This window comes from Octopus bimaculoides, chromosome 3, assembly GCF_046866305.1.
Source record: "Octopus bimaculoides isolate indiv1 chromosome 3, ASM4686630v1, whole genome shotgun sequence".
Taxonomy (NCBI): Eukaryota; Metazoa; Mollusca; class Cephalopoda; order Octopoda; family Octopodidae; genus Octopus; species Octopus bimaculoides.
The window spans coordinates 114918984-115063162 of record NC_142930.1 but is presented as its reverse complement, the minus strand read 5'-3'; the positions used below and the strand labels follow the sequence as shown (position 1 = coordinate 115063162).

Genomic DNA, 144179 nt, shown 5'->3' with positions numbered 1-144179 from the left:
TCTAATTTATAACCCCAGGCTGACAAAAGCCTTTAGAATGGATTTGGTCCAAACAGAAACTGAAAGAAGCCTGTTTCATGTATGTGTGTGTGTTTTTAAAAAGCTTCCACACAGTTTCCTTTTCGCAAATTCACTCTTGAGGCATTAGTTGATCTGGAACTATTGTAGAAGATACTTGCCCAAGGTACCATGCAGTGGGACTGAACCTGAAACCACATGGCTGATATGCACACTTCTTCACCACACACCTATTACTGTGCCAAAAAATATAAATGTTCTTGTGCCAGGAATCAAAGCCAAGCTGCCTGGATGAAAGTCAGAAATCCTAACCAGAAGATTTGAAGGAAAATAATTTAACTTTACTTACAAGCAAACAAGCTTTCATAAAGAAAATGACAAACATTTTATAATGCAGGAGTGGCTGTGTGGTAAGTAGCTTGCTTACCAGCCACATGGTTCCGGGTTCGTTCCCACTGCGTGGCACCTTGGGCAAGTGTCTTCCACTATAGCCTTGGGCTGACCAAAGCCTTGAGAGTGGATTTGGTTGACGGACACTGAAAGAAGCCCGTCATATATATATATATATATCTATATATATATATATATATATATATATATATTTGTATGTGTGTGTATATGTTTGTGTGTCTGTGTTGTCCCCCCAACATCGCTTGACAACCGATGGCGGTGTGTTTACGTCCCCGTAACTTAGCGGTTCGGCACAAGAGACCGATAGAATAAGTACTAGGCTTCCAAAGAATAAGTCCTGGGGTCGATTTGCTCGACTAAAGGTGGTGCTTCAGCATGGCCGCAGTCAAATGACTGAAACAAGTAAAAGAAAAAAAAAAAAGAAAATTTAAAAGAAAAACTTACCATTTGAATACTGAAGGTTAAAGACCCTGCTGTTCGAACACCTTTACTGAATCTCAGCTCAAGGTACTGAAAAATTAAAAAAATATAAATATTACCTTAACTCTAGGTATGTAATTTTGAGTATACAGCACTGAAAAGGCCTAAGAAGACTAACATTTATCTGGTAGTCTTGCTAGCCACTACTGGGATAAACTTTTGCCTCTGTGCAATATAAGTGTTTTTAAAGACAACATGCCAATAAGAAATTTTTATCTCAGATGAAAACTGCAGCATTTTTGCCTATCAATTGTTTATATACAATAAATATGAAGCATAGATGGTTATTGCCAGTCAGGGGGTACTGGCAATGGCCATGCTCAAAATGGTATATATGTTTAACAATTTAGCTAGGTGTCATTTGTTTGTATAAAATATCTAAATTGAATCAAATTTATAATTGTTCAATTTATTTTGTTTTCCATTTCTTAAATATATATACAATGGCGCTTCCTTCACTTTCTTATCTCTTTACTGCCCACAAGGGCCTAAATATGGAGGGGACAAACAAGGACAGAGAAAGGGGTTAAGTCGATTACATCGACCCCAGTGCGTAACTGGTACTTATTTAATCGACCCCGAAAGGATGAAAGGCAAAGTCGACCTCAGCGGAATTTGAACTCAGAACGTAACGGCAGATGAAATACCGCTAAGCATTTCACCCGGCATGCTAACGTTTCTGCCAGCTCGCCGCCTTGTTTCCTTCAGTTTCTGTCAATCAAATTCACTCACATATGTTCACAGTGACAACATTTTTGTGCTGCACATAAGCCAACTCCCTCCACCAAATAAACATCGCATGTACAGATACACAGTTTCCATGCAGCAGATGTTGAAGTAGTCATAAAGCAATGTGAAATGAAGTGTTCACTGGCCCATGCACTTCCACATACATTAAATCTGATCTAGTGGCTTAGGACTGGTCTCATTTACAGCCATGTGAATTGCTTTATCTGTGCTGCAGACATTCACACTACTTCTGGTGTCTGTGGTGAACCATGCATCTCCAACTTTTGATTCATTTAAAGAAGTAGCTTCACACTGTGTGAAATTTAGTGTTGACAAACCATAAGATTGATCTAATTACACTATATCTTCCAAAAGTTACATCCAAATCATATACATATATATCATATACATAGATAGATATGAAGTTGGATAGATATACACACACACACACACACACACACACACACACACATATATATATAAAGACTTACAAATACACACACACACACATATATACATATAAATATATGGACATATTACTATATTGTATCTATGTGTATGTATATAAACATATTGCATTCTATACATATATATACACATACACATGTAAGTACATACATACATACATACATACATACATAGTGGCTTTTAGTCTTTTTCCTTTTGCCTGTTTCCTTCTCACTGTCTTTCAATATTTTTTGCTAAGCTCATAAAAAAAACCGAAACTTCTTTCAAATCAAAGCTTTTATTCCACATATAACATACTTATTATTATTATTATTATTATTATTATCATTATTATTATTATTATTATTATTATTATTATTATTATCATTATTATTATTATTATTATTATTATTATTATTATTATTAATAGTGTAGTATCTCTGAGAATATTGTCAAATGTCTGTAAGTTATTATCCTTTGATGGTCTTCTCTGAATGGATGTTTTTGCATAACAGTTCCACATTATGACTGATCAGAGTTTTTGTCTATCTTCTTTCTCTTTCTGCTGGCATAGCCCCTTGTAAATCTGTGAAATGCTTTCAGCTTTTCAATGAGGAAGGGTAATTACATAAGAAATTCACTACATTTTCAAAGAATTATCTCATTTTTTTTCTTTTTTTGGACAATGTTTCTGCTTTACATGGAATTTTCAGAAATTTGTATGGCATGGTACAGTGAAAAAGTTTAAAGATTCCTGATGATCACATGACATAGGAGAATAAAATTGAAAATGTATTAAAACTTTTATATGATTTCAAAATACAGTGTATAATGTAAATAAGCGTTGATCATTTCCTACCGGTTTCAACTTTAGCAGAGTAATTTCAAAGTCAAAACCAGTAAGAACATTCATAATTTGGAGGTTACAGCTACAACCCAATGAATAACACAATCTAAATATGCATGACATGCAAAATGATTAGTACACATAAAATGCATATACACAACTATGGGCACAACATATACATGTATATGCATACTTAAGTTAGATTACAGGTTATGTAAATCCTATTACAGATCCATAAAGTTAATGACATATATACGTGCTTATATGTGCATGCATGTGTATGTATATGCACGAATGTATGTATAGATATATACATACATAAATGTGTGTATGCAGTTGCATTTATATTTACATATTTATGCACATATGTATATACATACATCTTTTGAATATACATGCATAAATGCATACAAACTTACATGAATTATTCCATTGCTGCCAAAATTCCAGCGAAAAAACTTGTTTCTAGATTTGAAACCAGCTCCTTTTTGATGAGAAATACAAGAAGCAAAACTAGAAAAGCACCTATGCGCACACACACACACACACACACACACACACACACACACACACACACACACATACACACACACACACACACACACACACAAATACACATGCACATACACATACATTCACACACACATGCAGCCACACATGCACATACACACATATGCACAACTGCTCACTCACAGATGCACAGCCACACATGTGCACAACCATACACCTAAATACACACATACAAACTGAATCATGCACACGCATACTCATACATATATATACACAAGCACACACAACTCCACACATACAGAAACGTCTGCACACACACACACACACATACACACATCTGCAAATGCACACACTTGCATTTAAACACACACACACACATACACACACACTTGCACTTATAAATACACAGACATCTTCAGACAGACACAAACATCACACACACACACTCATACATCTGCAAATGCACACACATTTGCAATTATACAGACATACATCCTCACACATACACAAACATCTGCATACACACACACACTCACACACACACACATACACTTGCACTCATACACACACACATACACAAACATCTGCACACCCACACACACACACACACATACATCTGAACACACACATACACATGCATGCACAACCACACACTCACATACATACTCTCACATACACACACACACACACACACACACACACACATACCAACATAGATATAATCTTGCTGATACTAATCTAGAAGTTATCCAGTACACATTTATCTTAAAAATAACAAAAATAATAATAATAGTAATAATAAATGCACAAAAATATATATCAGTCAATGGGCTACAGTAAACGGCATTGATGAAACACAATGTAGGTTGGGTGTACCTGTTTCTCGAGATGTTAACCATTGAATGTGATTTATAGATCTCAATAGAGGACCTCCATAAAATATGGTTGATCATTTGAACACGAACAAAGAAATACACAGAAAATATAGAGAAAAGGCGAAAGCAAATTCTTTAGTTCTTTTCGTGATGTAATCTGCGTTTCACAAAATTCTTTCACACTCTCTGTATATTACTCTCAGTTTTTCTTTTATCTACACACACAAAAATATGTGTGTGCAAGTCTGTATGTGTATATATATATATATATATATATATATATATATATATATATATATATATATATATATATATATATATATATATATATATACATACATCTAAACATATATATATATATATATATATACATACATATATATAAATATATATATATATGTATACATATGTACATATGTATATATATGTACATATATATATATATATATATATATATATATATATATATATATATACATACATAAATATGTGTGTATAGATTTTTCTGTGTATTGCAAATTTAAATGCGTGTGCATATGAATATATTTGCCAGTTTATATGTGTGTATAGGCATATATATTATCACACACTTTCCTTGATATAAATTTTTGTTGCTTTTTTCCCCTTTATTGCTTTTTATACTTGTTTGCTTTCCACTCTTACCATGGCTTGCACCCATAAATACGAATAATTTACAGGTGTTTATGCAGAAGAATTATATTTTATGCTTAAATGTAGGTACATTACACACACCCACACATACATACGCACGCACACACACACATATAGAAAGACATATGTATGAATATACATGTGCGTGTGTATGCATATATATATATATATATATATATATATATATATATATCATCATTATCATTTAACGTCCGCTTTCCATGCTGGCATGGGGTGGACGATTTGACTGGGGACTGGCGAACCAGGTGGCTACACCTGACTCCAATCTGATCTGGCAGAGTTTCTACAACTGGATGCCCTTCCTAATGCCAACCATTCAGAGAGTGTAGTGGGTGCTTTTTATGTGCCACCAGCACATGAGTCAGTCCAATGTTTTGTTCACATACCACCGGCACAAGTGCCAGTAAGGCGAAGCTGGAAACGATCACGCTCAAATGGTGCTTTTTATGTGCTACCGGCATGGAAGCGAGACCGCTGCTCTGGCAGTGATCTTGCTCGGATGGTGCTGTTAGCGCTCCACTGGCACGGGTGCCAGTCATCGAATTTGGTTCAGTTTCGGTCTCACTTGCCCCAACAGGTCTTCGCAAGCTGAGTTTAGTGTCCAATGAAGGAATGTTGGCATGGGTGCCAATCAACGAATTTGGTTCAATTTTTGATTTCGATCTGACTTGCCTCAACAGGTCTTCGCAATATATATACAGAGTGCAGTGAATAAACTGTCCTCTAGATTATGCAAAAATGAAAATAATACTGACATCTCATTTTAACAGATATATTTACCAAAATTACATAAAAATATCTTGAAATACTAAAGAGAAAGTTCTCCTGCAACTCTTCTGGACGGTCTCCTTGATTAAGTTGGTGAACGCTGCCATAATCCTTGCCTTCAGTTCATCTTTGGTGTTACAAGGACTTTTGTTGGTCTCTTGCTCAACTGCACCCCACATATAATAATCAAGGAGGTTGCATTCTGGAGAGTTGGGTGACCAGATGTTAGGGGTGACGTGGTTGCAGAAATTGTCTGACAGCCATGACTGGGTTCTCCTGCTTGTGTGTCATGGTGCAGGGTCCTTTTACCAGACATAGGATGTTCCAGCAGCCACCCTTTTCACCCAAGGCAGACTACCTCCTCCAGGCACTTGATGTAGGCCTCCGTGTTGTGTCTGAGGCCATGTGGAAAGATGAATGGAAGCATAATGATGCCATCACTAGTGATCACTACAAACACCATGATGTTGACTGGATGTTTGATTTTTATCACCCTCGGTACATGTCCTCAGATTGACACCTAGACATTCAGAAATGTTCATATTGGAGCTACTTGCATGAATGCCAAGTAGTACAGCATGTTATTTCCAAATTTCTGGCAGAGTGAATTGTATCATGGTGCTGTTTTTCTCACAGATGGTGCCCAACTGACCCTACTATACTGTGTAATTGACAAAAGCAAAAAGAAACGATGTTCATGTGTGGAATTAAAAGTATAAAATTTACCCATCACACCCTGTATGTATGCTGAACCACTGAAATCTACAAGTTTTTTTCATTCTCCCTCTGTTTATTTTCTCTTATTCATTTTTATTAAAGAGCATAGGTTCGAAATGTAAAAGATTTTTGCATTTTTCTTGAGCATCAAACTAATGCCCTTACTTGTTGTTCATACACTTGTCTTCGTTTTTTGTTCAATAAATTTCAACTATGTGTGTGTGTGTGTGTGCGAGAAAAAGCAGGAATTTCTCTAATTATATTTGTTACTCTCTAAACGAGAGCATTGTTAAATAATGAGAAGTTTATGAAAAAATGCAAAAGAATCAACTTATACCTTTAGTTTTCTTATTTTTCTATCTTAATGCTGCTTACCATTTTCTGTACTTATTGACCCTACTTCATATCCCTCAGAATTCTCACTAATTCTGAATTGTAGCTTTAACATTTGCCCTTATTTTGTTATATCTTTTGTTACAAGACTCAGGTTAAGAACCCCCTGGTATAATGCTTAGATACTATCATCGTGTGAAGACAAACATCTTTTTCAGTTAATAGATTATAAACAAGTTTGATCTACAGTTTTCATATTCTTTTATTCTTGCATGTGTTTCTGCCCTGAAGCTGCAGCCATGCTGGGGCACCACTATTGTAATCACCTTTTAATTGGCCAATTCTATGGGTTTGGCTTCTAGTGAAGGAAAGAGCTCGATATTGCTGCCCTCTTTTGAGTTTCCTGCCTTGATATTGGTTCATCTGGGATCTTGGATACAAGAGGTCAAATTGTTTCTTGAAAGCATCTACCCCCACTCCCTGGAAATCCCTCAGATGTTATGGCAAGGCATTAAATAACTGTGGGCCCTTGAATCCCAAGCTATTGCAGTACATGTCCTTACCCTAGATGAGACAGCCAGAACTTTTGGAACAGTACAGTGACGTCCATTTCGAGGTTTGGTATAACTCTTAATTCCAAAGTTTGGTGCCAGCCCCTCCAGTATCTTCCATACATGTATCACTGCTTATCTCTCCCATCTTCACTCCGAGTGAGTCATAGCTCTTTCAGTCTCTCCCAGTAGCTCAGCTGTTCCATTGATGCAATCTTCCTTGTGTAGTATCTCTGAACCAACTCAAGTTCTGCAATTAATCCTACAGTGTAGGGTGACCATAGTTGAGAGCAGTAGTCCAGATGGATGAGGACAAAAGTCCTCCATACGACCAACATTTTTTCCTGGTCCCTTGTTCTGAAAGTTCCCAGAATCCATTCAGCCACTCACCTGCACACTGCCACCATCTTGGTGACATGCATGCGAAACAAGGCATTGTTGCTCATATCAATCCCAAGACCACACACTGTATGTGATTCGAGGATTTCCACTCCTTTTGGTCCAAAAGTATCGTTGTTTAAAACATTATCAAATCATTATAGTAGCACACTAAGAAATATTAACTTAATTTTAAAAATTGAAAACTATTTTTAAATTTTAGCAAGATGAAAGTATGATATATCTAAAAATAGGAAATGAAACAAAATGTATGTAATAGATTCTACTGTTGCTCAGTTTAATAAAGTCTCAAAAAAAATTAAAACACAGATTGGAAAAATAAAAAATTTTAATAAAACTAAAATATTTAATATTAAATGTTTATGTTAAAAATATAATAAATTTTTTTATGAGAAAAAAAAATTGTAATATAAAGCCAAATTTTAAACTAAAATTCAGATTTAAGTATTACAGAAAGTACTAGGTAAAACTAAAAGCTATGCAAAATTTCTTCTATTTTAAAGAAACATTTTTTTTTTTTTCATACAAATAAATACAATATTTTATTGTACAAATTTTTCATATAACTTTTCTTTTAATTTAACTTTGTTTTAATTTTTTTTTTAATTTGTTTCAATTTTTTTTTTTCAGAACATTTTACTACAAGCATTCTAACTTGGGCCTTGACATTACCTTACATGTGCTTTATCTTTTGTTCACATATTTGTGCTATCCACTGCACAGCAAATAATTCACAATGAGTGCAAAGAAACAGAACTATCTTAATGAATATATTTGGTTTAGATTTGTTCCCTCCAAAAGGGTGACACAGAAGACCCCTGTGTGTGATATGGTACAAAACTTTGAGCAATGATGCCATGTGGGCATATGGCATAGTGGTTAAGAGCGCAGGCTACTAACCCTAAGATTCTAAGTTCGATTCCAAGCAGTGACCTGAACAACAACAAGAACACTAATAATAATAATAATAACATCGAAAAATACCTTAGGAATGAGGACCCAGGTTCGAAATTTCCCCAAGACACCTGAAGAAGGCTGGAGGGTATATCAGCTGAAATGTTGTGTAAACAACAAACAAGATGAGGACAAATATTCATTGAATGTAAATAATGTACAGTAAATGTTGTTCTCTCACCCTATGGATAGTTGTACAACAGCAGCAACTATTTTTCGTGATATATCAAACTTCTTTCAGGAAAACAAACTTTCATGGGATTCGTTTGTAGGGGTGTGCACTGATGAAGCTCCAGCCATGCTTGGTCTGCAGTCTGGAGTCATTATTAGGGTGAGATAAAAAGATCCATCTGTTGTAGGTACCCACTGCATACTTCATCATGCACCCTAAGCACCCTGAACATTACCTACTGAAATGAGAAATGTCCTGAATGTTGCTATCAAGGTCGTCAACTTTGTTAAAGGTGGAGCCTTAAACAGACGTCTTTTGAAACTGTTGTGTAAAGATATGCAATCTGAACATGAAGCATTGCTTTTCGCATGAACATACAATGGCAATCAAAGGAGCACATGCTTGGACAACTTTATGAACTACAAGAAGTAGCAATATTTCTAGTTTTTTAACAGAAGGCAGATCTCCATGACAAGTTCCATTCTGAAGGCTTTCAGCTATCTCTAGCTTACCTGATGAACATCTTCGAAGTGTTGAATGCTCTCAACCTTAAACTATAAGGGAAAAACATCAATATTCTCACACACCAAGACACCTTTTGAACTTTCATAGCCAAACTTGACTGCTGGAAATGTCGAATTCAGCAGGAAAATACAGCCAGTTTTAGTTATTTGGATTCTGCTCTCATTCACGGTAACCTTGATTCTGAGTTAAAGAAACAAATAATCACTCATCGAACTGGCTTGAAAACAATTCATCAGATACTTCCCAGATATAGATGAAAAGCTTGGAAATTCATCAGGAACTCATTTCAGCATGAAGTAACTGATGTTTTTGATGAAGTGTGAGAGGAGTTTCTTGAGCTGAAGTTCAACTCCCTAGCTAAAGAAGACTTCAAAGTTTACCCTCTAATCTCACATCAGGCTTTTTGGATTTTACCTATGTTTGCATCCACATATCTTTGTGAAGCTGCATTTTCCATGCTCATTGCTGTCAAGACCAAGTATATATATCTTAATCTTTATTTTTATTATAGTAAAAACAATTTTACATTAAATTGAAGGATTACTCAATAGAGTACAAATTTATTATTCTTTAAGAATAGGATTGACAATGACTTCAAAGATTCGGTCACCTAAGCCATCATTGGGCTGTAAATCATTTAAGTCCATCTTGACTTTATATTATTTCTGGTAAGTTAAAATTTTCAAGGCTAACCTGAGTTCTGTTGAATAGTAATTGCGCTGCATGTTATGTTGTGGTAAGCTTGAATAGATAGCTTCAATTGAACAAACTTGGGCAAGTGCTAATGGTTAGAAGTTATTCATGCATGTATATCTTTGTAATTAGGTATGTTTAAGTGTGTCATCTTCTGGTCAAAGGGTTTCACAAAAGATTTTAGTAAGGCTGTTAGTCAGCATATGTGTTACATGGTTTTGCTGTTGCTGGTTTTATTTAGAAATTAATGAGATGTTTGCCTTTTGTTTTGAGAATGTGAAGGTTAAATCCTAGAGTTCAGTCCTGTGTTTTGAGCTTAGTATTAAGGTGTGTTAGCTTTTAAAAGATTGGTATTTAAAGGTTCACAAAAGAGTGTAGGTGAGTGGTGATGTTTATTTGTTTTGGTTTGGTAATAGTTATGGTTTGTGTTCCTGTTTATATTTAGTGAGTGTTGATTATGCTTAAGTATATCACAGTGATATTAGTATAGAAAATTTGTTAAGCAAATGTTTAACCCTTTGGCATTCAGATTACTCTATCAAATGTAATGCTTATTTATTCACATTGTTTTGAATTAATCCTGCACTATCTCATAGTTTTGAGATTTCAATGATGTGGTTGTATATTTTTAGAATGAGACCGTCCAGAAGACTTACCGGAGATTCCAAAGTCGTATGTGGGTTGTGATTGAAGCCAATGGTGATTTTATTGATTAAATTAACTCTTTAGTATTTCAAGGTATTTTTATACAATTTGGTAAATATATGTGTTAAAATGAGATGTCAGTGTTATTTTCATTTTTGCGTAATTTAGGTGATAGTTTATTCACTCCACCCTGTATATACACTTATATATGTATGCGTCTATCTATATGTATATGTGTATGTATGTATGCATGTGTATGTATGTATGTATGTATGTATGTATGTATGTGTGTGTGTGTATGTGTGTATGTATGTATGTATGTATGTATGTGTGTGTGTGTGTGTGTGTGTGTGTATGTATGTGTGTATGCATGTTACTGTGTCCTTGCTTGATAGTAGTAAACACATGTCGCCATTGTCCTTCATTTGCAATATTTTGTGGAAACTTGTCTGGTCATAGGGCAAGTGTCTTCTACTGTAGCCTTGGGCCGACCAAAGCCTTGTGAGTAAATTTGGTAGACGGAAACTAAAGAAGCCTGTCGTGTATATATATATATATATATATATATATATATATATATATATATATATATATATATATATATATATATATATATATATATGTGTATATGTATATGTATATGTATATATATGTGTGTGTGTATTTGTGTGTCTGTGTTTGTCCCCCCAACATCGCTTGACAACTGATGCTGGTGTGTTTACATCCCCATAACTTAGCGGTTTGGCAAAAGAGACCGATAGAATAAGTACTAAGCTTCCAAAGAATAAGTCCTGGGGTCGATTTGCTCGACTAAAGGCGGTGCTCCAGCATGGCCGCAGTCAAATGACTGAAACAATTAAAAGAGTAAAAGAGAGAGAGAGAGAGACAAGAACAAAACAAAATAAGAGAGAAGAGAAAGAAAAAAAAAACTAGGATGGAAGCAAAATAGAAATACACCAACAACAATAAGTCTTACCTCGTATACACTTGTCACACGCAATCGATAAAAAACTGGTGTAAACAAATGGGCAGCAGCCCCACAGACGAAAAAATAACTGATTGCAATGTACCAATACATGGTTGTATAGCTGTACATCTCGGAAGGAGTTCCCAGTAAAGTGATGGCTGACATGAAGCTCGCAACGAGTGAAAGAGCCACAGGAATTGGATTCATGTTGCCTCCTGCCAAGAGAAAGTCTTTTGTGTTTGTTTTCTTACGGTCTTTTATGGCATAGAAGATCCCAATGGATGCTGATATCACCAACAGAAGAGCAAACATCACATAGTCGGGAGGAGAGAAAGTGTTTCTGTCCTTATCTAAGAAGCTGATACCCATTGTGGAGCTGTAAAAGAGATGAAAGAAAAAATAATAAATAATAATAATAATAATAATAATAAGAAGAAGAAGAAGAAGAAGAAGAAGAAGAAGAAGAAGAAGAAGAAGAAGAAGAAGAAGAAGAAGAAGAAGAAGAAGAAGAAGAAGAAGAAGAAGAAGAAGAAGAAGAAGAAGAAGAAGAAGAAGAAGAAGAAACAACATCCATTCATGAATTTTTTTTTTTTTTAATACATATTTTACCTGTAAATTTGAGTGTGTAAACTGGGAATGCATACGAGTTTCTCTGCCCTAGGTGTATGGAAAACACGCGGCAAGAAATGGAAGAAAATTTGAAGAAAGAAGAAAATAATAATAATAATAATCTTGATATAATATTGTCTTGGTATAAAAGATGCATGTACCTGGTGTACCCTTATCAGACAGGTAGTCATGATATACTGGGCTTCGTATATTTTACCCCAGTGTCACTTTGATGACATGCACTGCTCTCTCACTCAATAATAATAATAATAATAAAAATAATAATAATAATAATAGTATTAATAATAATGATGAGAAAGTCAACATGAGCGGTACAGAGAAAATAGCAAAGTACCAGGACCTAGCCATTAAGTTACAGAAGAAGCTATGGAAAGTGCAGGTAAAATGTATCCCTGTAGTTATAGGTGCGCTGGGAACTATCCCTAGAGATTTGAACAGATGGATAGAGGAAATAGGCATAAAACCTATTTTAGTGCCACTCCTGGAAATAGTAGTAATGAGGACAGCTAGGATACTTAGGAGGATTTTTGGCATCTAAGTTTACATGTTGTAGCCTAATGTTAGGAATTTTTCTTTTCCATCAATCTAATCTGTTGTGCATATACAAAATAATAATAATAATAATAATAATAATAATAATAATAATAATAATAATAATAATAATAATAATAATAATAATAATAATAATAATAATCTCTAGGAATGATAAAAAATGGTACTGAAACCTATTTGAAAATGATACCAGGCTTACCATCCCTACAGGAAGTGCAAAAAATCGTGTTAACTGGAACGACTCATGTACTGAGAAGAGCATTATCACAGTGAAAACAACATCCATTCATGAATTTTTTTTTTTTTTTTTTAAATACATATTTAACCTGTTAATTTGCGTGTGTAAACTGGAAATGCATACGAGTTTCTCTGCCCTAGGTGTACGGAAAACACTCGGTGAGAAATGGAAGAAAATTTGAAGAAAGAAGATAAAAAACAACATAATAATAATAATAATAGTGAGATGGACAACTGAACTGACATCTTACAGAAAAGGCTTGAGCACCCTGGGTATCAGAAGAAGGATTTTCCAGGGTGACAGCTAATCTCCATTGCTTTTTGTTCTCTGCATGACACCCCTGACTTTGGTACTTGGAAAATGAACCTAGGGTACTAACTACAGGAAAAATCCCAAGCAATCAACCTCCTTTTCATGGATGATCTGAAATTGTATGGCAAAGATGAGACATAAGTGAGTTCCTTGGTGAATACAGTCCACTTTTTTAGTACTGATATTAGAATGGAATTTGGGCACAAAAAGAGTGGAATAATCTACCTAAAAAGGGGCAAGGTATGGTTCCTAGAAGGGACAGAATTACCCAGCAGAGACTTGATTAAACAAATTGAAACAGAAAGATACAAATACTTTGGTGTATTAGAGTTGAATAAGAGAATGGAAAAGGAAATGAAAGAGCAACTGAGGATGGAGTATTTCCAAAGACTGAGGTTGGTATTGCACTCAGAATTGATTGGAGTTAATACGTGGGTGATAGCATCACTTTGGTATGGAGCAGGAATTACAAAATGGCAAATGAGAGAAGTGAAGAAAATGGATACCAGAAAAATGTTGACAGTCCATGGAACCTCCCACCTTAAGAGTGATACCAATAGGCTGTACTTGTCCAGAAGAAAGGGTGGGAGAGGTTTGATCAGTTGTCAGGAAAACAGCTTACGGTGGTATGTAAAAAAATGCACATGCTTATTTTGCTTAATGGTTAATCCAGCACTGCCTGAAAAGACAAATGGCAAAGTGAACCTCAGTAGAATTTGAACACAGAAAACAAAGAGCCAGAAATACCACAAAGCGTTTTCCCAATGCTGTATTCCCTTTACTTTCCCACTTCCTTACTCCCTTATGACCCCATAAAACAATTTTATCATTGAAACCAACAATAGTTACATATGTGCTACAGATTAATTAGAAACCATCTTCTCCTCTATGTGGTTGATTAAAACTATTGACAAAGGACAATACTTGGTTGGTGAAATTACTAAATATATTACTTGAATTCAGACCAGGATATTACAATGCATGAAAAGCTACTGTGATAAGAAGCAAATTAATTAAGTGTGAGAATGTTAAATAGGATCTAGAAACTGAAATCAGGGAATTAGGACAGAACTCCTGAACTACCCTTACAAAATACATGTGAGTAATTAAAAATGCGAGAGAAAATGCACTGAAATGACGGAATAATTTAGGAAAGAGGACTTCAGAACAGTAGAAACACTGAACTCAATATTAGAAATGAGATATATATATATATAAATATATATATATAAATATATATATAAAAGTACTAGCCATCCCAGTTGATAAACTAAGACTTCAGTATGATAAAATGGATTAGAAAATAACTATTTTTAAATCTCACAACATGAGATATTCAGCAACAGTACTTTGTAGTAAAGATTGTTTGCCAGCTGGAGACGATGTCTCCTGGGGTTAAATTACAGCAACATTCATCCTAAACCAGGACTGCCATGTTATGTTGGCAAACAATCTTTACAATAAAATGGTAAAGCACTTGACATGTAATCACAGGGATGTGAGTTCGAGTCTCATGGCTGGTCAATAATGTATTTTTCTGCAATGTATGGATAATTTATCCTGATCACGCTATTTTAGTAGCATTATCACGTGTTTCAGAATAAAAAACAATTTATTTCTGTATCTTTCAATACATCTCAACGCTTTTAAAACAAACTTTGTTTACTTTCATCGTAATAAAATGGATGTTTAACACATAAAGCACGATGAGCTATGATTGTCGCCATCAAGCACAGGTTGACAGGCCACTATCATGGCCCAGATGGATGCATTTAATATATGGGCATTTGTTGGGGGTCTAATGTCACTCAAACGCTCCGATAACCCCCAGCTGATGTAAAATCTGCCACTATTACATACTACGAAGATATTCTAACTATTTTTTGTTTTTTATGTGTGCATGGTAGTCTCACTTTCATAAAATGTGCTCAGCAGTCCATACTATGTGAGTGCAAATCCCAGTGCTTTATTGGTTAACTAAGAGAAAGATCTTGAACAAGAAAATTGGTGGGGTCAGTAAATAAAGACAGTATTATTAATAATTCAAGCACTAGGTATGACAAAGAATATGAAATTAAACATAAAAAAACCTACCACGGGTTACAGCTTGTCATTCAGTTTGAGAATTAGCTCAGTTAATCATCACATATCCATCATAATAACCCTTCACGATATGATGGTGTTGCTACTATACACCCAGACGTCATGGACCACATCCAGAGAAGGTTCATTCGAGTGACTGGTATTCAATCACCAAGAGACATACTCCAACCTCTGACTCACAGACATGCTGTGTTTTTGTCCTTTCTGTAGCTACTATTATGATTTCTGCTCCTTGAAGCTAGCTAGTCTCATATCTCCACCACCTGGGTAACCCCAACCTTCTTGTATTCATCTCTCCAACTTTTGTCACCCACATTGTATCCACCCCACCTTCAGCCTCACACTAACAACTATGCTCAGTTCTTCCTCCAGAAAATATCATCCTGCTGAAACCTTCTCTTTACTTGTGTCTTTCTTGCTGTTGTTGACCTGCAGCTGTTTAGGAACATTAGTACCGTTGCATACACTGGTCTCAGAAAGCCTACAAAAGCCATAGACACTGTTCCTTTTTCTAGACTCAGCAAGTAGAAACAAACATAAATTCTATAACGCAGTCTAACACAGTCATCATACAATAAAATAATACAACATATATAATACATAATCAACATCTAGTACTGTAAAATACCCCACGGACAAACAACTTATATAACTGAGTCAAATTCTATACCAAACATGAGCAGTCTTTTTTGAGAAGTAAGCTGTAGGAGATGTGGTTCATCATTAGGTGGGCCACACTGCTAAGAAAATACAAAGTAATTTTTTTGTTAGGCATTCCATTCAGAATGTCCCACAGGCCACAGTTTGCCCATTACTGCTCTACAAATATTGCCTGATAATACAGCACAAAACCCAAAGGTCATACTCTTTGACGATCACTACCCAATACAATACTTACAAAATATAATTGACTCATGATAAATAAAATATCCCATACACAACCAACTCATACGACTGAGTCATATTCCATAGAAATGTTACCTAATAATGTAACATGATCATTAAGATCATGTTCTACAGAGTCACAACCCAATAAAACATGACGTATAGTTGTCACATTATCAACACCTGATGTTATAATATAACCTACACACCAGTAACAATTCACAGAAATTCTATTCAACATACACTTTCCAAAGAGTAAATATAATACAATAAGCACAAGGCATTCAACACAATCACCACCAGTCATTAACTCGCACATTATACATTTCAAGCAGAACATATAAAACACATTCCAAGCAAAATAATATAATTTGCGTGACACATACACAACATTGACAACATTGTATAAAAGCATATACAATGAAATGAAGAAGCACAAAAGTAATGCAATAAACAAGAAAACAAACTTCTCCACAATGCAAAAAAGATTTTGTATACACAACTATAGACCCAGAAAGGACAATAGTAAACATACTTTAGGAGTATAGAGGGGTACATGATGATGCAATAATAAAAAGGTGCATGAAATTGTTTAAAACACAATGATAGGAGAAATTATGATAAACACAAGTTTATATTATTTGGTCACTACATACGTTTCAACATTGTGGTTGCTTAGAGTTACAGCATTGAATGTTCCAAGAGTAAGTGGATGTTGAACCAAAATGTGTCACCAGAGGAACACTTTATCGAATTAGATCCTTCCCAAGTCATATAGGCTCATAAGAGCCAGTTTTCCCAGCTTCTATGACATATCTTTCCTCACTGGACTGGACATTAATCTGTCACAGGATGACTCTTTTTTGCTGGCTGAGTGGATTGGAGCAACATGAAATTAAGTGTTTTGCTCAAAAACACAACTTACCACCTGTTTCAGGAATCGAAACCACAATTTTACAATTATGAGTCCAACACCCTAACCACTAAGCCATGAACCTCCACTTCCTTCAGTAATTTACAGAGATTAAACGCCTAAAACACGATGATATCAACAAGTGGCACACTAGCAGAATCATTAGCATGTCGGACAAAATGCTTTTCAGCATTTCTTCTGGCTCTTTACATTCTGAGTTCAAATTCTGCAAAAGCCAATCAAATAAGTATCAGCCAAACAGTGAGATTAATGTAATTATCTTATCCTCTTTTTTAAAATTGTTGGTCTCATGCCAAAATTTGAAAGCAATGAAGAAAACAAAAATAACACTAATAATAGTTTCTGATTTAGGCACAAGGCCAGAAATTTTAAGGGGAGGGCAGTAGTCCATACCATTGACACCAATATTTTTATTCACCTTAAAGGGATGAAAGTACAGTTGACCTTGGCAATATTTGAACTCAGAGTATAGAACCAGCTGAATTTTCTGAAAATATGTTGCCAGATGCTCTAATAATATTGCCAGCGATAATAATAGCTTCTAATATCAGCACAAGGTTGATACTTCATTGTCAGAACATTAAAAGGTTATTGAAAAGAAGGCAAAGCGGAAAAGCAAAATTGACCTCAGTGGAAATTGAACTTAGATTCTGCCAGCTCCCCCACCTTATCCACCTTAATTAATCTGTTCTATTATAGGCACAAGGTCTGAAATCTGGGTGGGGGTTACTCGATTTCATCCATCAATCCCAATGCGTAATTGGTACTTATTTAATCGACCCTGAAAGGATGAAATGCAAAGTCGATCCCGGCGAAATTTGAACTCAGAACGTAGCGGCAGATGAAATACCGCTAACCAATTCTTCGGCGTGCTAACAATTTTGCCATCTCACCGCTTTTAACCACCTTTATTAATGAGAAGACATATTAAATAATATAGTTTTAAAGGTTCCTAGAAAACTAGCTGGTCATGGCTGGAATACCTCTGATCATAAATTTGTTCGATGAGGGCTGAGCTGGAGTTAATAACAACAGCATCAGATGTCTTAAATGTTTAGCCACTCTCTCAACTCATTTCTACTTCACTTTTCATCTAAGTTAATGTCTTGTCTACTCATCTATATTAAACGTCTCGCGAGACCGTCCATATTCAATATCCGAATCTCTACCGAACATCTTCGCACACTTTTCACATAGTTTATACTGTCTGCCCTTTATTACTTTGCCTGTATAAGCAGAAGAGTGGAGGTGCAATGGCCCAGTGGTTAGGGTAACGGACTCGCGGTCATAGGATCGCGGTTTCGATTCCCAGACAGGGCGTTGTGAGTGTTTATTTAGCAAAATCACCTAAAGCTCCATGAGGCTCCGGCAGGGGATGGTGACGAACCCTGCTGTACTCTTTCACCACAACTTTCTCTCACTCTTACTTCCTGTTTCTGTTGTGCCTGTAATTCAAAGGTCCAGCCTTGTCACACTGTGTCACGCTGAATCTCCCCAAGAACTACATTTAGGGTACACGTGTCTGTGGAGTGCTCAGCCACTTTCACGTTAATTTCACGAGCAGGCTGTTCCGTTGATCGGATCAACTGGAACCCTCGACGTCGTAAGTGACGGAGTGCCAACAAATAAGCAGAAGCTCCATGAATTTCTTCAACAATGTTCTTTCTCAAAGTGCTCTCAATTTGCTACAATTACAACCACGCTAATCAAATAAGGTAAGTGATACTAAATAGCAAATTTACGTTCATAAATTTATTTCACTGATTCCTCTTTTGCTATAGGTAACTATATAAAAGCTTATGTTCTGTTTATTTCACATTACAATAATATTTATAATCTGATAGTAAACAACAGAATACTACCGACCCTTCGTTTCGTATCTCTAGCTTTATGTGATTTCTTTAATAATGATTAGATTTCTTCTTTCTAATTAAATAAACTACGTGTTTATGCATATACATGATGCGCTAAGGGTACGAGAAAATATAAATGAGAATGTATTCTGTTTTATTTAGTTCATTGACACCAATATATTAAGACAAAATACATCAGTATAAATAATGTAAGTATTAACAAAGAAAAAATTCTGAATTTCGTTAGAATAATTGGTTTTAAGCTGTCTTTTAAAAGCTACAAACTTTGTTAAGTTACGAAATAAATCATTTTAATCTTTATATCGAAGCTATAATAAATGTGTCAACCAACAGATAAGTAGTTGGGTCCCATCAAAACAGTAAGAATTAGGGTTGTGTTCGGTTGAACTGTCATTGGAACCCGGCAACCTTTCGACAGAAGCATGCGGGATATAAAATGAAAATATGTCAATAAAAGTAGGTATATGTAGACGGTGAATTAAAAGTGTTTTCACAATAAGTAAATAGGAAAGCAGATTATCAACAACTGTAAAACCATCAAACCTAGACATTAAAGTATTGCTGAGTAAAATAGTACCCGAAAACAGGGTGCAACCATACTGGTAAGAACGACAGACGATATGTAAAACACGGGGGAAAACAATGACTATTTTGTTCAATATTTTCATGTTTATATTCCACAAACAGTAAATTAGCGACCGATTGAGAGCAATTGACTGTGGTACCAAACACTGAAGCAATAAAACATTCAATGTAAGATTTAGAATGCGAATTAAAATACCAACTGAGATTCTTTAGCTGTCAGTTGAGCAAATGAAAGAATTTTCTCTTATCAAAATACGAAATTAAACCGTGAAACAGTAACAAATTATTTCTTTGAAAACAGATTTCATTAAAGAAAGAAGCTGTTGATGTTATTTACAAATTGCCAGCGCGGCGAGCTTATTGAATCGTTCACACACGGGACAAAATGCTTAGCGGCATTTCTAGCTGAACGACATTCAAATGCCGCCAAGGTCGTCTTTGTCTTTGATTCTTTTGAGGTCCATAAAATAAGAACAACTTGAACACTGGGGTCGATGTAGGTAAATTTTCAGATTAACACCCGCACGATTTTCACTAGGGTGTTAGGGTTAGAGAATTCTGTCCCTAACCCTAACCCTAACTGTAACCCTAAACCCTAACCCTAACATCCTAGTGAAAATCGTGCGGGTATTAATCTGAAAATTTACCTTGATGTAATTGACTAGCCCCCTCCCACCAAATTTCAGGCATTGTCCCTCGAGTAGAAAGGATTATTTACAAATTGTTGACGAAAGTGATTTGTAAATAGAAAGAATATCGCAACAGAAATTTATCTATCCATGGGCGGACCCACCAAAAGCATTCCATGCTTCTTTTTTAGTGCCAGACATGGTCTCCAAAAATAGCTCGTCCTGCGACAGTCACCTAATATGTGGCCCATCAAACACTCCAACCTTATTTTTCTCACACGACAAAGCTGGAAACTTTCTGCTTAAGTATTTGAAGCAGTCACTGCCTCAGTGTTTCAACACATGTTTTACACACTATATGGGATGCCAAAGCTTTGTCTTGTCTCCCAGTTTCATGCTAAAGTAAGTAAAGAAGTAAGCTAAGCTTTCTTCCCAAAATCTGTGACACAATTTATTTTTGTACCTCTAAGAATACACGTACTTCGTTTAGTGAAAGCCTGCTTTAATAATTAAATCTGAGTAATTAACGATTAGTTTCTTTAATCATTAGATCTTAAATAAACTGCTAAGGTGTTTTCTCTCACCCACATGATTTTTGTGTGTATGTATTTTTTCTTTTCTTTTACTTGTTTCAGTCATTTGACTGGAGCACTGCCTTTAGTCGAACAAATCGACCCCAGGACTTATTCTTTGTAAGCCTAGTACTTATTCTATCGGTCACTTTTGCCAAACCACTAAGTTACGGAGACGTAAATACATCAACATCAGTTGTCAAGCAAAGGTGAGGGGAGAAATACAGACACCCAAATACATATATATATATATATATATATATATGATGGGCTTCCTTCAGTTCCTGTCTACGAAATCCACTCACAAGGCTTTGGTCGGCCTGAGGCTATAGTAGAAGGCACTTGCCCAAGATGCCACGTAGTGAGACTGAACCTGGAACTGTGTAGTTGGGAAGCAAACATTGTACCACACAGCCACTCCTCCACCGATGTATTTTCTCTTGTTGTCTGGATTGGTTCAATCTTCCTGCATGGCACTTTGAGTGAGTGCTTTCTACTATAGCCCCAGGCTCACAAAAGCCTTGTGAGTGGATTTGGAAGAGGGGAAACTGAAAGAAGCTTGTATGTGTGTGCATGCATGATGTGTGCACATGTCTCCTTGTGCAGATATTGCATGATTGTTACAAATGAATGTCATTCATTTCCAGTATTCTATAAAAACATGTTTGGGCCATTGAGAAGTATTACATTACTTGGTAACTGGTAAGGGTTGATGACAAAACGACATCCATACAAGCATGGAGAAGTGTGGACATTAAAATGACGGTGATGATGATGATGATGATGACAGTGATGATATATGACAACGACATTACTAGTGACTCACATATCAGAGTCCAAACAATCTGCAGTAAATAATCCTGTTAAAATTACAGTTCAAATTAGCAGTGACACACTTATCCCTTGACATTTAAACCCAGGCTTTGTGCTGATCAAGCCACAGACTATAAATGAACAAACAAACAAACAATAAACAAATAAACGGATGACCCTTTATTATAATTCTGTAGTTTTAATTTACAATTCATTTCTATTCCACGAATATCCTTTTACTCCTTTAGTGACAAAACTAATTTATTCCACTATTGTGAATTGTAAATATCTACACAACCAAAGACTGTAACAAATTTTACCGGTTTCAGGTTGTAGTATACCTTCTTTGTTTTCTTTGTTTTCTAATTTTAGATAGTTCATGATGACTCTCTACTGTATACACAAAGCTACACCTTTGGTGGTTTAAGAGAGCAATCTGTTAAACTGCACCTACAACTTGTTCATATTTTATCATACAGTTATAAAAGATACAGCTCACCTGAGTAGGATTTGAACTCTTAACATAACTAAATACCTCATGGTATCTAATCCATTGCTCTACTTTTCCTTTCACTCACTGCATTGATTTACTTTTGACCCTTTTGATGCCAACCTGCCTGAGGCTGTCATTGGTTGCTTGATACCAACTTCATGCTTTAACCCCTTCAGCATTTAAACTGGTCATATCCAACCAAAATGTTCTATGTTTTATGTTCAAACTGGCCAGGTCTGACCTCTCACACCTAGCCTACAATGTTATTCTAAAAATAAGTAATCACATAATTGAAAATCTCAAGGTTATGAGTTAATTATCTTATGAATTTAAATAGCTCATTAACTTCATTATCTTATGAACTTCATCATCACCAAAGGCCTGCTGAATCTTCCGGATGGTTTGAGCTTGGGTATCACTGAGCTTTTGACAAAACCTAATGCACTGTCTCTACTCGATGCATCTGGTCATCTTGTATGAAAATGAAAATCTGATGAGCAAGCATTACACATTTATACTCTAGACGTAACAGCCAAGAGCTGACATGGTCTGCCAGTGTGAAAATGTTCATGCACACACAGGAAGGGTAGTGTCACCGCCCACCCAAAGGGTTTTCCCCAAGCAGCATTAGTTTTGGAGTGGAAAAATAAAGTCAGATACTTATTGAACTCACCTCATATTTATGTGTGTGTATATATCTATATATGTGTGTGTGTGTGTATGTTGGTGACTAGAAGGGCATCTGGCTATAGAAAACCTACCTCAACAAATTCTGTTTGACCCATGCAAGCATGGAACAGGGGATGTTAAATTGATGATGATGATAATGAATGTAAGAGTTCAAATTCCACTGAAGTCAACATGGTCTTTATTCTCTCTTGGGCTAATTGAATATGTGCCAGGCAAAGGCTGGGATTGGTTCAACAAGCTCTGACTAACCTTTACAAATACATGATTGCACCAGTGTATATATATATATATATATATATGTATATATATATGTATATATATGTATATATATATATATATATATATATATATATATATATATATATATATATATATATATATATATATATATATATATATATATATGTATATATATATATACCAGAGTAAGCACATAAATGTGAAACAAGGTGGAAAAATAGTACATACTAGAATACCAGAGGTAGAGTAACATGCTTTATTGAAAAGCACCAAAAATATCACAAAACTGTTACTCAGAGTTTCACATTCCCGTTCGTCAGACAGTTTTGCTTTTCAATAAAGTATATATATATGTTTGTGTGTGTGTGTGTGTATATATACACACACACACACATACATACTTGTCAGCTTGTCTGTCTTTGTTATAAAAGAAAAAGATTGCTTTTCTTATGTTGATGAAGTAGAATTTGCTATAAGTTTTCATCTGTGTATGTTCATTTAAATGCAAGAAAACAACAAGTTACAAGATAAACTGGTAATACTACTCATAAAGAGTTTCTATACAATTTCTTTTGCAAAAGTTGAAAGCAACAAAATCAAAACTGAAAATATGTCAGACTGCTACAATTTGTTATTTAATGTTAAACCTGCTCTCACATTGAATGGACATATATATAAAGATAATCAAGCTATGACCATCCCATCTTTTTTTTTTTTTTCAATTATTGATAATGTAGGTGCAGAAGAACTGGTGAGACTATGAAAGCTTGTAGTACTCCATTTCTGAAATAGCAGGATTTATTTTCTCACATACTATATAGGCCACATACTATATAGGCAACGATCATGTTCGGATGGTGCTTTATACGTACCTCCAGCACAGGAGCCAGCCAGGGGTTAATGGCATCGGTCACAATCGGTTGGTGCTTTTTATGTGCCACCAGCACAGGAGCCAGTTAGGCACACCTGAAATCAACCATGTTTAGCTGGTGCTTTTTACATGCCACCGGCACGGGAGCCAGTCAGGCGAGCCTCACACCAACCACGTTTAGATGGTGTTTTTATGTGCCACTGGCACAGGAGCCAGTCAGGGGGCATTGGCCCCAGCTATAATACTGGTTTTACTTGACTCAACACGTTTTCTCAAGCATATCATATTGTCCGACGCATCAGGGGTATTCTTAACAGAGCCAGACATGCGTGGCTAATGGATAATAAAACGAATGTCTCTCATTTGCCATGTACATGTGTATATATTTATGTATGTGTATATAAATTTATGTATGTTGTGTATTTATATGCAGATGTATGTATGTGTATATATATATATATATGTATGTATGTGTATATGTTTGCGTATATATATATATATATATATATATGTATGTATGTGTTTATGTATGTGTATATATATATGTATGTATGTGTATATGTATGTGTATATATATATATATGTATGTATGTGTATATGTATGTATATATATATGTATGTGTATATATGTATTTATGTATGTGTATATATATATTTATGTATATGTATATATATATTTATGTAAGTATATGTATATATATATTTATGTATGTGTGCATATATATATGTATGTATCTGTATGTGTATATATGTATATGTATGTGTATATATGTATATGTATATATGTATATACATATATGTATATATGTTTTGTGTATATATGTATGTGTATATATGTATGTGTGCAATTGATGAAGCACTTGAACAGTTAAAACAGCACAAGAACCGGGCAGCAGATGGAACATTTAACTGTTGATCTAGTATATTCTTCAATTATATATACTTCACGTTCAAACTGATAATTTTAATGCCCCACAATTGTTTTCATTGCTCTCTGACAAAAGTCAAGACACATACAGTAGATTTTTTGCCAAAATAAATGAATTACTGCAGAATGAGGGACCTGTTGATATAATTATGGATTTTGAAAAAGCAGCCCATAATGAATTTCTGGGTCGAATTTGGCATGCTGCTTGTTTTATTCAGGACCAAATGTGTACAAACATGTTGTGCCAGAAGAACTAAAATGCAGATATCACGAAGATGACAGTTTTAGTCTAAAAATGCAGTGTTTTGTTGCCCTTGTCTTCCTGCTGGTTGATGATGTTGTAGATGGATAGATGATTTTCCACAGTCAGTTATATCCTATTTTGAAAATAATTATATACCAAAAGAAGCCCATTGTATGGGTGTATGTATGTATTTGTCTCTCCCGCCGCACCCCACTGCTCGACAACTGGTGTTGGTGTTTTTATGTCACTGTAACTTAGCACTTCAGCAAAAGAAACCGATACAATAAGTATCAGGCTCAAAATTAAAAGTATTCGGGTTGATTTATTTAACCAAAAATTCTTCAGGGCAGTGCCCCAGCATGGCTACAGTCTAATGACTGAAACAAGTAAAAGGCAAAGAATATGAGGGAATGCTGAAAAGTTCCTGGTTATGGGTAAAAGAAAGGATCAATTGATTATGGCTTTATTCAACATATTTTCCTTCACTTTTTCTAAGCCCTGTAAAAGAACTTAGAAGTCAAGCCTCCAGCCAGGCCGTTTGCTGTGCCCTTAAAGCTAGGAACTTTTCAACTCCCCCTTGTAAAGATCTAAGAATTATTATTTTTGATATCCAAATTCTAATGATAGAGCTTTCACTTATCAAGCCCCAACTTCTAGGAAATAAACTCATACATACATGCATTCATATATAATGTGTATGCATGATAACTAGAATTCTAGATACATATCTCTTCCATGGAGATGTCAGTTGTAAGGTTTATCTAAAAATGCTGCAAAATACCTGTGGTGAAATAGTAATTAATACACAACCTAATAAACACTGTACATAATTTATGAGTCTAGCATTTATGCTGTGTTGCAGATAGGTTTTTCCTTTTGTTTTCAATATTTAAAAGTCAAAAGCAATTTAACGGTTAAGCTTAGTCTAAGCTGTATATAAAAACAAAGTTTTATCAAGTCTTAATTAATCCAAGATTGCTTAGCATTGTGTTCAACAAGACGTAAGAGAACAGAATCAATATGATTAATGTTGGAATGAATATGGACCATTATGATAAACATTTAATTTATTTACTGAGATGTACTTGCATAGCAAGCAACCTGATCTGAGATCATGTGCTGGAACAAAAACAGTTGCAGGGTGGAAGGTGTTTATAAGCCATTTAAGAAACACACAAAAACTGTTAGATTCACTTCAGCATTTAAATTTAATTTGCCAAAATATTTTCATCGCTTTGAGACCGCGACCTGGTCACTGATGCAGCAAGGAATTTTGTCAGTAAACAGGTCACGGCCTCAAAGCAATGAAAATATTTTGGCAAATTAAATTTAAATGTTGAAGTGAATCGTATGGTTTTTGTGTGTTTCTTAAATGGCGTATAAACACCTTCCATGCTGCAATTGTTTTGATTTAACTTATTCTATGGCATTTATCATTGTTTACTGTTTGCGTTCAGTATTGGCAAAATATCCTACACAAAACTAGTAGAAAGAAAATATTTTTTCCTACTCTCTGCACAAAGCCCAAAATTTGGTGGGGAGTAGGCCAGTCAATTAGATCAACCCCAGTACACAACTGGTACTTAATTTATTGACCCTGAAAGAATGAAAGGCAAAGTCGACCGCAATAGAATTTGAACTCAGAAAGTAAAGACAGATGAAATATTGTTAAGCATTTCGCCCGGAGTGCTAACATTTCTGCCAGCTCACCATCCTAGTAGAAAGAAAATATTAAGAAAACAAGGATTTCCCAACAATCTGACACAACAATATTCATCAGCTTTAGTCAATGTTCTCAACTGGTCAGTCAGGACTTTTATAAAATATTGGCACAAGCATGGCTGTGTGGTTAAGGAGCTTGCTTTGCAACCTCATGGTTTCAGGTTCAATCCACTGTGTGGCACTTTGGGCCAATGTTTTCTACTATAGCACTGGATCAACATACATTGTGAGTGAATTTGGTAGACAGAAACTGCTTGGAAGCCCATCATGTATATATATATATATATATATATATATATATATATATATATAAAAAGTTAAAAATCACTTCTTTAACTTTCTAAGACATCTCAACGCTTCTAAAAGCAAACTTCATTTGTTTGTTTACATTTGTTGTAATTTGAATTTAATATATATATATATATATATGTATATCTATGCATCTCTGTGTCTTGTTGTTTGTTTTTATTCCTTCCACAACCACTTGACAACTGGTATTGGTTTGTTTATGTTCCTGTAACTTAGAGGTTCAGCAAAAGAAACTGATAGATTAAGTCCCAGAATTAAAAATAAGCATTACAAATTGATTAAATGCTTCAGTACAGTGCTCCAGCATAGCCACAACCCAATGACTGAAACATGTGAAAGGTAAAAATTTACATTACTACATCACCCAAATAATGAATTATTACTTGATTGTTTGTTTATGACAGACAATATCTATGCTTAAGCCTTTTGTTTATCTCTTTTTACTCTAATCCAATAAGCTGGAAATGAATACTGTATGGTGAATACATCCAGTTTTCACTCTGCAAAGTATCTTCTTTCATATAATTTCATGAACTTGCAACGTTAAGTTCATATTTCTTTATAAATAAAGACGATAATAAATGTGCTCACAGCATGCCTTCATTCTGTTTTCAACCAATTATCGATCATTCAAACTGAAGAGAACTCAATACGAAGGAATTATTCTATCTCAAATAATAAGATTTGTTCATGACTTGTAATAAGGTGCTCAGCTAACTCAAAAAAAAAAAACGTGTATACACATGCATGTATTTCATCGTCACACTTCTTTATGCTTGAGAGATGTAGACTCCTTACTAATGCCATATCAAATAACGCGAATAGTTCTCTGAATCAAAACTTCATTTACTTCTAAGTGTTTACTGGAAACAAAGGAAGACCAATATCTATTCCTACAACTGAAAATGACAACAAGCACTGAAATGGTAATCAATAAGTACCACCAGCGGTACTGGATTGGCCCCATGTCCAAAGAACAGATAATGAATAACTAATGAAGACCTTCTTTTATTCTCAACTGACAACAGAAAATTGTCATCAAAGAAAACCACAACTGAGGTTTAGAGATATCTTGAAGTGGAACCTCATACTATTTGGCATTCTCCAGAAAGAGCTCCAAACAGACGTGGAAGATAGAAAACAATGGAGGAATCACTGTTATTTTGGCTGTGAATTCTTTGAGAGAACTAGAAAACATAGGGGTTGGAAATGATGGCAAATAACAGTTTAGCCAAATGATCACCACTTTGAAATGGAGAAATGTATATTTGCATTTAAGCCAATATCAAACACAGAGCTGCTACAGCAGAAAGGTGGCCACCATTGGTGAGAAACTCAACTGGTGCCATGTAAAAAGCATCCGCTGCAGTCTGTAAAGTGGTTGGTATTAGGAAGGGCATCCAGCCATAGAAATCATGCCAATGCAGATAATTGGAGCTTGGTACAGTCCTCGTGCTTACCAGGTCCTGTCAAACTGTCCAACCCATACCAGCATGGAAAACAGATGTTAAATGATGATGATCATGATGATACATAATAATATATATTATGATATATATATATATATATATATATATATATATATATATCAACAATATTAAAAATAAGGATTATTATTTTGAATACCTAACTAAGAATGAACCAGTAATCGTTTGGGGGTAATCCCTTACTATTTACAAATACACACACACACACAAACACACATATATACACACATGCGCACACAATACATAAATGAATTAAGAGAAATAGCTTGGTGTGGCCTCTTGCAGCTATTTGAACAAGAGAAATAATAAGGATACTTTAAATAACACACACAATAAATTCTTGATTTACTGGAAATATTTCTGCTTTGAGGGATGGAGGGATCAACTCCAAGTGAGAAGAGGAGATATAATCTCGAGAATTATAAATTCTCCAGAACTGACATGTCATTAAGGAAAAGATGGTTAGATGGGTTTGTAATTAAGAGAATAGCTGCACACATGTTTCTGCCTCAATAAGCATCATCAGCACAGCAGTTTTATTATGTTGTATCCATCGCTCATATACACTTCGACATGAACAAAAACAAGTAGATAATACATGACCTAGATAATATATATCATCATCATTGCCATCATCATCATCCTCCTCAACATTATCATCAAAAGCATCCTCATTATTTACTGTCACATCTCCTTTTCCAGACATGATTTGGACAGTTTTGACAGAAACAGTTGAGCCAGAGGGCTGTGCTTAGCTCCAGTGCCTTCTTTGATATGGTTTCTATAGCTTGATACCCTTCCTAATGCCAACCACTTTACAGTATGTACTGGTTGGCACCAGCACTGGTAAGATCACCAAGTACTTGCAAGACAAGACCCCTCAATTGAGAGGAGCACAATATTGAAGGATGGGAAAATGATAGAGGGACAGAAACAGGGTTCTAGCTGGAGAGGTGAATACATGACTTCCCAAGCTGGAAAGGGAGAGAGATGGTGAAAGCATGTATTTGGTATGTATATATATATCCCTTTAATATTCAGATTACTATCAAATATAATGCTTTGAATTAATCATGCATTATCTTGTAGCTTTGAGATTTCAATAACATGAAGGCAGTCAGCTGGCAGAATCATTAGCATGTCAGACAAAATGTTTAGCAATATTTCATCTGTCTTCACATTTTGAGTTCAAATTTCACTGAGGTCTACTTTACCTTTCATCCTTTTGAGGTCAATAAATTAAGCACCAGTGAAGCATTGGAATTGATTTAACCCTTATATTACTGTATTTATTTTGAGATGTTCTGTGTTTCTTTCAATAAGTTCTAAATATAACAAAGAATTTAGTAAAATAACTTAGTTATCATTAAGCTAGTGTTAGGAACATAAATTGTGGCTAAAGTTTGGTGGAAGATTTTAAATCAGAACTTATGAGAACAAGACATTTGTACTCAAAGCCCAAGGTAGTTTCAGTAGTTGGGTTGGTATCGAAAGGGTTAAGAATTGTTTTTCTATTATATATCAACCCTTTCATTACTGTATTTATTTTAAGATGCTGCTCTGTGATTCTTTCAATTAATTTTAACTATAACAAGAAATTTAGTAAAATAACTTAGTTATCATTAAGCTAGTGTTAGTAACATAAATTGTGACTAAGGTTTGGTGGAAGATTTGAATTCAGTACTTATGAAAACAATACATTTGTTCTACAGAGCCAGAGCCAGTTTCGGCCAGGTTGGTATCGAAAGGGTTAATCAACTGGCTCCCTAACTCAAAATCTCAGGCCTTGTGATTACAGTAGAAAGGGATTTCAATGATGTAACTGTTTGTTTTTAGAAAGACAATGTAGGGTTGGTGAGAAAGACTAGATCATGGATAAAATATTTTAGCCAGATATGGCTAGTTTAAATGCCTAAAAGGGGTATATTTATCGCTGTTGTCAAGTGAAAGGAGGGTCAATCTATTATAGTCTTATGAAGAGTTTCAAGAAAGATCAGTGAATCATTTGCATGGTTCTGATTTAATAATAAACAGTAAGAGTGAAAAGCCTCGTCATTATGTAGCTTCATTCTTCTGGAGTTGATTAAATAAGTTCATTTGAATACATTGCTTCACATTGTAACAAGTGAAGCTGATATTATGAGCAGTTGAATGGAATTCATTATCATGTAATCAAAAAGTTTTTACACTACTTTTCTCACGCCCCAACATTAACCACTACTACTACTAACACCATTATTACCACTACTACTACCAACACTACCATCCCCACCACCACCTCTTTTTCTTCTTCTTCTTCTTCTTCTTCTTCTATTCATTTACAACTCAGTACCATCAAACCATTTTCTTTTAAGAATCTAGCTGTTGCAACTGGGAATGTTTACAGAGTCCCAGGGTTGCCTGTAAATAATTCAAATACATACAACAGTATTTTTGCTATGTTCTTCCCAATTTCTTCTCTTAACTACCAATAAACAGGGATAGTTGACCGCAAGCTGAGTTGCAACAGCAGGAAATGAGGTGATTGAGTGCAACTCTTTGGGCAAAGCATGTTTTGCTACAGTTCATTTTTAGTGCTGGCAGCACACACACACACACACATACACACAAGTGCAAGCACACGTGAAAATATACACATATAGATAGAAAGGGGGAATTACTTTGAATTTTAAAAAATGGTTTCCTTAGTATTTCCTGAATACCTTTAAAACATCAATTAAGAAAATGCTAATTATTAAAATTATTGATTACAAAACCAACTGATTACAAGAACAATGATACACACAAGATAAAATTATTTCCTTATCTGTATCTTATATATATATATATTATCATCATTGTTTAACGTCCGCTTTCCATGCTAGCATGGGTTGGACGATTTGACTGAGGACTGGTGAACCAGATGGCTACACCAGACTCCAATCTGATCTGGCAGAGTTTCTACAGCTGGATGCCCTTCCTAAGCCCAACCACTCTGAGAGTGTAGTGGGTGCTTTCATGTGCCACCGGCACAAGGGCCAGTCAGGTGGTGCTGGCAATGGTCACACTCAAAATGGTGTATTTTACGTGCCACCTGCACAGGAGCCAGTCCAGCGGTACTGGCAATGAACTTGCTCGAATGACTTTTCATGTTCCACTGGCACAAGTGCCAGGAATGCGATGCTGCGGCATAAGTGCCAGGAAGGTGACTCTGGTAACGATCACGCTCGAATGGTGGTGCCATCATGATTTCGCTTTCGCTTGCCCCAACAGGTCTTCACAAATATATATATATATATATATATATATATATATATATATATATGTATACATACACTAGCTGAAATACCCGGCATTGCCTGAGTTAATGACTCAGAGAATTAATAGTAACATCACAAAGCTCTTTATTTAACTTATAGTAAATCTCTTCAAAAAAAAAACACTCAGCAAATTCCAGACTAAGAATACTTTGTAGACCATTTTCTTTTTTTTTTCTTTTAATATATTTTTGTTTGATATCCAAATCCCAAAGATATACAAGTTCAGTTCTGTGAAAATTTGTGCACAAGTTCAAATCTCATGAATTCTTTTTCAGTTTTTGCTTAAACATAATGTGTAACCTAACTCAAAATTGTAATCCTAAGTGCTAACATGAAACCCCTAACATCAAATGCTCACCCTCAATGGAGCAAGGAAGAGTGTAATATGAAACCTCGTGTGTGTTTGTGTGTATGTAGAGAGAGAGAGAAAGAGAGAAAGACAGAGAGGGTGGAGCAAGAACGAGTGTGATATGAAAGATGTGTCTGTATGTGTGTGTGTGTGTAGAGAGAGAGAGAGGGAGGAGAAAAAAAAAGGAAAAGTTTGGTTTAATTATAAATATAGTTGTTATAATATTAAGTTATTTCCATTCGTGTGTCTAATGTCATAAATGTATGTGTACACATGTAAATAGATTAAACTTTTCATGTAAATCATTCTTTTCTTAAAGGTGACAGCGTGTGAAATACATACATGCGTACATACCCACACAAACAATGTTTCCATTAGTCATTATCTGCTGGCTACAACTTGGCTTTATAAACTGATTGAAAGCATGCATGTGTGCATCCCTAAATGACAGCTGTATTAATGTTACATTCCACTACCACTCCATATTTGTCTCTTACACAACTCCGGTCTCCCCTTTTCTGATATCAGTCACTCTCCCTATCCCACCTCATTTCCTTCACACTAACACTCTTGCAGCCTTCTAATTTTATCCCAAAATAGCTCATCCTACCATTACAATTTTATAAGTTATATTAGATATATGTAGTTATACACACACATATGTACATGACAAGGTTCCACACAATTTCTGTCTACCAAATTCATTCATGACACTCAGGAGCTATAACACAAAACACTTGCCTAAGGTGCCATGTGGTTGTAAAAACCAGACACACATGGTTGCAAAGCAAGCTCATTAACCATCACACAGCCATGCACATACCTATATATATATATATATACATATCATCATCATCGTTTAACGTCCGCTTTCCATGCTAGCATGGGTTGGACGATTTGACTGATCTGGCAGAGTTTCTACAGCTGGATGCCCTTCCTAACGCCAACCACTCAGAGAGTGTAGTGTGTGCTTTTACGTGCCACCGGCACGAAGGCCTGTCAGGCAGTACTGGCAATGGCCACGCTCAAAATGGTGTATTTTATGTGCCACCTGCACAAGAGCCAGTCCAGGGGCACTGGCAACAATCTCGCTCGAAAATTGCTACACATGCCACAGGCACAAGTGCCAGAAAGGCGATGCTGGGCACAGGTGCCATCACAATTTTGCTTTCGCTTGCCCCAATAAGTCTTCGCAAGCTAAGTTTTGTGTCCAATGAAGGAGACGACGTTGGCATGTGTGCCAGTTGTCGAATTTAGTTCGGTTTAGATTTTACTTGCCTCAACAGGTCTTCGCAAGCAGAGTTTAGTGTCCAATGAAGGAAAGGTACACACACACACACACACACACATATATATATATATATATATATATATATATATATATATATATATAAAAATATATAAATATATCTATCTATCATATATATAAATATATCTATCTATCATATATATATATAAATTATTTGTCTCTTTTTGGAAGCTCTGTTCAAAATGGTGGAAATCTTGACACAGAAATATAGCTGCAAATTTAAAGGGCAGCAAAAGCATTTGGTGGCTTGGAGTCACGCGTTTGGTGCCAGTGACATATAAATACAAATACAATGCTGGCTCTTTACAAATCTTTTGTCTTACCATCCCTGTTGTATTCCTGTGAAACTTGGACTTGTTAGGAAGAGCATTTTAAACTGTTAGAACAATTCCACCAAAAATGCCTTCATTGCATTTTTAAAATTAAATGAAGTTCTTTTACTCCAAACACAGATGTTCTTGCTTCTGCAGGCATCACCTCAATTAAAGCTATGATTTTAAGGAACCAATTGAGAAGGTGTGGCCATATTGTTCGAATGGCAGATGAACGCATGCGGAAACAGCTGTTTTATGGTGAGCTTGCAGAGGGGAAACAAATCGACATAAACCTAAAAAATGGTTTAAGGACAGCATAAAGACTACTATGAAGTCACTTGGAATGGTTCCAGAAAATATAGAAACCCTTGCTTCGGATCAAGTTGGATGGTAAACAAAGGTGTGAAGTGGAGTGAAAGCATTTGAAGAGGCCAGGATAATGAAAGTAAGACTCAAAAGAGATCTAAGGAAGAATGTAACGATCGAGAAGGTGAATGACAATGACCTTTTTGAGTGCACAGTCTGTGACAGACCATGCCTCTCTTTGGCTGGCCTCAAATCTCATTTGCGAACACTTGGAAAACGAACCTCCACCAACTATTCTGACTATATGTCTGTGCACACCTTTGGATGCAGTGTATGCCAAAAGGTTTGCAAATCCAACGGAGGCCTCAAAAGACATGTTGAGATCCACAAAGAGCAGAACTTATCTGGAGGTATTGGTGGTCCAAATCTGAGGTGCAATCTATGCGGGTGTTTTTTCAGAACATTGTTTGGTTGAAAAAGCCACATCAGACGCCATGATGGTGCTAAGGTGTAGGTACAGGAAGTGGTCAAACTCTGTATAAGGAGTAGACAACCACCATATATATTATATGTGTGTGTGTGTGTGTATATATATATATATATATATATATATATATATATACATTCATACATATATATATATATTATATATATATAGATACACACACACACACATCTCTCTCTATATATATATGTCTGTATGTGTATCTTTTATATTTTACTTGTTTCAGTCATTAGACTGTGACCATGCTGGAGCACCACCTTGAAGAATTTTTAGTCAAATGAATCAACCCCAGTACTTATTTTTTCTATAAGACTGATACTTATTTTATTGGCTTCTTTTGCCAAACTGCTAAGTTATGGTGATGTAAACAAACCAACACCAATTGTCAACTGGTGCTGGGGGACAAATACAAGCATAATGACACACACACACACACACACACACACATGCAATGTGTTTCTTTCAGCTTCCATCTTCCAAGTTCACTCACAAAGCTTTGGTTGGTCTGCAGCATTAGTAGAAGACATTTGCCTAAGGTGCCACACATGCAGCAGGACTGAACCCAGAACCATGTGGTTGAGAAGCAAGCTTATTACCACACAGCCACTGTAGCACGCTTCCCAAACTTTAAAGCATTAGTTACCAAAGCATTCCCCAAGACAGATTTCCTTATAAATTCCATCCCTGCTATCATATATAAATAAACCTCTTACATTAAACTGGTTCTAACCAATGAGTGTTTAACTGGTAAATAAACATCTATGAGGAAGTGCATATGCAGTTATTGACCACTGCAGGTCATTCCTCTCTTTGAAATTGTTTCATACTGTTTGAAAAGTGAACAAAAAAGATTTACAGGATGTAATTTTCAATACAGGACCACCATAGTTCCTGTGCGAATTGAAGTGCCTTTTTTTTTTTCTTTTGCAGAACTCTGCAATAAAATGGAAAAGTGATCGTCATCTCAGCTTTTCAATATTAAAGGTCTAAATTTTGTGGCTGAGCCTCATGAGTTAAATCTGGCCAGCCTGATTTGAATATATATATATATATATATATATATAGTGACAGACCATATAGAGTTGTTTTCCTTCCCACCAGTGATGTAGGTTTTTACTATGTTTGTAATTGATGGTGCTGCAGGCTCCAGACTGAAGACAGCTAAAGAAATGTAGTAATCCTATCATTGACACAGAAACTTGAAGTCTTGTATGTGAGTCTCCATAACTGTATCATCCAGTGTATATGTGGCTGACCCCTAAGGGTGGATGTTACTGTTACTTTTAGCCCCAGGAGAACATCTCCTCCAGCTGGCTATCGACATACATCTGTGTCCTGTCTGTATTTGCAAAGGGAAGTCATCCTTCCCATCTTGATCTGCGATACATACGGACTCAAGTTTCTGGGTAGTTTCCTGTCCTCAGCATACTGACTTTTAATGAATCATAGATTACATAGCAAAAACAAAAATACAGTGTTAAAAAAATATCCATCCAAGTGAAAGTTATAAGACAACAAAACAAAATAAGCAAAACTAATGAAAAAAATTAACTGGAAACTAATATATATAATTAGAGAATAGACATCAATATGTATTCATATTTCTATGCTCCTGTGAAATGTTTTTGTAAAAATGTTTCATAGGATTGTAACCAAAACATCTTGCATACTATTTCTGGTTATTTTACATTCTTGCAGCGCTGTTTGCAAATATTCATATATCACCTTTCAAATATATTTATTCTTTCCTATTTAAAATAATACAAACTTACCTCACTTTCTTTCCTGGGGTTTCAAGTTTCTTTTCATTGTGATATTCAGCAGTGTTTGTTATGAATACCCACGGTTAAATGGAGCGTGAGATTATTAATTGTCAAATTGCTGTGGCAATTATTATGCAAATAGGGTGTATGCTTGTCAGTGTGAAAAGAGTTTCAACGAAAAATTCTATCCAGAACAACAACACAAATTTATGCATACATACCTACATAGAAGATATATACTATATATGCTGATATACATATATATATATGCTATATTAAATTTCTAAGCGAGAGGTAAACAGTAACAGTATGGAATTGTAAAATATATTTGCCAACTAAATGTGGCAGCCCCGTAGAGGACGATGTTACTGTTGTTATTAGCTCCAGAAAGACATCTCCTCCAGCTGGCTAACAACACACTGTCTGTGTCCCATTAGTATTTGCAAGGAGAGGTTATCACTCCCATCTCTAGCCTTACGTGATACGCATGGACCCGGGTTTCTGGGTAGTTACCCATCTTCAGTGTGTGATAGTCACCAGCTAGTGATGAAAACTCATTCCACTCGCAAAATACTATATGCTTTTTCTAGCGACAAATTGTCGCTGATCTTGAAAAAGGAGAAATAATCTATATTAAATCTCTGAGCAAGAGGTAAACAGTAACAGTACGGAATCGTAAATTGTATTTGCCAACTAAATGTGGCGGTCCCATAGAAGACAATGTTACTGTTGTTTTTAGCTCAAGGAAGACATCTCCAGCTGGCTGATGACACTGTCTGTGTCTGATTAGTATTTGCGAGGGAAGGTCATCGCTCCCATCTCTAGCCTTATGTGATACACACAGAGCCGGGTTTCTGGGTAGTTACCCATCTTCAGTGTGTGATAGTCACCAGCTAGTGATGAAAACTCATTCCGTGGAGGGCATGCCTGAGAGGGCCACCACAAATTGTAGTGGTCCCAGTACAGTTCTCTGTGGGACTCCGCTGAGAATTGGTGTCTCTTCAGAGTTAGCACCATTGGCTACAGCTGTCTGACTCCTGCCCTTCAGAAAGTCATTCAGCCACTCTCCCAGTTTCCCAGTAATACCAAGGTTTTGCAGCTTGTGACGTATCATGCCATGATCAACCTTGTCAAAGGCTTTGGCAAAGTCGATGTATATCACGTCAACAGCTGACTGGTTTAGCTATTGTTTCAGAACCCAGTCAAAGTGCTACAGCATCTGTATAAGGCAGCTTATCCCTGGACAGAAGCCATGTTGTATGTTTGTGAGAAGTTTGTTTTCTTCTAGGAATGTGATCATCCTTTCTCTTACAATGCGTTCCATTGTCTTGCTAACATGTGAGATCAGAGAGGTGGGCCTGTAGTTTTTAGCATCTGCTCTGCTCCCTCCTTTATGGAAAGGGCATATTATACCCTCTTTTAGCATGTTGGGAAGTTTACCACATGCAAGGAAACTCTGCAAGAGCCTTTTTACAAGTGTTTAAGAGAACAGCCAGGAGTCCATCTGGGCCTGTTGCTGAGTTTAATCTCATCTCATCAATAGCCAATATTACATCCTCTTCTGTTATGTTGATGTAATCAATGGTTGCCTATTTTCCAAATAGATTTGTTACATTGAAAAACTCTTCAGGCTTGTTTATTTGCATATTTTCCAGTGGAGAAGTAAAATCACTTCAGAATTGTTTATTTTGTGCTTCACTTATCTTCCCCAGGTCTGCAGTTAGTGAGCCACTTTTACCAAATAGTGGTCCTATGTTATAGTGTACTGAGGCAAACTCCTTTGTCAATGTTTAGAAACTTTAGGATTTCTTTTATATTTTTGACTGCCCAGATTTCTCTTTCTTCTCTTCCTTTTTCATGGGAGATTTTGAGATTATTTTCAATCTCAAAGAGTTCTTCTGTCAGGTGGAAATTCAGTCATTGAGATGTTTGTTTAAACAATTCGAGATCTTTATTCTCTGCTGCATGAGTATTCTCCTGTGTCGAGGAATGATGTTTTTGTGTGTATTGGCTCTCTTCTCTGGGACATATTTAATGCATATGGCTCGCATTATTGACATGAATTTATTGAGTTTCATATCTATGTCTTGCATAGAGAAGCTTTTACGCCAGTCCTGTTGGAGTATCTGTTTTTCCAGTGACTTCCAGTCAGCCTCACAGAAATTTAGGCTGGATAGGGTTTGAGTGCCATCTGTGCAGAGTTTATCTTCAGTTAATTCCAAGCCATATATTGTCAGTTCTATCATGTTATAGTCTGAGAATATTGTCTGTGATATATTTACATTGTGGATGATTTCCACATTGTTTGTAAAACAGAAGTCCAGGATATTTTTGTGCCTGGTTGGAGAGAGTATGATCTGCTCCATGAATAGCATTTTCATAAGATCAAATAAAGACTCTGCTTGATTTCGCTCTTTGTGTGTCATTCCTAGGGTTATGTTGCCCTCAAGCCACCTGATGTTGGGGACTTGAAGTCACCCATCAGGAGTATAGTAGTATGTTGATCCAATTGTGTTAGTACTTCCTTTATCGCACTGAGGCTTTCCTCAAATTTTCCATCATGATTTGAGGCAACAGGTGGGTGATATAGTGTGCATATCACTATATCAAGTTGCTTTAGATGAACTACGAGTGAGTCACACACCAAGTTTGAGTTTGGAAGCAGGGTTAATGGTGTGACATCTTCGCAGATATATATTAGGTGGAGCGAAAAATGCAACTTTCAAAATTGGTAACCAAGAATCGATATTTTGATGCAAATTAAGGTTAAAAGAAAGGTGTATAAAGAACTTTGTGGTTAAGTATATTTTTCAGGCTCTGCAATGCAATTTTTCTAAATTGCTATTTTTGGTCGAATTTTGGCTTTCATGGATTATAAGTCGTAACGATTAATATTTCTACGTAGCTGAAGGCAAAACATTAAATATATTATCCATAAAAGGTTGCATACCAAGTTTCAATATAAATGACTAATATCTTGAGGTTCTGCATTGACAACAAAGAGAATGGGAGTGTGAACTTCTCTCCAGTGCCGCTGCAATGGTCGTTGTGTGTGGACGTATGTCATACATGTGTGAAGTTTTCTGCTTTGCACCTTGACTTTAGGCCATTGTATTAAAATTAACGATCGTGTTAAATTTAGTGTTCTTTACATTTAGTGATGACTCACAAGCAAATAACGTGTCATGATATTGAATGCCCGGCATTTGGTACTGCATGTGATTTTAGCGAGCGAGTTTTGCCAACTTACAAGGACGTACTAAAATGTGTTTTATTTGAATGAGAAAAAGAAAAGAATGTAGTTAAGAAAGATCCTTCAATTAAGCAAATTGTCAAGATTGTAGCAGAAAAGATAATTCTTCTTTGGCAAAAGGTATTCTTCCTTTGTGTTACAATTGAGTCAATTAAACCGAAAATCTTAAACCAAGAATTACTAAAATCTGTGAAAAATAGAAAAAAATGTGCCATCGTTTCAAACAAAGGGTAATGTGTTTAAAAAACAATGCAACAAAAGATTTATTTGACATTTCTTGTTGCAAGTGCAACTCCTTTAAAAGCTGCAGTTGTAGTGGAGACAAAAATGTAGCAGAGAGAGAAGAAAATTTTTTACAGGATCAACAGACAAATTGAAAAAATGATCATTGGCAGAATAGATCAAGCGGTATCTGAAGAGAGCATTAAGAGGTTGATTAGAGAGAATCGGCCAGATTACAGTCACCCTTCTATGTCAGCAAAGGTAAATTTAAGATTTTCAGTTTAACTGACTCAGTCATAGCACAAGGGATGGATGCCTTTTTCCAAAGAAGAATTATCTTTTCTGCTACAATCTTGACAATTTGTTTAATTTATTTTAATATATGTGTAATCTAGACCTCATGTAACACATATATTTGGAAGCCATCTCATATGCAACACATATATAAAGAAAACAAAGTTGCAAAGTCTATTTATGTCACATAATTTCGAAATTTTAAGTATGTTGCGGAGCCTGAAGATATAAATTTTAGAGCTTGAGATTTTAACACGCTTATTTTTCAAAGATTTTGCAAAAGAAAATTAATTCGTAATAATGAATGTAAAAATAAAATGAGGAATGGCAAACGAGTTATAAATTGATTTTTTTTTGCTCATTATTCAAAATTTCAAGTTGGCTGCGGAGCCTGAAGATGTAGATTTAAGAACTTCAGATTTTAACACAATTGTTTTTTTAAGATTTCGCAATAGAAAATAGATTCTTAAAACCATATTTTGAAAATCTGTGTAAAATGTACATTTTTTGCTCCACCCTAATATACATACACACATGTATGAAAATCTCAAGAGCTTTACAAAATTTGCCAATGTCTTAATAAATTATGTTAATTGTATGCAGTGTTGTTATAGGTTAAGTTCTATTTAAACAAAGACAGATAAATGTACTTATTTTCCTTTTACTGGCTTCAATCATTAAGTCCTTCACATAACTTATTTTATTGTCATTTTCAGGGATGCAAGATAATGTCAACATCGAAGTAAACAAACATAAACTGGGTGGTAATAAACACCATGGAGTAACAAGAATGTGCCTGGCTAAGTGGTTAGGGTATTTAGCTCACAATCATAGGGTTGTGAGTTTGAAACCCAGCTGCATATTGTGACCTTGGGCAAGACACTTTATTTTGCATTGCTCCTGACCACTCAGCTGACAAAAACGAGTTGTACCTGTATTTCAAAGCGCCATCCTTGTCACATTCTGTGTGTCTGAGAACTACATTAACCCTTTTGTTACCATATTTCTGTTGAGATATTCTGAGTTTCTTTCAATTAATTTTAAATAACAAAGAATTTTGTAAAATAACTTACTTATCATTAAACTGGTGTTAGGAACATAAATTGTGACTAGGGTTTGCTGGAAGATTTTAATTCAGAACCTTTGAAAATAAGACATTTGTACTACAGAGCCAGAGGTGGTTTCAAGTAGGTTGATATCAAAAGGGTTAAGGGTACACATGTTTGGGGAGTGCTCAGCCACTTGCACATTATTTTCATGAGCCGGTTATTTTGTTGGTTGGATCAGTTGGAACCCTCATCGTCATAACCGATCGAGCGCCAGCTGTGGTATCAGCCCACTCTGATACACATTCCCTAATGCTGGACATTGTTACAAAGTGGCAAGCTGACAGAATTGTTACTGCACAGCACAAAATTCTTAATGGAATTTGAACTCAGAATGTAATGATCTGGAGGAAATACCCATGGGGCTTATGTAATGAGATAACACTGCATTAGACCAGAAGCTTAGGCAAAAGTTTATAAACTCTCTTGCTTCAAGTGCTAGGGTCATGATAAACGCTGAAGTCCTTCAAGCAGATAGGTTTCTTTTTTTCTTGTTTAACCCTTTAGCATTTAAACAGGCCATATCCAGCCAAAATATTCTCTCTGTTTTATGTTCAATCTGGCCATATCCAACCTCTCGCACCTGCCTTACAATGTTAGCCTAAAAAATATACAGCCACATAATCGAAATCTCAAGGCTACAAGTTGATGCAGGATAAATTCAAAACAATGTAAATAAGTTAATATTACTACATTTTATTGAGTAATCTGAATGCTAAAGGGTTAATAGGAATTCAAGCAGGTGCTTTTTATGTGACACCAGCACAAAAGCTTTTTATGTGGCACACACACACACACACACTCACAGGCATACACATAACATAGAATAAAACAGGAGAGATTGTTTATAAGATATTTAGTTACACTATCCTACACACATTTCATTAACAAAAAATAATTATTGGTGACATAACCAAAAGGCATTGTCAAATCCTTAGAGACTTGTAAACTATATGTAACATTACTTGATTCTTGAATTCTTTTCTACTCTAGGCACAAGGCCCGAAATGTTTGGAGAGGGGGCCCAGTCAATTAGATCGATCCCAGTATGCGACTGATACTTGATTTATTGAGCCAGGCAGGATGAAAGGCAAAGTCAACCTCAGCAGAATTTGAACTCAGAACGTAAAGACAGACAAAATACTGCTAAGCATTTCGCCAGGCATGCTAATGTTTCTGCCAGCTCGCCGCCTTAATTGATTCTTGAATTGTTGATGGAGGTAGTCAGTATAGATATAATATTTGTGTGTATACATACATACATACATACATACATACATACATACAGACATACATATGGATGTGTATGTATGCATATACACACAAACACAAATGATTTATATTTATATATTATTTCTATGTTGACAACAATAAAAAACAATATGTGCAAATGAAGGGAATGAGTCAGTGCAGGAAAAAGTGCTGAGAGCAATGAAAAATTAAAGTTTGTGGGAGTAAGAAAATGTATCTAAAGAATAAATTCAGTAGACCATGAACAATAAAAATCTACAGAGAATGAAGACAAGAAATCATAATAGGTGTGACGTGTATTAAAGTGTCACAACCAAATGTATGTTCTATAAAACATACTTTTATACAAATGCATCATCATCATCGTTTAACGTCTGCTTTCCATGCTGGCATGGGTTGAACGGTTTGACTGAGGACTGGCAAGCCAGGAGGCTGTACCAGGCTCTAATCTGATCTGGCATTGTTTCTACAGCTGGATGCCCTTCAATACAGGCACAGATAGGGCTGTGTGGTAAGAAGTTTGCTTGTTTCCTGATACATTTGTTCAGCATTCAACCCCACTGTGTGGTATCTCAGGCAAATGTCTTCTGCTAGAGCCCTGGGCTAAACAAAACCATGCGAGTATATTTGGAAACTGAAAGATTATTGAATATGTGTGCATGTATGTGTGTGTATACACACACATATTAATATCAACTGTGACAGACTAGTGTCTCGTGTAAGAGGGAATATACCTGCCACAGAAACCATGAAACTAACCCCATGAGCCTCTATGATGCAAGAATTCTTCATATTTATCAACATAGTGGTGTACTAGGGCAGCAAGCTGGAAGAATCATTAGCATGCCGGGTGAAATGCTTAGCGGTATTTCATCTGTCTTTACGTTCTGAGTTCAAATTCTGCCGAGGTCAACTTTGCCTTTCATCCTTTCGGGGACAATAAATTAAGTACCAGTTGCATACTGAGGTTGATCTAATCAACTGGCCCCCTCTCGAAGACACTAGTCTGTCACAGAGTTACTCATTTTTCCAGCTGTGTGGACTGGAGCACCATGGATGAAGTGTTTTGCTCAAAAACACAATGCCTCACCTGACCCAGTAATCAAAACTGCATTCATGAGTCCAACACCTTGACCACTAACCTATGTGCCTCCAAACTCAACAACATCGAAGTATATATATATATATATATATATATATATATATAATATATATATATATATATATATAATATAGATTTAATCAAAAGATTAAAAGTGGTACTTAAAATGTTTGAGGCACCAGAACTTGGTAGGGTAAAACCAAAAACAAAATGAAGAGATTTGGTGAATAAAATTTGAAGAAAAGCAACAAAAATTCAATAGGTTATAGCAGTACGTATGTTTCGTACAAGCTCCATTTATTCATGTAGTGAGAACACTACATAGAATGTACAATGAAAATGATGACACAGACATATATACATATATATGTATGTATATATACAATAATACATGCATATATACATATATGTATATATGTATATATATGTATGTATATACATATATATGTATATATATATATATATATATATATATATATATATGTGTGTGTGTGTGTGTGTGTGTGTGTGTATATATATATAAATTTATATACATAAGGATAAGATGTATATATGTGTGTATATATATGTGTGTGTGTGTGTAAATAACAAATGAAGACAGAAGATGGAATATACGAGATTATATTAATAATCACAACAGTTGTTTCGACACCTTGAGCATCATCTCAAAACAATGAAATAATTCATCAAAGTCTCAAAGTGATGAGATAATTTTCAATTAATTCAAAACGATGTGAATAAATAAGAATTACATTTGGTGGAGTAACCTGAAAGCTAAAGATTTTATGGTGTAAAATGTATGCTTATGGAACAAATATTTTATCATCTCCCACAAAACTCTCATAGCTATAATTCAGAAGAGACTTTTGGAATCATATCAGATGGTTTATATCCTGAGTGACACACATCTCAGGTAACATAGACCATACCACAAAGGAGAAGGTTTCATAATATACATAATTTATGCATCCACAAGATTAATATACATGACTCGTGCATCAGTACATGGATGTCATACAAACAAGATTCATTAACTAATTGGAGATGACACCTCATTAGATATACAAGTTTTCAAAATAAAACCTGCAAGACAAAACCTATCAATAAACACACATGTACATGTGTACACACACACACACACTGACAATACCAACCATCTTATCAGACAACACACCCAAATTAAAACATTTTGTCACTTTCCCAAATATTATGCTTAGAGAAGACTATAAATACATGCAATGCATCCTGTTTTTACAAATTTGGAAGTACAGAGATTTCATAAGTGTCACACACACACACACACATGCACACACACACACACACACACATGTACACACACACACACACACACACACCTCACCATGGCAACTTCAATAACTCCCTTGTGTTCCATGCCAGTGTGCAACAAACACTTGGTAAGAAGTCCCCCAACTCCCTCAGTCCACTAACTGATTATCATAATTTATGCACCCACATCAATGTAGATCTTAAAATCACTTTTACAAAATTGAAAGCAAAAAAAGAAATAAAAATAAAAAAAGGCCAGTGGAACAAGTTTCATCAAGAAATGAAGTTAAAGTTTTCAGAATTAAATGACAGCACAACCAACAACATACACAGAGCAGTCCATACTTTCAATGAGATAATTATAGACATATTTGTAAAACATTCTCCATATGGCATTTATTAAAACCGCAATTATATATAAGGCTAATTCCGCCGGGGTCGATAAATTAAGTACCAGTTGCATACTGGGTTGATCCAATCGACTGGCCCCCTCCCCAAATATTTCGGTCTTTGTGCCTAGATTAGAAAAGAATATTTAAGCAGTAAGCTGACAGAAACGTTAGCACACCAGGCCAAATGCTTAGCAGTATTTTTTCTGTCTTTATATTCTGAGTTCAAATTTTGCCGAGGTTGACTTTGCCTTTCATCCTTTTGGAGTTGATAAATTAAGTACCAGTTGCATACTGAGGTTGATCTTATTGACTGGCCCCCTCCCCCAAAATTTCAGGCCTTGTGCCTAGAGTAGAAAAGACTATTTCAGACACATAAGATGCAGTGAGCTGCCAGAATCCTTAGCATGCTGGGCAAAATGCAAAGCAGTATTTCACCTATCTTTACATTTTGAGTTCAAATTGCACTAAAGTTGACTTTGCCCTTCCTCCTTTGGGGGGAGGGGGGGTCATTGATATAAGTACCAGTTAAGCATTGGGATTGATGTAATCGACTTCACCCTTCTGCCAAAACTGGTGACCTTGTGCCAAAATTTAGAATTAATATTTCAGACTCACAGCATTCTGGGTTAAAGGAGACAATATTAAACTTTTGTTGACACAAGATGTCTTTATATACATACATATATAGACATACATTTATATATACACAGACATACATTTATAAACACGCGTGCGCACACACACACACACACACATGGTGTATGAATCTCTGCTAATATACATCTATGTATATATATATATATATGTATACATATGTAAATATATGTATATATGTGTGCGTGTGTATGTGTAGACTGTATGGGGTCTACATCTGTAGACCATATGGGGTCTACATCTAGCATAATGGATGTCCACTTAGAGGTCATCCGTCTTATATATATATATATATATATATATATATATATATATATATATATATATATATATATATATATATTTATATATATATATGTACATATGATGTATATTCATTACACACACACACACATCATACATGCATATATACACACATGCATGCACATACAAATACACTCACATAAACACCTGTTTTATGAGAGACAATTTTATCAAATAAAAACATAAACTTTACAAATATCATTGGGTTGAGTCAATTTTTTTACTAACAGATACAATAGCTATTATCTGTAGATAGAAACCAATTATAACACACACCTTTAACTACTAAAGTACTTTATCTTCAATTGTACATCCGCATTAAACTGACTTATTGACTTTTCTATATAAAATACTTGAATGTTAAGTAAACACTTAGCATTATTAGGGAAAAGCTCTCCAATGGTGACTCTACTGCTTTGATAAATCCTTTCTTACCACTTTAAGTTTGGCTTGACCTCTAACGACTGTTTACCTGCTAATAGGATATTGAGCCCTTCCATGATGACCTCAGCCAATAAATAAACTATGTAAAATTCCCTAGTACACCTATCCATTCATGCATCTTCTCTTCTCATTATTCCTAGGAAGTTTCGTGCGGATAGAGTCCTCCGGCAACTCCACCATGGTGTCCTATCAGAAACAACCATCATTACCCTTTCTGGCTGGTCTCTGAGGTTTGACCAACTGAGACTATGGATATTATTCAACCATTTTGTTCTTGTTCTACCTATGATAATTTGCATTGAGAGAATTAGCACTTCTATATACAGAAACTGCATGTATAAAAGATATATAGAAATGTAGCGATTCACTACAAAAGGAAACAACCTTTAAACCTTTTTTTTTTCCCCCTTCTGGTCTAACTACTTAATATTCGAACCCACAGCATTAACTAATTTTTTTTGCTTATTATCATCTTTGCTCTTCTTTGGATCAATATGTTATGTGTATCTATAGAGAGACAGACAGACAGACAGAAAGGTAGATAGATCAATAAATATATAGACAGGCATTAACCACATGCATGAAAAAGGCACAGTACATTTTGGTTATCTCACCCCCATTAAAAAATTGGATTATTTTCCCACTAAAAAGTTGAGTTTATGTGGCAACAAAAGACTGGATTAAAAGAGTTACACATTGTTGACTTTTGGCCTCCTCAATAGGAAAGGTATGATTTGTTATTAAAATGTTATCAGATTCAATTAAGATGTTTAATTTTTTCAATTTTCATGTTTATTAATTTTTTCAATTTTGTATGATTTCTTATAAAAATATCAAATTCAATAAGATGTTTAATCTTTCCACTTTTCATGTTTATAAATTTTTTCATTTTTTTTTTGTTTTATTGAGGGTTAAACAATCTTTTTAGTTGGGGGTGATAGCCCAATTTTTAATGGGGGTGAAATAACCAAAAAGTACCAAAGACGCAGATACAGTTGCATGGTTACATAGTTATAGGTATGTATGTATGCAAGTATGAATGTATTCATGTATCTGTATGTTTGTATGTAAGTACATGTGCAAGTATCAATATTTGTATATACGTACGTATAAACAAGTATATTTATGTGTTCGTATGCACACACACACTCACACATATGCATACATATTTACTATTCATAATATATAGAAATCACTAGTTAGCTAGCTAGACAGACATATGTGCATGTATATATGTATCATTTGTTCTATTGCATGTGTATGTAATCGTATATATACATCTTTACGTATTGTGTGTTTTTAATCCAATTCTTACCACATATTCAATCTACATTGGAGGATTATTGTTTTGTTTCACACATCGATTCTTTTTAAGATTTAACTTTAATTTTGATATTTTTAATTATGCAATACAAAATTTTAAATGCATTTTAACGTTCTTCTTTCATTAATTCAATTACCTAATCAAGTTAAACCAGTTCCCCCATCTCCACTCCGATGTTTGAATTACAAATCATAAAACTTCTATTTGCCTAAAAATCAAACGAGAGTTAAGTCCCTTGAACCAGGTTCTATAGTTTGTGGACTTTCAATACTTCGAACATGCAACGGTAATTTCATTTATGTGGTCCTCGCAAATTAACACATTAAACAAGAAAATAAGTATAATAGTTTATATATTGTCGTCTATGTACACAACTACGTATGTATGTTCTTCTTGTTATTTTATGTATTTTGTTTATCGTTTTTTATTTTTTTATTTATATTGATTCGGCTTCAGTTTTCTGATATTATTATCGTTTTTACGTTTACGGCCATATCACATTGAAAACACCGGTTCTCGTCCGATAACCGAAGTTAAGCAACATCGAGCCTAGTTAGTACTTAGATGGGTGACCGCTTGGGAAACCTAGGTGCTGTAAACGTCTTTCTATCCTTTTAGCCCCCTTTGGGCAATAAAGAAATAATTGTCATTTTTACTTTTGTGTTTGTCTTCAAATATAAAGTTAATTCATCCATTCTTATTTATTCTTAAATACCTCATTAGAGAAACGAAATAGTTATTCAGTAAGAGTCACTTTTCTCCATTGATTATATATATATATATACATATATATATATATATATATATATATATATATATATATATATATATATATATATATATATATAACACATGCATACATACATGCATGCATATGCACAACAGACCTGTTATAATGATTTGGGATAGAGAAGAGAACCTGTGCACCCTTGTGGAAATTAGCTGCCCAGTGGATGTTAACATAAAGCTGAAGATCAGTGAAAAAGAGAACGCCATGCTGAACTATTGAGAAATTTGCAGTTACTCTATCAAGATTACAAGTTTAGGTTTATACCTGTAATTAATGGGGCCCTGGGATATGTAACACACTGCCTAAATACCAATCTTGAGAAATTTGGCTTCTCAAAACCAGAAAGGAGAAAGCTAATTCGAAGGCTACAGATCCAATCCATCGCTAGAACTGTAAAAATCTGTAAAACTTTCCAGAAGTTTATCATTCAAATATGTATGAGTATGTCTAGATATGTAACTATATGCATGAGAATACATACATAAAACATACAAATCTGCACGTATATACGTAATACATACATGCATACGTGTGAATCAGTATATACAGACTGCTTACAGTACATTCTGTCTCACCTAGGGATTCGTCTGGGAATCCTTGAGAACTGAATGCCTGGAAGGTACATGAAAAACATTTATACATACACATAGATAGATTCAAACGGCAGCTGCACAGAAACTCAAATACAACCAACCATAGTCAACTAACACAGCATTAATTCCTCATACTAAATATAAAAATATGAAATCCAAATGAACTTAAAAGAAATAAACCTGCACCTGCACGCCCAGTTAGAAAACCTTCCTGAACCACAAGTCACCCTATGATCACTCTATAATTTCTGCAGTTCCCTTAATGTTTTGTTAATTCAAAATTTCCCTGCCGCGATAAAGCTACTGATCAATAAGAAGTACTGAACTGTTAAATTTAACTTATCATAGTTAATACAATATTGAGTTCTGTTTTATATGTACGTATGTGTTATTTCTTTACTATCCACAAGGGGCTACACACAGAGGGGACAAACAAGGACAGACAAACGGATTAAGTCGATTATACCGACCCCAGTGCGTAACTGGTACTTATTTAATCGACCCCGAAAGGATGAAAGGCAAAGTCGACCTCGGCGGAATTTGAACTCAGAACGTAGCGGCAGACGAAATACCGCTAAGCATTTCGCCCGGCGTGCTAACGTTTCTGCCAGCTCGCCGCCTTGTATGTATGTATGTGTGTTTGTATGTATGCGCGCGCAAACACAGACACGTGTTGCACGTGTTCTCGCACTCTTATAGACATACTCGTACATGTGCAGTGTGTGTACATCTACACATGCATACATACATCGTTAGAGAGAGAGAGAGTGATGCAAATATATTGTTATATATGAGTTTATACACACACACATAGGTAGCTAGCTAGCTAGATAGATAGATGTGTGTATATATGTATGTATTATGTATACATGCGTGTGTGTGTGTGTGTGTATTATATATGTGTGTGTATAAGCACACACCACATACATATCTACTTTTCTGTTCTCATAGACTCATACACATTCCCAAACATGAACACACAATAGCGTGTTTAGCGTATATGCATTAAAAAATCTATCCCCGCCTTCTAAAAGTCTAACCATAAATCAGTAGATTTATTCTGCAGAAAAATTTTAAAATCAAGTTAGACTTGCACAACCAATACGAAGATATTCCAAGCATCCTGTAAAAGAACTAAGCCTAGCTACTAATAGGGAATCCATAACACACGACTGCTAAATATATCGTGTAAATATATTGCTAAAGCTATAGTACACGAGGCTGATACATAAATGCTATATGTGCATGACAGAGGGAAAGCTAAAACAAACACTTCTCTTATCATTTGTTAAGATTGAATTATGTAACATCTGAAAATGAAAAGAAAATGCTTCCAAATATTACATCGAATGAAGATTACAGAAAGATCAACACCTAACAAGAGCAGAAGAAAAGGGCGTAATTGTTGCATGGTAGGGAAAGATTCATACTTAAAGATGGGGTGACACTGAGGTAGGTAGGTAGATAGATATTGAGTGGATGGATGGGGAGAGAGAAAAAGAAGGGGATTGGTAGATAGTATATACAAATAATATACATTATATTTTGTGTGTGTGTTAAATTGTAGTGAGTACGCAAAACAGCGAGAATCAAAACATTGATGAATATGCATTGATTAACATGTTCTGGCTGATGTGAGTGTGCATATTTACAGTTGATTATGTGTGAATAAATATACACATGAATGTCGTATGTATGTATGTGTTTATATCACGAATATTACTATACTAAAGCACATGGTAGTCTACGATGTATTTTTCGCTGATACAGGTTTGTAAAACAATTGATAACAACCCTTTCAACTACAGGCACAAGGCCTGAAATTTTGGAGGAAAGTGCTAATCGATTACATCGACCCCAGTGTTCAAGTCATACTGATTTTATCAACCCTGAATACAGAGTTGACCTCAAGGGAATTTGAACTTGAAACGTAAAGACGGATGAAATGCTGCTAAGCATTTTGCTCGGCATGCTAACAGTTCTGCCAGATTAATGTTGAACTTGCAGTAAAGAGTGCTTCGGTGCACTGCGTCTTGTCGGGAAAGGATAAAAGAGGGAAGAGAAAACGGCAAGAGAAAAGTCAAGTAAAGAAAGCACCAAAAGTACATGCACTGTTTACAGAATAAAACACACGGAAACAGAAAAGAGGACCGTAGCAGAGCCATAAAAACAAAAGAAAGGGTTCATAGGTACATCAGTCGTGTTAGTGAATTTCGGGAAACATGGTGTTTTTTGAAGGATGCAGTGTCTTAACAATAACTGATGTGGATAGTTTGTTTCGGGCTACGACAATCCTGAGAGTGAAAAAACTGTTTTCGAACGTCATAGGAGCTTCGCAGTTTTTCGATTTTAAAAGAAGCCGGCTGTAGAGGAGTGTGTAATTGAGAAAAATCAACAAACTTATACATCTGGTTAGCTTTGATTTTATCCACCTCCAATCGATCGACAGGGAAAGTCGATTATTTTGCGAAATTCACAGTCAGAACAACGAGATAAGGAAACGAAAACCTCCGACCCACTTCGGTCGGCTTTGAATTTTTGGGAGCAAATCCGAGTTATCCACAATAGTTTTATTAAGATCTCTGTAATTTATCTATCTATCTATCTATCTATCTGTCTATCTACATGTATGTATTATATATGTCTATTCATACATAAATACATACATACAAACGTAAGTACATTCATACGTTCGTAAATATATGTATATATATATATATATATATATATATATATATATATATATATATATATATATATATATATATATATATATATGTATGTATGTATATATATGTATGTATGTATATATATGAATGTATGTATATATGTATGATTGTATGTATATATATATATGAATGTGTGTATGTGTATGTATGTATATATATGTATGTGTATATATATATGAATGTATGTATGTATATATACATTCATATATATATATATATATATATATATATATGAATGTATGTATGTGTGTGTATATATATATATATGAATGCTTGTGTATATATATATATATATATATATATATATATATATATGAATGCGTGTGTATATATATATATATATATATAAATGTATGCATGCATGCACGTATGTATGTACAATATAAGCGTTCAGTTGTCCATGTGTCAGGAAAAAAAGCACTCTCTAAACGAAATTTTGAGCAGTTATATTTTATGTATTCGAGTATTATATCGTTGGTTATGGCATATAACTGGTGAGAAAGTTACCATTAGTTTCACGTCTCCTAATTCACTTAGCAATATTGACAACTCAGACCTGCTGGTCAGAAGCATGTAGCCTCTTTATTTTAGAAGTAAATACTAATAGAGAGTGAAACCATTGGTAACTTCCTAATCAATTATATCCCATAACCAAAGATACCCTACTCGACTATATATATATATATATATATATAGTAAATAAAATAAAAACGTAGAACAAACACAAAATAACAACAACGTGAGGACGTGGTACATGTGAAGTATTAGCTGACGCTCAGGGAAGGAAAGAAAGGTAGTTTAACGTTTCGAGCAAAGCTCTTCTTCAGAAACAGAGGAAAATCCAATAGGAAAAGAAGACGGAGAAAAAGAAATCGCCAACGATTCACATGAGGTTACATTTTGAAATGGATAGATAGATAGATAGATAGATAGATAGATAAAGATAGGGATGGCCGGTCTATAGGGATAACCCTGAGTTTCACGTCCACTTGCTAGAGAGGCCATAGGTGACCATGCTGGGGCACTGCCTTGAAGAATTTTTATTGAATGATGAATCGAGCCCATTACTTCTGTACTTTTTTTTCTTGTTTTAAAGCCTGATAATTATTCTGTCGGCCTGTTTTACTGAATTGATAAGTTACGGGGACATAAACACAACAACGCAAGCACACACACGTGTGGGTGAGACGGGCTTCTTTCAGTTTCCGTCTACCAAATCCACTCACAAGGCTTTGGTTGACTTGAGGCTATAGTAGAAGACACTTGCCCAAGGTGCCACGCAGTGAGAGTGAACCCGGAACCATGTGGTTGGTAAGCAAGCTAATTACCACACAGTCACTCTTGCGCCTACTTCTGAATATTATTTTATTAATTAGATTTTTTCAGATTTTTTTTTTTTTTCTAGTTTTTGTAACTAATTTCCAAATCAAATAAAAATGTTTGAATTGTTTTAGTTTTCGTTATTGTTATCTATTTTTGATTATCATGTTGTTCTTCATCTTCTTGTTGATGACATTAATGCAAGTACTGCTGATCCAAGAGTTCTTGGACCGTTTATCTTATTTATCTATTGCTACATGTTATTATGTAACAAACAACGAACAAAGTAAATGAAAAATTAACAAAATAATATATAATTATTAAAAATAAAAGTTTTAAAAAAAACTTACGTTTTCGTGTGTCACTTCCTTATATATGCTTATATTTATATATACACATGAACATATACCACTATAAATATATACACATATATATGTATGTGTATAAATTTATACGTATAATAAAACTATACTTGTAATCTCAAAACCAATCGCTATTTATGATATTCCTAGTTTCTCTTTAAACCAAGAACCTGTTCAAATTAAAGGTGTATATATATATACATGTACATATATATAATAGAAGTAATCTTTAGTTAAAAGAGAAACCTTTCATTAGCATGTTGACATCGACGACGACGGTGACGATGATGACTTGGTAATAGATCTGGTTTTTATTTTTTTTTATTTTTTTTTAGTGCTTTTCTTTTCTGGTTTTTTTTTTTTATTTATTTTTGTATCACAAAAGTTTTTTTCTTTTCGTTTTCTTTTTTATTATTGGATGAACTAAATAAGCTTAAAGTAAAAAGAAATGTTCAACGCTAAATTTCTGCTTGACCAAAGTGAATGAGGCCAACTATTTATTATTTGTCATTATTGTTACTTTTATTATTATTGGTAGTAGTAGTAGTAGTAGTAGTAGTAGTAGTAGTAGTAGTAGTAGTAGTAGTAGCAGTTAGACAACGAAGAGGGTTTCTTATGATAATAATGTTATTTTGATTTCTTTTCAAACGGCAGCTATTGTAAAATATAGATTTGAATACGGGTATTTTAAAACGTTTGTCTGTGTGAGGTGTATGTTTGTGTGTGTATGGGTACGTGTGCATCTAGGTGTGTATATAGATAACTGTGTGTGTGTATGCGCACATGAATGTGTGTGCGTGTGCAGGCATGTGAATGGGTGTGTATGTGAGCGCGCTTATATCTGGTATGCATGTATGTATGTGTGAGAATATGAAAGTTTATGCTTCTACCGGTTTTCTTAAGTGTGAGCATATGTACAACTATCTTTTGTCAGGTATCCCACATGCTTACGAGTGTATATATTGATATGCATACGAGTTGGTGTGTGTATGTATGTTAATCTGTGTGCGCGTGTGTGTGAATGTGTCGGTATTTTTTCGCAATCATTCAACAAGTATGTATCTATACGTGAATATATTTCTCACATTAACTATTTCTATGTACCTATGTTTCTTTCTATTTAATGGTCTCTCTCTCTCTCTCTCTCTCTCTCTCTCTCTCTCTCTCCCCCTCTCTCTCACACACACACACACATATACAGCAGGTATTTATTTCAGCTTTATTAAGCACAGCTAAAAAGCATTCATTTGTGACGAGCAATTCGTCCAAGTACACCTTTATACATATTTAGTCTTTCACTACATTTTTTCTCTATTTTCTCCTCGTTTGTTCGTTCGTTCATTACCTCTTTCTTTCTTTCATTTTTCTTTTGTTGCTTCCCCCCTCTCTCTCACTGTCACTCTATCTATCTATCTGTCTGTTTGTCTATCTATCTATGTCTGCCTGTCTCTCTCTCTCTCCTCTCTTTATATATACATACATACATACACATACACGTCTGTATGTATGTAGGTAGGAATGTATATATGTGTGTGTGTGTGTGTGTGTTCTTGAATGGCTTACAAACATTTTCCACGCTGCAATATAAATATTAATATATTCATATACATATATACACATATAAATGCATGTGTGTGTGTGTGTATGCTCTTTACTATTTTACTTGTTTCAGTCATTTGACTGCGGCCATGCTGCAGCACCGCCTTTAGTCGAGCAAATCGATCCAAGGACTTATTCTTTGCAAGTCTAGTACTTATTCTATCGGTCTCTTTTGCCGAACTGCTAATGTTACGGGGACATAAACACATCGGTTGTCAAGCGATGTCGGGGGGACAAATGCAGACACACAAACATATACACAAACACACACACACATATATATATATATATATATATATACACACACACATATATACGACGGGCTTCTTTCAGTTTTCGTCTACCAAATCCACTCACAAGGCCCGAGGCTATAGTGGAAGACACTTGCCCAAGGTGCCACGCAATGGGACTGAACCCGGGACCATGTGGTTGGTAAGCAAGCTACTTACCACACAGCCACTCCTACACACGTACATGTATAGTTAAAGTCATAAGAATTTTATAAGCTTTCGAGAAAGCGTCAATTTTTTTTTTCTCGAAGCACAATAAAATTTAGCCGTAAAGAATAGCATGTAAGGATCTTTTTTAAAACGGGGGCCACATTTTTCATTAATGTTTTACGTAGTGTTTTTGGTACCGAAAGACTTTCAAACTTCGTATACTTATCTATTTTGTGTTATAGAACAGAAAAATATTTTTGTATTCGAATTTATTTCATGTAAAAAATTGTCTTATTTCGATAATTTCAACCAATCACTGACGTCCACTCAGCCGATATACATTAAGTGCCGACTACATAAACAAACGATTCTTCGTTTTATTTGCTTTTTTCATTTTAAATTTGCTTTAACCCTAACCCTAACCCTAACCCTAACCCTAACTCTAACCCTAGGGTTAGGGTTAGGGTTAGGGTTAATTGTTTCAGAATCGTTTGTTTATGTAGTCGGCACTTAATGTATATCGGCTGAATGGACGTCAGTGATTGGTTGAAATTACAGAAATACGACAACTTTAACATGGAATAATTTATGGATTTCTTTTTTTTTTAAGAAGACTAAGAGAAAAAGATGTTTTATATGACACATTCTACCAGTGTTCCAAGTTTCAAAGTGTTTCGTTAATGAAAAATGTGGCCCCCGTTTTAAAAAAGATCCGCATGTAAATATTGGGTTGAGAAACCCTTTTGAATAAAAAAAATATATAGTCGAAAGCTTTCCGTGGGACTGGAACCCACATCACCTAGAGGCATGACAGGAGTTCTACCTCTGGATTAATTTCTCTGTTCGTTTTGGAGACTTTATTCTTAACAATGAGAATTGTATGTTGTTGGCGTCATAAGAATTTTATAAACTTTCAAGAGAATGTGAAATACGTTTGGATGGGAGCGGGGGAATAATCGGATACCGTTGCGACACATACTTAAGAAATGATCCTTAAAAGCATGGTCTTTCTTGGAATAATGATTCTGAACCATTGTGGTTTTCGTCACTGTTTACCATTATTTTTTTTTTTTTAATTTAATGTATCATAGATGTAATTTTTGACGCTGAATCCGAATTTGTTATTCATTTATTCCTGAAAAATTTTCCAAAAATACTACAGGTGTTCAAAGTTTGATAATTTTCAAAATTTTCAGCCAATCAGAAAACGGCGCGTTCGCTGCCTTTTCCATCAGCAGGGTGGGGGTGGGGGCATCTGCATGTCAAAACATGAAACTAGCTACAGTAAACTGAAAAACACGAAAACATTCGCGAACAAATTAAATATTTAAAAGCTACGAACAAACCAACAGGAGTTGCTAGAAACGATAGTCAGAACGTTAAAATATACACTAGCAAAATAAACAGTGAAAACTGAAAAACATACGCGAGCAAATTAAATATTTAAAAGCTACGAGCAAAGCAACAAGGGGTGTTAGAAATAACAGTCAAAACATTTATTAGTTTAAAAATTTCAAGAACGAAAGTTTGCAATACACTCTAGGATTTTGTAGAATAAATTATCTTTCTCATATCTCCTTCTCCACATAAATTCACAAAGATAAGAGTGAACTATGGAACGGTGTTTCCCACACTGGCGTTTGTTTCCACGCTTTACAGATGCCCAGGTACTCTCAATTTGTTGATTACACCCAATTTGGTGGTTACACTCCTTGTGCGCATGCGTAGCATCTTTAGTTACTATGGAAACAGTTCTTCGCCACGGTGATGTGTAAAACACTCGCTTCTGATTGGCTAAAATACCTAAATTTTTCAAAATTTAAAGGCTAATAACTTTTTGATTATGGATTTATGGGGGAAATGAATTTCATTTTCATAATTAGGATACAAAACTTAATCCATATACCAAATTTGAAAACAATTGAAACAAAATTATTAGCAGTGACGAATACGACAAAGATCCATGATTTTCGAAATACATCACATACAGCTTTAAAGAATAGAATGATAAATATTGGGTCGAAAAACCTTTTTGGATAAAAAATAGACAGAAAAAATTCTAAGGGTTGCTTTGGTCCAATGGTAGAATGCCTGCCTTGTTTACAGGAAATGTGGGTTCGAATCTCACGCGCCGTCTTCGACTTTTTGTCTCCAAAAGGGATTACTGTACGTGATATACAGTAATCCTTCGCCATATCGCGGTTCACCTATCGCAGTTTATTATTTAAGCATACATCGATTCCTCTGAGGTGTTGTTTTGCATTTATAATAAAATAAATATATACAAATTATAAAAATAATAATAATGATATATACAGTACTGTTTCTACTTCGCGGATTTTCACATAACGCGGAGGTTTTGGAACGTAACGCCCACGATAGTCGAGGGATTACTGCATTTATTCCCGAAAGGAGTTGTGTGTGTGTGTTTGTAATCTTATTCCCACCATCAGGCCAGGCACTGATCATTACATCTGTGGTGTATTCGAAAAGGGCACGAAATCCCAATCGAGGCTCCCTCTGCCCCTCTTCCTCTTCCGGTCAGTTCACGGTTCCGGTCAGCTCCCCAGTTGCTGACGACATACTACAACATCCAATCCTTCTCTCATTGACCTTTTGGAACTCCTTCCTGCTCATGTCTTTCTTGCAGATGATTTGCAATGGCTCAATAGGAACACTATTGGCATCAATTTCACCATTTTAAGAGGGTCTACAAAAGTCATGGCACGATGCTTTTCACCGGAGCCCCATGATTTTCTCTGTCTTCGGGTAAAGAACTAATGTCCGAAATGCTGAGCGTTTTTCCTTTCCTTTCAAGCGTTAAGATAGATAGACAGACGGACAGACAGACAGAGTGTGCAGTAAGGTCCGTGGTAGTAGAATCCAAGAAGTATAGATTTCCAACTGTAATCCTGGGGAAGTGGCAAAGGTCCGAGAAGAAGGTAGGAGAAGAGATGAGAATCCAAGAGAGGAGAAAGTCCAGTCAGTCAGGATGAAAAAAAATAATCCCGTTCTAGGAAAACTAATTTTCAAATCAAAGTTAATATATGTAAGTCTGCTCTAAATTTAATCGGGAAAAAAAATAGCAATACGCATTTGGTAAGTTTGGAAAATATTACAAATGATAGGACAGCGTGGCTTTGTGGTAAGAATCTTGCTTCGTAACCACATGGTTCCGGTTCAATCCCACTGCGCGGCACCTTGGACAAAGCCTTGTGAGTGGATTTGGTAGACGGAAACTGAAAGAAGCCCACCGCCTATATATATATATATATATATATATATATATATAAATATATATATATACGTATGTATGTATATATCTTTGTGTTTGTGTTTGACAACCAGTGTTAATTTGATTACTTCCCCGTAACTTAGCGATTCGGCCAAAAAGACCGATAAAATAAGTGCTAGGCTTTAAAAAATATGTTCTGGGGTCAATTCATTCGACTAAAATGTCTTCAGGGTGGCGCTCCGGCATCTCCGCTGTCAAATGACTGCAGCAAGTAAAAGATAAAAACAAAAAGATCCATTTTGAAAAGAATTGAACATAAGGAAGACAAGATGCGAAAAGAGGCAACACCATTGTTATCATTAATTCGTTCAAATCTTCAGTTTGTTAAGCTAGGCTGTCTAAGGTTGGTCTTATTAGCAACTGACCGATAGACGAAACAAAACAAGCTAATCATAAATCTTTATCATTTAAAAGAACATATATATCTGCCAATCACGTAATGAGTCGTCTTTTTATTGGTGGCCTGAAAAGATACATACATGTCTGTACACAATGCTAATTGTCATGGTTTTAAGCATCGAACTAAAATGGGACATTCATGTGAGAGTCGCATTATAAAAGTTTGCAGATCATCGACTGGGCTACAAACGACAGATTCGCTGCTCATTAACAAGCGATGGTAATACTTATTAGTGAGTCGACTTCAGAATCATACACACACACACACACACACACACACACACAAGCACGCACACATATACACGTTCGTACCTATGTACATATATATGCATATTCTTTTATTTGCTTCAGTCATTTAACTACGGCCATGTTGGAGCACCGCCTTTACTCAAATAGATTGGCCCCAGGACTTATTCTTTGTAAGCCTAGTACTTATTGTATCAGTCTCTTTTGCCAAACCGTTACGTTGCGGAGACGTAAACACACCAGCATCAGTTGTCAAGCGATGGTAGGTGGGGACAAACACACACACACACACACAATCCAAATAAGAAGACAAAGATAGATCTTAGCAGATCTTTAGGGATCCATTACAATTGTTTCTGTACCAGTTCTGCTTTCAAAATTTGTTTACGCAAAGTTCCCAACGAAAGTTTACGAAATATTTGCGGTTTTAGACATCAGAGTGGCACTTCTTCAGTCCTGTATAAAAGGTGTAGGCTTATATTGTTTACCAGATTTTGTGTTTTACTTATATCGGGAAGAAACAAAAAAGTAAATAAAGATAAAAATGTACGATGGAATTACCCCATCTTTCTACCCTATCAGAACCTTATATGTGTGTGTGTGAAGCTTCTTTTAGTTTCCGTTCACTAAATGTACTGAAAAGGGTGTTAGACTTGAAATTATAGTAAAAGACACATGCCTATTTGCCGCGCTGTGGGACTGAACCCAAGATCACATGGTCGGAAAGCAAACTCCTCAACCATACAGCCACGCCTGTGCCTATTAGTTTTTAATCCTTTTATTTACTTTTCTGATATCCTTTTGTTTGTGATTGTTTGTGTTTGGAGTGAGTTGTTATTGTCGTCGTTTGGAAACGAAGCAAAGAGGATAACGATAATGTTTCTCCTTTCTCAGTATCTTCGTTTCATTTTTCTGCATCGTTGCTTTACTCCTAATCGTTTCATTATAGCAACACGCAGGCGAATCCTCTTGGAGTTACCTCATTTCAATCTAAGTGTTACTAGCACTCCGTCGGTTATGACGTCAAGGGTTCCTGGTGATCCCATCAGCGAAACAACCTGCTCGTAAAATGAACGTGCAAGTTGCTCTAAGCACTCCACAGACACGCATACTCTTAATGTAGTTCTCAGCATGATTCGGCGTGACACAGAATGCGACAAGGCTGGCCCTTTGAAATGCAGGTACTACTTTATTTTGCCAGTTGAGTGGACTGGAGCAACGTGAAATAAAGTGTCCGCCGGGAATCGAACTCATGACCTGAGCCGAATACCCCCTAGTCACTTAGCCATGCGCCTTCACTTAATTTAAGAAATGTACAAACATTGCTAACATCATTTCCTTGCTTCCAACGCCTTGAAATTCAATTGTAAACTCGAAGAGAGAGAGAGAATCCAACTTCGACGTGGTTTGAACTCAGATCGTAGACTGCTGAAACACTTCGTCTGTAATAAAATGCTCCTAACACAGTTTGTTGCTCGGGTTATTATTTTTCTTACTGGATATAAAAATACTTTTTCGAGGTGAACGTGATTTGACCTGACCTACATGTTTACTTCTGAAAAGTAATGGGTAAGCGGCCAGTGAGGAGACACAAGGATACTATTTCAGCTTTGTTTCATCTTGGCTAGTATTGTTCTCGAAATATGATTCAATGTGAAAGCAATCCCTTTGACCTTGAAATATATTTGGGTTAAAGTCTCAAAATGAAGAAATTAGTTTTATTTACTTAAAGATTGAATCACGATTTAATTTCAAGGAAGTAAAGAAAAGAAGAAAAAAGAGGGATTAATCGGCTGAAGATGGCGGAGTAGGAGTACAGCCCTGAACAAATATCGTATTCAGCCGTACTTTGCAGATATGACTGTGGTGGCGTTGCTGCGGTGAATGGCTAGCGACCCTCGCTGCGGCAGCCATCCCACCTCGCAGGGCTCATTTCTCAGATAGGCCGTAGTTATCCTTATTTTGTGGAAGAAATTGGTCGTGCGGGTTACGAGAACTAAAATGTACGTACGGTTTTCATGTTATATTAAATAAATGTATGTTTATATATTGGTTATTTCACACACATTGTTTACATGAAATTATGGGATGTCACTGTCGTCACTTTCGGTAAATATCGCAATTTACTTTCATTTTTTAGAACAATACACTTTCACTTCTTTACGACGGTTAAATTACATGTTGACGAGGACATTGCCCGTGGTTCTACTAAGATTTATTACAATAACTTAATTACCGTTTTTATTGTTTCTTATAATTTATTTTGTAAAACAAAATGCTAAAGTCAATTAAAATGATTTAATTATTGTTTTACAGTAGATTTTAAGAGCATCTTTCGCACTTGGTGACTAGTCGGATTAAGCAAGCTGACTTAATTGCTGTTTTATAGTAGAATGTTTAAACATTATTCACACGTTCGATTCTCTGCGGCACTTCCATTTTGTACCAGGGGTCAGCATAAGCAGTGGCGTAACTAAAGTATGTGCCGCCCGGTGTAGCCCTTGACTTTCCGCTCCCCTTCCCCGGTCCCAATACTATTTATAGAGGTTTATACAGCAAGCTACAAAGTACTGCTCCCATAAAAGCGTCATCTAGGTCAGACCGCACCCACCCCACCCTACCCCAGCTACCATGTTTGTCCATCGGAGAGAATCGGTCACCCATCTAAGTACTGACTTGGCACGATGTTGTCTAACTTCGGTGATGGGACAAGTAATGTTTTCTATGTGATATGGTCATACCGGACATAGGTGACCTTCCATTACGTACCTGTTCGACAAGTCTATTACCCATTCAAATATTCGGGTCAGGAGTTCGGTCCAAGGATAATTTCACTCTTCCTCCAAACTTCCTGGATAAGTGGTCAGTTGGGAGTTCTGCCCTTTCTCCTCTGACCAAGAGATAAAAACAGTTCGTTAATCCACTACCAGGATGTGTACTTTACCTTATTGACCTGGAAAATATTAAAAAACAAAACAAAGTTGACTCAGCGGGATTTGAACTCAAAACGCAGAAATCCAGCACAAATGTTACAAAGCATACTAACTGATGCTCTAACAATTTCACTAATCCTCTGCCGAGATTGGTACTTTATCCTAACGGCTCGGATAATATTAAAAGAAAAAATGAAAGAGTTGACTTCTGCTGCAGGATTTGAACTTAAAATGCCGAAATCCGGAACAAAAACCCTGCAAAGCGATAAATCCAATACTCCAACGTCTCAACCAATTCGTCACCTTATGAAATGCTGCAAATTTATTAGGAAGAGAAGACAATGGTCGTATATGTGTATTATTAGACAGAAGTGAAACACTAGTCAGTAGGCTAAATTATAGTGTATTAAACGTATGAAGTGCTATTTAAAGGGCGGTTTACAGTAGTTGATGATAAAGGTAGAAATTTCATTTTCGTTATCTGTACTGAAATATATGACTATCAAGTGCATCTAAATAAAGGATTTCCACACGGAAGTCGTATTCAAACGAAAAGTAGCCCTGGTCTAGCATAGTTGTGTGGTTAAGAATCTCGCATTGCAGTCACATGGTCTCGGGTTCAGTCCCACTACATGGTCTTGAGCAATGTTTTCAGCAATAGCCCAGGCCGATGAATGCCTTGTTAATTGAATTTTTAAAAGGAAACTTAAAGCATATCTATCTATCTGTCTGTGTGTCACTATCGCTTCACAACCGGTGTTGGTTTGTTTACGCCCTCGTAACTTATCGGTTCAGCAAAAAAGATATCTATAGAATAAGTACCAGGCTTTAAAAAAACACAATCCAGTGACTGAAACAAATAAAAGAAGACAAACATACAGACAGACATGGGCATTCCTGAAATTCTCCATGTGAGATTCTTAGGAGAATAGATGCACACACTTGGGTGTATGCATCGATTATTCAACCATCACACCAACTCAACCACAGATTTACAAATTTGCTTAACTCAAAAAATGTTGTTGCTTTGTTAGCAACCGGCTTCAACTCACTCAAGAAGAACTTACATTAAACTAAAGAAAAAAAAAAACACGCACATGTAAGATATGTATGAGTATACATATATTTATCGGTCTACTTTGTGCAATGTATTTTTTATTTAAGATGGTAGGACGTGGTTTTAGCAAGATTTAACTGTTATTTCTAGCCGCTTGTGTGACTACATAGAGGCATCATTCAGCGGTCACAATTGTTAACGTGTTTGCTTAAGCATTCTGGTACAAGTGGTAAACGGCACGATTCCCAGCTAGCGAGCTTGGTGAAAGAAAGAAAGAAAGAAAGAAGGACTAATGCAGTCGCAGCCTCACTACCGTGTTAAATCCCAGATGAATCATCTTCACGAGTGTTTCAATAATCCATTGAAGTTATTTCAGTTTATGCTTTTCCCGCAGGAAAGATTGCAAACTTTACAACTTTGCTGTGTGATGACATTGTCCATATAGGCGCAGGCATGGCTGTGCAGTAAGAAGTTTACTTCCCAAACCGTTTGGTTCAGGGTTCAGTTCCACTGCAAAGTACTTTGGACAAGTACCTTCTACTACAGCCTCGGGCCGACCAAAGGATAGAGGCCAGGCTAACGTGAACCACCTCTTCCCAGAGCTGGCAGAAACATTAGCACGCCAGCCGAAATGCTTAGCGGTATTTCGTCTATCTTTACGTTCTGAGTTCAAATTCCGCCGAGGTCGACTTTGTCTTTCATCTTTTCGGAGTCGATAAATTAAGAATCAGTTGTATTCTGGGGTCGATCTAATCGACTCTCCCTTCCCCAAAATTTCGGGCTTTGTGCCTAGAATAGAAAAGAATACACTCAGACATGACAAAAGTAAATAGACACCCTATAAAACATCGTTTTATGCTTATTTTAACTGAAAAAAGTTTGTATTTTTTTATTACTTGATATGTTTATGTTTTAGCTCCTGTATGTGACTGTTTAATCATGCCACATACAAAAGAAGGCTTGGGACTGTCCGAATTTCAAAGAGGTCGTATTTGGTGTCAATCTGAAAGTGGACCTAGTCAGAGTAAAATCGCAGAAACCTTGGGATCCCACTTTCTACAGTTAGTAGAGTGATTGTGCAATTCACCAGGGAGGGCAAGGAGTTCACATTACCTCGACCAGGGCCCTCTGACAGGACCCTTCTCTTTGTTAAGTGAAGTGTGGAGGATAATCTTCGTTGCAAGGCTTCTGATATAGCAGAATAAGTTGATGTCAATCTCCGAACAGCTAGCTGTCAGGTATCACCGCAAGCTTGGCTACTATATCAGAGCAGTAAGAAGGAAGCCACTTCTTCGACCAGCCAATATCAAGCAGAGAAAAGATCGGGCCAGTGAGATGGTGGGGAGGCCACAGTCATATTCTCTAATGCGTCCAAATTTGCTGTATTTTCTGACAGTGGTCCAGTGTGATCAAGAATTTGACGTGAAAAGATTGCAATTAGCAACGAAACACAGTCTGAGGAGCAATTTGGAGCAATGGTCGATCAGAGCTGGTGGAATGTGAGGGAAACATAAACTCAGATAAATATGTGTCCATATTGCAGAAAGGACTCCTTCCGATCTTCTCCAGCGGTGAAATGATTTTAAAGAAGACTCTTTATTTATGAAAGATGGGGGTCCTTGTCACACGGCTAAAAAGACCCAAGGTTGGCTGGAAGAGAATGGCGTTAAAAAAGTTTCCATAGCGAAGCCAGTCACCAGATATGAACCCTATTGGACACCTCTGCGTCATAATGAATAGAACATTTCGAACACTTCATAAAAAGAGCAACAAAGCATATTCAAAGCCAAATCTTTTGAGATTACTGCATGAAACTAGGCAAGAAATTCCTCAAGAGAATATTCATCATCTGATCAGTAACGTTCCTAATAGGATCCTTACACTGAAAAATGTAATGGAAGGGCATGTCTACTAAACGTTAGATATTCACATTATAATAATTAATAAATAATTTGAATGTATGATTTCAGATTTAAATTAATTTTAACGAGTATAAGAGTGTGTATTTACTTCTGTCATGTCTGTGTATAGACAAAATTTTCCTGTAGCAAACGTAATTCTAGCACTACCAACAAGGAAAATAATTCTTATAAATTCCATATTGGAGTTACCTCCCTTGCAAGTATCCTCTCATTTAGATTTCTTAATACACTTACAGGGAGTTTTTGTCTACTAATCGTCTAAATTATCTGGAATGATAGAAATTTTTCGCTTCAGTATATTACATAGGTGGGGCCTAACTTTGCTTATATTTAGTATGCAGAAGACGTCCCCGTGATATTTCCCTCTCATCCATTTTATTGTTGAGTCAAGCATTGAAATATACCTCGCAGAAGACATTCTTGTGTCTTCTTCCTATATGTTTTAACGCTTATCTTTTACTTGTTTCAGTCATTAGACTGCAGCCATGCTGGGGCACCGTCTTCAAGAAATCTAGTTGAACGGATCATCCCCAACAATTTGTTAATTTTCATTTTTATATTGGTATTTTATCGACTTTTGTGCCAAAACGCTAAGTTACAGGGACATAAACACCATCATTGGCTGTCAAGCGGCGGTAGGACGCGCGCGCGCATACATACACACACAATATATTACTCTTTTACTCTTTTACTTGTTTCAGTCATTTGACTGCGGCCATGCTGGAGCACCGCCTTTAGTCGAGCAAATTGACCTCAGGACTTATTCTTTGTAAGCCTAGTACTTATTCTATCGGTCTTTTTTGTTGAACCGCTAAATTACGGGGACGTAAATACACCACCATCGGTTGTCAAGCGATGCCGGGGGGACAAACACAGACACACAAACATATATACATACATACATACATATATATATATATATATATATATATATATATATATATATATATATATATATATATATATATATGTTTTGTGTGTATGTGTGTATGTGTATATATACGACGAGCTTCTTTCAGTTTCCATCTACCAAATCCACTCGAAAACCAGCTGGAAATAGCAATTAAAACTTCCTCAAGTCAAGATCCACTCAGTTTAAAAAGTAAGGGTATATTAGAAAAATTTAGTCCTAGACATATAATAATGGTGGAGGAAGGAGAGACATGGATGAAATACCTTTGTGACGATGTCTGTGTGATTTAGGGATTAAGTAGCCATGTGACAGATTCTGTTTGTTTATTTCTTTGTTTTGTTGTTAATGTTTTTGTCATGTTCTTTCTCTTCACCTGCTCGACCGAGCAACTCTAATATAAAATTAAACAACAATTACCAGAACGACGACGACGACAGCGACAACAACAACAAAAACGGCAACTACGCCACCACCACCAACAACAACAACAACCTCAACAACAAAACCGTTTGCAACAACAACAATAAGGACGATGGTGACGAGAAAAAAACATCCAATTCGTGGGAAAGAAAAAAGGGAGAATGCGAACGAAGGTTCGTAAAGAGGAGAAGAGACGTTTGGAAATACGAGCGGAGCAATGGAGCGTGAAGGTAACCAGGACGACCCACGACTGCGGGGGCGGCGGCGGCGGCGATTGTAATTGGAAGAGAGGACAATTCTATTCAATAGTTGTATTGGAAAAATACAAGAGAAATTTATGATACGGGGGACGGGGGTAAACAGTAGCAAAGATGATAATATTAATAAACAAGAGCAGTTTGTATGTGGTTACCTGACGCCCATATCACGCCCATTATCATAAATACGTAAATCACCAATTCATAAAGTAGTCTTAGGTATCCACTAAGACATGATGGTTACGGATGGAATGCTTTTCATCCCAGTAATCGACACACACACCTGACGAGTCACCTATTCCGCTAAGACCCTTAAAGGTGCGAAACCAATGACCACTCTTTGACCATTATACATACATAATATATATGTAGTGAAACCATCTCTCCCACTGTTATAAATATTAACAAGTGCGGGCGTAGCAGAGAGCAGCTTGCTGTGTCCATCACCTGACTGACTATTATTTCGGCGGCATTTGCCTCGTACCGTTCCCGCCAGGACGCAAACTGACCAACCACAGCCACGAATAAGGTCACGTGAGAGTATTTTTCTGATGCCTTCTGGAGCCCCTATTTTACTATAAATAGACTAAATTATCCCCGCCAATTCGTCGCGGCTCAGATCTTCTGAGATCTGGCCGCTGACCACACACGCGTAACACAGCACCAACCAACCAGCCAGTTCCAGCGACGACATCAACACCATCGTCCAACTACGACTACCAGCATCGCCGCCAGCGTCAACATGACTTCTACACGTACACAAGCTACCAACAGCTAACCAAACAACCACCGCAGCTTCTCGACCCTGTTTGTGTGATTTGCTCACCACGAAACCAACAGCCAGAATTCAGCCTGCGAAGAACATCTGTATTCAAGAACCCAGCCCGACATAGAAGCCCTAACATCACGACGAGTGACCGCTCTGCCTTAACGCCTTAAATTCTTATATACAGACACTTACTACTGTGTACTCTAATTAAGAACTGGTAAATTCTAATTCGTGTTACTGACTCTTATCAATACTATGTATCTCTCGCATTCACATACATGTATTACTCGCACACACTCTTTTGTTTACATGACGGCCTGTCTTATATTGCGTTTTAATATGTCGCATTCACTCACACACAGACATACAGTTTAATGCTCCAATAAATCTTACTGTTATTCATCTCTATCGGTTGCGTTCCTATCTTTTATCTTACTGGCAAATTTCTTAGTTCTCTATGTTATAGAATTATAACATACTATCATTTCATATTTTTGTGTCGACCGTGTGACGCGTTTAAAAAAGGAGCCTGTTTTCCATTCGTCACCATTTCTCCTTTTGGTTCGCACGGTCGTTCTTACATATATATATGTGTGTGTGTGTGTGTGTAAGCTCATCCACTTTGGAAAAAAGGAACATACACAAACAATGACATTCTCTACCGTCGGTAGACTTCGTAGCGTCGAGTCATAGCAGAGACTTAGGCGTAACTGTCGCCACTAACCTTAGCAAAAGTGAGCACATCAACATAAAGAGTCGAGATGAGACGTAGAATGTGCACATGGATCCTCAGAACTTTTCAATCTAGAGATCATGAAACAACAATCCTTTTCTTCACTACGTTTGCTTGGTCTCACTTCGATTATTTTTACTGATTGTGGTCCCCCTACACATAACAAGATATAATGAGGATTGAAGCACCGCAGAGATTAATCACACAAATAAATGGCATGACTGGCCTTAATTATTGGGCTCGCCTCAAAAGGGTGAAACTTTATTCTCCCCAACGCCGCCCTGAGCCTATATTTTTTGTAGAAAGCGGAAAATATTCCACCAATAGGCGCAGGAGTGTCTGTGTGGTAAGTAATTTGCTTACCGACCACATGGTTCCGGTTTCAGTCCCACTACGTGGAACCTTGGGCAAGTGTCTTTACTATAGCCTCAGGGTGACCAAAGCTTTCTGAGTGGATTTGGTAGACGGAAACTGAAAGAAGCCCGTCGCATATATCTGTGTTTGTCCCCCAATCATCGCTTGACAACTGATGTTCGTGTTTACGTCCCCGTAACTTAGCGGTTCGGCATGAAACAGTAAGGCGGCGGGCTGGTAAAAACATTAGCACGCTGGGCGAAATGCTTAGTGGTATTTCGTCTGTTTTTACGTTCCGAGTTCATTTTCCGCCGAGGTCGACTTTGCCTTTCATCCTTTCGGGGTCGATGAATTAAGTACCAGTTGCGTACTGGGGTCGATCTAATCAACTGGCCCCCTCTCCAAAAATTTTGGGCCTTGTGCCTAGAGTAGAAAATAATATTTAGGGCGTCGAGCTGGCAGAAACGTTAACACGCCGGGCGAAATGCTTAGCGGCATTTCGTCTGCCGTTACATTCTCAGTTCAAATTCCGCCGAGGTCGATTTTGCCTTTCACCCTTTCGGAGTTGATAAATTAAGTACCTGTTACGCACTGAGGTCGATGTAATCGACTTAATCCCTTTGTCTGTCCTCATTTCTCCCCTCTATGTTTAGCCCCCTGTGGGCAATAAAGAAATAAATATATTTAAAACAGTAAGCATAAAAATAGCTGATTAAAAATCAATCCATCTAAAAATAATTAGGCGATGAAAAAATGACGACAGTAGTGCAATCGCAAATATAATTTTTTTTCCACACATTTCAACAAGCAAGGGAGGCAATTTAGAACATGTTACTACAATATTAGACATTTTCAGCGGAGCATAGATTTCATTTTATTTGCCGAATGACTAGATTACTTAGTGATAGTACAATACTCTAAATGCAATGAAGTCTCACAAGCATAAGACCCTACTGAATAGTGTTAAGTTCTGAAAGTTCTCCCTTCATGTAGTTTCCCTCTGTCATATTGTTGTTGCTTAATGTCCATAAAACGATAGTATTTTCAAATATACATATTTTTCACTTGCTTATCTCTTGAAGTAGTGGTAATGTTGGTGGTGGTGGTGGTGGTGGTGATTACCGATGAGATACAAGTACTTGTAATTTTAATCAACGATAAAGCAGCTGCAGCATTAGTATCTGTAGTAGTAGTATTAATGATGGTGGTAGGGGGGGGTAGTATTATTGTTATAAATACACGTGTTATATATATAAATGCTCAAATATATGTCTCTGTGTGTGTCCATGCCTGTCTTTAGGTAACACGGCTAGAAAAACCGGTGCTTTGTTTGTGTCCCATATTTTAAAATGTTCGGCAAACAGATCGATAAAATAAGCACCAAAGTTTTAAAAAATAAGTACTAGGATCGATATGAACGACTAAAACACTTGCATCAAATTGGTGCTCCAGCATAGCCACAGTCCAACGACTGAAACCTTTTCTAGAGTTAAGCATTTCGTCTGACTCCATCGATTTTTTTTTACTCATTGCCCTCAGCGCCGCACACATTGACCTGTTAATATTGACCGTCACACCAAGGCGGTGAGCTGGCAGAAACGTTAGCACACCGGGCGAAATGCTAAGTACCACCGAAGTCGACTTTGCCTTCCATCCTTTCGGGATTGATAAATTAAGTACCAGTTGCGTCCTAAGGTCGATCTAATCGACTGGCCCCCTCCCCAAAAATTTCGGGACTTTTACTGAAAGGAGAGAAGAATCGTTAGCATGCCGGGCGAAATGCGTAGTGGTATTTCGTCTGCCGCTACGTTCTGAGTTCAACTTCCACCGAGGTCAACTTTGCCTTTCATCCTTTCGGGGTCGATAAATTAAGTACCAGTTGCGTCGATCTAATCAACTGGCCTAAAAATTTCGGGCCTTGTGCCTCCAGGGCGGCGAGCTGGCAGAGTCGTTAGCACGCCGGGCGAAATGCTTAGTGGTGTTTCGTCAGTCACTACGTTGAGTTCAAATTCCGCCGAGGTTGACTTTGCCTTTCATCCTTTCAGGGGTCGATGAAATAAGTACCAGTTACACACTGGAGTCGATGTAATCGACCAGCCGCCCCCTTTCCTCAAAAATTTTCAAGGTCTTGTGCCTAGAGTACAAATAATTATTATTGCTACATATCTTAATTGACCTAGAAAGAAATGAAAGGCAAAGACGACCGACTCCAGTGGGATTTGAACCCTGAATGTGAAGAGGACGAATGTCCCAAAACTTCATGAAACATTTAGTGCGAGAGCTTGAACGGTTCTGTATACTCACCTTCGATCTTTTCGTTCTTCTCACTGGCGGTGATGCGCTTCGATAACACTGTCCGACATACCTACAACAACAACAATAAGTACTTCTACTAGTAGTCGTAGTCGTCGTCGTCGTAGTAGTAATAGTAGTAGTAACAGCTCCGCGACGATCTAGAGCTACTCCCTACTATAGACGATAACCATAACTACAATCCCATCCACCCCCGGCTCCAGCCACTATCCTATCTTTAAATTGAATGAGAGAGAGAGAGAGAGAGATGAGGGGGGGGGGGGGAGAAAATGAGATAGGACGAGAAAGGAGAGGTGAGACTTGCAGGACAAACAGGTAATTTTAGTGTGGACTGAAAATAACTCCTATCTATTATAAACAAATAAATCTATCTATCTGTCTGTTTGTCTACCTATTCGTGTCTTTTTTTGTCCATCCTACCGACCGTCCGTCTGTTTGTCTGTCTATCCATCCATCCATCTATCTATCTATCTATCTGTCTGTCTATCTATCTATCTATCTATCTATCTCTCTATCTGTCTGTCTGTCTGTCTATCTACCTATCTGTCTATCCATCTATCTATCTATCTATCTGTCTGTCTATCTATCTGTCTGTCTATCTCTGTCTGTCTGTCTGTATGGTGTTGTGACATTTCTGAGATGAAACAACTCACCTCTTATCAAATAAATAAACATTCATGAAAGTGTACTGCGGAGACGTGAAACGTTCAAGCTTATACGGTCAAGAAAGAAAGAAAGAAAACGGGGAGTCAGGTGGGAAGAAGGGATGGCGGAGATGTAAAGCTCGTGAATGCTCAAAACAAGACAGGGTTTGGTTTTTGAATCTCGTTATTCCGGATTCGATCCACTTTCTTAACCTTTGCTTGCCCAATATTTTGTGAGTGTTATTTAGTCAGCAGAATCTACGAGAAAGCACGACGCATGGTATGAGTTCTTTCTCTCTTTTTAATTTAGAGTCAATTTTAACCAGCCTCCTGCTTCGTAGTAAACTTGTGAAGGAAAGTATCTTGCTTTATTCATCATCAGATTTTATTGTCTACATATTGTGATTTTTTTTGTAATTTCGTCGCCCTTTCAAAGCCTAGCCAGGCTCATGGGCCCGGTTTCTATGGCGTATGTGTTTCCCCCCAGTCCATCGCAGCGTCACTCAAGAAACAGGAAGAAAGAGTGAGAGAAAGTTGGGGCGAAAGAGTACAACAGGGGTCGCCACCACCCCCTGCCGGGGCTTAGGTGTTTTCGCTCAATAAACACTCACAACGCCCGGTCTGGGAATCGAAACCGCGACCCTATGACCGCGAGTCCGCTGCCCTAACCACTGGGCCATTACGCCTCCACATACTCAATATATGTATGTATGTATGTATGTATGTATTATGTATTCATGTATGTATGTATGTATGCATGCATGTATGTCATTATTCAGTTTTATTTCAAGATTTCTTACCAATAGAGAAAGAATCAGTTTCTAACCTAGATCCAAGGTTCCTTCATTGGAATTTCAACATCAATGTGCAGATTTGTATGTCTTATGTCTATTGTCATGCATTTAGTTGCATATCTAGACATGCTTATTTATATTTAAATGTAAACTTCTGGATAGTTTTACAGATATTTTTACAGTTCTAGTGATGGCTTAGATATGTATCCTTCGAATTAGCTTTCTCCTTTCGGGTTTTGAGAAGCCTAATTTCTCAATATCGGTATTTAGGCAGTGTGTTACGTATTCCAGGGCCCCAATAATTACAGGTATAAATCTGAACTTGTAATCTGGATAGAGTAACTGCAGATTTCTCGATAGTTCAGTGTAGGTATTCTTTTTCACTAATCTTCAGCTTTATGCTAACATCCACTGGGCAGCTAATTTCCACAACTGTACAGTTTCTCTTCTCTATCCCAAATCATTATATCAGGTCTGTTGTGCTTACATTTTATTGGGGTCTTCATTGGGACATTCCACCAGTACTCCCTTTTATTATGAGTAACTATGGCTTCTGCCACGCTATGGGTTCTTATTTCTTTGTTCTTGAGGTTATCCTTCCAACGGATTTCATTATAGAGTGTTCTAGCTACATCATGTCTCTTCGGTAGATAATACCGTGATGACATTTTCGAACAACTGCTTATGGTGTGGGTAATATCTTCGGTGTTAACTCCGCAAAGTCTGCATCGGTTGTCACATTTTACTGCTTTTCCTGCATCTCTGTCCCTTTTGTGCATCAGGTACTTGGTTGATATTTCCTGTTCCTGGATTGCAAACGCATACTCTTCAAAGTGGGAGGTTGTAATCCGGCTATTGGTCCATGATAGACTGCTTTCATGATTAATGTTACTATCACGAGCTATTCTTATAATGTAACGGTTCTAATGGCAATACATCAAAGTCAGGGCCAGCCCAAGGTACCGGCAACTCGGGCAGTCGCCCGGTGCGCCATGTGGTTTTTATCCTTTTATTTGTTTCAATCATTTGACTGCGGCCATGCTGAAGCACCGCCTCTAGTCGAACGAATCGCCCCCAGGACTCATCCTTTGTAAGCCTAGTACTTATTCTATCGGTCTCTTTGGCCGAACCGCTAAGTAAGGGGACGTAAACACCAGCATCGGTTGTCAAGCGATGGTGGGGAGACAAACATATACACACATATATATATACACGATGGCCTTCTTTCAGTTTCCGTCTACCAAATCCACTCACAAGGCTTTGGTCGGCCCGAGGCTATAGTTGAAGACACTTGCCCAAGTTGCCACGCAGTGGGACTGAACCCGGCATTATGTGGTTGGTACATTTTCAGTTTTTCTCTTTGTGGAAGTTCTAAAAAAATATTCTTGTAAAGGCTCCGAAGTACAGCTTGCCTGGGGCACTTGCAACCCTAGGGACGGCTCTGGCCAAAGTGCGCTGGACACTTAATTTTTAAATTCCTATCTCATAACGCGTTTGTCGCATAGACTCTCTTCAATACGTTTCCAGCAATATTTCTTGCTTTGTGGGACTCGTCGACGTTAATGGTCTTCCAGAATGCCTTCCAAACTCTAATTTGTTCCATCTGCTTCAGACTTATCTCTAATTCGAGTGATGGTATGTCGCGTAGGTGAATCTGTTTGAAACCCACTTCTAAACTGTCTTTGCGAATTTTGACTGTTTTCAAATTTCCAGTTGCACTTTAAGGTAAACTTCTTTTGTTCAAAGCTTCATCTGTCTCCCTTTATTATTTCTAACGGCTTAAATCTAAAAGATGAAAAGAAAATTGAGTTATTTGCTATTAAAATATGTATACATTTTTGGGACACCCAGTACACACGCTCACGCGCACACACAAAATATGTTTTTGTGTGCGCGTTTATTCTTCGTCAGCTTAACTGGCGAGGGATGGACATTATTTTATACCTGCGAATGGTATGAATATCATTAAAAAAGAAAGAAGCAAAAATATCAATAAGTAAATAACTATTATGAAAATATTGCTATAGTAATTGAGTTCACTGACTCATATTCCAGGCACTCCTTTGTCACATTTATCGCTTTGATGTAAGGCTGGCTGTGACCTTGTAATACAACAATACTGTTGCTCACTGAGCCTAATATATTTCGTTTTGTATTTAATTTGCCAAATTCTTGAAGTGAACTCGTGTCAATACACTTGTTTGTTGACTCGTGTAATTTATCTTATTTCAAAGAAATAAAATATCAAGAATGCCGAGGACATTGACATTCTCAGCTTCGAGAACTTACCACCGCAACACCACTGTCAAACAGAATTGAGACACTGGGAAACATGAGTGTCTCTTCGCCAAGATCGCCTGACCAGTGATCTCTTATTTGTTTCTGTCACTGAATGCAGCAACACTGGGCGGGGTTTAGTCGAACAAATTCGCCATGATACTTATATGAATATATTTTTTATGGGTGCGTATTTAAGACATTTGCTTTGGAATCTTGTGGTTTGGAGTTCAAGGGACCTTAAGCAAACATCTACTTTAGCCTCGGGGCGATCAATGCCTTGTAAGTGAATATGGTAGACGGAAGATTTGGTAGATTAAAACTGTGTCACGTGTGTGCGTGTGCGTGCGTGCGTATTTATCCTTCGCCGATTAAAAGAGTATTCGCTGAGAAAACCGATGGACGGTAATTTACGAACAAAGTTCGTTGATTCGTGTTCCATGCACTCTTCTCCCACACGCCGTTTTGATACAAGCTGAGCCAGTGACTGGTTCGCTGTGAACTTGTAAAACGACACTGTTGATCAAAAGGCACGTCATATTTTATTGCAAAGAAATGAAATATCAGGAACGTTGAGGACATTGACATTCTCAGCTTCGGGGACTTACCGCTGTTGTCCAACAGTTTTGAAACACGGGGTAACATGGGTGTTTCTACACCAAGATCGCTTGACCTGCTAGAAATAGAAACTAAATCTAAATGTATTCAGAAGCAAACGTTACTGTCTTAAAGCTGGAAAGGATACATTCCATTTTGTAGTTCCACATACACTTTATCTATTTTATTTTTTATCTTTTACATGTTTCAGCCACTGGACTGTGGCCATGCTGGGGCACTGCTTTGATGTTTTACTCGAATAAATCGACTATAATACTTGTATTTTTGTTTTTAAGTCTTGCATTCCATTCTATCGGTCTTGCTTCTGCCGAAACTTTAAGTCACTTACGAGGAAATGCAATTTTGCATAAACCCCACTATTTCACTGCTACTTTATTTTATCGACTCCGAAAGGATGAAAACCAAAGTGGAGCTCGGCGGAATATTGATATCAGAACGTTAAGAGCCGGAAGAAATGTTGCCGAGTATTTTGTCCGATATACTAACGATTCTCCGAACGCGCTGCCTTAAGGAACGGAGAAGAGCGATTTCTCAGCTTGGCACAAGGGAATAAATTATGTGAGATAGTTCATACCGTGGATTTAAAGAGGCCTCAGTGTATGACTGGTATAATTTAGTATAGTAGTTCTCAACCATCTATTTTTTTTTTTGACCTATCGACCCTTTTGATTATGATTTTATTTGGAGGGACCCTCTTAGCCATTTAATATTTAAAAACTAGTTTTATAGGCTCTTCTGTCAAAATCCCTGTTTTGTTTTTCACACGTTCATTTGAGTAGGTCTGTAATAATCTGTCCGAGAGACAGGCTGTCTTAGTAGCATTATAGATCCCCGGGCAAACCAATGCACTGGGCTCTACACAGCTCCGTCGCGTGACTTTTAGAGGTCCCCTGCAACTTTTTGTTTCGAGGCCTCATCCATTCAATCAAAATTCATGATCTACGCACCTTTTATTCATAGCTATATTTTACTTTATTCTATCTGAAGCTCAATATTTCACGTTATCCTAAAGAACATCTTTAAAAGTACGACAAGTTAAACTTATTTAGGTCTATTACAAATTTCAATAAGTAAAACTTCCAGATATGAATAAAAGAGCATTTTTATAATCCAGGCAACTTTCAGAGACAAACACGGCGCACTTTTCGCTACGCCAAATCATCGATCAGTTGAGAATAATCAGGCCGAGAACTAAGTTCGTGTTCAATAAATGTCATAGACAATCCACAAAGTCTGGTACACTTTTGTGGTACAATGTAATATTTTTGCAAGAACTTTTCAGGGTACAACGTATTATCGTTTTATTTCTTGAAAATTACAGTTAACATAGTTTAATTTTTGTTCATCTTAACCAAAGTAAATAGATGACTCATCTACGTACTTTGATCTTAACATGGGGCCCCTCAACCGCGGAGCCCCTCACCCCGCGACCGCAGGAACTGTAGGGGCTTAGCGATGGCCCTAGCCCTACAGTATTTATTTACTGACAGTAATCCATAACATAAATAGTACAGACTTGGGCCCCTTAGCCTGTAAGGTTCCTGGACAACTGCCCAGCGTGTCCACGTCTTAAGACGGCACTGATGAGAGAAAATGTTTCAGTGGACCGAAACATGCTGAACTGCATAAAACGCTCAAGAAAGAAACCTCGTTGTTTCTTACAATAAATACATCTAAAGTAAAAAATTTTCATGGATCCTTTAAATACTTTCGTGGATCCCCTGTTAACTATTTTGCTTGCGTGAAACCTCTATTTATTGTGGACCCCCAAAATCTTATATAGACCACCTCAGGGGCCCAGCTAAGCCCATGCAGTTCCTGCAGTCGCAGGAAGGAGATGGGGTGCTCCGCGGTTGAAGGGCCCCATGTTAAGATCAAAGTACATAGATATGTCATCTATTTACTTTGCTAAGACCTCCGGGACATTGGTTGAAAACTACGGCTTTGATTGATCCCAGAAAGATAAAGTATAATGTAGGAGCACTACGTCGGTTACGACGACGAGGGTCCCAGCTGATACGACCAGCGGAACAGCCTGCTCATGAAATTAACGTGCAAGTGACTGAGCACTCTACAGACACGTGTACCCCTAACGTAGTTCTCAGGGAGACTCAGCGTGACACATAGCGTGACAAGGCCGGCCATTTGAAATACAGGTACTACTCACTTTTGCCAGCTGAGTGGAATGAAGCAACGTGAAATAAAGTGTCTTGCTCAAGGACACAACGCGTCGATGGGAATCGAACTCACGACATTACGACCGTGAGCCGAATGCCCTAACCTCTAAGCCACGCGCCCTCACAAAGTATAATGTAGACCATGGCGTAATTTGAATTCACAAGTAACCATATGCGTGATATGGTTGTGTGTTTAAGACGTTTGTTTTGGGATCCTGTGGTTTGGAGTTCAGTCCCAAACTGCAAGGGACTCTAGGCAAATATCTTGGACTGCAGCTTCAGGGCTTCCAATGCCTCGAGAGTGAATTTGGAGACGGAAGATTTGTGTAAAATCGCGTCACGTCCACACACGCGCGTGTGCGGTCGTGCATGCTTATGTGTGGGGGTAGGGTGTAAGGGTGGGAGTGTATGTGCTTGCGTGCGTGCTTACCTATGTGTGTGTGCGTACGTGCGCGTGTATTTATCCTTCGCCGATTACATAGCGGGAAAGTATTCGCTGAGAAAAGTATTCGGTGAGAAAGGACGGCGCTTTACGAACAAAGTTCGTTGATTCGTGTTCCATGCACTCTTCTCCCACACGCCGTTTTGATACAAGCTGAGCCAGTGACTGGTTCGCTGGGAACTTGTAAAACAACGACACTGTTGATCAAAAGGCACGTCATATTTTATTGCAAAGAAATGAAATATCAGGAACGTTGAGGACATTGACATTCTCAGCTTCGGGGACTTACCGCTGTTGTCCAACAGTTTTGAAACACGGGGTAACATGGGTGTTTCTACACCAAGATCGCTTGACCTGCTAGAAATAGAAACTGAATCTATTCTAAACCAAACCTTACTGTCTTAAAACTAGGAAGGACACATGCCAATTTGTAGATCTAGATACACTTTATTACTGGACTGTAGCTACGCTGAAGCATCGTTTTGAAAAATTTAAGTCGAATAAATTAACCCCCAATTGTCAAGTGCAGGTGACACACACACACACACACACACACACACACACACACACACACACACACACAAATACATATACGACAGCTTTCTACAGTTTTCATCAACAAAATACACTGGCAAAGTATTTGTTGACCCGTGGCTACAGCAGCAGAAGAAATTTGCCCATGGTGCCGCGTAATGCCACTAAACCAGAAAACTCATGGTTGTAAAGCGTACTTCTTCACCATAGGAAAATACATTAGTTTCAAATTTTAGCACAAGGCCAGCAATTTCGGGGGAGGGGGTATGTCGGTTACATCAATCCCAATACTCAACTGATACTGGGATTGATGTAACTGGGATTGATTTATCGATCCCGGAAGGATGAAAAGGAAAGTGACCCCAGAACGTAAAAACGGATGAAATGCCACTAAGCAAGCATTTTGTCCGACGCGGTAACGCTTCCGTCAGTTCGGCTCCTTAATAATCCTGAGATAGGCACAAAACCTGAAATTTTAGGGGAGGGGGTAAGTCGATTATGTCGACCCCAATGTTCAACTGTTAGTTATTTCATCAACTTCGAAAGGATGAAAGGCGAAGTCGACCTCAGCGGTATTTGAACTCAAGAACGTAAAGATAGACGAAATGCCGCCAAGCATTTTGCCGGCGTGCTAACGATTCTGCCAGCTCACTGCCTTACTATGGGAAAATATATCTTAAAAACAAATCGAACAATCATCAGAGATCTTATTGAAACCCATGTTATTGTCTGAATAACTGACGTTCATCATTCGCTTATAACAACAATAGCAACAACAGGAGCAACTATTACTAGTTTTAATCGGATATGAATGGTCCTCGCCCCTTTTAGAATTCATAATTCAGTCCCTTAACAAACAGTTTACAAACAGTAGATTGCCAATCCTTTAAGCTTTAAATAATAAATATTAGGTATATAGTTACAATATATAGAAATATTAATTATAAGTACCATCCCAATGGCAACTGCAAACAAATAACCTAGGTTTTCTTATAATGCACTGGCTGGTCCAAGTTTAAACACGAGTAACCTACTTTCTAACTCAAACAGATCAATTGTATTGGGTTAATAAATATTACATAATGTCATTTATTTGAACGGAAGATAATAAAAAGAAAGTGTTAGTTCAGAAAATTTTCTCGTACCACTTCTTAACTCTTTCTGTCGACTCATTTCAATCTAAATGAGTTTTTTCAACCAGTTTTTACTTATAGACCCCTTTGGTTACTATTTAATTCTAGTGATACTCCATAGCCATTCGATTTTTAAAAGCTAATTTTATAGATTTTGTTGGCACTCCGTCGCTTACGACGTCGTGGGTTCCAGTTGATCCAATCAACGGAACAGCCTGCTCGTGAAATTAAAGTGCAAGTGGCTGAGCACTCCACAGACACGTGTACCCTTAACGTAGTTCTCGGGGATATTCAGCGTGACACAGAGTGTGACAAAGCTGATCCTTTGAATTACAGGCACAACAGAAACAGGAAGTAAGAGTGAGAGAAAGTTGTGGTGAAAGAGTACAGCAGGGTTCACCACCATCCCCTGCCGGAGCCGCGTGGAGCTTTAGGTGTTTTCGCTCAATAAACACTCACAACGCCCGGTCTGGGAATCGAAACCGCGATCCTATGACCGCGAATCCGCTGCCCTAACCACTGGGCCATTGCGCCTCCACTGATTTTATATATATACTTGTTTCAAAATTCTTATTTTACTTTCCGCACTTTAACTTTTAAGTTGAACTATATAAAATATTCGAGAAAAGAAATCTAGCTGTTTCTTACAATAAATACAACTAAAACAAGAGTTTTTCAGGGATGCTTGCGTCCCCCGTCCCCCACTTCCAAAAAAATTCTTATATGGACTTCGGTTGAAAACTACTGATCTAAATCAAATGTGTTTGAAACCATTTCTCTTTGTAACTCTTTACTGGGTGGTTTAAGTCTGTTTTTTTTTTAGAATATTTTTTCTTTAACTCACTCACAATAAGGTGCTGTGACATAGTGGCGTCTCCTTCAGGAGGAATATTGTGATCTCAGTTATTTATATGTCATAGAACCTGAGTAACCGGCCCTATAAGTCCTAGGACTCGAGCCAGTAATCTCCAGTGGTTGTTGATGATGATGAATATAAGATGGAAGATTTTGAATGAATATTAACTCTCACAATAATGTTATTCATTTTAATGTACAAATGATTTGAGATTATAGAATTTTATAGAAGGGATAGTCAGGTGATTATAAGAAATTGTATGAAGGTATTTTGTGTTCACACTTTGCCGATTGTGGTTCACGTACAAAAATTCTGCTCAAGATTTTTGATCAAGTAGAATATTCCTCTTGTTCTTGTATGATTTGTTGAAATGATATATTTTTCTCATTGCTTCATATTGATCTACCTGCGAGTTTTGCTAAATCTTGTCAAGACAGACATTAGCATGGACGCTACAAACGTCCCCATCATTTTCATTCCTTTTCTTGGTAGTCAGGCTGTCTGCGGACTGGTCAGACATATCAAGAACAAGCCGACAGGAAGTTTCCACGGACACAAGTTAGTTTGATATGAATGACACTAAAATATATGCGATCTGGAATAAAATTATTTGTTTGGGCAATTTTCCTTTCTTTCATCCATAGAAATACAATTTTAATCTTAGCTTTGCTTTATCGATTCCAGAGATCCATGTTTTGATCGAACTTCACACGAATGATCTCCCCGCAAATAATTTGTATTGCTTGATAGACAAAGATCTAAATAACTGGTGTAAAGCCTACAATTGTAAAATTGTGAATCTGAAGCGTATGCAGTTAATCTTTCAACAAAAAACAGAATATCTGCAATGAGATTTATAGGTTGCAAACTGTTTACACCAGTAACAAATATATCGCAGCTTTTATCTTATGTTCATTTATCATGAATGCGTTCCTTTAGACGAGAACAGCAACCACGAAATTTGAAACAAATTATGGTTTATTTCACTTTAAAACATGGAGGAAATGGTTTTAGGGGAATGAATCACTATTTGTTTTAATGTATACTAGCAAGCGCACCCGTCCTTTGGACAGTTTAAGTTGCTTTGATGGTATTTTTTTTCACCAAATAATTGAACTACTGAGAAGGTTTATGAGTAGCACGGCAGTCTATATTTCCGAGTAACCTAGGAGCGGAAAATCAAATTGAAGGCTGGTTATTGTGGAGGTCGTTGCACTTTAATGATCATAGAACATATAAGTCTGCAAGCGATGCAAAGTAGAGCTACTGAAGTGTTTTGGGAGTAGATTACAAAATATAGTTGCTTTTCTCGAAAGCGAAATTTCTTGTCAGAAACAGCCACATAAAATGGTGTAACGAAATTGAAAGAAGATGGTGAAATTTCCCCTTTGCGATTTTATTTTTTTCCCGACAGCATAGGGAGTTATTCTTTCTTCCCTCATAGCCTGCGCATAAACTGCATAAAGTTAAATTGGTATGGGGCTTTCTGAAAGATACGTACAGCTTTCGCAAGTGGAAGCAAAACTCTTATTTAAAGATTGATTCTTTGAGACGAATTATATGTGATTGTTTAAAAAAGAAGCCAGAACCGACAATGGAAGCTAGAACGAAAGGCTAGAACGACAATGGACAACAGTTAAAATATCATAATGGATGGGTAAATAAGCATCCTCAAAGTGAAACAAAGCATTCGTAGGTAAACAAAGGTATCAACAAATAGAAGAGAAGGAAGAGAACACCGTTTAAGTAACTCAGAATAGGTTAATTTAAGCTTGCCAGTTTAATGCAGTTTAAATATGGAGATTAAGATTGTTTGGTATTGGATATTCATCGCATACAGTGTTCCTAGTCAATTTAATCACTGTGGCAGGTGGACAGTCGAAATAAATAAATAGACAAAATCCTTTCACTTTTATAAAAAGATCGAAAAAATATGGAAGACCCTGCATACAAAACAAACTATGTCCATTTAAGTCCATTTATGCGGGAGCTCTGGGCAAATTGTTTAGTGCATGAACATCCTTGGGACATAAGTATTGTGCGTGTAAAATTTGGTGAAAATCGGTTGAGAATTGTAGAAGTGTATGCGTTCAGTGTTCTTAGTTAATTTAATCACCGCACCGTCGCTGGTGGACAGTGGAAATAAATAAATATACAAAATCCTTTCACTTTTATAAAACGAATTCATCTACAAGGTATTGGTTGGGCCTGAACTGTAGGAGAAGACTATTTCCAAAGATACCGTGCAATATGGAACTGAGCCCAAAACCACGTGGCTGCAAAGCTAGCTTACACAAACACACAGAGACACACACACACACACACACACACACACACACACACACACACACACGTATGTATGCATACATGCCTGTATGTATGCATGTATGCATGCGTGCATGTATAAATGTATGCATGCATGCACGTATGTATGCATGTGTATATATATGCATGTATATATATGTATGTATGTATGTATTTATTTATGTATGTATGTATGTATGTATGTATGTATGTATGTTTGTTTGTATGTATGTATGTATGTATGTATGTATGTATGTATGTATTTGAACTGTCCTAAATGAGATTGATAGTGAAAGGGTGTTTCAATAATTTCTCCACACATTTCGTGTTGTGTAAAATTCTCAAACAAAACGTTTTTCATCCGAACTAATTATCTTCGTGCGGATATTTCATTGGTTAATATAATTTCTTAAGTTCGTGACAAGAACTTAAGAAAGACAAATACGTAGGATAAACAAGGGTTGTTTGTGAGCTAAAAGCAAATGCGACCAGAGATTTGAATTAAGTTATATTAGTCGAGGGTGTACAATATATATATTAACGAATTTCTAAATCCCGAAACTTGAAACTAAATATTTGGAGTAAGATAAGTTAAATATGGAAGTTAAATATAAAGTAGTTCAAAAGAGAATATGGAACATGTCAGGTGTCTTTCTTTCTAAAGCTCCATTATTTTAAATTTCTCTGGGGGAACCTGTCAGCTTAGTTGTTAATTTCGGGTTATTTGCCTAAGATATATACTTTTTTAATGGGTCTTTCAATTTAATTAGGATTAAGAGATAGTAGCAGATAAATAGAGTTAATGTTTGACATAGTATTTTCGTAAAGTCCAAGTGTGTTATAGAAACATGACAACATTTGTATGTTTTAGTAATATTTACCCTTATACTGCTAAATGATACATAAGGAGTTATTGTATTAAACTTTGTTGCGAGAATTCTTTTTTGCCTCTGTATCGTATTAATGACTGGGAAGGTGGTGAGCTCACAGAATTGTTAGCATGTCAGGGTCGATAAAGTAAGTACCAGTTGAGCACTGGAATCGATGTACTGTCCAGCACTCTGTCTCAAACTTTGAGGTGTTGTGCTTATAATAGAAAGGATTACACTGTCTATTAATAGATAAATGATTCTGGAGACACAGTGACATATTTATTATCTTATATATCTTATCTGATCATTTATTTATTTTAGTTTTATTTTGTTCTCTTTGATTCAGCCTATTTCGTGACCAATTTGGATTTGTAGTTTATCGTGTATTTGTCCTTTGCATATAATTTGATATGCTAATGAAATGTTTAGAACATCTTCAACGAGGAGTGTGTTTTACGTGAAATAAAGATTCATTCAACAAATTGATTAATGCATAGGGCTGAAGAGTCAATATTTTCCACTTTCCTGGAATAATTTTTTTTATGCGCCCTTTTAAAGCCTAGCTAGGCTCATGGGCCCGGGGTCTATGGCGTATTTGTTCCCCCCACCCCCCAGCTGGACGGGACACCAGTCCATCACAGCGTTACTCAAGAAACAGGAAGAAAGAGTGAGAGAAATTTGGGGCGAAAGAGTACAACAGAGGTCGCCACCACCCCCTGCCGGAGCCTCGTGGAGCTTTAGGTGTTTTCGCTCAATAAACACACAACGCCCGGTCTGGGAATCGAAACCGCAATCCTCCGACCGTGAGACCGCTGCCGTAACCACTGGGCCATTGCGCCTCCACTTCCTGGAATAATACTAATTTAATATTAGGCGGCGAGTTGGCAGAGACGTTAGCACGCCGGACGAAATGCTTAGCGGTATTTCGTCAGTCATTACGTTCTGAGTTCAAATTCCGCTGAGGTTGACTTTGCCTTTCATCCTTTCGAAGTCGATTGGAGTCGATCTTATCGACTGGCCTCCTCCCCAAAAATTTCGGGCGTTGTGCCTAGAGTAGAAAAGTATACTGATTTAATGTATTATATATTCCAGCAATAAACTTTTGGTAAAGTGTCAGGGAGACAATTATAGAATTATTCAATAAAACGAGTTGTTCACTTCATTCTCCTTGTTAGTATGTATATATATTATATAAGTTGCGATGGCTAAATTATCGCCATTTTATATTATTAATTTCGCACACGTGCGTTGTTTTTTATTTTGTCGACTACACTGCATAGTAGGGTCAGTTGGGCACCGTCTGTGAAAAAAACAGCACCACAATGCTTTTCACTCAGCCAGAAATTTGGAAACGACATGCAGTACTGCTTGACATTTGCTCCAGAAGCTCCAATACGAACATTTTTTTGCGAACAGTTTTAAATGGCCCATTCACACGGGCCATTCTTGACACGTTCACCTACCTTTCAACAAACTTACTGGGTAACACTACCTCCCTGTCCAGCCTCACTTTCCTTTCCAAGTGGAACCTGACAAAGTCAATGAGGCCTTGGCCGAAGGGGAAGGTACTCGTCTTCAACCCGTTCTATCGCGTCCACCACACAACTTCTTTCGCTATAGCCACCAGAAAAAGAAAAACTGCCTGTCCTTCCCGGCCAAAGGAAGGAAGCAGGACGATCTTCACAATGGACTCGGACGATAGACGGATCCGTCCTACGCTTGACAATAACTGTTCGACAAAGCTCCACAAGTCTGTACGAGAGCGTGCAGAACGGTTTCATTGCCCCGCGTGCATCTCGGACAAGCCCGTGTGACTGCACATCCGTGCCTGTAGAGCTTATCACGAACCGGCAGAGCCCCCGGTTGCACTGCCAGACCAGGGATTTCTGGAAGTTATCCATAGACCTTGGTTCGAAAATCCTTCGGAAGAGACCAGCCAATTGATCACTCCCGACGCCCAGAACCGCTCCGAGAACGTCGTCACTCTTGCCCTTCACTAATCCCCTATAGAACTCCAAGGTGGAACTTCCACTGACCGTATTGCTCGACTGGCCGAGGGCTGTGAGCGCTTGGAAACACTCTAGGTGCCAAGCGCCCTGCCTCGGTCTTCGCCTGATCCAGGACTATAGCTCCGTCAAGAAGACGAGCTGCGGAAAAGTGCGTCCAACAAACAGCGACTACACCTGCTCACCGTTAAGGTATCGCTGGAGATGTCGCAGCCTCAGCGTATGTCTGCGAGTCATCAGCCACGGCATGCCCAGTCCTCCACACAACGGGTGCTGACAGCAAATGGACCACCTGACAAGCGGTGCCTGTCCCTTCCACAGGAAATAGAAGAGCAAGCGTACCAGCCCGTTCGGCCACGAAGCGGGGTAAGGGACGACTGTTAGACGGTAGTATATGACGGATGCGATGTACGCGTTCACCACCTCTGCCCAACCTTTCAAGGGCAACCGATGGTGGGTAGCCCTAAAACAGCAGGTGTGGTAGCACTTCCCAGCCATGCGTTTGAATGGCTTCCTTGGTCATATTGGCGATATGAGGGTGGGCGTTGTCGTGCAGCAGAACTCCATGCTGCCGATTAGGTCTTTTCGCTAGAATAGCCATGTTGAGTCGTTCCATCTGTTGAACATAGAGTTCCGCGTTGACCGTTTGGTTCCATTCAAGCAATTCGTAATGGATAATCCCTTCCCAGTCCCACCATACGCACAACATCGTTTTATGCGGATGAAGATCTTGTTTCACGCGTGGTGTCGCTTGTTTACCGGGGCTAAGCCATTCCTTACGCTGCTTCATATTGATGTACAGGCACCATTTTTCGTCGCCAGTAACAATTCAGTAAAGAAATCGTTGCTTGTGTCCATGAGTTGGGCGGTGACGAGCAAGCAAACCAGCGGAGATTGTGGCTCGTTGATTTTTGTTATCGCTTAAAGCATGCGGAACCCTTGCTTCATACTTCTGAACCTTTCCCATCGAATGAAGATGCTTCTCTATAGCAGTGTGGGAGCATTCCATTTTTTCTGCCAGTTGCCTTGTCGTTTGACGAGAATTTTCGTGCAAATGTTGGTTTAATCACTCTTCATCGAACTCAACTGGACGGCCAAAACGAGGTCCGTCTTTGAGGTCAAAATTTCTATTTTTGAACTTGGCATACCAATCACGAGCGGTTCTTTCAGCTATGGCACCCTCTCCATACATAGCACAAATGTTGCGTGCGGCTTTTGCGGCCTTAGAGCCTTGATTTAAAGCAAAAAGGTGTCAAAAATGCTCGTTTTTCTTAACTTGACATTCCATTTTAATGATCTAAAAATAGAGAAAAATTAACTAGAAAAAAAGCAAAATAGATTCCAAAATGATTCAAAAATAGAATTCTCGAAAAAAAATAGATTCCAAAATTTAAAAACGCAATAAATTCCAAAATTAAAAAATAAACGGCGGGAACTTAGTTGCCAACCCAATATTTTATTCATACAAGAGGCATATAATATGAATCAATAAAAAGAGCGTAACACAAAACAAAACAAAGTACTAATAAAAATTCAAAATTGAAAATGCACATTGGCAAAGATTTTTGGCAGAAAATTCGAGGAATAAATTTACGCTTCCTTGTGCACCGTGAATGTTGATCAACAGGAGTGTCTCTGTTTAAACAGCTTCAATAGTCTGCCATCATCACAGCATCCCAACGTCCTTGGTACCGAGTTTCCATCTCCTTGATGTCCTGATGGAATCGTTCGCCTTGTTCATCTCTAACATCTCCGAGATTTTCAGGAAAACGATCAATATGACTAAAAAAATAATGCATTTTGATGCTCATATTCGCGCCAATATCACGGATAGTTGATATCAAGTTGGTAACAAGGTCTTTATAGTTTTCACTTTTGTGTTTCTCAAGGAAATTTTGCACTACTTCTGCAAAGGCTAGTGAAATCGGTGTTTCATTTTCGCTCATCGTTTTCACGAAATTTGTGTCCTTCAAAAGTTTACGGATCTGTGGCCCTTCAAAAGTCCCTGCTTTAAGTTTTCCAGTCGTCAAGTCTGGAAATACACTACAGATATACTTAAAGTACTCCCCATTTTTGTCAAGAGTTTTGACGAATTGCTTGATCAATCCGAGTTTGATGTGCAAAGGGGAGTAAATGATCTTATCTCGCTCAACTAAAGATTCTTTCAATATACTGGCAGCTCTACATGGAGCCATATTCGTTCGAGGCGGCCAATCTTTCTTAACATAGTGATTTACTCGGTCTCTGCTGTCCCACATGCAAAGAAAGCCTGGGTATTTGGTATAACCAGATTGCTGTCCCATGAGAAAATTCAACGCTGATGGCCCATATATGATCATGATACAGCATCTGCTCTAAAACCAACTTAATTTCTTCATATTCTTCCTTCAGAGGTGTTGAGTAGCCGAGTGGGACAGAGCCATACACATTTCCGTTGTGCAACAATACACATTTTAAACTACGCTTAGAGCTGTCTATAAAAAACGTCATTCCTCTGGTTTGTATTCCTCAATGCCAAATTTATTAAGAAGCCCACTGACATCTGTGCAGTAAACCAGCTCTTCCTCTTTTACGAAGAATGAAAGGAACTCTTCCGATAGAAGGTTATACGGACACCATTCTCTAGAAGATTCTTCTCTTTCAGTCGAGAAGCCAACAGTTCTGCAGAATTTTTTGGGAGGTTCAAGTCACAAACTAAATCATTTAGCTCTACCTGGGAGAATAACTGAGGTAAAGTCTCAAATGAAGTCTTGATCTCTAGTGTTATCTTGATGCGATGAATTCGTCTTTGGTTGAGGGTAAAGTTATCTGAGGCAAGACATTGAAGACAGGAACAGGAAGTTCTTCACTGTGTGGAACAAGTCTAATAGCAGGGGCAAGATTAGGATAAACAAGTGTTTGTCGATTTTTCCGGTTAATGCCCTTCAAATTTAGGTTACAATAATAGCAGTCGTCTTCGTAATTACAGCGCTCCCGCCATACCACTGGTATAGCAAACCTCATACTTTTCCTTGTCCCTTTAGTCCATTGTCGCAAATGTTCTGTACATTGTTTGCAGACACTATGGTGCCCAATATTTATCTTGGTCTCCCAGCTTGACCCCAAAATATGCCATATACACTCTTTCAACAAATTCAGTGATGTTTTTTTCGATTTTCAGGTCATGTGTATTTTCCACAAACAACAAAACACATTTGGAGAATTAACGCAACATTTCTTGAAGAGGACATCTTTCACATTTTCTATCGCTTCGTTTACCACAACATCTAAAAAGTATGGAAAAATAAAAATAAAATAGAATTAGAATAAGGTAACGAACACTGCGCACTGGACGTGCACACATACATAGTGACTATAGGGATGTTCAATAACTTAAAAATTAGATCTGATAGGTCAAAAAGAAGGTTATATTTGAATTCAGGAGATCGATTTTGTACAGGAATGACTTTTATTTCCCAAACACCAAAAAACTTGTAAATCAATGTTATGATTATTGCAATTAGTTTGCGGTCAGAGTTATCTCCCCTACGATGCTAGCTTTAAAAAAAAAGCCATATAAAAAATCGATTGAAAATAAAAATAAAAACGCTTTTCTTACACATGTGACGTTGTTTATTTTATATTTCCATTTCGTTTCGACAGTTTTGTTTTCGACAATTGTTATCAACACTTGTTATCAGTGACTGATCGATTTTTTTTTTCTTTTGAAGTTTTAAAAATAATGATAATATTCGCCTTACAATAAACAATTCATGACGAGAAATAATTTATTAATATTTTTAAATAAAAAATACTTTCATCTCTGGTTAGACAATTCCATTTAGTATAATCCTCGAGTGCTTTTGTGCGTGACGTTGGTAATTATCTACAGTTTCTTCATATCGTTAATGAAAAAGTAGTTGTATAAAGACGGAAAGTCGTTACTTTAGCGGTAATGACTATTAAGGGAAGCAACTCTGGTTTCTCGAAAGAAATAGTATGATTTTGTGTATACCCAGACGGTTTTCCATTTAGAAAATTGATTAAAATTATGGTTTTAATTTAATCTATTAGCATACCCGTGTCATAAAAAATATTGACAGTTTTATCAACATTAGAAAACAGTTTTATCAAAACAATGACATACAAATCTGCACATGCACTGACTCCAGATACTGTGCATATACATATATAGAAAAAATACCCAGTTGATGTTATTGAAATTCAAATGAAAGAGCTTTGGATCTAGGTTAGAAACCGGGTCTTGTTATATTGGCAAGGAATTTGAAAAATAAAACTCAATAATGACATGCATAGATATGGTCTTCTTTCAGATTCTGCCTACCAAATCTGCTCACAAGGCTTTCATCGGCTCTACAATATGTATATATATATATGTGTGTGTGTATACACATACACACACACACACACACACACACACACACATATATATATATATATATATATATATATATATATATATATATATATATATATATATATATATATATATATTGTTTTGCAAGATTTTTTATGTCAAATCGTGTGTTGAAACAGATGTTGTTGTACTTGGGGATGGTCATATTGCCAGTTTAGCCAATAAAAACACACGCACTGTATATTTGGTGTTAATTTGCTTCAGCTTTATATTACATTAATCTTAATCTTATTTCGGTCAGAGTTCTTTCGTCACACTTCTGTGACCTCATCAGTGGTCCTTTGTTTCCTTCCTTCTTATGTGTGTCTCACCTTGCTAAATATCAGCCATTTTGTATTTTGTATTCCTATTGTATGTGTCTACGCATGCGTGTCTTTCAATGTGTCTGTGTCTTTTGTAAGTGCATGTGTGTATGGGGAGTGTCTGTATCACCTATATACTCTGTTAATACGTGTTCGTTTGTATTTGTTTTTATTTATTTATTTGTTCATGTGTGTGTGTGTGTTTTTTGGGGGGTTTTTTGTGTTTAATTAAATTTTGTTAACGTACGTAGTATTTAATTCCATTTGTTTATCTATGTATTGTATTATACTTTGTTCATATTATTATTGGTTTATGGGTAACATGTCACATGCTGTGGTTTGTTAGTGGTGTGTGTTAGTGTTCCATTCTAGTTTCCTATTCAGGCTAGGTTTCTCTTCTATTATGTGTGTAGCTTCAGTAATTTGTCTAAGTGCTGCATCACTGCTATGTGTAGATAAGATTTATATATATATAAGATTTATATATATATATATATATATATATAAATATATATATATATATATATATATATATATATATATATATATATATATATATATATATATATATATATATACTTTAAGGCCACCACGAAGTATATATATACATTTAAATGCGCGCACACACACATACACATACATTTATCGCTCTATATATAAATATACATATATGTATATGCGTGTGTGTATGTAACAGAGCTAGTCGAATTTGTAATGCTTATTAATGTCAAGTGCTACCGAAAATTAAAATGTTACCACAAAAGTTTTATCAATTGTACAACTATGAAGTATGCAAGCCTACAGCGCCTACTGACATCAATAAACTCCAGCTGAACCGGAAGAATCAAATGTCATTTTTGATAAGCCGTTACCATTTTCGGTCTCTAGTGTTATACTGAAAACTATCTATAAATGAGCAATAGGTCATAATGAAGTTTTCTAAAATTTAACTGTGTTGTCAGTTGGTAGATATCAGCACAGATCAGTAAGCAAACAATTTGCTGAAGTTATTTATAAGGGCATCAACTCTTATCAGATTCAATAGTCCGGAGTGCTTTGGGCCGACGAGACACAACAATGCCGAATCACCAGTTGTCCCAGAACCTATAATACTAATGAATGTGATATGTTATTAACACACATTTGTCATAATGAAGTTGTTCTCCAGGGACGAATAAAACAGCGATTAGTATATTCACGTTCGAATTTGCCGGAACGTATTAAGAATAATATGTTTAGTGTAGCTATTCCTCACCAAGACACATAAAGGCATAAAATTACATGTCATACGAAAAGAAGGTGAAATACCTGTAATGCATTTGAAAGGACGATCTTTGAGCTGCCAATCGTTGTTCGTTGGCTACCTCTAAGTTATCATCACTCAGTTATATAGCTGTCTCAATTGGAATTGAATTTAGCTTCTTCTGAATAACGGCAAAGTATTGCATTTTATGAGACACGGGAAAACTGAGAACTGATGGAGATATAAGAGAAATTATAGGATTCTGCGGACAAATAGACCAAAGTTTTAAATCCTATGCACTGAAAGCTTATATTTTACGCGAAGGACTACGCTTTAGTTATCTATTAGAAATGAATATCGAATCAAAATAAAAAAGGATGAAGATTTTGTCCTGGGGGTCGGAAAGCTCAGATACAACCACTATTCCTCGCAACACACTACAGTCTCATGCTGCAGTTGTGAACTCCGCTCGGATCCTCCCCATCCAATTATTAAAGTCTATTTTCGTTTTCATCGCCTTTGAATCTGTTTTCCTTCCTCCCAGTCCAAAGAATGTGAACACAGAAATGAACATGGCCAAAATGTAGCAGTTTTTCGCCGTCTGATCATCGTCACCAACGTTTTACTATTCCCATTTCTTCCAGGACCGAATCTTTTGTTCGACGACCTACACAACTGACTCACAGCGCTCGCCTGTAGCACATAATCTCGAACGCCTTCATTCGCTTAGTGTCAGCCACCCAGTTTGAATCCATGTTTCACATCAACACAACGCCTGTGGACAGAATATGGTCTTTAGAAGTTTCGGTGTGGTATTTCCCCATATTGTATTTGTAATGTAGCCTCCATCGTACAACATGCCGTTATAACAACAAATCTTTATCGTCACAACTGCTGACTCCGACATTTCATATTATTGTGTACCTAATCAATCTTACCCGTTACAGTAACCTCAGGGTTGATTTTTCTGTATCAAATCTTCATCCGATTTCCGGTCAGAAATTCACTGTTTCGTTAACAATAAGACATAGGTACTTGAATTTGTCAACCTGATCTAGAGTAATCTATATTATCGCATAGTAAGCTGGATTTGTTTTCCGCTGGCTGCCTTTTTAGTGCTAATCCCGATTAGAAACTCGTTGGAGAAGAGTAGCTTCCCCTGCTTCACTATCACTCATCACGTATTGTACACAGATGACCGGATTATTCGTGTATTGAGGTTACTACATTCAGCATTCGTTTTAAAGGAAATTCATGAGTAAATAGCTTTCTTGGAAAACGAAAACTGTGATTGCTCTACATATCACCTTTTCTTTGTGACTTTTCTCTGTTTTCCTTGCGAGCTTCGTAGACGAAGCCCTTACTAGAGGCATACTGATAGAATACGTACGTGTGTATGTGTGTGTGTATGCATGTATGTGGAAACAGACGGACGGACGGACAGACAGACAGATAGATAGATGAAAATAAGAAACATAAACAATACCTAAAGTACGTGAACGGAATTTCAAAATTGTTCACCAAAATTCTCATCAATATATGACGGTAACGAAATGTGAACAAACTTCATCTTTTTTAATAGCCAAGGCTGTACTGCAGTTGATGGTTCTAAGTCCAGAGCAGAAAAGAGGACGTTTGAAATGCTCCAAATTTAATGACTAAATCTCAAGTGTGAATTCCAAAAATCATATAACTCTCACAAAACTTGATATCAATTTACAAACGTACTTTAGAAGAATTACGTATAGTATATTACTCAAATATAAATTATTATTAAAAATGTATATCATCATCATCGTTTAACGTCCGCTTTCCATGCTAGCATGGGTTGGACGATTTGACTGAGGACTGGTGCAACCGGATGGCTACACCAGGCTCCAATCTAATTTGGCAGAGTTTCTACAGCTGGATGCCCTTCCTAACGCCAACCACTCAGAGAGTGTAGTGGGTGCTTTACGTGTCACCCGCACGAAAACGGCCACGCTCGAAATGGTGTCTTTTATTTGCCACCCGCACAAGAGCCAGTCCATGGGCACTGGCAACGATCTCACTCGAAAACCCTACAAGGCCAGTCGGGCGGTACTGACAACGGTCACGCTCAGGATGGTACATCTTATGTGCCACCCGCACAAGAGCCAGTCCAGGGGCCCTGGCAACGATCTCACTTGGCTTGCAGGGTCTTCTCACACACAGCACATTTCCAAAGGTCTCGGTCAGTAGTCATCGCCTCGGTGAGGCCCAATGTTCGAAGGTCTTGCCTCACCACCTCAGCCCAGGTCTTCCTGGGCCTACCTCTTCCACGGGTTCCCTCAACTGTTAGGGAATGGCACTTTTTCACGCAGCTATCCTCATTCATTCTCACCACATGTCCAAACCAGTGCAATCGTCTCTCTTGCACACCACTACTGATGCTTCATATGTTCAGCTTTTCTCTCAAGATACTTACACTCTGACGGATATGCACATTTACATTACACATCCAGCGGAGCATACTGGCTTCATTCCTTGCGAGCTTACGCATGTCCTCAGCAGTCACAGCCCATGTTTCACTGCCATGTAGCATGGCTGTTCGTACACATGCGTCATACAGTCTGCCTTTTACTCTGAGTGAGAGTCCCTTTGTCGCCAGCAGAGGTAAGAGCTCTCTAAACTTGGCCCAGGCTATTCTTATTCTAGCAGTTACACTTTCAGCGCACCCACCCCCACTACTAACTTGGTCACCCAGATAGCGGAAGCTATCAACTACCTCTAGTTTTTCTCCCTGGAATGAGATAGAAGTTGTTTCCTGTTTGTTTACAGTGTTTATTGCACCTGAACATCTGCCACATACAAAAACTAACTTTGTAGTTAATCTGCCTTTGATATTGCTGCACCTCTTATGTGTCCATAGCTTGCACCGGGTACATCTTATAGAGTTACTACCTACTCCTTTACTGCATACTGAGCAGGGCCATCTACCTGAAGGGGTTTGTGTTTTATCTACCTTCCTACTTATTAAGATTTTGGTTTTTGCTAGGTTGACTCTAAGGCCCTTCGATTCTAGTCCTTGCTTCCACACCTTAAACTTCTCCTCTAGTTCTGATAGTGACTGCGCAATTAGTGCAAGGTCATCAGCATAGAGGAGCTCCCAGGGGCAACCTGTCTTGAATTCCTCTGTGATCGCCTGGAGGACTATGATAAATAGGAGGGGGCTGAGGACGGAACCTTGGTGGACCCCTACCTCTACCCAGAATTCATTACTGTACTCATTTCCAACCTTTACCTTACTGACAGCATCTCTGTACATGGCTCGCACAGCTCTCACTAACCATTCTTCTATCCCAAGTTTCCTCATTGACCACCAGATAAGGGATCGGGGGACCCTGTCAAAGGCTTTCTCCATGTCAACGAAGGCCAGGTACAGAGGTTTATCCTTGGCTAGATATTTCTCCTGCAGCTGTCTCACTAGAAATATGGCATCAGTGGTGCTTTTACCTGGCACGAACCCAAACTGCATCTCATCTAAATTGATTCGCTCCCTAATTAGTTGGGCTATGACCGTCTCCGTAACTTTCATAACCTGATCTAATAGCTTGATGCCTCTGTAATTATTAGAATCTAAAGCGTCACCTTTACCTTTGTAGCAGTTTACTATGGTGCTGCTACACCAGTCATTGGGTATGACTCCTTCGTGTATCACCTGGTTCGTAATACGGGTGACTAGGCTGTAGCCAACACTGCCAGATATTTTGAGCATCTCTGCAGTGATTCCTGATGGGCCGGGGGCTTTCCCTGTCTTCATACTCTTAATTGCTTTATCTACCCTGGTACTGTCAACTCGGATAGCTGGTCCCTCTGTTGGGTCGACATACAGCAGGCTCTCTTCTCCCATTGATTCTCTTTATTAAGCAATCTATCATAGTGGCATCTCCAGACCTCTTTCTTTGCAGCCTCATTTAGTGCAAGCGTACCATCATCCATGCGAACACATTTCTCTCCTACAACATCACTATTCTCTCTCCTACACTGTCTTGCAACACGAAATACCTCGAGTCTTTGGTCCTCATGGCGCAGAACATTGGCAAATCTTTTCTTATCTGCTTCCCCTCTGGCTATAAACCTGTCGCCTAGCTTCCCTTCTGGCAGATTGGTACAATTCCCTGCTACCACCGTTCTTCCAGTCCTTCCAAGCCTGTTTCTTTTGTCTAATAGCCCCGTCTACATCCTTGTTCCACCACCACGTTACTCTGGGTCGAGAGGGGACTTTACACCAGCCACAGATCTGGTCTGTGGCTCTCAATAGGTTGTCCCGCAGAAATCTCCAATTGTCTTCCACGTTGTATGATGCTATATCTCCTTCTATTTCGTCAAATGCTTCAAGTAACTTGTCTCGAAGTCTCTGTCCATTTGCAGGGTCTTTAAGTTTCCATACCCTTCTCCCCCAGGCCGGTCTACTTCTGGGCACCCATATTGCCTTGATCTCGAAGTCGCTAACTACTAATCTGTGTTGGGGTGTACATTCTTCGCCAGGGAGGGTTTTGGCACTTATAAGCCTCCCTCTTTCTCTAGTTCTGGCGAGGATGTAGTCGATTTGGCTAGAGTGTCTGCTGGATTGGTAGGTGACTAGGTGACAGGCAGGTTTCCTGAAGTTGGTATTGCAAACCATACGATCGGTTGCATCACAGAACTCCAGCAGTCTGGTTCCCTCCTCGTTGCGGGAACCGAAGCCATAGCCTCCATGTATGCCATGGAAGCCTCCAGCACGACGTCCGACATGACCATTGAAGTCACCAGCCACAAAGAGAAGGTCTCTGTCTCTTGTCGACGAGGTAGTTTGCAAGAGGGTGTCATAGAATTGGTCTTTCAGCCCATCTGGGAGCCCCGGTTGAGGGGCATAGGCTGAGATGACAGTAGCTAGCCTATGATGAAGCACTAGTCTAATCTTAAGTACTCTGTCACATACTCTAACTACCTCGATTACCTTATCAACCCATTTCTCTGCTAGAAGTATTCCTACGCCCCCGACTCCATCAGTGTTCCCTGCCCAACAGTAATATTACAACAACTAAAGCAGCAAATTAGCAGGGACATTAGAAATTCAGGGTCGGAAAAATTCTTTTGTAGTTTTGTTCTGATTAACACTCTGCCCTTAAAATTACTGATGAGCCTAAATTTAAAAAAAGATGGGGGGAAACTGGCAGAATTGTTGACCAGCAGGAAAATGTTTGGTGCTACTTTACTGTGCAATCCACTGCAGTATCTGTAGACTACGCTGCGAAATAATCTGACTTGGGTTAAGTTTGGGTTTAGGGTTTGGTGATATCTGTATGGTTAAGATTTAAAGTTATGGTTTGACCACACACTAGTGGCATCTAAATACTTTGTGATAATTTTTCTGCTCTTTATATTCTGAGTTCAAATCCCATTAAGACCCATTTTACCTTTTATCCTTTCGGGGTTTTAAAATAAATAAAATAACAGTTAAATACTGGAGTCAAGTTTTCTAAAGGAATGCGTGTGACAATGAAATCTGAATTTAAATGGGTTTCAGATCATACTCTCTTAAAATTTAGAGTTTTTTCTTTTTTTTTTGTAGTAACTATACATTGATACACTATATTGTTTACTACAGTCGAAGTTTACTGAATAGCTGAATGGTTAAGAAACACAATCATGAAGCTTCAGTTTCAATCTCATTGCATGTCATCTTGATAAGCTTTCTATAATCTCGAATTAACCCGTACTTTGTGAGTGAAGCTTGGTAGACCACATTTGTGTATAGGATCATCAGGTGGTCTTCACCTGTAATTGGAAAAACATATATCACTCTGTGTCATGTTAATTCTGCCTGAATAAGTATGTTAAGTATATGTGTCTGTGAAATACTCAGCTACTTACATGTTAAATCAGGGGCAGGTAATTTAGTGGATTAAACAACCAAATCCTCATCATCTTTTTACTACCATCAACACTATAATACATACAGGAACAGGATATATCAACCAAATACCTGATGCACAAAATGGACAGAGATGCAGGAAAAGCAGTAAAATGTGACAACCAATGCAAACTTGTGGGGTTAACACCAAAGATATCACCTACATCACAAGCAGTTGTCCAAAAATGTCATTATGGTTTTATCTACCGATGAGACATGATGTTGTAGCTAGGACACTCTATAAGGAAGTCCATCAAAAGGATAACCCCAAGAATAAAGAAATAAGAACCCACAATATGGTAGAAGCCATAACTACTCATAATAAAAAGGAATACTGGTGGAATGTCCCAATGAAGACCCCAATAAAATGTAAGCACAACAGACCTGATTTGGGATAGAGAAGAGAAACTATGTACTGTTGGGGAAATCAGCTGCCCAGCGGATCTTAACATAAAGCCAAAGATTAATGAAGAAGAGAATACCTCTGTTGAATTATTGAGAAATCTGAAGTTACTCTATCCAGGTTACAAGTGCTGGTTTATACCTGTGATTATTGAGGTACTGAAATATGCAACACACTGCCTAAATACCAATCTTGAGAAACTGGGCTTCTCAAAACCAGAAACGAGAAAGCTAATTCGAAGACTACAGATCCAATCCCTCACTGGGACTGTAAAAATCTGTAGAACTTTCCAGAAGTTTATCTTTTAAGTATATATGAGTATGTCTAGATATGCAACTATATGCATGAGAAGACATACATAAAACAAAACATACAAATCTGCACGTATACATACATACATACATACATACATACATACATACATACATACACACATACATACACACATACTTACATACTCTGTTGATATTGAAATTCCAATGAAGGAGTCTTGGATCTTTGTTACAAACCAGCTCTTTCTCTATTGGCAGGAAATCTTGAAATAAAACTGCATAATGAGATACATATATGCATGCATACATGTATAGATGGTAATAAAAATGGGCTGAGGAGGAGTGGCTGTATGGTAAGTAGTTTGCTTACCAACCACATGGTTCTGGGTTCAGTCCCACTGCAGGGCACCTTGGGCAAGTGTCTTCTACTATAGCTTCGGGCCGACCAAAGCCTTGTGAGTGGATTTGGTAGACAGAAACTGAAAGAAGACCATCGTGTCTATGTATATGTATATATATATATATATATATATATATATATGGCAACACCAGGCTCCAGTCTGATTTGGCAGAGTTTCTACAGCTGGATGCCCTTCCTAACGCCAACCACTCAGAGAGTGTAGTGGGTGACACGTAAAAGCACCCACTACACTCTCTGAGTGGTTGGCGTTAGGAAGGGCATCCAGCTGTAGAAACTCTGCCAAATCAGACTGGAGCCTGGTGTTGCCATCCGGTTTCACCAGTCCTCAGTCAAATCGTCCAACCCATGCTAGCATGGAAAGCGGACGTTAAACGATGATGATGATGATGATGATGATATACATATATATATATATACATATATATATATACATATATATATATATATATATATATATATATATATATATATATATATATATATATATATATATATGTGTGTGTGTGTGTATATGTTTGTATATCTGTGTTTGTCCCCCCAACATCGCTTGACAACCGATGCTGGTGTATTTACGTCCCCGTAACTTAGTTGTTTGGCAAAAGAGACCAATAGAGTAAGTACTAGACTTGCAAAGAATAAGTCCTGAGGTTGATTTGCTCGACTAAAGGTGATGCTCCAGCATGGCCACAATCAAATGACTGAAACAAGTAAAAGAGTAAAAACAAAAAAAGTTGTTTCAGACGTGATTTTTATTGAACAAATCAATTACATCCTGTAAAAAAAAAATCCATTTTCTTCAGGTGAATTAAAATAGAATAAAATGTGACATTTAGGATTTTGGGCAAGTGTCTTCTACTATAGCTTCTCGATGCCAATATATATACATGTATGTATATGTATGATATGTGTAAGTATGTGTGAATGTGAATTTGTATAAATGTGTGTGGATGAAAAAAGCGAATTTTTTGACTTCAGCACATTGTTGATGTTTGGCCTCCTAAATAGGCATGGTATGATTTGTTACAAAAATTTTATTAGATTTGTAGTAGCTTCATGCAGGCATGGCGTGGATTCAATCATCGATTGCCAAGAAAACATCTGGTAAATGTAACTACTGTCACTCACAGAAAAGCTATTGTTTTACCGTGAGAAAAGTGTTATTGAACTGTTAAGTGAAATTTGGTGATCGAGGATCGAATCCATGCTATACCTGCACAAAGCCACTACAGATTCAATAACATGTTTAATCTTTTCAGTTTTCCTTTTTATTTTCTTCTGTTTTCATGTTTATTAATTTTTTCATTTCTTTTCTTTGTTTTATTGAGGGTTAAACAATTTTTTTAGTTGGGGGAGATAACCACAAGTACCGATATTTTTCATAAAACGGGGGAGATAACCACAAGTACCGATATTTTTCATAAAACGGGGGAGATAACCCAATTTTTATGAAAAATAGATAACCAAAAAGTACCAAAGACAGGAATATTTACAGACCAAATTGTTATGATAAATGGAAGCTCTCATTTCAAACGTGATCATCACCAAGAGATGGCTATTCAACAATTCTTTTTAGATTGTTTTATTATGATTATATCAGAAGGCTGTGGGTTCTCTGAGGTTTGGAAGCTGTCTAAAAGTAATATTTTCCAACGATGGCAACTCACGAATATTGCGGTCCCCGTTGAAGTGATCACTTGATGTTTTGATACTCAGAAATTTTATACAGCTATCTCTAAACCCCTTCTCCTGAAATCTCTAGACTCCAGGAATAATTTACTGACATTAGCAATATAAACTCTAAAATTTTGATAAACATCGTAAAGATGCTCTTAAATGATGAAGTCTGTCATTGCACTTAAAATATGAGTGACCCTTTGGTTGACATTTCTGTTGAAATCTCTGACAAACTATAGTTTCCATCTTGGTGAGATTCTTGACCCTAACGCATTCAGAAGGCATATTTCTCCTTATAACTACAAATTCTACTGAGATGATGGTTTAACTGTTCCAAATAACATTGGTGGCTACAATGTGGATAGATTTAGAAAGAAATGAAAAGAATTATTCAAGTAATTTGATTTTTATATAACATCAATACAAAGATAAACTTCTTATGTTTTATTCTTTACGTGTTTCAGTGATTAAGCTACAACCATTCTGGGGCACCGACTTGAAGAATTTTAATCAGAAGAATTTACTCTTTTACCAAACTGCTGTGTTATGGGGACATAAACACACCAACACACACACACATACAATGGACTTGTTTCAGTTTCCATCTACTAAATCCACTTCAAAGGCTTTGGTCTGCCCTAGACAGTAATAGAAGGCACTTGCCCAGGGTGCCATGCAATGGGACTGAATGCAGAACTTTGTAGTTGGGAAGCAAATTTCTTACCACACAGCTACAGCAAAATCCCATCAGAAATCCAAACAAGATCATGTGTATATATATATATATATATATATATGATGTCCACAAAATTCCAAACCATACTCAGCCATAATTGAGAATCTGCAGGTGCAGTAAGTAAGAGGGTCTTTTACTTATCCTCAAAGACATCTATCATGTAGCCTCCATCATCTGTAACAATGCACTAGCCATAAATCGTTTTAGTGAGTCGCTAGCATACCAAAAACAATGGTCTTATCATATATAAACAAGGAAGGTAACCTGGTTTAATCGCTCTTTTAGCATGAACAGCCTAGAAAATTCTAGGCCTAGTAAATCAAGATTCCCCAATAAGACATGCAAATATAAGAAATTCTTCAGAACTAATAACGTTAAAGTCAGCTATTCTTATCTGGTTAACCTCACACCCCAGATTACACAACAGAGCTGTAAAAACATATCAAGCAACCTTCATCACAAAAGCAAAGATATAAATTCAAAAATTATTCAATGGACCTAAAATTGCAGGATTTATCAAAAACATATTAAAATAGTGATATCACTTAACTGAAGACCTAAGATATTATTGAACATACTTCGAACAGATTTGAACAGCTTACCAGATGTAAACTAAGGGTGTATATGATCCTAATATTACAGTAAAAATCCTAACAGAAGAAGTTGACGTTGATAAACGAAATTAACAAGCAGTGGCAAGATGTTAAAGATGATACATGCCACATACACAACACATGCTTATGCACACACAGACATACACACACACTATAAGAATTCCTCATGGAGTCTGTCAGGCATGTAACAACAAGACTAAAGATTATCTTCACTTCACAGAGTAGCAGCAATATTCTAAACAAACTGATGGTCTTTGGCTCCTCCTACTTGAATACTCACCCACTTCCTATATATATCTTCATTACTCTATCTCTCCTCCGGATCTTCTTTAGGATCTTTCAGAGCCTGTGGAGCACACTTAGGCAGGTTTTGTACACCTTGTAAGGTACCGCACTTCTGACAAGGACCACATCACTGTTGCAGCTGAAAGGTTCAGACTAGAAGAGAAGAGAAGTAGAAAAAAAAAAGAACTTTCCTATATTAAGAGTAACAGACTTAGCAAAATCCATCTACTTGGGTGAGAGATTAAAAACTTGAAACATCAGCTCGAGGGGTTGAGGGAAGAGGAGAGGAGTGAACCTCTAGTGAACCCTTGGACTATTTTCAACTTTGTTGACAAAAAGGAAACACACAGCTAGCAAGCCATATCTGGAACTTGAAAGATAGCAGTATCTACTGGCCGTCAAGTGGGGCATCATTGAGAGATCTAGGCCTTACATTATTGTGTCAAAGAATGCAGACTGTGTGTACTCATCAAATTGGCTGCACTACTTCCTGGATTAGACAGTTTAACAAATTTTAGTCTCCCACCCTCAATCAATGACTTCCCCACAAGGCTTATATATATATGTGTATATGTATCAACGCATCAAATATATATGTTAGCATATATTTATAGTGTATATATTTACTCATATTTAAAATTTCTATGTGTATCTATTATTTATATAAGAGTGGCTATCGGCACAGGAGTGGCAGTGTGCTTGCTTACCAACTACATGGTTCTGGAACACAATCAGTTTCCTCTTGACAATGCATTCCATGACTTTACTGACATGGGAGTTAAAGCAATAGGCTTATGATTTTTAGTATCTGCTCTGCTATCTGCATTATGGACAGGATATATTGCACCTTCCTTTAACTTTTTGAAAAGTCTCCCAGTTGTGAAGAAGCTTTGGAAAAAGATCTGTAGTAGTCTTGCTGGAGCCTCATTGCATTTCTTTAGGAGGATTGCTGGGAATCCATCAGGACCTGTGACCCAGTTTACACTCATTATATCAGTGGCTGATATTACATCAGTTTCCTCTTTTTTGATGTTTGTCAATAATTCCCATCTCTTTGCCTAGAGCTGTGGTGCCAAACAACTCATCTGATATAGTTATACGCAAGTGTCCCAACGGAGTTGTGAAAATGCTTTTGTATTGCACATTCAGTATTTCACTTATCCTCTGGGGATCTGCAATCAGTGAGCCATTTTCTTTGATCAGCAGTCCTATCTTTCACCTTGCTGAAGCAGACTCTTTCGCAAATCTATAAAAGGCTTTAGGGTTTGTCTTTACATTTTTACAACCCTGGCGCCCTCCTCTGCCCTCACCTTATTATGGGAGTAGTTGATTTCATTTTCAATCTCAAGCAGTGTTTGTTTGAAATAGGACTTGTCACCATCCTTTGGTGGTCCACATAAACAGTATATGCATGTAAAGCAAGTCTGTGTATTCTTTCCAAAGCTATTTGTAACCATTTTGAAAATATGATGAGTAGACTTACAGATTTAGTGTATATCCACACATACACATGAAAGAGAATGGTTGGTAGGCAGTTGAACTTAGCTAAACTAAGATCCACCAGGAAGAAATGTAAATGGGTCTTTAACATCATTTCACTATGATGATTCACCAATGGCTCAATTCCTGAGAGACATCTGGGAAAGTGCTTATCGTTTGAATATACACTAACGAACAAGCAAACACAAATATAAAGTTGATATTCTTCCTATTTCTTTCACATTCTTAGTGTGTTTAGTTTTTTTTATTAAAGGCTATAACTAAAATATACAAAAAAACACAACTCTTCTGTTCTTTTATCTTTTGAATTTCCTTGTACTTACCCAAAAATTCTAGGAAAACACAAATAGCAATGGGGTAAATACAAAGAAATACAAAAGATAAAGAGGTTCTATATACCAACAAGATAAGGATATAATCATGAAATGATATATATAGATATATATGTAAACTTTATATATATACTCTTTTACTTGTTTCAGTCTTTTGACTGTGGCCATGCTGGAGCACCGCCTTTTAGTCGAGCAAATCGACCCCAGGACTTATTCTTTAGAAACCTAGTACTTATTCTATCGATCTCTTTTGCCGAACCGCTAAGTTACGGGGACATAAACACACCAGCATCGGTTGTCAAGCGATGTTGGGGGGACAAACACACACATACAAACATACACACACACACATACATATATATATACATATATACGACGGGCTTCTTTCAGTTTCCGTCTACCAAATCCACTCACAAGGCTTTGGTCGGCCCGAGGCTATAGTAGAAAACACTTGCCCAAGATGCCGCGCAGTGGGACTGAACCCGGGACCATGTGGTTGGTAAGCTAGCTACTTACCACACAGCCACTCCTACGCCTATATGTCAACTTTATATATATATATATATATATATATATATATATATATATATATATATATATATATATATATATATATATATATATATATATATATATATATATATATATATATATATATATATATATACATACATACATACATATATATATATATATATATATATATATATATATATATATATAATAATATTATTATTAAGGATAAAAATCCAAATTTACAGGTAAAAACTCAATTAAATTCAATTTATTAAAAATTAAAATTAAATTAAATTCATGAACCTTGGTTCTTTTCCCTAAGACTATATACATACATATATATATATATATATATATATATATATATATATATAAATATATATATATATATATATATATATATATATATATATATATATATATATATATATATATATATATATAAATATATTTATATATATACACATATATATCTATGTGTGTGTGTGTATATATATGTGTGTTTGTGCGTGTATATGTGTATGTATATATATATATATACATATATATATATATATATATATATATATATATATATATATATCCACATAAATATATATTCATTTATTCCCTTATACTTTTATTTATTTCAGTCATTTGTCTGCGGCCATGTTGCAGCACCACCTTTAGTCAAACAAATCGACCCCAAGACTTATTCTTTGTAAGCCTAGTACTTATTCTATCGGCCTTTTTTGTCGAACCGCTAAGTTATGGGGATGTAAACACACCAGCATTGGTTGTCAAGTGATGGCGGGGGGACAAACACAGACACACAAACATATACGTACACACACACACTTCATCAAGGGACGAAGTGTGTAACTTACAATGTTGATAAATATACTTTATTGGCTGTGTGGTAAGTAGCTTGCTTACCAACCACATGGTTCCGGGTTCAGTCCCACTGTGTGGCACCTTGGGCAAGTGTCTTCTACTATAGCCTCAGGCCGACCAAAGCCTTGTGAGTGGATTTGGTAGACGGAAACTGAAAGAAGCCCGTGGTATATATGTATATATATATATATATAGGATCTTTTTTAAAACGGGGGCCACATTTTTCATTAACAAAACACTTTGAAACTTGGAACACTGGTAGAATGTGTCATATAAAACATCTTTTTTCTCTTAGTCTTCTTAAAAAAAAAAGAAATCCATAAGTTATTCCATGTGAAAGTTGTCGTATTTCTGTAATTTCAACCAATCACTGACGTCCATTCAGCCGATATACATTAAGTGCCGACTACATAAACAAACGATTCTGAAGCAATTAACCCTAACCCTAACCCTAGGGTTAGGGTTAACGTTAGGGTTAGGGTTAAAGCAAATTTAAAATGAAAAAAGCAAATAAAACGAAGGTATGGAGATTAAATACGCTTTACATCGCTTAATCAGCCAAAGGAGTAAATATAAACAACTGAATACTTGTCAGTGATTGGTTGAAATTATCGAAATAAGACAATTTTTTACATGAAATAAATTCGAATACAAAAATATTTTTCTGTTCTATAACACAAAATAGATAAGTATACAAAGTTTGAAAGTCTTTCCATACCAAAAACACTACGTAAAACATTAATGAAAAATGTGGCCCCCGTTTTAAAATAGATCCTATATATATGTATGTGTGTGTTTGTGTTTGTATTTGCCCCCCCCCCCACATCGCTTGACAACCGATGGTGGGGTGTTTACGTCCCCATAGCCTAGCGGTTCGGTAAAAGGAGACCAATAGAATAAGTACTAGGTTTACAAAGAATAAGTCCAGGGGTCGATTTGCTCGACTAAAGGCGGTGCCCCAGCATGGCCACAGTCAAATGACTGAAACAAGTAAAAGAGTATATATAGTCTCCTCTTGTCATCAAGCCAAAATGCTTGAAGCTTACTAACTTCCTACTCTTGAATCACGTATTGCTGTGTGTGTGTGTGTGTGCACATGTCTGAAACCCTGTACTTGTAAGAAACGAGTGTAGTGTTTCGATTAGGAGTAAATTAACAAAAGTTAATTCATGGTGAAGGAAGTAAATCTTAAACGTGTTAACATACACACCTACTCACATACATCACACATCCATGCACCCACACACACATATATACACAGACATGAGATGAGTAAAAAGACATCCTTGTAATCATTAAAATTTATTTAAATCTGAAATTATACATTTGAATTATTCATTAATTGTTATAATGTGAATATTTAGTAGACATGCGCAGGAGTGGCTGTGTGGTAAGTAGCTTGCTTACCAACCACATGGTTCCGGGTTCATTCCCACTGTGTGGCACCTTGGGCAAGTGTCTTCTACTATAGCCTTGGGCCGACCAAAGCCTTGTGAGTGGATTTGGTAGACGGAAACTGAAAGAAGCCCGTCGTATATATGTATACAATGTATATATATGTGTGTCTGTGTTTGTCCCCCCAACATCGCTTGACAACCAATGGTGGTGTGCTTACGTCCCCGTGACTTAGCAGTTCGGCAAAAGAGACCGGTAGAATAAGTACTAGGCTTACAAAGAATAAGTCCTGGCATCGATTTGCTCGACTAAAGGCGGTGCTCTAGCATGGCCACAGTCAAATGACTAAAACAAGTAAAAGAGTAAAATAGAGTATAGATTTAAAACTTCCTAATATATTGTAATATAGTTGCCGTCAGGGGTAATTGTCCTATTTAGGTGGGAGGTTAATTGTCCTAGTGGAGAAATTGTCCTTATATGGATTATTCTATGAATAAAAGTTTTACTTTCTAATACACACCTCAGTAAATTAAATGAAACAATAATGAATTGCTATAATAAAATGATTTACACTTATATATTCTACAGAAAAAAATAGGACTATTTTTACACTTCAGTTGTTTGAAAACACATTTTCCCTTTCTATCTTTTAATCACTGTTTCCATTCATTAAATGTTAAATCACTGAAATTATATTTTTATCTCATGGGGCAATACATCCAGTGCAAGGAGTAATTTGTCAAGCTATTTCAATATCTGTGTTATATAACAATATAGTGGAGGTGCAATGGCCCAGTGGTTAGGGCAGCGGACTCGTGGTCATAGGATTACGGTTTCGATTCCCAGACCGGGCGTTGTGAGTGTTTATTGAGCGAAAACACCTAAAGCTCCACGAGGCTCCGGCAGGGGATAGTGGCGAACCCTGCTGTACTCTTTCACCACAACTATCTCTCACTCTTATTCAAAGGGTCAGCCTTGTCACACTGTGTTACGCTGAATATCCCCAAGAACTATGTTAAGGGTACACGTGTCTGTGGAGTGCTCAGCCACTTGCACTTTAATTTCACGAGCAGGCTGTTCTGTTGATCGGATCAACTGGAACCCTTGACATTGTAAGCGATGGAGTTCCAACATAACAATATACATTGTTCTCTAATTGTGGAAATATGTTACTTTAAACGTAAACATGTATTTGCTTTTATGTACATACCTGTCTGGGTGTGTCCATATCCATGTATATATGTATGTGTGTGTGGGTATATATATAGATGTATATATATATATATATATATATATATATATATATATGTGGGATCTTTTTTAAAACGGGGGCCACATTTTTCATTAACGAAACACTTTGAAACTTGGAACACTGGTAGAATGTGTCATATAAAACATCTTTTTCTCTTAGTCTTCTTAAAAAAAAAAGAAATCCATAAGTTATTCCATGTTAAAGTTGTCGTATTTCTGTAATTTCAACCAATCACTGACGTCCATTCAGCCGATATACATTAAGTGCCGACTACATAAACAAACGATTCTGAAACAATTAACCCTAACCCTAACCCTAACCGTAGGGTTAGGGCTAGGGTTAGGGTTAGGGTTAGGGTTAAAGCAAATTTAAAATGAAAAAAGCAAATAAAACGAAGGTATGGAGATTAAATACGCTTTACATCGCTTAATCAGCCAAAGGAGTAAATGTAAACAACTGAATACTTGTCAGTGATTGGTTGAAATTATCGAAATAAGACAATTTTTTACATGAAATAAATTCGAATACAAAAATATTTTTCTGTTCTATAACACAAAATAGATAAGTATACGAAGTTTGAAAGTCTTTCCGTACCAAAAACACTACGTAAAACATTAATGAAAAATGTGGCCCCCGTTTTAAAATAGATCCTATATATATATATATGGTGGACTCTTCCATTGAAGATGAGGTATGAATATTCAGTTTTCAATGAATGATCTGAATAAGTGGACAGTGTACCACGTGCCAAGTGTTGAAGTGATCACAGAGCAATGTAAGATGGTGTGTGTATATATATATATATAAACAAAATGGCAATACTTTTTGACTCACCCTCGTATATATATAATATATATATATATATATATATATATATATATATATATATATATATATATATATATATACGAGGGTGAGTCAAAAAGTATTGCCATTTTGTTTAGGACAGATATAATTACCAACACAGGAACATGTATCATACATCAAAATGAAGCTGGTTCTCTGTGAATCACATCTCTCCTTCTCAACATAGTCACCGCTTCTCTCAATAGCAATGTTCCACCTTCGAATGAGAGCATGTATCCCTGCCTCGTAAAATTCTGGTGACTGTTCTTTGAGCCACTTCTTCACTACAGTCTTCACTTCCTTGTTACTGGAATAATGTTTGCCTCTTAAACTCTTTCATGGGGCCGAAGAGATGATACTCTCAAGGCGCTAAGTTATTCTAGTAAAAAGGAAGTGAAAACTGTAGTGAAGAAGTGGCTCAAAGAAAAGTCAACAGAATTTTACGGGGCAGGGATACATGCTCTCATACGAAGGTGTAACATTGCCATTGAGAGAAACGGTGACTATGTTGAGAAATAGGGATGTGATCCACAGAGGACCAGCTTCATTTTGATGTATGATACATGTTCCTGTGCTGGTAATTATTCCTGTCCTAAACAAAATGGCATTACTTTTTGACTCACCCTCGTAGATATAGATATATATTGAATCTGTGCCCTGACTGGTCCCATGCCAATATCATGCACCATTCAAGTGTGGTCGTTGCCAGTGCCACCTGACTGGTTCCCATGCCAGCAGCATGTAAAAAGCACTCACTACACTCTCGGAGTGGTAGGTATTAAGAATGCATTCTAGCTGTAAAAACTTTGCTAGATCAGATTGGAACCTGGTACAGCCTCCCAACTTGCCAATCCTCAGTCAAACCGTCCAACCCATGTCAGCATGGAAAGCAGATGTTAAACGATGACAATGATGATGATGATCTGGGCAATAACCTTACAGTGTGCATTTAAAAGCTTCTATACAGTTATTGGCTATCATATGCCATCATGTAGCAAGATTATTCCTTATATTGAATATACGTGTTGAATTCTGTTAGCATATATGATTTAGGTAATACTTTATATTTCATTTCTTTATAGTATAAATTTGTGTGTGTGTGTGTGTGTGTGTGTGTGTGTGTGTGTGTGTGTGTGTGTGTGTGTGTGTGTGTGTGTGTGTGTGTGTGTGTGTGTGTGTGTGTGTGAATATTTCTTAATGTGTATGGAAAGAGGGGAAATGTTTATATCAAAGTGTTCAATTAATAAACTTAATGCCTCTCTCTCTCCGCTTCTCTCTGTCTCACTCTTTCTCTGTGTATGTGTGCTTTTCTATTTGCTTGTGTTTGTGTGTGTATGGTATGTATATATGTTAGTGTGTGTGTGTGTGTGTGTGTGTGTTTGTCTCCAGTACCAAAAAGGTTGAATGTCCAGTCAGTCATGCCATGTTGTCCACATCCAAACAGCTATGCCCAATCGTCTCATTCTAATCATCATCATCATCATCATCATCGTTTAACGTCCGCTTTCCATGCTAGCATGGGTTGGACGATTTGACTGAGGACTGGTGAAACCGGATGGCAACACCAGGCTCCAGTCTGATTTGGCAGAGTTTCTACAGCTGGATGCCCTTCCTAACGCCAACCACTCAGAGAGTGTAGTGGGTGCTTTTACGTGTCACCCGCACGAAAACGGCCACGCTCGAAATGGTGTCTTTTATGTGCCACCCGCACAAGCCAGTCCAGGGGCACTGGCAACGATCTCGCTCGAAAATCCTACAGGAGCCAGTCAGGCGGTACTGGCAACGGCCACGCTCAAAATGGTGCATCTCATGTGCCACCCGCACAAGAACCAGTCCAGGGGCACTGGCAACGATCTTACTTGGCTTGCCGGGTCTTCTCACGCACAGCACATTTCCAAAGGTCTCGGTAAGGAATTTCCAACCCCAAAACCATTACAGAAAATGCTCTCTATCTCTCACTCTTACCCTCCCTCCCTCCCTCCCTCCCTTCATCCCTCCCCCTCTCTCTGTTCCCCACAATTAGTTTATTCATATGTTGAGGGTACAATGAGCAAGGCTAGAGTAATCAGCTGATGTCATATCAAATTATAAAATACTAGCAGTATAACCCGGCGATGCTCGGGATTAAGCTAGGATTATTAAATGATTAAGTCCTTTATTTCAAACCAAAATAAGTAACATCGACATCAGATTTGAGCGAAATCCGTTGAAATTGGTTTGGCTGAAAATGGTTTGCTGGCAATTTGATTGGGAAATCCCATAAGGAATCAGTTTATTGGTTATTTTCACTTATTGACTCTTTTTTTAAATGTTGCATTAGAGATCTGCATAGGAGAAGGTTGATCTGAAGGTTTGCATTGGGGATCTGGATTGGAGTAACTTAGGAAAGCTTACCAACAACCTTAACCAAAAAATAAGGAGCCTGTCCCTTCTATGTTAACTGTAACCCTAACCCTAAACCCTAACCCTAACTCTGACCCTAAAACCGTAACCCTAACCCTAATCCTAATCCTAACCGTAACACCCTAGTGGAAATCTTGCGGGTGTTAATCTGAAAAATTACCAAACCCTTTTTGTGGTCCGAAAAACGGGTTGGGGGGGGGGGGGGGTGACTGACAAATTGTTACATACGTTTTTGTATCAAAACTCTTTCGCTCCCAAAGTAGTATATGTGCGTATGTGTGAGAGTGAGAGGGAGGGAGAAAGATGAACGATCTATATATATAAAAATGAGATTGTGTGTCTGTCTGTCTGTCTGTGTGTTTCCCTAAAACTCGAGAACTACACAACCAATTTCATTCAAATTTTACACATCTCTTACTTAGGGTTCCGGTTGTGTTTTAGTCAAAAAAAATGTTTAACTTCTTGCAGAGTTCGAGCCCACAGCAACATCATATCTCCTCCACTATTTAAGTATTAAAAGTGAAACAAAAACACTCATGTCAAATACTTTCACTTTAAAAATGAAACTATTCCACTAACTGAAACAATCACATTTCGATACTGTAATGACAGATACTTTCACTTTAATGGTGTGTGTGTATATATATATATATATATATATGTAGTTCAAAAAAACAATAACAAAAAAACAACAAAGTGAGGACGTGATATGGATAGTATTATTGGACGCTCAGGAAAGGAAAGAGAGAGAGTATGACGTTTCGGGCGTAGCCCTTCGTCGGAAAGATGGAAAGTTCGGAGAATGGAAGAACGGAGAAAGAGGAAAATGGTACCGATGCCCACGAGGTTACATGATGAAAAGACCGGAAGGGGAGGTGGTGGGGGAAAAGTTCTTTCTAAGATAGGAGAGTGAAAAAGGGAGGTGAATCTGTGCGTTTGCGAAAGTCTGCGAGTGTGTGTGTGATAACAGAACGTGTGTGTGCGTTTGTATGTGTGTGTGTGTGTGTGTTTGCATGGTTTGGTGGTTTATCTGTTAGTGTGTTTGTGTGTGTGTGTGTGTGTGTGTATGACGTAGTGGAAGAAATTAGTAGCAGGACTGGTTAGTGGACGCTGTAGACAGTGTAGGTAGAAGGTCAACAGGTGGTTATTTGGGTGTGTGTGTGTGTTCGTGTTTGTGTGGGGTTGTCGGTGTTAGGTACGTGTACGTGTGTGTGTGTATTTTGTATGTGCGCGTGTGTGTATGTGTATGTGGGTGTGTGCGTGTGTGTGTATATGTGTGGATGTGTGTGGGATTGTGAGTGTTAGGTACGGGTGTGTGTGTGTTTATGTGTGTCTGTATGTGTTTCCGTGTGCGCGTGTGTGTATATTTTTTGTGCGTGCGTGTATGTGTATATTGTGTATGTTTTCGAGCGTGCGTATGTGTTATGTATATGAGTGAGTATTGTGTATGTGAGAGGTGTGTGTGCATGTGTGTATATGTGTATGTGTGTCGTGTATGTGTGTATGTGTGTGTGTGGTTTTATGTATGTGAGGGGTGTTTATGTGTGTGCGTGCGTATGTGTGCCAGGTATGTGTGTTACTTTGTGTGTGCACTCCTGTGTGTATGTGTGTGCATGTGTATGCGGCTGTGTATGTAGGCGTGCGCGTATATATGGGTGTGTGTGTGTATATATGTGCGTTCGGCTATGTGTGTGTGAGGGCGCGTATGTATGTTTGTCATGTATGTGGGCGGTATATATGTAAGGTGTGTGGGTATGTGTGCGTGTAGGTAGTGGTGAGATAAAAGGTGGAAAAAAGTAAGTGTAATAACAAGAGAATAATGGATATAATGTAAGGGGGACGACGGGGGGGGGGGGTAAAAAAAAAATTATGTAAAGTGTTGCAGGGACGTAAAGGGGAGAGTCATAAGGAAGAGAAGGCTGTGTTGAGTCCGAAGGGGAAAGAAGAATTAAGGTTGAAAATGTAGCGTTGCTCCAAGTGGAGTCGCGAGGGAGTGGACCCATGGTGCAGGGCGAGGCCAAAAACGGAGATGTTAGAGGGAGAGTGGTTGGGCAGTTGGAAGTGACGGCCGACAGGGGAGTCCGAACCTAGCCGAACGTCCCTTAGGTGTTCGGTGAAACGGTCGGCCAGCCGGCGGCCCGTCTGCCCCACGTAGAGTTGGTTGCATAGGGTGCATTTGATGCAGTAAATAAGGTTGGAGGAGGTGCAGGTGAAACTGTGTGAAATGTGAAGTGTTTCTAGGTTCGATCCGGTGACAGAGGTAGTGTTGGTGATGAAGGGGCAGGTGTGACAGCGGGATCTGGAGCACGGGAAGGAGCCGGGTGGGGGTGGGGAGGAAGAGGAGAAGGTACTGCGGACCAGTAGATCGCGTAGGTTGCGGGCGCGTTTGAAAGCGGATAGGGGTGGGTTGGGGAAAATGGGGTGGGTAGTGGGATCGAGCTGGAGGCGACGGAAGGCCCGTAGGATCCTCCGACGAAGGGGTAGGGTGGCAGGGTGGAAACGGAGTGGGAAGGGGGTACGGTTAGGGGATTGGTGTGGGGGAGGAGAGAGGGCGGTGGTGCGGTCGATTCGACGAGCGCGGGCGAGGGCGGATTGGACAAGGTGGGAGGGGTATCCTCGATGCATGAACAGACGAGCAAGATACTGGGACTGGGTCTCGAAATCCTGGTCCAGGCTGCACAAACGTCGGAGGCGGAGGAACTGGGAGTAGGGGATGGCTCGTTTGGTGTGGAATGGATGGGAGGAGGAGAAGTTGAGGTAGAGGTGGGAGTCAGTGGGTTTGAAGAAGGCGGAGGTAGTGAGAGAGTTGGAGGGGGGGGGTTGATGGAAAGAGAGATGTCGAGGAAGTTGACAGAGGTGTCAGAGATGGTGGAAGTAAAGTCAAGAGCGGGGTGGAAGTTAGAGAGGAAGGAGATGAAAAGGCAGAGCTGTTCGCGGGAGAGGGAGGTGGCTCCTATACAGTCATCTATGTAGCGACCGTATAGTTCCGGGGTCGGACCGGAGAATTGGGAGAATACTTGGGCCTCAATGTAACCAACAAAGAGGTTGGCGTAATTGGGCTCCATTCTCGACAGAGAGAGAGAGAAAGAGAGAGAGAGAGAGAGAGAGAGAGAGAGAGAGGGAGAGAGAGAGAGAGAAAGAAAGAGAGATAGAGAGAAAGAGAGAGATGTATATGTATACATATACATGTATATGTACACGTATATGTATAGATATAGATATAGATATAGATCTATATGCATACATGTATATGTATACATATGTGTAGATGTATATATATATATATAGGTGTACATCTAATATGTACACATATATAAATGCATACAGATATCTATACATATATACACCCATACACACACACATATATATGCACACAAACACACACATTAGTCATTTGTTTTCTTATCCAAAACTACGTCAAGAGTATTGAATGGATCTTTAAGAAATTTGGAAATTATATTCTATGCATAATGGCCATAACCCCCATGAAAATTCATATATTTTTGATGTTGATGAAATTTTAACCATACAGATTACACACAAATAAAGTAATATTTCTAAAATATTTTCTTCTTAGAAGTTACAAAGACCCCTTCATGGGGGCTTCACACCCACAATTTAGTCATTTTTCCTAAGCAAAGACGAATACAGTTGTACCATTGGTAGCTATAGGGTCACCCGAACATAACAGATGAGCATTATTTGTAATTCAACGGTACAACAGTGTAAGACTATCCTTTCAGATATACTTACATTGTGATTTCTGCAATGTGGTGCATAAATTGTCAAGTAAATGAGACTCATCTTTGCCTCCACTGATTCACTTGCAAAGTGATGAGTAAAATTATTTCGTTGTAGACCTCCTTTGAGTCTTTTTATTACCACTGCGACACATATAGTCCCCAGTTGGTAACATTGATTTCAAGGCCTTCCCAGATGAGTGACTGGTTGTTCTAAGACATTTATTGATTGTAAATATTTTCTGCCCAGTTACCTATCGGTAGAGTGGTCATTTGCAAACTCCAGAGGCGACACTTTCATTTCCCTTTGCTCCAAACGTCACACATTGTTGTTTCTATTGAGTCATGCCCTTCCAATTGCTATAGATCCATAATGCATCTTAAAGCTGTACCTGTCACCTGTATGGTGAGGAATCCTACATTGGGGAGTAGTAACGACTAGGCTACGGTAGCTGACTGATTATCGTGATCATTCGTCTTTTGTTTTCCTGTAGCTTTGCTCTCTTTTACAAACCCAGTGAACATACATATATTTCCTATTTTAAAGAAATTCAAACAATACATATTACACACAAGTTAAAAAGATTCCCAACAATTAAACTTCTCTGGTTGACATTAATACACCCATCACCAATAGGGGCCTTAACTCCCACAATTTTCAGCTCCATAAGCTCCATTTTTCAGGAGCAAAATTCTTTTAAGGTCCATGTAGTGTCTTAGGCCAAAAAAATTTTTAACTTCCTGCATAGTTCGAGCCCACAGCAATATCTTATCTCCTCCACTATTTCAGTATTATGTGTCAAAAATGAAACAATAACATCACTCTACTGTAATGTCAGATACTTTCACTCTAACACTGAAACTATTCCACTATTTCAGTATTACATGTCAAAAGTGAAACAATAACATGTCGCTACTGTAATTTCAAATATTTTCACTTTAATATTTTCAATTTCATACTGAAACTATTAAAGTGAGACTATACTCTCACATATATACAGGCATACTATAAGACCCAAGTAAAAACATTCCCAACAATTCAACTTCTCTGGTTGACATTAACACCCCCACCCCCAATAGGGGCCTTCATTCCCACATTTTAGAGCTCCATTTTGCAGAAGCAAAATCTTTTTTACAGGTTCCAGAAGACTGAAATTTTGGAATATGCGCATAAAGATCAATAGTATGGGATACATGTCTCATGATTAGAATTTTTTTAGGGTGTGTAAAGAGGGAAAGAACCCTCATGTGCAATTTTGATGAAATTCGAATCATATGTATTCCAGTTCCTTACAGAAAATATAACAGAAAAGTCTCATTTTTCAATTGCATGTAACACGGGCAACGCCGGGTATCTCTGCTAGTTTAAAATAAATAAATGATTTAAAATAAATATATTTGAACTGTTGTGTGAGAAAGTATATATAATCTTATAGAATATAGTGTCTTTCAAAAACATCTTATATTTGAAACTATATCTCATGTTTAAGAAAAAAAATGCATTTTACTCTGTCTTCCTTAGCTACATTTTCTTTCGTAATACGCTTTGTCTCCCTCTTCCACTTGTTCGTTCCTTTTTTTTTTTTTGTTAGACGCTGTCTTGGTGAGAGAAATTTTTTTCCTTAGCCTCTTTGTCTCCCTCTTCCACTTTTTCATTTTTTTTTTTTTTTAGACGCTTGGAAAACACTCTGTTTCTCCCCTTGTCACAAACACACTATTTCTTTCTTTCTTTCTCTCTCTCTTTCTTTCTTTCTCTCTCTTTCTTTCTTTCTCCCTCTCTTTCTTTCTTTCTCTCTCTCTTGCTCTCTCTCTCCTTCACGCGCGTACGCACAGATTTGACTTCGCCATGTCAACAAACTTCAAAATTGGTAAAAGTTTATCGATTTTTACAGCTATACGCGGGTGCCTCTGTGAGAAAAAGTTGACAAAAACACAGATAGGGTCATGAACAATGTCCTCCTAAAATTGGAGCGACATGCGTGCTAATTTGTGGGCGTGCATAACCCACATCACGTACACACACACACAAACATCTTGTGTTTTATAGATATTGATTGATGCTACAATTAGCTATGTCTCTTTTTTTAACATTACATTTTATTATACATTTCATACACCAGAAGTGGTGCTACAACTATATAATGAGACACTATGGAGGAAATCCGCACCATTGTTATAAATAAATCACAAGCTCTTGTTACCAACAGGAAATTTACTTTCATCATCATCATTATTAGTATACACATGTATATGCACATCTGAGTGTATGTGTTTTCTATATAAATACTTATATGTAGGTATAATAAATTAATTAAGAACAAGCAGTTACAAGGCCTCAAGTCATTTATAATATATTTCTACAGAAGAGAGAACAATATATATATATATATATATATATATATATATATATATATATATATATATATATATATTTAGGAGAAAACCCACAAGAATCCTCAGAGTGAAAGGTCACAGTGAATTAATATAGAGAGATAACACATCCAGGATATTCATACTATAAGGTCATAGATGAGATACAGGAAAATTTGAGTGTTGGTTTAAAGTAAAATAGGTAAGTAAAATCCATGGTATCACATGGTATCATATATTTATACACACACACACACACACACACACATTCACACGAGATTGAATACCAAGGATCTTCATTCCAGTCTTTTCTCTGCCATTCTTCAACACTCCCCATATGATGATTTATTCCACTCCTTAATGTTACTAATTCAGTTTGTCATAAGTCTTCCTCTCAAGCATTTACAATTCATCTTTGCTTTTAGTTATAGTTAGCAAAGTATTGTAGGTCACTTGAAGCAGTGTGTATTGTTTGTAAAGAACAAAATGTTTTGAATGACACAACAATGCACTATAATACAAACATTGGACTATAATAACCGTTGTTATTTAATCATCCATAGTCTGATATGATATTTCGGAATAAAAATTCTTTCTTCAGATCATCATCATCATCATCATCATTTAACGTCTGCCTTCCATGCTAGCATGGGTTGGACAATTTGACTGAGGACTGGCAAACCAGAAAGCTGCACCAGGCTCCAATCTGATCTTGCAGAGTTTCTACAGCTGGATGCCCTTCCTAACGCCAACCACTCAGAGAGTATAGTGGGTGCTTTTACGTGCCACCGGCACGAGGGCCAGTTAGGTGGTACTGACAATGGCCATGCTCAAAATGGTGTTTTTTACGTGCCACCTGCACAGGAGCCAGTCCAGCGGCACTGGCAACGACCTCGCTCGAATGTTTTTTCACATGCCACCGGCACAAGTGCCAGTAAGACAACGCTGGTAACGATCACGCTCAAATGGTGCTATCTACGTGCCACTGGCATGGAAGCCAGACAGCTGCTCTGACAATGATCATGCTCAGACGGTGCTCTTAGCGCTCCACTGGCACAGGTGCCAGTCATCGAATTTGCACCTTGGGATTATAAGAGTGTCACTGTCTCTCTTGTTCACCAGGTACTTTGTGGCAATCTCCTGTTCTTAGATTGCAAATGCATAGCCCTCAAAGTGTGATGTGATGTAGTGGTCTTGTGTCCAAGAGAGGCTGCACTTCATGTCAATTCTACTGTCTTCTTCAAGCTTCTGGGCAACATACCCATGCATTTCTTCTTAGGTAGGGTCTGTTAACATTACTGTTTCTGTGGAAGTTCCCAGTTGTCAAGATTTTGTGGGTTTTGATAACTATGGAGTGGATTTCCTCTCCAGACCAATCAAATATCCCAAATGTTGGAATCAGCACTGGTACTGCATAACCAAATATGAACGTTTCTTTTGGCCAAATTCCATGCCTATATCAGCTGAAAATGTTGTTATTAATTCCAGTTGTTTTTTGGAATTGTTAACACTTTTAGCATAAATCTTCAGGTCAACTACAAAGAAATTATGAGTTACATTGATACTTCTAGCAGTTGAAGATCCTAGCATGTAACCATTTGTTTTCTGCAGTGGGAACGATAATGGATTTAGTGTCAAAATGAAAAGAAGTACAGAAAGGCTATCTCACTGGAATGTTCCTTTGAAATGCCTCTTCTATCAGAAACAATTATTCTGTTCTCAGTTGGAAGGGTGAGAATTGTTGTTCATGTCTTTGTAAGTCTCTCTACAGCAGCAATTAATGTAGTAGGTACTTTTACCAGATGTAGGCACTTCAACAGCCATGAATAAAGGATAGAGTTGCATGCCTTCTTATAGTCAAGCCAAACTATCACAAGATTTCTACACGGTTTTCTTACTTTAGACAGTACAGCTTTGTTTATTAAAAGTTGTTTGGCACATCCCCACACTCACTTCTTTCCAACAGCCTGTTCATCAGTCACAATGTTGTTTGACTTAATGGTCCTAGAGGAATTGATTGAGGCAACTTGTGTACAGTTTGTACATAATGTTTAGGCAAGCATTGGGCTTGTAATTTCCTGCCTCTCAGTTATTTCATTTTTGGCAACAAGATTAACCCTTACTGTAGCAAGCCAATTTGGTATATCAATCTGACCTTCCATAGTTCTTGTGAACATAGGGAGGTAGTACCATGACAACAGTGTAAGACAGCTGCGAATCACATGCATGATGTCTTCTACAGAAATATGGCATAGCCTACACATGCGGTTGCACCTTGGGATTATAAAAGTGTCACTGTCTCTCTTGTTCACCAGGTACTTTGTGGAAATCTCCTGTTCTTAGATTGCAAACGCATAGCCCTCAAAGTGTGATGCGGTGTAGTGGTCATGTGTCCAAGAGAAGCTGCAAAAGCAGACTTTTGGAAATAGTTGTTTGAATTTCCCCATTTTTGTTGGGGTTTGCCCCTGCTTTGTTTTTTCATGCATTGTGAAACAATGAAGGGAAGTCATTTTTAAAATGCATGTCTTTTAAATGTTGGTATTTTCCCCCACTCTCTCTCTCTCACACACACACTCATCATACCTTTGGAACAGCAACAACCACAAAAATGTTTTTTTCTTTATCGCAATTTCCTGTCATTGTATCTTGTTCTACATTCTGAAACATATGCAATTCACATTAAAAGAAAAAAAAATCTCACCCCATTCTTCCCTCCTTCATTGTATTTTTCACAATGAAGGAAAAGCCAAACATCACAAGTGGAAGTGTGAAAAACGGAATTTGAATTTTGGAAAAATTTATTTATAAAGTGACATTTTCAGTCATTTATTTAAACTTTTTCTGCTAACTCATCAAATTCAATTATTTGAAATAGATGGGTTTTGAGATGTAAATTTGGTAATTTTTTAAAACTTTAATTCTAGTGAACTTGAAGTGCCCCAGGTCCTGTTCTTCAGGCAAGAAGGCTTCCAAGAAGCAATCCAGTTTGGAAAAGAAGGATCTGGAAGCTTAAGGATCCTCTGAATAGTCAGAGATTTAGAGATATCCTAACTGAAGAATTTGAGGAGGAGTTACAGAAGTGCAACATAGAGGGTAACTGGAAGTCCCTACAAGACAACTTGTTGAAAGCCACAGACCAAATTTGTAGCTGGTGCAAAGTTCCAACTAGACCTAAAGTGACATGGTGGTGGAAGAGTGTAGTTGACAGAGCCATTATATCAAAGAAGCAGGCCTGGAAGGAGGGGAAGGGTGGCAGTAGTAAGGAACTATGCCAGGTAGCAAGACGGGAAGCTAGAAGATAGATATACTTAACCATGGGTAAAACAGAAAGAAAGAAGTGTTTTGGCTTGAACTGTTTTGGCTAGCAAGACAGTATGTCAGGGAAAATTGTGATGTTATTGGAGAGAAATGTATTTTCAAGGGTGATGAATCACTTGCAGTTAGTGACTCTGCAAAGAAAAAGGTTTGGAAGTGACACTAGGAAAGGCTGCTATATAGAGAAAACTCATGGTAGAAGGAGAGTCTGCCTAATGTGGATCTAACAGAAAGACCAGCTATCTGAATAGATAGTAGCTTGATAGATAAAGCCATGAAGGACACGAAGATGGGGAAAGCACCTGACCCATCAGGAATTACCGTTGAGATGCTTAAAATATCTGGCGGTGTGGGTTATGGTCAAGTCACCCATATAGTTATCAGGAGTCATACCCAATGACTGAGGGAGTCATACCCAATGACTACTGTAGCAACACCATAGTCAACTGCTACAAAGGTAAGATAGAAATAATTACAGAGGGATCAAATTGTTGGATCAGGTGATGAAAGTTACAGAGAGGATCATAGCCCATCTGATTAAGAAGAGAGTTAGGCTAGATGGGATGCAGTTTGGTAAGGCAACTGAAAGAGAAGTACCTAGCCAAAAATAAACCTTTGTACCTGGCTTTCATTGACGTGGTGGTCCATGTGGAAGCTAGTGATAGATATGTGGTTAGTGAGAGCTGTAAAAGCATGTACAGGGATGCTGTCAGTAAGCTGAGAGTTGGCAATGAGTATAGCAATGTATTCAGTGTACAAGGAGTTCACCAAGGATTGGTCCTCAGGCCCTTGTGTTCATCATAGTCCTCCAAGCAATAACAGAGAAATTCAGGCTGCCCCTGGGAGCTTCTCTATGCTGATGACCTTATTCTTATAGCTGAATCACTACCAGAAATGGAGAGAAAATTTCAGGTGTGGAAGCAAGGTCTAGAATCAAAGGGCTTTAGAGTTAATTTAGTAAAATCCAAAATCTTAGTAAGCAGGAAAGCAGACAAATCATAAATGCCTTCAGATAGATGGACCTGCTTGATATGTAGAAAAGGTGTAGGTGGAAACTCCATAAGATGTACCTAGTGCAAGCTATGGACACATACGAAGTGCAACAATATCAGAGGAAGGTTAACAGGGAAAATAGTCTTTGTGCATGGCATGTGTACAAGTACAATAAACACCAGAAATGTACAGAAAATAGACTCTATCAAATACCATGGGAGATACATAGAAGTAGTTGGTAACTTCTGTTAACTAGGTGACCAAGTCAGCAGCGGAGGTGAATGTTCAGAGAACATAGATGCTAGAATAAAAATAAGCTTTTGTTGGTAACAAAGGGCCTCTCCCTCAGAGTGATAGGTAAATTGTATGATGCCAGTGTGAACAGCCATACTACACAGCAATGAAACATAGGCTGTGACTGCAGAGGATATGCAAAGGCTTGAAAGAAATGAAGCTGGTATACTTTGCTGGATGTGCAATGTCAATGTGCATGTATGACAGAGTGTAAGCGTCTTGGGGGGAAAAAATTGGGCATAAGAGGCATCAGATGTGGTGTGCAAGAGAGATGACAGTGTTGATATGGGCATGTGATGTGTGTGGAGAAGAACAGCTGCATAAAGAAGTGCTGATCTCCATAACTTAGCAGTTTGGTGAAAGAAACTGATAGAATAAGTATCAGGTTTAAAAAAAAAAAATTAAAAAGTAGTGTGTTTGATTCATTTTACTAAAAATTTGTCAAAGCAGTGCCCCAGCATGACCACAGCCTTATGACTTAAACAAGTAAAAGATAAAAGATGTGAATACATACTACTGACGAAGCCCAGTGATACAGAAATGCATAACTAGCATTCCCACCACTGTCAGAAATTTTTATCTACTACAGATAATACTTTGTTTTATCTAACACAATACAAGAGATATTATCTCTGGATAAACACTGCCCTTAATTTGGTTTTCCACAATGTATTTGTATTTACTACAACACAAAGATTACTGTGGTTATCTTTTAAATTTTCCAGTTTTTGTTTATAATAATCCCATTCCAAAATACAGAGTCATATGTACATCAGGTCATTATAAAATTAGGTCACAAGGTCAAAACTTTTTTTTATAATTTAGGCATCTGTATGTTTTTTTATAATTATTGATCTACTCTTGGGCAGTTCCTCCTGGATGGAGACCAAGGCATGTTTTTTTTGTTTTTGTTTTTGTATGGAAGATCAGCTAGTCTCTAACTCATTCTATTCTTTTCTACTCTAGACCCAGAATTTTTGGGGAGGGGGCCAGTCAATTAGATCGACACCAGTATGCAACTGGTACTTAATTTATCGACCCCCCCAAAAGGATGAAGGCAAAGTCAACCTCGGCAGAATTTGAACTCAGAACGTAAAGACAGATGAAATACCACTAAGTATTTCACCTGGTGTGCTAACGTTTCTGCCAGCTCACTGCCTAAATATTCTTTTCTATTCTAGGCACAAAGCCCGAAATTCTGGGGGAGGGGGGTAGCTGATTAGATCGCTCCCAGTATGCAATTTGTACTTAATTTATCGGCCCCAAAAGGATGAAAGGCAGTCACCCTCAGTGGAACATAAAGACAGATGAAATACCTATTTCTTTACTGCCCACAAGGGGCTACACACAGAGGGGACAAACAAGGACAGACAAACGGATTAAGTCGATTATATCGACCCCAGTGCGTAACTGGTACTTAATTTATCAACCCTGAAAGGATGAAAGGCAAAGTTGACCTCGGTGGAATTTGAACTCAGAACGCAGTGGCAGACGAAATACCGCTAAGCATTTCGCCCGGCGTGCTAACGTTTCTGCCAGCTCGCCGTCTTTCTCACTCATTCTATTGATGTTGTTCAAGGAATAGTAAAAGCCAATACAGCTTTGCACCTGTGTCATCGCAGGTTTAGAATTCAGAACATAAAGAGCTGAAATAAACTTCCCAATGCTCAAACGATTCATCCAATCCATCCACAAGCCTAGAATAGTATTTTATTGTAGCTATGTGGTAAGAAGTTTGCTTCCCAACCACATGGTTCCATGCTCAATCCCACTGTGTGACACCTTGTGAAAGTATCTTCTACAATAGGCCTGTGTTGACTAAAGCCTTGGGTGTGGATGAGTGAACCTAGAAGATGGAAACTGTGTGCAAGCCCAATAGATATATAGATGTGTGTGTGTGTGTGTGTGTGTGTGTATACATGCATGCATGTGTGTGTGCATGTGTATGTGTACACATGTGTGTGTGTGCATGTGTATCTTTGTGCTAGTATTTATGCACCACACTACCATCATTTGACATCTGGTGTTAGTTTGTTTACATCCTCTAACTTGGCAGTTCAGCAGAAAAGATCGATAGAATAAGTACTAGACTTACAAAAATTTTTTTTTTTTTAACCCATAATACTGGAATTGATCTGTTTAATTAAATATTTCAAGGTAGTGCCCCAGCATGGCCACAGTCCAATAAATGACAGAAGTAAAAGATAAAAAAAAGAAAGATAAATATAAGCGCAGGAGTGGCTGTGTGGTAAGTAGCTTGTTTACGAACCACATAGCTCCGGGTTCAGTAGAGGACACCTTGGGTATGTGTCTTCTACTATAGCCTTGGACCAAAGCCTTGTGAGTGGAGTTTAGTAGATGGAAACTGAAAGAAGCCCGTTGTATATATATATATGTGTGCGCGTGTGTGTTTGTCCCCACAACATCACTTGACAACCAATGCTGGTGTGTTTGCATCCGCATTACTTAGCCGTTCGGCAAAGAGACTGATAGAATAAGCACTTGCAAAAAAAAAAAGTCCTGGGATTGATTTGCCCGACTAAAGGCGTTGCTCCAGCATGGCCACAGTCAAATGACTGAAACAAGTAAAAGAATAAACGAATAGAAATATGAGTGTGGTACATCAGTACAACAGACACGAGAAAAAAGCAAGTAAAAACATGATTTACTACTTTGACGACCACAACAACAACAACAACATAACATAAACAACAAAAATTGTTCGACTGTAGCAACGGTAATGATATCGATAACAACAATAGATCAACACTGAGAGCAGCAAGAAATAAACGAACAAAGCAAAGATGAAAACAGCGAGTTTTTTTTAAAATATATGTTTCTACATTTTGTGTAAAGAGTTTTTTTAAAAATTTTCCCGCTTCAGAAAGCAAACACACACAAACTCATAGCACACAACTATACACACACACACACATATATACACCTTGTCAAAAAGGTACCTCACTTTTTAGTCTGTTTCTTTCATTCCCATTAGAATACATTTTGGTTGTTGTAATTCTTCACAACTCGTCTACACGAGGAGCTGGGTTATAATGTAGAATGCTTCTCGTATAAGAAATAAGGTGACTCACAAAGAATCAAGACTAAAACAAAATAAAATATAAAAATAGAGAAATGAATCAAATTATATACTTTACACTAGTTGTGAGAAACCATTATATCATCATCATCATCATCATCATTTAACGTCCACTTTCCATACTAGCATGGGTTGGACGATTTGACTGAGGACTGGTGAACCGGATGGCTGCACCAGGCTCCATTCTGATCTGGCAGCTTCTACAGCTGGATGCCCTTCCTAACGCCAACCACTCCGAGAGTGTAGTGGGTGCTTTTACGTGCCACCAGCACGAGGGCCAGTCACGCGGTACTAGCAACGACCACGCTCAAAATGGTGTTTTTTACGTGCCACCTGCACAAGTGCCAGTTAGGCGATGCTGGTAACGATCACACACACACACACATATTTATTCACATGTATATGTATGTATATATATATATATGCATGTATAGGATCTATTCAGTTTTGCTTACAGATTTTTTAATTATTTTTTTAAAAACTAAACACGAGGTTACGTGTATATATATATATATATATATATATATATATATATATATATATATACACGTACACACAAGCAGAGATACCTGGCGTTGCTCAAGATTAAAATGGTATAGTTTTTTTATTGTTTTACTTCTTTTAGTCATGTGACTGCAACCATGCTGGAGCACCGCCTTTAGTTGAATAAATCGACCCCAGGATTTATTCTATGTAAGCCTCATGCTTATTCTATTGATGTCTTTTTTCTGAACCGCTGAGTTACAGGGACATATATGTATATATCTATGTGCATGTGTCTTTGTTTGTTCTGCACCACCGCTTGACAACTGGTATTGATGTGTAACTTAGTTGTTCAGCATAAGAGATCAATAGCATAAGTACTAGAGTGAAAAGAAAAAAATATACTAAGTCCTGGGATCAATTTATTCGATTAAATTAGGTGGGGGGGGGGTGACTTTTCAGTGCGGCAGGCAAAAATTTCCAAAGGAAAAGGTTTGTGGGCGGGTAACAAGTTCTAACTCATATATCTAACTCGATACATATTAATAAAGATAAGTTTAACATATTAAATTAACGCGTAACATCTTCATTAACACCGTCACTGGATTTAGGACATTTATATTACTTATGCGGTATTCTATATTTTTCAGCTAGAGTGTAGTTGGGTCTCAAGGGGGTGGTACAAACCTAGCAATACGTGTTTTATAGTTATAATAAAATTTCCATTCAAATGACAGTTCTCAGGTGATTTCTGACCATTTTAAGTCGTAGTAGAAATATAACCTACGTCGCAAATAGATATACAATTACTGTAGAAATTTTATAATTGTAAACATTAACCATATTTTTTACACGCCCAATTGCGCCAATTCTGAATGAAGCCTTTCAAAGCAGTGATCCAGCATGCATTAAACAAGGGGAAGATAAAAGAAATATTTACATAATCTGGGTTTTACGCTGGGTTTTACCCTGGGTTTTTCCATGACGACTTCCACTTGTTTACATACTTAGTGACAGCTGGGAAAACCCAGAAGTTAAATGGTATTTATAGGTGTGTGTGAATGGAGGAATGCACATGTGTGTGTGTGTGTGTGTGTGTGTGTATGTGTTTGTGTGTGTATGTGTATGTGTGTGCAGCTTTACGTATATATGTTTGTGTGCATGTGCTTATGTTTACATATACCAATATCTAATGTGTGCGTGTGTGTGTGTAGTTTGTATGTATGTGTGCATGTGCGTATGTTTACATATACCAATATCTAATGTGTGTGTGTGTGTGTGTGAACATATACGTTTCAATAATTTGTGATGATATATATATATATACATATATATATATACATATCATCATCATCATCATCATCATCATCATTGTTTGATATATATTTATTCACAAATCTATGGACACAGGTATGTTCACACACACACACTCACATATTTACATATAGATATATATAAACATAAGCACACACACATCTATATATATTTATATCATCATCATCAGCATTTAACAATGATGATGATGGTGATGATATATGTATATATAATCATCATCATCATCATTTAATGATAATGATATATATATGTGTGTATATTTGTGTATCTTTGTTTACCCACTACCACCACTTGATAACTGGTGTTGGTACATTTACATCCAACACCAGTTTACATCAGCAGTTCAGCAAAAGGGACCGAAAGAATAAATACCAGGCTTTGAAACAAAAAATAAATAAATAAATAAATAAATAACTACTGGGGTCAATTCATTCAACTAAAAACTTCTTCAAGGTGGTGCCCCAGCATGGCCTCTGTCTAATAAAAGATGAAGCATAAAAGATATGTAAACAAATGTATGTGTTAATATATGTATATTCTGTTATTCTGTTACTTGTTTCAGTCATTTGACTTTGGCCATGCTGGAGCACCACCTTTTAGTCGATCAAATCGACTCCAGGACTTATTCTTTGTAAGCCTAGTATTTATTCTGTCGGTCTCTTTTGCCAAACTGCTAAGTTATGGGGATGCAAACACACCAGCATCGGTTGCCAAGCAATGTTGGGGGGACAAACACAGACGCCCAAACATATACATACATAAATATGTATATACATATATATGATGGGCTTCTTTCAGTTTCTGTCTACCAAATCCACTCACAAGGCTTTGGTTGGCCTGAGGCTATAGTAGAAGACACTTGCCACGCAGTGGGACTGAACTCGGAACCATGTGGTTGGTAAGCAAGCTACTTATCACACAGCCACTCCTGTGCTTGTTATACATATATATATACACATCGTCATCATCATCACTTAATGTCTGTTTTACATGCTGGCATGGGTTGGATGGTTTGACGAAAGCTGGCAAACTGGAAGGCTGTACCAGACTCTAGCATCAGAATAATTTCTACAGCTGGATGCCCTCCTAACATCAACCACTCCGAGAGTGTAACAGGCGCTTTTACGTGCCACCAGCACGGGTGCCTTTTGCGTAACACCGGTATCTGCCACAACTGCGATTTTGCTTACCTTGATGGGTCTTCTTTTCAAGCATGACTTAATGGCAAAGGTTCCATTCATTGCCTCCGTGAGACCCAACACTCGGAACGAGCTCAGCTACTTGACCTCCATGGGGCCCAGTGCTCAAAAGGTTCTTGAAAGGTCTCAGTCGTTGCCTCTGTGAGGCCCAGCACTCGGAAGAAGTTCAGCGACTTAGTGTCCGTGAGACCCAATGCTCAAAAGTTCAGTCACTTTGCCTCTGTGAGGCCCAATGCTCAAAAGGTGCATTTTACATGCCACCAGCACAGGTGTCAGGCAGAGGGCAGAAGCATCAGCCACGACTGCAATTTCACTTGGCTTGACAGGTCATCTCAAGCACAGTATATCGTCAAAGTTTGAAGATTATGCTTCGTTACATGTCTTCCTGAGTCTACCTCTTACTACAGGTTCCCTCTACAGTTAGAGATTGGCACTTCTTTACACAGTTATCCTCATCCATATGCACCACATGACCATACCAGCACAGTTGTCTCTCTTGCACACCATATCTGATGTCTCTTATGCCAAACTTTTCTCTCAAGATGCTTACACTCTCTTGAGTATGCACACTGGCATTGCACATCCAGCGAAGCATACTGGCTTCATTTCTTTCAAGCCTACACGCGTCCTCAGCTGTCACAGCCCATGATTCACTGCCATGAAGCATAGCTGTATGCGCACAAGCTTCATACAATCTGCCTTTTACTCAGAGAGAGACCCTTTGTTGCCAGCAGAGGTAGGAGCTCTTTAGATTTTGCCCAGCCTAATCGTATTCTCACAGCTACACTCTCAGGGCATCTACCTCCATTACTAACTTGGTCACCTAGATAATGGAAACTATCTACTACCTCTAGTTTACCCTCCTGGCAGTTGATGGAGTCTATTTTCTGTACATTTTTGGTGCTTGTTGTACCTGTGCATCTTCCACATACAAAAGCTATTTTCCCTGTTAACCTTCTTCTGATATTGCTGCACCTTTTATATGTCCAAAGCTTACACCAGGTGCATCTTATGGAGTTTCTATCTATGCCTTTTCTATAGATTGAGCAGGGCCATCTACCTGAAGGGATTTCTGATTTGTCTGCCTACCTACTTACTAAGACTCTGGTTTTTGCTAGGTTAACACATATATATATATAATGTGTTTATATTTGTATATATACAAACATATATACATATATAAATATGTGTACAAAATACACCATTTCAAGCATGGCCATTGCCAGTACTTTCTGACTGGCTTTCGTGCCGGTGGCACGTAAAAGCACCCACTACACTCTCGGAGTGGTTGGCGTTAGGAAGGGCATTCAGCTGTAGAAACTCTGCCAAATCAGATTGGAGCCTGGTGTAGCCATCTGGTTCACCAGTCCTCAGTCAAATCGTCCAACCCATGCTAACATGGAAAGCGGATGTTAAACGATGATGATGATGATGATGATATATATATATATATATATATATATATATATATATGCACATATATATATACTGTATGTATATATATGTGTGTGTTTGTATATATGTGTGTGTGTATTTATATATATATATATATATATATATATATATATATATATATATATATATATATATATATATATATTATTTAGTTTAAAAGAGTTCCAACACTGTCTGTTTTTTATGTTTTATTTATATTCCTGCAGAACCAATGTGGGGTATAGAATATGGAATATACAATATATAATATAATATACAATATATAATATAAAATAAAATAAAATAAAAATGGATGGCACCATGAAAGAAAGTATTGAATGTAGATGAAATATTGAGTGTTCAATATAAAGGATCAAATATATAAATATGTGTGTGTATATGTATTTATATTTGTATGCGTATATGTGTACATATGTATATAAATATGTTTTGGTGTGGTGTCATGAAAATAACATCCTGTTAGAGATAAATAGAAAGTTGGGTTTTTGCCAGTGAAAGCATTTCAAGTGAAAACCTATATCACTTTGTCATCATTATCATCATCATCATCATCTGCCTTCTATGCTAGCATGAGTTGGATGGTTTGACAGGAGGTGGCCAGCTAGAAGACTACACCAAGTTACTGCATCTGTTTTGGCATGTTTTTTACAGCTGGATGCCCTTCCTAATATGAACCACCCTGAAGAGTGGATTGAGTACTTTTTACATGGTATCAGCATAAGTGAGGTCAGTTTTAGCATGGTTTTTTACAGCTTGTTGCTCTTCCAAATGCTATCCACTTCACAGTGAGGACTGGATGCTTTTTACTTGGCACCAGCACTGGAAGGGTTACCAAGTAGCTTGCAAGACAAGGATTTTTTGAGAGGGATGGGGGCATTGAAAGAGGTGATCTTGTGTCAGATGATGAAAGATTAGAGTTTGACAAAGAAGCAGAAACAGGTGCCTTGGTATATACGTCTTTTTAATTTTTTTTCCATTTTGTTCTTGCTACTAATCAACTAAATTCCCTGCAGGAAACCCCACCTCTCTCTCTCTCTCTCTCTTCATATATATATATCATCATCATCATCATCATTGTTTAACATCCACTTTCCATGCTAGCATGGGTTGGACTATTTGACTGAGGACTGGTGAAACCAGATGGCTACACCAGGCTCCAATGTGATATGGCAGAGTTTCTACAGCTGGATGCCCTTCCTAACGCCAACCACTCCAAGAGTGTAAGTTGTCGAATTTAGTTCGATTTCGATTTCACTTGCCTCAACAGGTCTTCGCAAGCGGAGTTTAGTGTCCAATGAAGGAAAGGTATGCTTAAGTGGGCTGGCTACACCCCTGGCAGAGGCCTTGGATTTAGGTCTCACTTGGCTTGCTGGGTCTTCTCACGCACAACATATTTCCAAAGGTCTCAGTCAGAAGTCATCGCCTCGGTGAGGCCCAATGTTCGAAGGTTTTGCCTCACCACCTCTATATATATATATAGAATTATTCACTAGCCTGTATGGTCTGGCTAAGTCAAAATGGTATTTTGTATTCTTCCTTTCTACTTGGAGAGTTTGAATGTAGTTACAAAAACATGTCCTGTAGAAATGTAATTTCAATAAATTTCTATATCTTTGTGCAGCTGAGGATTGCTCTGCATTTTACATTTGATGTAATGTTCACATTGCTTAATTAAATGGAGTCGCATGAAACGATCGTACTGCATTAACTTTGGATATCCTTATTGCTTATTTTGGTTTTAATCACCTTATTTTGAAATTGTATGGATAATACCATACTTAATTCTGGTGTCTAAACTTAAGTACAAATATTCACCTTGAATCTAAATTTATATATATATCATCATCATCATCACCATCATTTAACGTCCGCTTTCCATGCTAGCATGGGTTGGACGATTTGACTGAGAACTGGTGAACCAGATGGCTGCACCAGGTTCCAATCTGATCTGGCAGAGTTTCTACAGCTGGATGCCCTTCCTAACGCCAACCACTCCGAGAATGTAGTGGGTGCTTTAGCAGAGATACCTGGCATTGCTTGGGATTAAAATGGCATTGTTTGTATACATATTACAGTTGTGTTGAAGCAGGTGATACGGGAAAGTGCAGCATTGACAATAAAACATTTGTGGAGTAAATGATGGGCTAAATCAAGTAAGCGACAAGCCATGCCTCTGTTTGGAGTACTCCAGGCCCTAATCAGTCATGGAAATTGGGGGTATGGGGTATGTGATTTTTGAACACATCGCAAAGCTGTCAGTGAATAGACCCTCTTTTGCGGCAGTTAGCGCTGTATCTAACATAACCCATCGTCTGAAGTTTGACACCTACTTTGGGTTAGTTGTCCTACATCACTCACAAAGTAAATTTGGAAGAAGTGTGGTCATTCATTTGTGGGTAACAGGGAAGCAGGGAGGTGATAGACTTGCCCTTGAAGTTTGAACGTTGGCCTTGACCGTTGAACTTTGAATGTTCAACTATCTCATTAGATGCACCAAACGGTGTCATTTGAAATGTAGAATTGTATTGTCAGATATTGTTCTGACAATACTGTTCTCCATAATCCCCAAACTCCCCAGCTGGAACCTCATCACAGGACATGCTTCCACATGTTAGCCTGGTAATGGGGAAGTTTACACATATCCAAACATAACTTTTGTTGTCTCATATTCTCTACAGTAATTAAATAATATTAGTCATATCTTATGCAGGAATATAAATATTCTGAATCATACTATTGTTGTATGCTATATTATGTCAACACATTAATATCTGAAAAGGTCTTGACTCAACTCAAATACAAATGAATGACATTTATCGTGTCATCTTTTATGTGTTTCAGTTATTAGACCGTGGCCATGTTGGGGCACTGCCTTCAAGAATTTTAGTTGAATGAATCAGTCCATTGTTAGTCTTTTTTTTAAGCTTGGTACTTCTTATATCCATCCCTTTTACTGAATCACTAAGTTACATCATCATCATCATCATCATATCGTTTAACGTCCGTTTTCCATGGTGGCATGGGTTGGACGGTTTGACTGAGGTTGGGAAAGCCAGGAAGCTGCACCAGGCTCCAATCTGATCTGGCAATGTTTCTACAACTGGATGCCCTTCTTAATGCCAACCACCCCAAGAGTGTAGTAGGTGTTTTTTACATGCCACTGGTACAGGAGCCAGTCAGGCGAATCTGACATCGTGTGAACACCTTGTTTGTAGAGAATACTCTTCCATCTGCAGTGCACAAAGAACAGAGATGTTTGGTGTGGAGGGCCTCATACCACTTTTACAGTTTCATAAAGTCAGTCAAATAAATTAACCCCAGGACTTACTTTCAACTTAGCTACCTATTCTATCAAATTCTTTTGTCAGGCCTCTAAGTTGCAAAGACATAAACAGGCTATAACACTGACTGCCATGTTGAGGACAAATACAAATACACCCATATACATAGACATACATACAAGGGCTTCCACACAATTTCTCTACCAAGTTCCCTCGCAATATAGTAAAACACACTTGCTCAAAGTGCCTCGCACTGGGATTGAACCCAGAACCATGCAGTTTGATATGCAAGGTTCTTGTCTGTGCTTTTTCACACAGCCATGCCTATGCCTATATATACACATAGAATGGATATACACAGATATATACAGACATGTGTGTGCTTGTGTCTATGTTTTTCCCTACCAACGCTTGACAACAGGTATTGGTGAGTTTATGTCTCCGTAACTTAGCAGTTTGGCAAAAAAAAAACCAATAGAGTAAGCATCAGGCTTAAAAATTCAGTTATTGGGATCGATTTATTCAAATACAAATACTTGAAGGCAATGCCCCAGCATAACCACAGTTTCTTGACTGAAATAAGTAAAAGAAAAAAGATATATGAATGCCAGCATGGAAAGCGGACATTAAACGATATATATATTTATTATAGTGGGGTAGGTCGGTTTATGGAGTTACCCTGGGTTTCTTGCTCATAATAGGTTTATCCTTACAGCGTATCTTCAGACCCCAAACGCTGCTGGCCTGAGACCTCTTTGAAATATGGAGGGGCAAAAGCCTTGTTTTTCGGACCATGCCTGCATTTTAGAAAATTGCTGCTGGCTTTTTGGAATCCACATGGCGGCACCACAGCTGGAAACTAATAGCCAAGGCGAAAGGGAGAGAATCATTTACCTTCGTGGTACTTTGGTGACTGCAAGATGGCAGCACGGCCGAAGATCGATGGACAATGGCAAAGAGAGACAACTTCCTAGGGTTTTACTCTTTAAAACGAGGCTTTTCTCCACTCCATATTCTAAAAAGTTCTTAGGCCAGCAGTGTTTGGGGTCTGAAGATACACCATAAGACTAAACCCCTTATGGGTGAGAAACCCAGGGTAACCCCATAAACCAACCTACCCCACTATAATATTAACTGCTTTATATCTTAGAGTGTGCTTCTCCTCCGGATTTATGTATTTCTACAAATGAGCCTATATGTGTGTGTGTGTGTGTGTGTGTGTGTGTGAGTTGTATAAGAGACCATAAGTCAGGGAAAAGATGCACTCGTATATTTGTCAGTAGAGTGGGTATATTTATCCCAAAAGTATAGTATTAAATATCCATGACAGCTGATCTTACCGATTGGTTTTGTGTAAAGAATACAATGGAGTGTTAGGTAACAATCTGATTATATAACTTTATGCTCATCAAAGTTAGCTGATGTGAAAGGGAGGATGCTCATGGAGGAGTAATGCAACTTGTCCACTGAATGACCACTGCATACAGAGACAGTTTACAAGGCAGAAGAAGTAACAGCAACAGGACCCAATGGACAACCAAGTGTGCAGAAGTATGTGGCAGCAATGGAAGGCCCCTTCAAAACCTACTTTAATGATCACAATTCTTCCTTCAACATCTTAGAGGGATGTAATGCCACAATCATAGCCAAGCATGTCTGGTCTTTGTAAGAAAGTGTCACCGAGTACAGCGTAAAGTGGAAGATCCTAGAAAATGCAAATTATACTTCAATAGCAGCAGGAAGGGCAGATTATGCCTGGCTGGGAAAAGAGCAATTTTAAAAGGTATTCAACACTCGGATGTCTACCTGAATAACAGGAGTTAGGTGTTTAATGTTTGCCTGCATGAAAGGAAAGACATCCTGTTGTACTTGCATGTCCCACTGTGACTGCAACCAGAGGTCCTCTGCCTTGACCTTTGATCTGCTGCCAACAATATTCCACTAATACCCTCGGGCCTAGCAATAAGAGTTTGACCAAAGCACACACCAATGCACCAGATATTCCCTTCCACAATTAATGCTCAAGTCTACTGTCAGCAATTAGAGCATTTGAAACAAGCTTTGAAGAAAAAAAGACCCGCTTTAGTGAATCAAAAAGGAGTGATGTTTCATCAGGACAATGCGTGACCCCACACTGCAAAGATCACATCACAGAAGATCAAAGAGCTTGGTTGGGAAGAAATTCCTCATCCACCTTATTCTCCTTCAGACTATTATTTGTTTCGTAGTTTACAGAATCATTTGGGGGACATAACTTTCGCAAGCGAGGAGGAGGTCGAAACTGGCATTTCAGAGTTCTTCGCTTTGAAACCAAAAGACTTTTACATTGATGGGATTAAAAAGCTTGAAAAAAGATGGAAGGAAGTCATAGATAATCAGGGAAAATACATTGATGATTAAATCTCAATTAAATATAACATTTGATCACTTGCTTCCTTTATTCAAAATTTGGACAGAACTTATGGGATGACCTGATATATATTCATACATACATACATATATATATTGAGGTTATGAGAGGTAATGGTGTCAAGAAGATCCAAAGGTGTCAGGTAATGCTGAGTAAGTGCTATGGACAGACTATAGTTAAGCTCCAGATTTGGTGATTATGCAAATGAGGAGTCCAACGTAGGTCACATCAGCATGTGTATATATAAAAAAGAAATTAACAGAATGAGATAAAAATCCAAGGCTGCGAAGGATTTCAGAACATTTATAAATAGAAGGTCTTACAGCTGTTTCCGGGATATTTTATATATCCTTTCATCGGAGATGGTGTGAGAAAATGGTTAAGCAATAGTTATTCTAGAGAAGATACGAAATAGAGAGTGAAGTGGAGGAATGAAAACAGACGTGAGATATGCAAGGATATTGTATCTTCAGTTCCATTATTTACGCAGAATGGTATACATATAAGATTTTGAAGATACAATATCCCTGCATATCTCACATCTATTTTCATTCCTCCACTTCACTATTTATTTCATATCTTCTCTAGAATAACTATTGCTTAACCATTTTCTCACACCATCTCTGGTGAAGGGATATAAAAAATATCCTGGAAACAGCTGTAAGGCCTATTTATAAATGTTCTGAAGTCTTTCACAGCCTTGGATTTTTATCTCATTCTGTTAATTTTTATACACACACACACACACACATACTCTTTTACTTGTTTCAGTCATTTGACTGTGGCCATGCTGGAGTACCGCCTTTAATCGAGCTAATCAACCCCAGGACTTATTCTTTGTAAGCCTAGTACTTATTCTATTGGTCTTTTTGCCAAACCAGCATCGGTTGTCAAGCGATGTTGGTGGGTGGACAAACACAGACACACAAACATATGCACACACACATACGTATATATATATATATATACGTTGTTTTGCAAGATTTTTGATGTGAAATCGTGTGTTGAAACAGATGTTGTTGTACTTGGGGATGATCATATTGCCAGTTTAGCCAATAAAAACACACTCACTGTATATTTGGTGTTAATTTGCTTCAGCTTTATATTACATTAATCAGGGTATACAAAGGAGCTATGAAGAAGTTTGAAACAATCAAACGCAACGATAGGAATGGGATTTGCCCACTCTATAGGAGCAAATCATGGAACACCATAGAAAGGACTAAGAAGAAAATAGGGAAGGCAAGCTCATGGTACGATAGCCACAAGTACCAGAGCGTCATGTTCGTCGACACCACCCCTAGAGGCGAACTGGCGTACCGCTTTAGAAGGGCCCTAAACAAACTTAAGCTAAGAATTAAGGTTGTTGAAAGGCCAGGCAACCCTATTAAATCCCTTATCAGTAGAACATACCCTTTCAGTAGAACCCCCTGCACTGATAGGAACTGTATCGTATGTAGATTTAGCCCACAAACGAACTGCAAAACCAGAAATGTGGTCTATAGTATAAGATGTACAGAGGGACGATGCAGAAATAAGACAATGACATATGTAGGCGAAACAGCAAGGAGCATAGGGGAGCGGGCAAACGAATATTGGAGGGAACTTAAGGAAGGGAAGAACTCATCAGTTCTGTACCAGCACGCTGAGCAAGAACATAGAGGCTCAATCAACAACATAGAAATTAAAATCTTATCTACACATAGCAGTGATGCAGCACTTAGACAAATTACTGAAGCTACACACATAATAGAAGAGAAACGTAGCCTGAATAGGAAACTAGAATGGAACACTAACACACACCACTAACAAACCACAAACCACAGCATGTGACAACATGTTACCCATAAACCAATAATAATATGAACAAAGTATAATACAATACATAGATAAACAAATGGAATTAAATACTACATACGTTAACAAAATTTAATTAAACACAAAAAAACCCCCAAAAAACACACACACACACATGAACAAATAAATAAATAAAAACAAATACAAACGAACACGTATTAACAGAGTATATAGGTGATACAGACACTCCCCATACACACATGCACTTACAAAAGACAAAGAAACATTGAAAGACAAGCATGCATAGACACATACAATAGGAATACAAAATACAAAATGGCTGATATTTAGCAAGGTGAGACACACATAAGAAGGAAGGAAACAAAGGACCACTGATGAGGTCACAGAAGTGTGACGAAAGAACTCTGGCCGAAATAAGATTAAGATTAATGTAATATAAAGCTGAAGCAAATTAACACCAAATATACAGTGTGTGTGTTTTTATTGGCTAAACTGGTAATATGACCATCCCCAAGTACAACAATATATATATATATATATATATATATATATATATATATATATATATATATATATATATATATATACGACAGGCTTCTTTCAGTTTCCGTCTACCAAATCCACTCACAAGGCTTTGGTCAGGCCGAGGCTATAGTAGAAAACACTTGCCCAAGTGATTAATATACTCGTTTTCTATGTCAGCTGTTTTAGGGGCGTTTTTTCCTCTAAATTTCGTTTATATACAGGAGCGTCCAACAATTATTTTTTTCATTAAATTCCGGAAATCCTTCGAAATTGGTACATGACGTTATTCACTGATACGACCTTCCCTCATAACATAGATAATAAGGTTAGACTGAAAAAGAGTGTAAATAACTTCATTTTTTCATATCGACACTCAAAACCGATAACGAAAGATTACCTAAATTTCTAACTGTTATCTACACAGTCTGAAAGGTATTTGTTGAAAATTTCATTAAAAAATATCTTTTTTTTTCTGTAAGTTATGGGGAAACAAAGTCGACATGTCTGAATTTTCCAAAACTTTTCTCTCCACCCATCGGAGAAAATTTCCCAACAAATTCCGTTATAATCGGAATCTACACCATCAGAAGCGTCATTGCAGAAACTTTCATTAAAAAATATCCATTTTTCTGAAAGTTATGAAGAAACGACCTAGATGGTTGTATAAGTGACTGTAAAATAATAAAGATTATGTGAGAAAGAGAGAGAGAGAGAGAGAGTGAGAGAGAGAAAGAGAGAGAGAGAGAGAGAGAAGTCGTCTGGAGGCTGTGGTTGACGCAGCAGTTAAAATGAGATGTCAAGTGTTTTCATTTTTATGTAATTTAGACGACAATTTATTCACCGCATTCTATTTATATATGTGTGTGTGTTGGTGTTGTTCAGCACTGTATTTTATTCCTCTGTCTTTCGTAATGTAACCTAACGTTACGCAACCTAACTTAACCTTAGTTGCGGTTCCAGCAAACAATCGGCATCATCCGACCGATGTTCCCCACTTTTAGTCCGTAGTACCAAGGAATGAATGAATATGTGTGTGTGTGTGTGTGTAATAATAATAATGAGAACCGCTGAGACCTCCTTCGGTCATGACTGACCATGTGATGGCACCTAAAAATATAAAAGTTAAGTTAAAAGTTAACTTAACTTTTATATTATACGTTTTTTTAATACATGTAAATTTATAACTTCATCACCGTATATATTTACCCATTATATGTTATATCATAATGTACGTTTATATATCGTAATGTTTTAACTTTAATTGTCACATTTTTATACAACTTGGAAATCATGCATGTTTATAAATATTTTTTTAATAAATATTTTGAACATTCATGATTTTTCTAAAGTTTTTAGTGTTGTATTTGCCTGTCTTTTTACCGTACCTTTTAGACACTTTAGAGACTGAATACTATACATTTATTTGTTGATTCTTGAAGAAATTGAACACACATATATCTTGTGTTGGACATATGGTATTATTCTTGTGGTTTTCCACCCTTATGTATCTATTTTTACTATAAGATATATATATATATATATATATATATATATATATATATATATATATATATATATATATATATATATATATATACATATACATATGTGATAATATACGATAAAACCATATAACCGGAGGAGAGCTTACTCTACAGGTAGAGAAGTGGGTAAATATATATAGACCTCGTAACGATACCAGCTACCAAATGGTTTCACGGCGAATTGGGGCCCAAGTGACATTTGTAAAGTCATTGGGGAGAATTCCGAGCCGATTATCGAGGTCTATTTATATCTATACATATATCGTATATTTATAAAGAGGGCAAATTTAGCCATTTCTCCGTAGATTGAAAAAAAAGATGAACAACTTTAATCAATTTCCGAACATTATTGGGTTCTCATCAGAGGCGTAGTGGTTCAAACATGAAAAATAGAACTTATGTTGAGTCAGTCTCAATAAGTATAGATTTATTCATCGGAGAAAGTTACATAGTGACTGAAGGTTCGAGAGTTTCGTGCAGAGGCACTTATCAAACTAATTAAATCAACGTTTTCTATATAAAACGAAAAAGCAGGACAGTATCGGAAACAGATATGACGCAGATACTATTTTATATATAGGCAGGAAGACTTTTGATTAATAATATGACAGAATTAAGGCAAGATAAAAAAAAAATGAAAAGCGTCAATATATAAGGCATTCTGACTGGAGTTGAAAAAAAAAGGCACTTACCGAGGCAGTGGTCAAGCAAATAATGGTATGGAATATTGAATGGTCGTTTTGTATTGAAAGAATTTTGAAGGGGTTTTATTTTTAGACTGGGGTCAAACGGTCGAATCCATTCATCCATGTTTTAAGTCTTTAGTAGAAAGTGGGTTATACATCTTTAGATTGTATACCTGACTTCCTACTATAAAATTAAAGAATATAATAGAACGCTGAACTCCAGACCATCAACTTAAACAACACTTTATTTAGGTGGTAAACATACAAATCTTTAGTTCTTGTTGTTACAGCTTCTATTGTGTATGAGCATTGTTGTTGGGACGTTGTTCTGTAGTTGTGAGCGAGCTGTCGAGTGTAAGTCCGAAAGATGTAGAGAGACAGCTTAAACACACGTCCATGCTCAATCGCTGGCCAGCGAGAAAGAGAATGAATTGAGCGGGAAACGCTTGCTTGTTTAATTCCACGCATGCGCACGGCGTTACTACAGAGCTCCCTCGCCAGTGCGGAAACGCACGATAAATGAAATCTTTTAGAACGCCTGAGGCAGGATGGCCACTGAAAAACCACCCACAAGATGTGGTACAAACACACACAAAGAAAATTCAAAGAAATGAAATGTACACTTGTGAAATACATGCATGCAACGTATAAATGAAATGACAATGACAAAACAACCGTGATGACAACTGTCCAGGAAACTGGAATCACGCGATGTAAAAGTCTGAGTGTTTGTTTTCCCTGAAAGGAAAGAAAATGTATGAGTGCACAAGTGTGTGTGTGAGAAAAAACACAGAACATGCAATGTATAAATGAAATGACAATGACAAAACAACCGTGATGACAACTGTGCAGGAAACTGGAATTACGCGATGTAAAAGTCTGAGTGTTTGTTTTCCCTGAAAGGAAAGAAAATGTATGAGTGCACAAGTGTGTGTGTGAGAAAAAAACACAGAACAAGTGAAAGTGTCTGTAGTATAGACTGCGAAAAGTCCCAAAACACCGAGATAGAGTACATTAATGAAGACGTCGGCGCAGGAACTGCTATAGCTGTGTTCTGTATGTGTGGTGGTAATGATGTTGACAGTGGTAATGATTCAGTTGAAACTTGGCGACGTCGGGGGGAAAGCTTGTAATTGATAGTAGTAATTGTTGTCGTCACGGTGGTAATCTTGGTTGGCGCACGACGCTGGTGGCGAAAAGGCTGTTTGGTGATGAGTGTTTGAAAAGGTACGCTTTTACAGAACGATCGACAGACAAATCTCTGTACGGCCATTAGCGAAAACCTCGAAGAAAAATTTTCTTAACCCAAGATGAAAAAACGACCGTCCGAAATGAATAACAAGAGTTATTGTGTGGCATAAAAGATGTGTGTGTAATGTGAGAGTGTGAATGCGACATATAAGAACATAAAAAGCAGGCCGTAATTCCTGTCTGTTTTTCGTGAGTGGAAAAAATCCACTCTAACAGAAGCGAGAATAAAAACCGCTCTTGTTGAGTCGTGTTGACTATGGTTGGAGATGTTGGTAATATGTAGTACTGTCTCCATAGCCGTATTTGTTCTTTAGTCGAGTACACCAGTTATAAGTTGGTAGTCCAGAGTCCATGCTGCGTTTTTTCTTCGTCGGGTCACCACTTTAGTAGAAAGTGGGTTATACATCTTTAGATTGTATACCTGACTTCCTACTATAAAATTAAGAATATTCGGAACGCTGAACTCCAGACTATCAACTTAAACAACACTTTATTTAGGTGGTAAACATACAAATCTTTAGTTCTTGTTGTTACAGCTTCTATTGTGTATGAGCATAGTTGTTGGGACGTTGTTCTGTAGTTGTGAGCGAGCTGTCGAGTGTAAGTCCGAAAGATGTAGAGAGACAGCTTAAACACACGTCCATGCTCAATCGCTGGCCAGCGAGAAAGAGAATGAATTGAGCGGGAAACGCTTGCTTGTTTAATTCCACGCATGCGCACGGCGTTCCTACAAGTCTTTAGCAACACCAATTACAAAGAACTTGGGAGTGGTACTAAAAGATGGAGAGAAGTATTGACAGACAGAAGCTGTCTTCAATAATTCAAGGAATGCTGTTGTTATTGTCACTTATTTTTTTCGTATTTTGACGCTACTTGCCTTCAGAAGTTAGTGGTCCTAAACTCCCTAGGGAAATATATGCTAGCTTCATCACTTTTATTTATTTTTATATTTATTTTTTTCTTTGTTTTGAAACGAGATCGAACTTAAGCATTTTATACCGATAGATTTTAGACACTTTTTTCTGCAACTGGTAAGATTATGTAGGGGGTGCAAATTTTGATCTTGCACCCCCTGAAAATTCTAGGGGGTGTGGGTGCACTCGCTGCACCCCCAGTTCCCGGGCCCTTGCTTCCAGGCACAAGTCCGGGCAAGGTTGTTTATGGAAGACCAGCAGTTGCCCATGCATACCGGCCTCCCCCCCCCCCACGTCACCAGTGTTATCCAAAGTTAAAGGCAAAGGGGCCGATACAGCTTGGCACCTGTAACGTCGCAACTCATTTCTACAGCTGAGTGAACTGGAGCAACGTGAAATGAAGTGTCTTGCTCAAGAACACAACACGCAGCCTGGACCAGGATTCGAACTCACAACCTCACGAAAGTAAGCTCGACGCTCTAACCACTGAGCCATGCGCCTTCACAATAATAATAATAATAATAATAATAATAATAATAATAATGATAATAATAATAATAATAATAATTAATTCGTTTTATTGGCCACAAGGGCTAATATCAATTAAAAGCATATAAGTACAAAGACAGGACGAAGGTTACAAAAGGTTTTGTCCGAAAAGGTAGGAAAGTTCGTCTAAACAGAGGAAGAAAACGGAGAAAGATATAATAAATAAATAGATAAATAAGTAGAACTCCCAAAGGGGGAGGCGCTTCGAAAAAGGAAAGGTTACACGTGGAAAAACCCATAAAACCATGGGAGCCTGGTCAGAAAAAAATAAGAAAGGGGTATAGAGCCCTTTCTCCTTTTACATTACCTTTTTTTTTCTACAGGTGTATTCTCAGAATTGGTCCGTTTATACTGGCCATTTTTCCAACAGTCACCCATCTTTCAACGAATTTGCTATGAGACAGCACTTCCCTCTCTACTCTCATCTTCCTTTTCAAGTGGAACTTGAAAAAGTTGATGAGGCCTTGGCCAAAGAGGAAAGTGTCTGTCTTTAACCCTTTCAAACGGGTCCACCATATCACCTCTTTCGCTACAGCCACTAGGCATAGGAAAATTGCCTTGCCCTCCTGGTTAAAGGAGGTCGGCGGGTCAATTCTCACGATGGATCTAGCTGATAGCCGGATCCGTCCTACACGTGACAGTAGCTGTTCGATATAGATCCACAGGTCAGCAATGCTCGGGCACTGGACGAGTGCGTGCAGAACGGTTTCGTCGTCCTGAGCGCACCTCGGGCAGGCCCGGTTGACGGCACTTCCATGTCGGTAGAGTTTATCTCGAACAGGTAGCGCACCTCGGTAGCACTGCCAGGCGAGGGACCTTTGGAAATTATCCATGGGCCCCGGCCCGAAAGTTCTCCTGAACAGACTGCTTAGCTGATTATCCTCGATGCCTAGAGTTTCCCCGAGAACGTCGTCGCACTTTTCTCCCACTAACCCTCTATAGAAAGCTAGAGTGGATCTACTACCGATCGCACTGCCCGCTTGACTGAGGGCGGTGAGAGCTTGGCGGCACTCGAGGTGCCAAGCGCCCTTTCTCGGTCTACGTTTGATCCAGGATTGCAGCTCTGTTAAAGAAACGAGTTGCGGAAAATCGC

At 37.5% G+C, this 144179-nt stretch overlaps 2 protein-coding genes and 1 non-coding gene across 19 annotated transcripts in view; 1 reads left to right on the top strand and 2 right to left on the bottom strand.

Moving 5' to 3' along the window:
• LOC106880479 (sodium-coupled monocarboxylate transporter 1) overlaps nucleotides 1-71952 on the bottom strand; it is a 176379-nt gene extending 104427 nt beyond the window's left edge. For 2 of the 10 annotated variants that reach the window (XM_089349490.1, XM_014930423.3), the window contains exons 1-4: nucleotides 54105-54297; nucleotides 13405-13577; nucleotides 11744-12110; nucleotides 874-939 (exon numbers count right to left, since the gene is read on the bottom strand). In XM_089349490.1, the coding sequence (XP_089205616.1) occupies nucleotides 874-939; nucleotides 11744-12103 (426 nt within the window). In that variant the 5' untranslated portion in view covers nucleotides 12104-12110; nucleotides 13405-13577; nucleotides 54105-54297. Of the gene's footprint in view, nucleotides 1-873; nucleotides 940-11743; nucleotides 12111-13397; nucleotides 13578-13972; nucleotides 14146-54104; nucleotides 54298-71757 lie in introns of those variants that run through there. The other 8 variants (XM_014930424.3, XM_014930422.3, XM_089349492.1 and 5 more) reach the window with 7 other exon arrangements.
• On the top strand, nucleotides 48805-48923 carry LOC128247495 (5S ribosomal RNA). Its single transcript, XR_008263855.1, has one exon. It is a non-coding gene; the product is annotated as a 5S ribosomal RNA (ribosomal RNA).
• A 15907-nt stretch (nucleotides 71953-87859) lies between the features above and the next one.
• On the bottom strand, nucleotides 87860-141658 carry LOC106880477 (uncharacterized). Of its 8 annotated transcripts, none has more exons than XM_089349486.1 (3): nucleotides 140379-141658; nucleotides 102703-102860; nucleotides 87860-89689 (listed from the first exon to the last, which is right to left on the bottom strand). In XM_089349486.1, exon 3 carries the CDS (start codon nucleotides 88760-88762, stop codon nucleotides 88073-88075), a length of 690 nt encoding a protein of 229 aa, XP_089205612.1. In that variant the 5' UTR covers nucleotides 88763-89689; nucleotides 102703-102860; nucleotides 140379-141658; the 3' UTR covers nucleotides 87860-88072. The 8 variants fall into 8 exon arrangements, with proteins under 8 accessions (XP_089205612.1, XP_014785905.2, XP_089205610.1 ...); XM_014930419.3 differs by lacking the exon at nucleotides 140379-141658 and adding an exon at nucleotides 127060-127141; XM_089349484.1 differs by lacking the exon at nucleotides 102703-102860.
• Nucleotides 141659-144179: the final 2521 nt, after the last annotated feature.

Coding starts and splice junctions, on each gene's coding strand:
- LOC106880477 (XM_089349486.1), bottom strand. CDS start 88,762: ATGATCATATATGGGCCATCAGCGTTGAATTTTCTCATGGGACAGCAA.